We start from the raw sequence: 144,179 nt of genomic DNA on the forward strand, positions 1-144,179 counted from the left end.
AGGTATGTCTAGTTAGTACAAACCTGGTTTACTTTTGGCATAGTTGTAAGAAAAGAAAACACAAGTTCTGTAGTAGGTTACATAATACAAGTCAACAAATTTCTTTTTCCCCACAGCAGGGCGAGACTCAGCACTCTTACAACGTCTATTTGGCAAGAAAGTATTACATTAAATCCTAAATGTTGACTTTAATCTGATCTCACTGGTCACATTTACTCAGGCTTTGTTCAGAGCTGTTGAAAACTGACGAATTGCTTTGCCGCTTTGATTGATTGTGGGCCATCAATTGGTTTTCAATTCCTAGAAGCAACGTACGTTTTCTCCATGACAATCTGTCCCTAACCTCTTTCAGATCACCCAACTGTGAGTAAATCCGTCTACTATGCTGTTCGTTCTTCCTCCTTCCACCGAATTTCCTAGCATTATACCAGTGGTGAAATTCAATATTTTTTACTACCGGATCTGCGGGTGTGGCAGGGGAAGGATACTGCGAAATCTCCATTTCCACACCACTCCCGGGGAGGGATCAGGGATGAAATTCAGCATGTTCTGAAAGGTTCTGGAGAACCGGTAGCGGAAATTTTGAGCAGTTCGGAGAACCAGCAAATGCCACCTCTGGCTGGCCCCAGAGTGGGGAGGGAATGGAGATTTCACAGTATCCTTCCCCTGGAGTGGGGAGGGAACGGAGATTTTGCAGTATCCTTCCCCTGGAGTGGGGTGGGAACGGAGATTTCGCAGTATCCTTCCCCTGGAGTTGGGTGGGAATGGAGATTTTGCAGTATCCTTCCTCTGGAGTGGGGTGGGAATGGAGATTTCGCAGTATCCTTCCTCTGGAGTGGGGTGGGAATGGAGATTTCGCAGTATCCTTCCCCTGCAACACCCACCAAGCCATCCCACAGAACCAGTAGTAAAAAAATTTGAATTTCACCATTGGGAAGAATACTGCAAAATCCCCATTTCCTCCCCACTCCTTGAGGAAGGATACTGCAAAATCTCCATTCCCACCAAACTCTGGGACTGGCCAGAGGTGGTATTTGCCAGTTCTTCAAACTGGTTGTGTGTGGCTTTTTAATTGTTGATTGGGGTGTTGATGGCCTGCTATTAAATCCTTGGCTGTTGTTTCCTTGTGTTGCCAAGCCCTGTCTCCTAAGTACTTGATAAGCTGAGGATGAATCAGCATTCCTGTTGACCAAGGGTTGGCAACCTGCAGCTCTGGAGCCGAGTGTGGCTCTTTCATCCCTCTGCTGTGACTCCCTGTAGCTGGTCGACTCCACAATTGATAGGGCTTTTGGTTAGGACAGGTAGAGGAAAAAGGACGCAGCACTAGGAGAAGACTCTATGGTGGGGAATTGGACTTCCGGTCAGGAGATGAAAAGGGGCTAGGAGACTCTATGGTTGGGGAGCCGGACTTCTGCTCGGCTCCAGAAGTGAACGATTAGAACCTTTGTGGTTGAGTGTTTAAGGTTGCCGACCCCTGCTGTTGACTGACAGCGGCCCTTTTCCCAGGCTTCCATCACTTATTCCCTGGCTGTTTTTGAACCTGCTTGACCAACAATCTTAGTAGCTGCAGAATTGAATGCATTTATTATTTTTACAAATAACTCAAGGTGGCGAACATATGCAGCACAGCTTCATCCTCCTATTTTCCCAACAAGAACAATCCTTTGAGGAGCGTTGGGTTGAGAGAGACTAACTGGCTCAAGATCACCCAACTGGCTTTCATGGCTACGGCGGGACTAGAACTCACAATCGCTTACCACCTAGCCTGGTTCACTGGCCCAATCTGCCTATGTTTTATGACCAAAATGTCATAAAAGTTTGCCCTTGGTTAATTCTTGATGTTTGACTGTGCAATACAATTCAGCATGGGCTACTACGGTGTTTTTGACTCCCGAAATAAGTGCTTGGCCTTATTTTCGGGGAGGGCTTATTATTTTTGAGGTGCAGGAGGCGGCGAGCGTGGTCACCTCATGGCTACAATATTTTTGTGGAGGGCTCATTTTCAGGGGAAAGTTTATTTTAGCACATGTGGGCTGGTCTTATTTTTGGGGAAACAGGATATCAAGGCGGATACATTTCTGAATATCCCTGAATTTTTTAAGAACTTTCCCAGTGTAGGCAGTACATTAAAAGCTTTGCCTTGAAGCCACTAATGAATCTGGTAAGGAAATAATGAGTTTCCTCTGAATATAAAATTTTCAGTTTCATTTCAGCCCTGCCTCTGCGTCTTGCTCTGAATAATTTTCTAGTAAAACATATCCCCTCTGGTTGGAAAAATAAAATAAAAATTAAACCACAGTAGGTGTTCCGCCTCGGTTATCTGCCTAATTGTGAATGAATTTCCTACAATATCTAACCGAGGTTACTCATGCAATCGTTGTGCTTTTATGCTTTTCAGTCCAAAATATATCGCTTGTGTGTGTGGGATTAACACTTTCACCCACCCAGGATGGCAGAGTAACTTGTGAAGTGGAGGATTGCCCACCCATCCCATGCCAGCATCCTGCCACCCCCGAGGACAGGTGTTGCCCCGAATGTGGAGATTGCATGTGCACCTGTTGAAGGTACAGAGATGGTTTCCTGGAGGGTCCGTGCACCCACTCCACCTGTGAGGTGAGGGGGGTGGACAGGTCTCATGCTGTCCCACTCACTCGTGCGCACACACGTGATTTGCCTTTGGAAGTTGTGGGAGCTTCATCCCTGAAGGCTTTCTAGAAGAGACTGGACTGCTATTTGTCAGAAATGGTGTCATCTCCTGCATGGGCAGGGGGTTGGACTAGATGACCTACAAGGTCCCTCCCAACTCTGTTAATCTGTAAATTCTGCAACAGCAATCGTCCTATATATTGGGTTGCTGGAGGCCAGCTACTTCTGAACAAATTCATGTGTTTTACGTTAGCTACGGTATATAGAATTAGTGCACCAATGTCATTTAAAACCTGTATTCCTTTCAAGTTCCCTTGAATTCAAATTCTCTTACAATCGCTCTTAACAGCCCCCACCTTTGTCAATGAGCTATTAAAATGCCTGAGCTAGTCTACTCTACATAACAAAGGTAGGATTAACCCAACAGTGTCCCTTCGTGCAATAAGAATGGTGACTGGGTATAGGAAGTCGGCATCCACCCCTCTCCTAGTAAAATGAAATACCCTGGGAAATATTGAAAAGGCAGAATATTATATTCCCCTGGATAAGAAATGGAGAAATATGTTTTTAGGGAGGAAACAGGCTCACTCTTAACAGCCCCCCATCTTTGTCAATGAGCTATTAAAAATGCCTGAGCTAGTCTACTCTACATAACAAAGGTAGGATTAACCCAACAGTGTCCCCTCGTGCAATAAGAATGGTGCCTGGGGAACTAGAAATGTAAACGCTCACAGACGCACTCGCCTTTTGATAAAAATTCCATGTTCAGGTAGTCCTCAACTTACAACAGTTTGTTTAATGACCGCTTGAAGTTACAACAGCGCTGAAAAAAAGGGACTTATGGCCATTTTTCATGCTTACGACTGTTTGCAGCATCCCCAGGGTCGCGTAATCATACCTCTTGACACGTGACTCGTATTTGTGACGGGGGCAGTGTGTCCCAGGCTCATATGATCCCCTTTTTGCGACCTTCTGACAAGCAAAGTCAATGGGAGAGGTGGATTCACTTAACAACGGTGCTGCTGCCTTAACAATTGCGGTGTTTCACTTTACAAATGTGGCCAGAAAGGTTGCAAAAAAACGGGGCAAAGCGCCCCCCCCCCCCGGGTAACAAATGCCTCGCTTAGCGACAAAAATCTGAGGCTCGGTTGAGTTTGAGGCTCAAGTCCTGGTAAATCGAGGCCTACCTGTACTCACATCTCTTACTCATGTTGTAGCGTTTCTTCTTCACATGCTTCAGCTTTTCTAGGGAAGCAAAACTTGGTAGAGCCTAGAATAGATCTAAGTTTGGTGTCATCCCTGAGTCTCTTGGTGCTCTGGGGAATTCGGACAATTAAGCCACTTTAACATGATTAGTGCAGTTTCTGCTTTGCAGCAAATGCTGTGTAGGCCTTTTCTCATTCGGAGGAACTACTCCACCCTTTCTTTGGCTTCCTGTTCTTGGGAATCCCCTTCTAACCTTTGGTCAAGGCAACGTAATATCTGCCCTTTTGTCCTCCTCCTCCTCCTCCTCCTCTTCTCAGGGTTTAAGAGGCTCGGAAGGGCAGCTTTCACATTTGTACTATATGTGGTCATCTTCTTTTTTTAATCCCTGCTGATAAAATATAGCAAGGAAAAGGAAGTGTAGATGTTCAGGTGGTGGTTGGGACCCCAGTTTCTCTGCTTCCTGTTGGTCATCTTGTTGACTGACCCTTCCTCCCTTCCTTCGTTGTCCTTCCTTTCTTCCCTTTCTCTTCCTTTCTTCCTTCTTCCTTCCTTCCTCACTCCTTCCCTCCCTTCTGCTTCCTGTTGGTCATCTGGTTGACTGACCCTCCCTCCCTTCCTTCATTGTCCTTTCTTCCCTTCCTGCCTCCTTTCTGCTTCCTATTGGTCATCTTATTGACTGAAACTTCCTTGCTTCCTTCCTTCCCTTCTTTCTTCCTTCCCTCCCTCCCTCTCCCTCCCTCCCTCCTTCCCTCCTGCTTCCTGTTAGTCATTTTGTTGACTCACTCTTCCTCCCTTCCTTCGTGGTCCTTCCTTTCTTCCCTTTCTCTTCCTTCCTTCTTCCTTCCTCCCTCCTTCCCTCCCTTCTGCTTCCTGTTGGTCATCTTGTTGACTAATCCTTCCTTCCTCTTTCTTCCTTCCCTTTTCTCTCTTCTTCCTTTCCTCCCTCCCTCCCCCTTCCTTCCTCCCCCCTCCCTTCCTTTCTGCCTTCTGTTGGCCATCTTATTGACTGACTCTTCCTTCCTCCCTTCCTTTCTTCCTCCCTCCCTCTTCACACTCTGTAACGTTCCCGTGGTTCGCCCATGAGGCCAATGTTGAGAAAAGACAGGACACAACCTTTCTTGGGATGGAGCGACCCTGATTGGGGGTCTGAGAGCCCCTTTTATTGAGATAGGACAAAGGCAGGAGGAGCAATAGCATGTGATTAAAAACAACCTGTAAAAGTACAATTTCTAATCTACTGCTCAGGGAAGTTCTGTCTATATATGGTCAAATCCTGGGCGTCATTGGTAGGGCACATCTCAGGATGTTATGTTATGCACTATCAGGATGTTATGGAGTTTTAGGAGTTTGTTTTCTCCTGTGTGATTCAGCGTGGCTCTGCATGCCCGGGATGAACTGGACCATGGGGGACACACACCTACACAAGGAACTATATTACAACAACACTCCCTCTTTCTCCTCCCCTGAAGTTCCTGGGAAACTGGGTGAGGATGCTTGCATAGCAAAAGAAGGTCAACACAGCCAGATGGAAATTTGTTTGGAGGTCCAGTTTGCTTAACTGAACAATAATAATTTTCTCTGGTCCTTATTTAAAGGCCCACTTTATATTTATTTGCAATCCACATGGATGCACTTTAATCAAAATTATTACCCCCAGAAAATTGATTTACTTTGATATACAGCGGATCCGTACTGATTATTACAGTAATTCATTCTATTGCTGTAATATAAGATGACAGAAGTTTCAGCTGAAGAATTCACCAGTCACAGAGCTAATGGCTGCAGCCAGAGAGTGTTTTATCTTACCTAATTTGGTGCAGCTCCATTCGCTGCTCATTTGCTTCTGTGGCCACTTTAAGATTTTATACTTATATTTAAAAGCTGGCTAGTATTTGAAGAAGCGCCTTTCCCTGTCTGAATTAATCAAGTCTGAAGATCTGATTAGGGGGAGGGGGGGTTATCTCTTCTCAAATTTCTTCAATACTATTTATGTAAAGGTAAAGTTTCTCCTTGCACATATGTGCTAGTCGTTCCCGACTCTAGGGGGCGGTCTTTGGCGCATATGCTCTCAGTGTCAGGCCTCCAATTATCTTCCTTTTAGAATTTTGGCCTGCCACGCTTTCTCTTATTTCATTATGCCGTTTCATTGAGTATAGTTGATGGGAGAGGGGAATAGACAGGAGTGAGATTGTGGAATGTATTGTTTTCATTCTTTACTAGAAGCCAAGGTCATCCTTTGTCTCCGCACCAGTACACCTGACTGGAAGAAGCTGAGTGGAAATGACAGCGTGGGAGAAGAAGATTGGACCATGTGATGGATTATGGGTGTGGGGACAAGATCATGAACTTTTAACTGGGTGGGATTCTGATGTCATTTCCAGTATTGGGATTAACACAGATGCGCCTAAGATGTCTGCTTTATTAAATTGGAACTTTAAGGATTGTTTTGCCTTGGACTCTGATTTAATTCTACATGATACTTGGAACGCTGACACTCAGTGTACATAAGGAGAACAAAATACATACATCAAGAATAAAAAAAGATACAACCTTTAGTGATAGTCAAGGTTACTAATAAGCTATCAAATCGCGCTAGGAAACAAATAAAAACAATATAAATTGAAAGATACAAGCAACGTGGCTATAGTCATAAGTGGGGAGAGAGAGATACTAGCAAGGAAGAGAAGAATAATAGTAATACAGACCGTGTTGTGGGAATTAGTTGTTAAGTAAAGTGATGGCATTTGGGGAAAAACTGTCCGTGTGTCTAGTTGTTCTGATGTGCAGTGTCTATAGCATCATTTTGAGGGTAGGAATTGGAGTAATTCATGTCCAGAATGTTGAAGGGTCTGTAGATATTTTCACAGCCCTCTTCTTGACTCGTGCAGTGTGCAGGTCCTCGATGGAAGGCAGGTTGGCAGCCATTGTTTTTTCTGCAATTCTAATTATCCGTTGAAGTCCGTGTCGGTCTTGTTGGATTGCAGAGCCAAACCAGACAGTTCATAAAGGTGCAGATGACAGGCTCAATAATTCCTCTGTAAGAAACGTTAGCAGTTAGCAGTTCGACTTGCTGAATTGGATTTAAGTACACGCGGCCCTGAATATTTGGGTTGGGTGAGCTTCCAGAAGCCAACTTGTCTCCCATGCTTCTGATTTGGCAAGCCATTTGAATTTTCCTTAGATTTACAGCCCAGCTGAGTTGCCGAGTCAGGTAAGATTTTTAGCAAATGAGAAAGGAGCCCGTGAGAAAAATGCTTTCTCAGGCTAGAGATTAGAATTAAGCTTGGGGGCAAATTCTGAATTCTGAAGCAAAAAAGGACAAAGGTGGAACAGCAATAAAATGTTTTTATCTCTTTAACAGGATCGTTTTTTTTGGAGTACCGCACATCTGGATCCCTCCTTGAGATACTGTCTTCTTCAAAGTCCTAAGCTGACTGGATCCGGGTTAAAGAACTATGCTTTTATGAGCCTACCCATATTTTAAGATTGGCTTGGATGACGGTGTTGATTGCCTCAACATGAAGAACAGTAAGTTGACCAACCTGAAAATAAATGACAGTTAGTCCTCGACCAACGACCACAGCTGAGTGTAAAATTTCTGTCGCTAAGCGAGTTAAGGGAGTTTTGCCTCATTTTTACCACCTTTCTTGCCACAGTTGTTAAGTGAATCCTTGTGGTTGCTAAATTAGTAACACCGTTGTTAAGTGAACCTGGCTTCCCCGTTGATCTTGCTTGTCAGAAGGTCGCAAAAGGGGATCATGTGGCCATGGGAACACCATCATAAAGACGTGAATTTTGATCACGTGACCATGGAGACGGCGCCAGAGGTGGGATTTAGCGGGTTCTCTCTGCTTCGGGCGAACTGGTAGCGGCAGCTGTGAGAGGCTCCGCCCACCCACCCTGACATAGTGTGCGAGTGCTGCACATGCGCGGGAGGCGGTGTGCATGCGCAGACAAGGCACGTGCGCTCACATTTGTGAACCGGTGAGGAAGGTAAGTAAACTCCCACCTCTGGAAGGCGCAATGGTCATATGGGTGAAAAATGGTCATAGCAATTTTTTTCAGCATCGTCGTAACTTCGAACAGTCAGTTAAAGAATGGTCGCAAGTCGAGGACTACCTGTAATGATTAGTTGGTTTTGAAACCCATTAAATTATTCTGCCTTTTTTAATTTTAATAAAACATGCTGGAGATAGATGCTTCAAAATGGAATTTTAGAGGATTTTCAATTTACTTCTAATAATAGGCCTTTTTTTGTTTGCATTTGTTTATTGGAATGAATGTTTAATTATCTGTTTTTTTAATCAAATTGTATTTTGCATTATTTAATGAAGACTTCTTTTGAGCTGCTTTTACTACGAACCTTGGGAAAACTGCTGTTTCTTCAGAAACGGCCAAGAAGTCTATTATATACATTGCAGTTAGGTTTGGGATATTAGAACATTTCTGCCTACGTAACTCATTACGTTTATTTTTAATTTGCCAAATTAGGGAGGTGGTCGTTTTTTAATTTTATTTTTTTACTTTGCTTGTCACGGTAACACGACCTGCCTTGAAAACTATTCGCTTCAAAAAAGAGCTATAGAGTATTGGATTGAGACCATGGAGTATCTTTTATGCAAACCCGCTTAAGCATAGCAATGGAATAATTTATTAGCTGGTATCTGGTTTATCCCGTTCAGCAAGATTTGTTCTGTAGGGCTCACATTCCTCATAGTTCACCTGATGGTAGTGTTTTAAAGCAAGAGTCACGATAGTTAAGGTATTGGATTGACACTAAGAAAACCAGGGATGAGATTCAGCCGATTTGGAACCGGTTCGGGCAAATGTTACATCTGGTTCGCTGTACTGGTAGTTGCCAAGGACAGTGAGAACAATCAACCAATGGGACAGAAGTTGCCTTCGGAAGTTGTGGGAGCCGCATCACTTGGGACTTTCAAGAAGAGATTGGACTGCCCTTGGTCAGGAATGGTGTAGGGTCTCCTGCTTGAGGGCTGGACTAGATGACCTACAAGGGGTTCCACCACAAATGCGCGCACAACAAAAGCGCGCCTGACTAAACCGCGGTGTCTAAAGCGCGGTGACAAAACCGCATGACGAATTAGCGACTAATTAGCCCTAAAGCGCGCTGACAAAAGCGCGCCGACAGAAGTGCGCTGTAACGTAACCCTCAACCTAACCCTCAACCTAACCCTCAACCTAACCCTCAACCTAACCCTAAACCTAACCCTAAACCTAACTGTAAATCTTACCTTAAATGAAATCGCGCTTCTGTCAGTGCGCTGTTGTCGGCGCGCTGTTGTCGGCGCGCTTTTGAAATCGCGGTTTTAGCGCCGCGGTGTTGTCGGCGCGCTTATGACGTTCGCGCTTTTGACGGGTCACGCTACAAGATCCCTTCCAACTCTGTTCTTTAACAGAGTTGTATAAAACGATCAATATGTAGAGACTGGGTGTGAATCAACCAACCGGCTTGATTTCCCCAACGTTAGGAAAGGCAGCGTGTAAAAGCCGCGTGCACTTTGGTCTCACTTTGGGAGCTGTGGCTGAATTTTGCTCGGCTGCTCTGAACTTTGAAAAAGCGCCTTTGTAGTAAAGCGGTTGCATAAGGCTGTTTTCACCGTTGATCTGTACTTTGCCAGGGCACGCTGGGGCAAAGCCTGTGCCCTCCTAGCAACAAAAGGAAAAGTTCTTTGAGTTTGAATTCAACTTCTCGTGACTTCTTGAGCTACGCAGACTTTGTGTAAGTTCCTATAGGCAGCAGGTGGATTTGATATTGACGCCATCAAGGCTTTCTTGAAGCCTCCGGAGGGCGAAAAACTGGCTCTACATGCAAACCGGAAGTTCAAAAACAGAGTTCCGGTTTGTCCATAGGGCCTGTTTTTTGCACTCCGGAGGCTTCAGGGAAGGTCCTGAAGGTCCTCCTGGGGTGGGGGGGCGGAGGAGGCTGTTTTCACTCTCCCCAGGCTCCTAGAGGCTCCTTTTTTGCCCTCTGGAGCCTGGGGAGGGCGAAAAAAGCACACCAAAAGTGGGGGGAAGCGCCACATGCACTCTGGGGTCGCGTGCACATGCACGCTGGGGTCACGCGGACATGCATGCTGGGGTCACGTGCATAGCATTATAGGTGTGGCATGACCCCCCCCCTGTGCTCCCCCCCCTTTTGGCATGCAAGCCAAAAAAGTTTAGCCATCACTGTGTACTTATACTATATTAATGCTTCCAAATTTTGGGAGTTGAATTCCACAAGCCTTAAAGTTGCCAAAGTTGGACACCCCTGTCTTAGAGTATAAAGGGGATACTCCAGTGGTGGGATTCACAATTTTTTTACTAGGGGGTTCTGTGGGCTTGGCTTGGTGGGCGTGGCGCAGTGGTGGGTTTCAAAAAAATTTCGAACCTACTCTGTGGGTGTGGCCTCCTTTGTGGGAGTGGCTTGCCAGCCATGTGACCTGGTGGGAGTGGCTTGCTGGCCATGTGTTTTCTCTCTCTCTCTCCCTCTCTCTCTCTCTCTCTCTCTCTCTTTCCTTCCTTTTGTCTCTCTGTCCCTTTTTCCTTTTTTTCTTTCATCTCTCTCTCACTTTTTCTTTCTTTTTTTTCTTTCTTTTTTTCTTTCTTTCTTTCTTTCTTTCTTTCTTTCTTTCTTTCTTTCTTTCTTTCTTCCTTCCTTCCTTCCTTCCTTCCTTCCTTCCTTCCTTCTTTCTTTCTTTCTTTCTTTCTTTCTTCCTTTCTCTTTCTCTTTCTCTGTGTGAGTCTGTGTGTGTGTTTGTGTGTGTGTGTGTGTGTCAGTGGTTGATTTCAAATTTTTTTGGAACCTCTTCTGTAGGTGTGGCCTGCTTTACGGGTCCACTGGTGGAACCTCTTCTAACTGGTTCGGTAGATTTGACGAACTGGTTTTACCGAACTGGTGCGAACTGGTAGGAACCCACCTCTGGCGTGGCGTGGCAGGGAAAGGATACTGTAAAATCTCCATTCCCTCCCGATCAGCTGGGATTCGGGAGGCAGAGAATAGATGGGGGCGGGGCCAGTCGGAGGTGATATTTACAAGTTCTCCGAATTACTCAAAATTTCCGCTACCGGTTCTTCAGAACTAGTCAGAAGCTGCTGAAAACCACCTCTAGGGGAAGCCAGTAACAATATTGATGGGAATTTCTTGTTATTTCCATCTCCAGCTGCTTCCTTTGGACCAGCCCTTGGCTTAAAGTCAACATTTGGTATTCAGAATATTTTGTTAGCATACTCAAGAGCCCTGGAGGGAGATAGCTGGGATATAAATCATAACAAGTAAATGAATAATGTGCCTCTTCATTTAGAATCAAAACAAGAGTTGGCTTTTCTGCAGCCTGCTCTAAACCTTCGCTTTGGCTAAATCCCTAGATTAACAGAACCCATTTCCAGTACAAAACCGATTGTGAACGTACAATTAGTGTATTTTATCATGGAAATCTACTACGTGACTGAAAAAATCCCGTTAATCCTGCTAGCCACAGCAGGTTATCACGCAGGGGCTATGAAGAATGGTCTAAAATGCCCCCCCCCCCCCGATTTTCACTGTCTCAGCTTTGGAAAGTTTAATTTGGAAACTTTGGAAAGTTTAAATCTGTTTAATTTTCACAATTGCGTGGGGCAGAGATGGGCTTCTGTAATTCCATGCATTTTCTGGGCCTGCCATCCCCCATGCGAACAACTCAGGTTTCACGAGATGAGCCAATGGAAACACCCCACCCCCGCCCCCGGGGCTGGCATGGCAACCTTCGAAATGCCAGGGTCAGGTTTTGGAAGTGTTTTTCTTAGGATCTTCTTCTTATGACATGCTCGGAGCAACAGTAAATGCAGCGTATTCAAAGCAAGAGCTAAACTTTGTCGGACCACTATCCAATTGTAGAAAGTTAGCACCCACCCCCCTCTCCTGGAGAAGAATGAAATACTTTGAGAAATATTTAAAAGGGCAGCATATTATATTTCCCATTGATGAGAGAAATGTCCTTCTGGGTTCGGCTCCAAGTGGGGAAAAAGACACTGGAGACATGGAGGCTGCTTGGAAAGATGGTTTATTGTTGGACAGGGCCACATGGCTTGAGCCCTGAACAGAAAAGGGGATCACATGCTTCAATGTTGGTGGAGAAGAAGAGAAGGGCTGAAGGAGGGGCTTGCTGGGCTTTTTATAACCTGTTCAGTCCCACCTCTCTGTTTCCTGTTCCTGTGTAAGAAATGTATTCTGATTGGTTGTCAGACTCCCATGGGGCCATGCAGGGGCAACTCTCTAGGCTGTGTTTTGAATCCAGGTTTGGTTGAGTTCTCAGACGCCATGTGGTCAGTTGGGGCCAATATTATCATGCTTTAATCCCATCCCCCTGGAGCTGAAGTGGAGAAGCCTTTATTATGTAAAGTGGACTAGCTTGTCCTTCTTAATGGCCCATTGACAAAGTGGGGATGGGCAGGAAGCTACAGGCAACTATTCTGTCTTTTAAAGCATGTTTCTTTCTTTTCACATCCAGAGAAACATTCTGCCTTTTCAATATTTCCTAGGATATTTCATTTTCCTGGGAGAGGGCTGGATGATAACTTCCCACAATCCCATGAGAAGAAAGGGGCAAAAAAATAAAATTAAAACCGGAGCCACCATCACAGCCTCCCTTATTTATTTTTTTAACCATCTTTGGGGGGAAAAAAGGGTGTGTCATTCGCGTAGTTGCAGTGCGGTGTAGTTGGATCCTCAGTTGAAACTATGGCTGGGTTTGTCCGTGAGAAAATGAGCTTAAGTAGTTTCCGTCACGTCTCCTCAGTGTGAGAAGGCACCGTGAGGTTTTTCAGGACGCAAATTCCCTCTGTACTCTTACAAGCTTACAAACTCAAGGTAAAACCGCTCCAAACTTGAATGCAGAAAATACGACTTCAGCAACAGAGTGGTCATTGCCTGGAATGCTCTCCCTGACTCTGTGGTTTCTTCCCCAAACCCCAAAAACTTTAACCTTAGACTGCCGAACCTCACCCCATTCTTAAGAGGCCTGTAAGGGGCGTGCATAAGCCCACCAACGTGCCTACTGTCCCTGTCCTAATATTCCCTTGTATTCGTATTAATTTTGTGTATGCATAATCATGTTTATGCTTATATCTGTTATCTAATTCATGCTTGAAACAAACAAATAAATAAACCATTAGAGAACCAGACCAGAAAAATAAATGTTGAAAGTGCAGACGGTTTTTCTTTTTAATTTTTCTCTTCCTCACCCTTTCATTTCTGCGTTACTCTTTCTCTTGGACTTCGGTACACCTGTAGGAGCAATCAATGAAGAGGGCATAATTTCGCTTATCAAAGGAAAAAGGATTTGGTTAATAGCTATGTTTAGTTTCGTTTGGGCGCCGAGACTGTAGCAAAGTTACTCCAACATTGCCCTCTGCCGGCAAATGGATGAGCAGCAGGGTTCTCTCGCGACAGAACTTGCTACGAGCATTATTACTATCCCATTTATTTTACATTACAATTAGTCCTCGAGGTATAACCACAACACAGCCCAGGATGTATGTTGCTAAGTGAGAAAATTCTTAAGTGAGTGGCCCCGTTTTACGACTTTTTTTGGCAACTTTTGTCAAGCGAATCGCTGCAGTTGTTAAATTAGTCATGCCGTTACTAAGTGAATCTGGCTTCCTCACTGACTTGGCTTGGTCGCTAAAGGGGATCGCGTGACCACGGGGACGCTGAAAACCTCATCAATACGTACCAGTTGTCAAATCCTGTGACCATGGGAAGGCTGCAACAGTCCTAAGTGTAAAAAAATGGCCGTAAGTCACTTTTTTCCGGTGCCGTTGTAACTTTGAACAGTCGCTAAATGAAGTGTTGTAAGTCGAGGACTACCTGTGATAGGAATAACGAAGTGAAAGTGAACACATTCAGCACAGTGTTCCTGGGTGCCTTCACTTTGGGAAATGCAGCTGCAACAAATATCCATTTCCATCTTCAAGAATAGTCATAACATCTAAACCAGGGGTGTCCAAACTTGGGAACTTTAAGACTTGTGGACTTCAACTCCCAGAATTCCCCAACATGGCTGGCTGGGAAATTCTGGGAGTTGAAGTCCACAAGTCTTAAAGTTCCCAAGTTTGGATACCCCTGATCTAAAGGCTCTCATGTTTCCAACTTATTCAATGAGGAGAAGGGTTATCATTTGCTATTGTGGTTGCTTCCATTGTTGTTACCGTGGTTGGTTGCATGGTCAGCCAGATGTTCAGGCTAGATTTGACATTTCTGTCTACTTTTCTAGTCCTTCCCAATGACCTGGGATAGGCAGCCATGGATCAGGGGTGAAATCCAGCAGGTTCTTGACAGGTTCTGGAGAACCGGTCGTGGAAATTTTGAGTAGTTCGGAGACCTGAAAATGCCACCTCTGGCTGGCCCCAGAGTGGGAAGGGAATGGAGATTTCACAGTATCCTTCCCCTGGAGTGGGGAGGGAATGGAGATTTTGCAGTATCCTTCCCCTGGAATGAGGTGGGAATGGAGATTTTGCAGTATCCTTTGCCTGGAATGGGTTTGCAGTACCCTTTGCCTGGGATGGGATTGGAGATTTTGTACTATTCTTCCCCTGGAATGAGGTGGGAATGGCGATTTTACAGTATCCTGCCCCTCCCCGAACTTCCGGTTTCATTGGGCGTTTTCCCCCGAAGTTCTGATTTGTCCATTGGGCCGTTTTCCCCAAACTTCCGGTTTGTCTGTTGGGCCGTTTTTCTCCCTCCGGAGGCTTCAGGGAAGTTTCCAGAGGGCGAAAAACAATCGAAAATCAAGGCCAGCGTGCATTGGAGCTGACGGGGCAACGCCTTGCGTGCCCTCAGAAATGGCTCCCGTAGGATGTTGATCATTATTTATAATGTCCCATAGGTTTGCCATCATGGGTCTACAGAGTTGCATGGCCCCATGGGTGTCTGACACCCAATCAGCTCAAATTCAAAAGCCCAAAGAGGGCATAAAACTCGAGTACTTTCAGCATCTCTTTCCTTTTACCCAGCATCTTCAAGCCACGGGATCCTGTCCGCCCTTAAAACCATCTTTCCAAACAATTTCCATGAATCCAGTGTCTTTTCCCCCACTTGGAACTGAACCCTGAAGGACATTTCTCCCAACTATACTTAGCCCCAGTTAACTCCACCGTGATTCATGGCGATGGTGAGGACACTGTTTCTTCATTTGTTTATTTAATTTATTGATTGGCCCTCCCTCTTAGATGGAGTGGGGAGGGATCTGTGATTACACAATTAACCACCTCCATTGAGGATCAGGGCCAATCTCACAGAGGGTGGGGGGACGATGACAATTCCTGACAGATGCACCGTATTAGTAGTAGCTGCAATCAGGGCAATATAGTGTTGAAATGCAGCATTAAAAATGTTTGCCGTTGGGTCAAGAAGCCAAACTGAGTAATAAATGTAAATATAGCCACAGCAACATGTATATTACTTTACTCCCCAAGAACGTTCTGAAAGTTCAGTTTCAGTTTCACTTTATTTGTATGCCGCCATTTTCCCTGGGGGGACTCAGGGCGGCTCACAGTTCAAAGAGGGGGGAAGGACAAACAATTTACAACATAAAGGCACTACATCATTTAAGAACTCAACAGTCATACAATTCGAGTAGGGGTTAGAGTCTTTAACCCCAGGCCAGCTGGGACAGCCAGATTTTAAGGGCGGCGCGGAAGGCCTGGAGGGTGGTGAGGGTTCGAATCTCCACGGGGAGTTCGTTCCAGAGGGTCGGAGCAGCCACAGAGAAGGCTCTCCTCCGGGTAGTCGCCAGTCGACACTGGCCGGCGGATGGAATTCGGAGGAGGCCTAATCTGTGGGATCTAATCGGTCTAGTGGAGGTGAGGAGAGAAGTGTGAGCTGCTTATGTATTAGTTCCACTGAAATCAATCGTCTCAAGAGTTACTAACGAAGTAAGGTTAGAGGAATCGGTGTACTTCAAGACATGGGGGAGATTTCATGATTGGCTAGAGAAAGTAGGAAAAAGATACAGAACCCAGGCGATGCACTATTACGGAAAAGGGGGGAAGAAGAGGAAAACAGAAAAGAAAAGATTAAATAGGTAAAGTGTTCCGACCCACTCCTCCGTCCAGTAACGAATGCCGAGACAAGCTTAACTGGAACGTCACAGCACTTTATTAGCAAGAAACCAAAACCTCGGTGGCTGAAAGCCAAACATAACAAACAGATAAGAACCTTGGCAGCAACTCAAGACTTCGACAGATAACAGCTTCTCCAGCGTTAAGGATGACATTGAATCCTGCAAAACCAGTCTCCTCCCAGTCTCTCTTTAAATACTATCTTGAGAGGAGCCTAATTACAATCACCTGGGTCCAATTATCTTTTGTAACTGCGTAGCTGCTCTCTACGTCGATCTGCCCGGCGTTGGCGGGCATCCAGGAACAACTCCCTTGTCTCCTCCCCACTGCTCCAATGCATGACGTCAGGATCACACTTCCTTGTCTCCTCCCCACTGATCCAAGGCTCAGGCGCCCTCTGGTGGCCAACCAGCCTCTCTGCGCCCTGCTCGGAGTCGGAACCCTGTCCAGGGTCCTCCACATCCTCCAGAGCCGACTCATAGGGCCCCTCACTGTCAGAGTCTGGTGGCAGCTCCAACGGCTCCTGCTGGGCCACAACAGGGGCCATGCAGCAGCAACTCTGTAGGATGTTTTTAGAGTCCCACGTTTGGTTGACTCTTGCTGGGTGATGATATAATGAAAGGGCTTTGGGATTCCCGTTATGGCTCTGCCTGAAGGAGGTCGATCTTTGTTATGTAGAATAGACTGGCTCAGGCCTTAATGGCCCATTGACAAAAGTGTGTTTCTGCCTCTCTTTTAGGGGAAATATTCTGCCCTTTTAATATTTCCTAAAATATTTCATTTTCCTAGGAGAGGGGGTGGGTGCTAACTCCCTACAAAAAAAGCCTTTTAGATGAGCAAGTCAGACAGGATCCAAGGATAGCTGGATAGCCTTGGGGGGGGGGGGGGGGGCGGAACCAGATTTTTGTTCCAGTTAAGCCAAATGTCCTTGGATTTTGCTTTTATCCGCAAATGAACACTTCCAGTGACGTATCTCTCAAGGCCACTGAACACATCTATAGCGTATGGCACATTTTTCTTGCATGTGTCAACTTACCCAAAGGAAGTTCTTGACGCAGGCGGTGAAGATGGGTCGAGGATAGAAAATATGTATTTCTGCCTTCATGAGTTAAAACGATTTGTGAAACCGTCCCAAGAAATATTTTGTTCATTGAACAACGGATCTTTGTGGAAGAGCCCTGAAGAACCTTGTAAACATTTCTAAAGAATTGGGTGACTCTGTTGAAAACTTTCAAGTGACAATAGGAGAGATTTTTTTTAGGCCCGTTACTACCAAATTTCATCACTGATCGTATCCAAACCTGATAAAAGAAGCCTGTGAACTCTTGATCGTTGTGTTGACTTGTAGGAAGTTAAAACCCACCCCTGGAAAAAGGAAATATCCTGGGAAATATTGAAAAGGCAGAATATTGTATTTTCCCTGGATCAGAAATAGAGAAACATGTTTTTTAGGCAGAAAGCAGACTCACTCTTAATAGCTCCCACTTTGTCAATGGGCCATTAAAAAGCCTGGGCCTCTCTAGTCTACATAACAAAGATCTCTCTCCCCACCCTTCAGCTCCAGGGCGATGGGATTAAGGCATGATAGCATTAGCCCTTTACCCATCTTGCCTCAGGGCACTTGGGAAGAAGCAATGCTCAACCAAACTCACAGCCTAGAGTTGTCCCTACCTCACTTACTCTCTGGAAACAAATACTGTGGGGGTGAGACACTCCTAACACCCCTCGGGGTGTGTCTTCTGTTAAGATACAGCCTGTTGTGCCTTGAATGGCTTCTACTGTGGTAACGGCTTCACAGGACTCCACAAGGGGGCTCCCTCTGGTAAGGGGGAAAATCCAACATTGGAAATTACATTTGGTTTGGACATTTCCCCCCCTATAAATACCGTAAACACCCAGGCAATGCTGGGCTATCGGCTAGTAGTTTATAAAACAGTATAATGTTTGAAACTAGTCAGTTGAAGCGTCTCTGATAAGCCATGGATTAACCAAATGTATCCATGCATTGATTTTGTGAATCCCACTTCCAGGAACTGATGCTAAAAGATGATGCAACACGTATTCAACAAAAAAAAATGCTTCCTGAAAACAAAGGGCTAAAATCTTTGTTTCTTTTGACGATTTATACAATAGCAGAGTTGGAAGGGACCTTGGAGGTCTTCTAGTCCAACCCCCTGCCCAGGTAGGAAACCCTACACCATTTCAGACAGATGGCTATCCAACATCTTCCTAAAAGCTTCCAGCGTTGTGGCTTTCACAGCTTCTGATTCCACTTATCAATTGTTCTAACTGTCAGGAAATTTCTCCTCAGTTCCAAGTTGCTTCTCTCCTTGATTAGTTTCCACCCATTGCTTCTTGTTCTGTCCTCAGGTGCTTTGGAGAATAGTTTGATTCCCTCTTCTTTGTGGCAGCCCCTCAGATATTGGAAGACTGCTATCATGTCTCCGCCTGGTCCTTCTTTTCATTAAACTAGACATTCCCAGTTCCTGCAACCGTTCTTCATACGTTTTAGCCTCCAGTCCCCTAATCATCTTTGTTGCTCTTCTCTGCACTCTTTCTAGAGTCTCCACATCTTTTCTACATCGTGGCGACCAAAACTGAATGCCGTATTCCAAGTGTGGCCTTACCAAGGCATTATAAAGTGATATTAACACTTCATGTGATCTTGATTCTATCCCTCTGTTTATGCAGCCTAGAACTGTGTTGGCTTTTTTGGCAGCTGCTGCACACAGCTGGCTTTCCATCCATGAATTACTTTCCACCCATTGCTTCTTGTTCCACCCTCAGATGCCTTGGAGACTAGCTTGATTCCCTCTTCTTTGTGGAATCCCCTGAGATATTGGAAGACTGCTATCATGTCTCCCCTGGTCCTTATTTTCATTAAACTAGACCTACCCAGTTCCTGCAACCGTTCTTCATATGTTTTAGCCTCCAGCCCCCTAATCCTCTTTGTTGCTCTTTCTAGAGTCTCCACATCTCTTCTACATCGTGGTGACTAAAACTGAATGCAGGATTCCTAGTGTGGCCTTACCAAGGCCTTATAAAGTGGTATTAACACTTCACAGGATCTTGATTCTATCCCTCTTATATCCTTGTCCTTACCTGTACATTATACATCAGTGATGGGTAACCTTTTTCTCTTTTGGTGCTGAAAGCGTGACAGTCTGTGACAGTGCGTTTGCGTGCTAGCACCCCTAATGCAATGTGTGGGGGGGCTGCGCATGCGTGCATGACCCCCCCTCCCGCATGTGACCCCTGCGCATGCGAACCCCCGCCCTCAGTTCTCAGCCTAGGAGGCCTCCCTGCAGCCACATAGGCCCAAAAATAGGCCACAGGGGAGGGGCGCACTACAACCGCCAGCCTCCCGTGCGTGTGTGACCCCACCCACACGCACGTGTGCACAACCTCCCATATGTGCACGCTGCTCCCACATGCGCCTCCCCTACGCATCCCAAAAATCAGCTGTGCAGCTGGGTGGCGTGCGAACATGCGCAGTGGAGTTGGGCTGGGCAACAACCTGCAGAAAGTGCTCCACAGGCCAGCTGTGGCACGTTTATATGTCATAGACTGGTTGTGTGCATATTTGATTCGCCACTGCGCTCTATGAATATTTTGGATTAATACGTTGTGTAAATCCAACTATGGAGTTGCGGGTGTGTGTCCTTGGTGCTCTCTGAGCTTGGTTGTTTCCTTGCCCGTGTTTCCTTACCCAAACTAGGTAACGAAATCAGTGCTAGAAAGGAGTGGGATTTGCTCTCAGTTTATATTCTAAGTTGTGGCACGACAAAACCGCGCTTGACTAAAGCGCGCCCGATGAAACCGCGTCGCTGACGTCATCAACAGGGCGACAACAGCGAGCGCGGAGAAAGAAGGGCGCTTTAAATAGCGCTTTGAAAGCAAGCCGATTCAAGTTAAGGTAAGGGTTAGGTTTAGGGTTAGGGTTAGGTTAAGGGTTAGGGTTAGGTTTAGGGTTAGGATTAGGTTTAGGGTTAGGTTAAGGATTAGGGTTAGGTTAAGGGTTAGGTTTAGGTTTAGATTAAGGGTTAGGTTAAGGGTTAGGATTAGGTTTAGGGTTAGTTTAAGGGTTAGGTTAAGGGTTAGGGTTAGGTTAAGGGTTAGGGTTAGGTTAAGGGTTAGGGTTAGGTTAAGGGTTAGGATTAGGTTTAGGGTTAGGTTAAGGGTTAGGTTTAGATTAAGGTTTAGGGTTAGGGTTAGGTTAAGGGTTAGGATTAGGTTTAGGGTTAGGTTTAGGGTTAGGTTAAGGGTTAGGTTTAGGGTTAGGTTTAGGGGGGTTAGGTTTAGGGTTAGGTGTTAATTTTAGGTTTAGCGTTTACAGCGTGCTTCTGTCTCCGCGCTGTTGTCGCCCTGTGATGACGTCAGCGACGCGGTTTCGTCGAGCGCGCTTTAGTCGAACGCGGTTTTGTGGTGGAACCATTCTAAGTATCTTGCCTGGAGGGGGTCTTGGGAGTTCTTGGGTTGGGCTATTGTTTACTTGATTATTGTTCTGGTGTTAATCTTGGAATTAATCTATGCAAAAGAGATAACCAATAAACCAATAAGGGAATAAAAGGACCAAAACAGCAGCAATGAGCATGCAAATGATCTTGGATTAAGATTAACATCAGACCAACCATTAAACAAACAATACCCCAATCAAAGGATCATCTACTTAGACAAACAAGCCAACAGTAAACTCCTTATTAGCACTGATGATGTTACCTAGTTGGGTAATGAAACATCTGCAAGAAAACCACCAAGCTCAGAGAGCACCAAGGCCTCCACATTTCAAATATACAAATATTCTCCTTTATTAGAAACTGATGCAAATGCGAAATTTTGACTGATGTCTTGCTGGAACTGGGCGATGCAATAACTAGCCTCAAACTAGTTGACTAGCTCAAAAGAGACTAAATCTGGCACAATAGATTTAGGCCATTATAGAGTTAGGAAGCAGAATTTAAATTCCATCCTCCATTTTTGCACCCCCCACTAATCGACGTCAGCAAAATCAATGGGGAAACCATATTCTTTTAACAGCCATGTTACTACGTGCAGAGATTCACGTAACGGTAGCCAGGGAGGTCATAACATGGAGCAAAACACACTGTCTTGCTTAGCCCCGGACATTTTGGGCTGGAGGGTGGGTCATACATCCAGGGCTCCCTGTAATCTTTGCTCTATTACGGGAGTATCCAGAGCTGAGAAAAGATTTTAGGATTTCCCAGTTATTTTTTTTTTAAGTCATTGGGAAGCCAGATACTTTGGTGGCCTGGAAAAACTACAATACCAATGACTCTGTGGCTCATGGCTTTTGCCCATTGGTAAGTTACCTGCTACCGTGCACAAAATAGATGCCACAGGATGCATCATCAGAAGGTATTATTCTCAATTTCAGATATTTAGCCCAGATTCCCAGGCCCATTTACTCAGTTCCCACATCTTTGGCAAATACCCACACCAATGGAAGAATCCATCATAGTAGAATTAAGAGAGAAAAACAGTTTTATCCAGTAAAGATCTCTTCCTTCGCCTGGTCTGGGTTCCATTCGACATCTTTTTATTGTAGCCGTTTAAGCGTTTCCCCAAATGGCAAATGTGCTAAAAAACCAAATTGTCGGTGCAAGTCTTCAGGAGAAATTTCTTGGCTGATAGTGTTCCTTCTTGAGCTGTTATTAAGACAAGCTACAGCAGGCGCCTCTTCCGTGGCACGACAAAACCGCGGTCCACTAAAGCGCGCCCGATTAAAGCGCGTCGCTGATGTCATCAGCAGCGCGACAACAACCACCGCGGAGAAAAAAGGGCGCTTTAAAAAGCGCTTTTAAAGCAAGCCGATTCACGTAAAGGTAAGGGTTAGGTTTAGGGTTAGGTTAAGGGTTAGGTTTAGGGTTAGGTTAAGGGTTAGCGTTAGGTTAAGGGTTAGGTTTATGGTTAGGTTAAGGGTTAGGTTTAGGGTTAGGTTTAGGTTTAGGGGGGTTAGGTTTAGGTTTACGCGTTAATTTTAGCTTTACCGCTCACAGCGTGCTTTTTTCGTCGCGCTGTGATGACGTCAGGTACGCGGTTTCGTCGAGCGCGCTTTAGTCGACCGCGGTTTTGTGGTGGAACCGCTTCTTCTAATCTGGATTTAGTTGTTAGCCATGGTCCCCATCCACAAAAATATGCCCGAAGCCACATTATCTAGAGCAGGGGTAGTCAACCTGGTCCCTACCGCCCACTAGTGGGCGTTCCAGCTTTCCTGGTGGGCGGTAGGGGTTTGCTGTAACTCTGCTTTATAAATTTTATAAAGTAAAGTTACTTCCCTACTTTATAAATCACCATTATTGTGGACCCGGTGGGCGGTTAGAAAATTTTACTACTAACAGAGATACAAAAGTGGGCGGTAGGTATAAAAAGGTTGACTATCCCTGATCTAGAGCAACCAAGGGTAATTAATTCATGGGGAAACGAACACCGATATCTAGATCTCTCTCTCTCCACCTACCTACCATCCATCATTTTCTATCATCTCTATCTATATATTATCATCTATCGATCTATAATTTTTCTATCTATCTAACATCATTTTCTAGCATCTCTACATATTATCTATCATCTATCTATAATTTTTCTATCTACCATCATTTTCTATCATCTGTATCTATATATTATCTATCATCTATCTATAATTTTTCTATCTATCTATCTATCTATCTATCTATCTATCTATCATCTATCTATCTATCTATCTATCTATCTATCTATCTATCTATCTATCTATCTATCTATCTATCTATCTACCTACCTATCTATCTACCATCATTTTCTATCATCTATATATTATCTATCATCTATCTATATTTTTTCTGTCTGTCTGTCTATATAATTTTCTATCATCTCTACCTTTATGTATTATCTATCTATCTAGCTATATTTTTCTATCTACCATCCATCATTATCATCTCTATCTATATATTATCTATCATCTCTATAATTATCTATCTATCTATCTATCTATCTGTCTGTCTATCTATCTATCTATCTATCTATCATCTCTATAATTATCTATCTATCTATCTATCTATCTATCTATCTATCATCTATCTATCATCTATCTACCATCATTTTCTATCATCTATATATTATCTATCATCTATCTATATTTTTTCTGTCTGTCTGTCTATATAATTTTCTATCATCTCTACCTTTATGTATTATCTATCTATCTAGCTATATTTTTTCTATCTACCATCCATCATTATCATCTCTATCTATATATTATCTATCATCTCTATAATTATCTATCTATCTATCTATCTATCTATCTATCTATTATCTCTATAATTATCTATCTATCTATCTATCTATCTATCTATCTATCTATCATCTATCTATCTATCTATCTATCTATCTATCTATCATCTATCTACCATCATTTTCTATCATCTATATATTATCTATCATCTATCTATATTTTTTCTGTCTGTCTGTCTATATAATTTTCTATCATCTCTACCTTTATGTATTATCTATCTATCTAGCTATATTTTTTCTATCTACCATCCATGTAAGTCAAGGACTACCTGTATTAACCAGGTTTATCCCTGTTTAGCATCCAGTCCCAAAAAAAAACACTTTAAGTTTTTCAAAACATGGCGCGAGGTGAGCATGTCAATAGTGCTTTAACATCCATCTGAAACTGCTCTACGCAAATATAAACCATGTTACGAAGGCACATTCCAATTTTAAATTTTATTAATTTTTTTTTTTTACTTCGGTCGATAGGACCTTCTCTAAAGCAAAAAAAAATCAATATAAAATTGAGCGTGCATCTAATACAAACTCTTGAAGCCGTTACAGGAACCCCTAGTTCATTCCAACTATAAAACTTTTTAAAACAGCTACAAATCACGTTACTATATCAAAACGGTGTCTTATCAAGTCCAAATTACAAAATAATAATAATAATAATAATAAAAAAGGGGATGGAAACAGCATGAAATGTTTTTTGCACTACCAGATCAGTCTTTTAAAGTTTTCAACTCCTCAAACTTCCTTGGTCAAAGCCGATGAGTCATCATGCTCACCCCCCCAAAAAAAACTGGAAAACCCTTCGCATGTTCAAATAACCCTGAGTATATAGTGCAATATAATACAAAGGTCAGATTCATCATAGGAAAAGAAGGGGGGGGGAAAAACCAACAATCAGATTAACGTTGAGTTGGAAGGGACCTTCGCAGGTCATCTAGTCCAACCCCCTTGCTCTCCCAAGCAGGAGACCGTAATCCTGGATTGGCGTTTTTATTGCAGCCGGGGCCAAGTTCTTTGGAAGAAAGCAAAAGTTAACGGCGCTTCCCTTAGAAAAGTGAGGTAGCCCATTGGGAAAGCAAGCGGATGTCAATAAGGCTTCAGCCGGTTTGCCTCGGTTTCTACACGCCGTCCAGACGAAACCGAATCCCAGTTTATTTTTTTATTTTTTTCTGGCTCGCAAGGAAAAACCACGAAAGGACGAAAAGTGGGGGGGAGGGTGGCCAGCCCCCCCTTGCCTTGTCCCTTTTTAAAGTGCAGCGCCCCGTGTCCTTAACAAATTAATAATAATAATAAAAGAGAGGACCACGTCATCCAGACCCAAAAAAACCAAACCAGGGACTTGTGTAAACAGGCGGCTGGACACGTGTCTCCTAAAGGTCTTCTGAATGGGGGTTAACAGTCATAAACATAAAGTTCAGCAGTTCGAATCCCCCAGTAGAGGGGATTGGACTAGATGACTTCCTCAAAAGCAGGGCAGGCGGGTTGGTCTAGATGACCTCCAAGGGGCCCCCTTCTGTTAAAGGACTGTCAAGTGAGACAATATCCTTCTGTCTCCTTCTCCTCTTCCTCCTCCTCCTAAGCCGTCTTCTCCCACCAGGAGGTCGGGATGCGGCGCAACTTGACCACGGGCGCCAGGTCGACCCGCCAGAGGCGTTGCGCTCGGCGGCGGGCGGTTTCCAAGCTGCGCCGCTCCCAGATGTCGCCGCGGACCTTGATCGGCGGGAAGGCGGACAGCGGGATCTCGGCCGGGATCGGAGGATCGGGAAGCGGCTCCGGATCCGAAGGGGTCCGTCGGGCAGGGACTGGCCGCTTCTCGCAAGCCCAGAGCTTCCGGGGCGGAATCAGCCCGTCCTCCTTGGGCTTCTTGGCCGCTGGCTTTGCCCTCCTTCCTCCCCGGCGGCTCTTGGCGTCGGTCGGCGGGCGCTTCCTCTTGTTGGCGGCGGCGGCTGCCGGGGCTTTTTCTCCTCCTCCTCTCCTGCTTCTCCTGCTGGTGCCGGCCGCCTCCTCGTCGTCGTCGTCGTCCGGCGGCCAGCCGCGGGGCCAGTCCGGCACGACGGCCCGGCACGAGGCGTAGCCGTAGACGTCCTTGCTGCGGAGGATGACCGGCGAGAACTCGTGCCGGAGGCTGCAGAGGAAGTCCCAGAGCTCGGCCTCCGAGCTCATGAAGGCCGTCGAGCGGGGCACCAGCAGCTTCAAGGCGTCGCCCAGCACTGGGCTGCCGCCGCCGCTGCCGCCGCTGCTGCTGCTGCTGCTGCCGCGGAAGAGCGCCTGCGAGCGCGAGTGCACCACTTGCTCCCACGCCGGGCCGGCGGGAGGAGAGGAGAGCGGAGGCAGCCCGGGAGCCTGGCCGTCACCGACGCCGACGCCTCCTTCGGCCGCGGGGGCGCCTCCAGGGCCCGCCGGCTTCATCCTCGCTCTAGCGCCACGACGGCGGCGGCGGCTGTTGCTGCTGCTGCGGGCTCGCGTCCTCTCCAGCGCCGCCACCGGCCGCCCAGCAATCTCGGCTCTCCTCCTCTTCCTCCCCCTCCTTTTTCTCCTCCTCCTCCTCTTCTTTCCCCTCCCTTTTCTCCTCCTCTTCCTCCCCCTCCTTTTTCTCCTCCTCCTCCTCCTCTTCCTCCCCCTCCTTTTTCTCCTCCTCCTCCTCTTCTTTCCCCTCCCTTTTCTCCTCCTCTTCTTCCTCCTCTTCCTCCCCCTCCTTTTTCTCCTCTTCCTCCCCCTCCTTTTTCTCCTCCTCTTCTCCTCCTCCTCCTCTTCCTCCCCCTCCTTTTTCTCCTCCTCCTGTTCTCCTCCTCCCCCTCTTTTTTCTCCTCCTCTCCCTCCCTTTTCTCCTCCTCTTCCTCCCCCTCCTTTTTCTCCTTTCTTCTTCTCCTTTCTCCTCCTTTTTCTTCTCTTTTTTCTCCTCCTCTTTCTCCTCTTCTTCTTTCTCCTCCTTTCTCCTTTTTCTCTTCTCCTTTCTCCTTTTTCTCCTCTTCTCCTCTTTTCTTTCCTCCTTCTCTTCTTCTTCCTCCTCCTCCTCCCCGGCGAAAGTCACTTTCTCTTCTTCCCCCCCCCCCCCTCCTCTTTCGCTTTCTCTTGCCAGGCGCAACTTCTGCGCTGCCAACAGGGCGTGAGGAGTGGGCGGAGGAGGGTGGTGGTGGTGGAGGGGGCGCCGGCTGGGCCGATCGGTGCACACACACACACACACCTTTCCCACCCACCCACCCGACGCCACCTCCCGCAAAATGGAGCTCTTTTTAAAAGCCCCCTGCGGGGAAGGTTGCTAAATCTCACGCCTAGTCTTGGCTGGAGTGGATTGGCCCGTTTGAAAATGCGTCACGGGTTGAGAAGCCCCGCCCCTGGAGTAGCAGAGCCCCCCTCGGAAACTCCGAGGAGTAAGTGGCTTGAAGAGGATCAGGAGTTCTAGTGGTGGCCTTGTTTACTCAGCCTAACTTCTTCCTCCCCAAAGAAGCCACCAGAAGGGGAATGTGGGCTTATGGAGTAGCTTTACTCTTGGGTTCCACACTGTTGGGGAACCAACTGCTTGTAATCTGATCCACAATTCCTAGGGAGTTGGAAAGATTTGCTTTGAAGTCTAGCTTGAGATTTTATGCTCTGAACCAATGAGGCCTACTCTTCATTCTACTCCCAAGTCTCCAAACTTGGAACTTTTAAGAACTTGTGGACTTCAATTCCCAGAATTCCATAGCTAAGTCTCCAGACTTGGCGATTTTAAGACTTATGGACTTCAACTCCCAGAATTCCCTAGCTAAGTCTCCAGACTTGGCGATTTTAAGACTTGTGGACTTCAACTCCCAGAATTCCCTAGCTAAGTCTCCAGACTTGACGATTTTGAGACTTATGGACTTCAACTCCCAGAATTCCCTAGCTAAGTCTCCAGACCTGGCGATTTTAAGACTTATGGACTTCAACTCCCAGAATTCCATAGATAAGTCTCCAAACTTGGAACTTTTAAGACTTGTGGACTTCAGCTCCCAGAATTCCCTAGCTAAGTCTCCAGACTTGGCAATTTTAAGACTTATGGACTTCAACTCCCAGAATTTCCCAGCTAAGTCTCCACACTTGTCCCAAAGGTGCTTTTTTTCAAGAGGCAATTGGACTTCCTGGTTTTTCTTGGGAGACGTTTCGCTTCTCATCCAAGAAGCTTCTTCGGCTCTGAAGGGATGGTGGGGAAACCAGCCAGAGCTGAAGAAGCTTCTCAGATGAGGAGCGAAACATCTTCAAAGAAAAACCAGAACCATGACAAGGATGACTGAGAATCTCCATAAACGTCTCCAGACTGGGCAACTTTTAAGATTTGTGAACTTCAACTCCCAGAATTCCCCCCAGGGAGTTGGAAGTCCACAAGTCTTAAGACAGCCAAGTTTGGAGACTTCCTGCTCTAACTCCATTGGTCAGTGATGGCAAACCTTTTTCTAAAGATGTACCAAAAATTGTGTGCGGGCATGCCTGGGGAGGGCGAAAAACAGCCCAATGGCCCCACCGGAAGTTCTGCCAGAAAAGTTCTCCACAGGTTCAAGTTGGATCTTCCTTTTATTTTATTTTTTTATTTATTTTTTATTGTTTTAACTAAACAAAAACACACACAAAAAGAGATGATTTGAATACTTTGGTATAATTGTTATGTAGTGACCATTTCACGTTAGAAAGATCTTTGTACATTAAACAGATTAATGATGAAGTAAGGAAGAATTGATATATACATGAATTGAAATACTTAACTACTATATGGATGAATAATGAATAATGGGAAACCATTCTTGGAAGTCTGGATGATTGGAGACATTATGGTCAATTGAAAATATGAATGTTTTATTGTAAACCAATGGGAATTCTTTGTCCCAATCTTCGCTTTTTCTCTTTAGAGGTAGGTGATACTATAATAGTTCAAAGACTTATTGTTATTTGGTAGATAGTTATGAATTTAAGGAAATAAGGATTGTTACAAATGGAATAATATTAATGGTAATCTAAGTGTATAATGCTCAAAGACAGCGAAACATTTAGCCGTGTTTAATGTAAACCAGTGATGTTTATCCTAAGTTTAAGAATTGATGCACGAAAACTTGTAACCAAACGATATGCTTGATGAAATGGGGGAAAGTTGTTCTTTTTTGCCCTCTCTTGCTTTGTTTTTGTATCTGTTGTTTTGTTTAAAAAGAATAAAAATATATTTTTTAAAAAAACACACACACACACACACAAAAAGAAATCTTTCGTTACATCTTGTAGAAAGCGCATCGATTGGTTACAAATGCGTTTCTTCCACAATCCTTACATATACTTCATTCAAATCGAATTGTACATTTTAAGTCAAGAAAGAAAAAATTACGTATTTTACTATCCCTGTACCACAATTCTCATTTAGTCACCATTATTTAAACAGGTTTTTATCTAGAATCATTTATATTTAAAGACACAACCACCTGCTGGCATTCATTTGCAGTTTCAATAGATCTCCAATAACGTTACACCTTTATGACCTATTCTGAAACAGATTCAGTTAAGTAAGATATCTAAGCATTCCCCCGCCCCCATAACACACCTGCATGTATCATTGAATATTATCCATTTACATTTCTTTGTTATTATTTTAGTTGGCTAAAAATTATTTACTGTTTATCTCACACCTCCTCTCCACAGGCCCACACAAGGTTATACCAAGTTGGATCTTCCTTTGATAAGTTTCCACCTATTACTTCGTGTTTGGCTGCCAGGTCCTTTGGAGAAGCCCTCCTTGAGAGAAGAGGGGAATGTGGGGTTATGGAGTGGCCCCCTTGGGTTCCATAGCTTTTGGAGAGATCTGGATGGGAAGCGCATAATGCTCTTCTTTTCCAGTTTGCAACTGATCCACAATTCCTAGGAAGTTGGGAGAGATTGAAGGAGCAATTTCTTCCTTAAAGTGAGGACAATTAACCGGTGCAACGGAAGTTGCCTTCAGAAGTTGTGGGTGGCTTCATCGCTGGAGGCTTTCAAGAAGAGTCTTAATAAAGGTCTCCTGCCTTGAGTAAGTTTGGGACTTGGAAATCTTTCCAAGTCCCTTCCAATCCTAGGATTCGATATTCAGGTGAATTTGCAGCTAATTGAACGACCACACTTACGAGTGTGCCCATAAGTGATTTTAGCACCATTTTGGAAGAAGAGTTTCCCAAGCTTTGGCTTTATCAATAAAGTTGACATGAGGGGGTCTTTGGTGCTCTTTGGCTTGGTGGTTTTCTTGCAGACGTTTCATGACCCAACTAGGTAACATCATCAGTGCTACTAAGGAGTGGAGTACCTTGTCAATTTATATTCTGGCCTGTCTGTGTGGATGAGGACAGTCTTACTGATGGCTCTGGCAGTTTCTTGATTGCGGTGTTGCCATACACCAAGAATATCTCAGAAACCACAAATAAGCTACTACAAAACCACATGGAGTCAGCCACTGGTGGGATTCAGCCAGTTCGCACCACTTCGGGAGAACCGGTGGTTAAGTTTCTGAGCAGTTTGGTGAACTGGTTGCTGGAAGAAATCATTAAGGCAGAGAACCGGTTGTTAAATTATTTGAATCCCACCACGGGAGTCAGCGTAGCATGCAAACCAACTTAAAGCCCTTCAATACATCCTAAGCAAGACAAAAGATCTGGCCACCTCAGAAGAAGAAAAATCCAGGAGTCAAAAACAGTAGAATGACCGCAACGGCCACTATGCAGGACAAACAAGATTGGCCGAATGCATCCAGGAACACCAGCTGGCAGTCAGAAGGCATGGTGGAAATTCTTTAATTTCACAACATGCAGATAGATTGAATCACAGTTTCAATTGGGAAAATCCTAAAGCGGGCCGTATCCCCCCCCCCAAAAAAAAATGCCAGGGAATTTTTAGAAGCCTCTGAGAAATTAGTCATCTATAAATACAGACATAAGCTACATCTATGCAAAACAGACAACCAACACGCCAAAAGAGAAGAGAAAGAGCCCAGGACTTCTCCATTAATAATCAGCACTCAGATCAGCACAGATTAACTCCAAGGTCAACTGCAGACACGTAATCAAATAAACAATACCCCCCAATCAAGAAACTGCCAAAGAGCCATCAGTAAACAGCCCAACCAAAGAATCTCTAAGAGCACCCCCACCCACCACCCACCCCTGCAGACAGGCAAGGCTCCAGAATGTAAACTGACAGCTAACTCTATTCCTTGCTAGCACTGATGATGTTACCTAGTTGGGTCACGAAACGTTTGCAAGAAAACAAGCAAGCTCAGAGACCACGGAGGGCACCCTCATTTGGCTTTGCCCAATTGTACCCAGCAACTTTATAAATGACTTATAGGAAGAAATTTGGTCGCCACGATGTAGAAAAGATGTGGATACTCTGGAAAGAGTGCAGAGAAGAGCAACGAAGAGGATTAGGGGACTGGAGGCTAAAACATATGAAGAACGGTTGCAGGAACTGGGTATGGCTAGTTTGATGAAAAGAAGGACCAGGGGAGACATGATAGCAGACTTCCAATATCTCAGGGGTTGCCCCAAAGAAGAGGGAGTCAAACTATTCTCCAAGGCACCTGAGGGCAGGACAAGAAGCAATGGGTGGAAACTAATCAAGGAGAGAAGAAACCTGAAACTAAGGAGAAATTTCCTGAAAGTTAGAACAGTTAATCAGTGGAATCAGAAGTTGTGAATTCTCCAACACTGGAAGTCTTTGAGAAGATGTTGGATAGCCATTTGTCTGAAATGGTATAGGGTTTCCTGCTTAGGCAGGGGGTTGGACTAGAAGACCTCCAAGGTCCCTTCCAACTCTGCTCTTGTATTGTATGGTATTATATATAAGAAATGGAAGCCTCCTCTCTTAGACTGGCAGGTTTTGGCTGACAATTTAGAGAACAAAACCATTATTTAAAGTGACTTCACAGCCTTGAACATGGAGACGTATTCCGTGAGATGTGGTTCAGCTGTGGCTCTTTTCAAATCAAATGCACCCATATAGCACTGGGGCACCTCCATCAGAGAAAGATCTAGGGCCATGATGGAGAACCTATGACACACATGTCACAGGTGGCACGCAGAGGCCTCTTTCCGGGCACGCGAGCCATCGCCCCAGGTTAGCTCCATTGCAACGTGTGTATGTCTCCCACCGACCAGCTGATTTTCGGGTCTCTGCTGTGCATGCACAGAGGGGGGGTTGGGAGATGCACACGCAAGCATGGGGGCTGGAGGGCATGTGCGTGGAGGGTCATGCACGCATGTGTCAAGGGCAGGGGGAGGGTGGCACATCCCCCCCAGGGCCCATTTTTGGTTCCAGGAGGCTGCAGGGAGGCCTACTGGGTCCAAAATGGGGCACTGGTGTGTGTGTGTGTGTGTGTGTGTGTGTGTGTGTGTGTGTGTGTGTGTATTGCATATGGCCCTGATCTTTTGTGCCTGACAACAGGACTTGCAAAGATATTAATTTTATTACGGCCACCAGAATTCAACAAGTTAATAGCATTTTTTTTTTAAAAGCCTACTGTGGTATATAGTTTATGTTAAGTGATCAAAGCCATCGAAATGTGACTGGTTTTGCGAGCATTTTGTAGCATACTTTGGCTCTCTTGATAGAAAATAAATCCTCCTGGTTTGATAATGACAGCCGAACATAGAATAAAGGAGCATTGTCCGGGTACTTTGCTAAATAAGGAATTACAAAGCGGATCCTGTTGCATCCTTATAAAAATTGTCTGGATATTTTGTTAAATAAGGAGTAACAAGGCAGATCCCTGCATCCTTAGAAACTTATGGATTTAATAAAACCTTCAGCCAGTAAAAAAAGAAAGGAAGGAAGGAAGGAAGGAAGGGAAGGAAGGAAGGGAAGGAAGGGAAGGAAGGGAAGGAAGGGAAGGAAGGGAAGGAAGGAAGGAAGGAAGGAAGGAAGGAAGGAAGGAAGGAAGGAAGGAAGGAAGGAAGAGTAGGGGAGATAAAATAATGGCCTACAAGTTTCTTTTTAAAAAGTCCCTGTCACTGCAACGGGTTGACCGTATTCTCGGTTAAACATAATAGTAAAATTGCTGAAATTCCAGGCTGGGAATTTCTTCTTGCAGGAGCTGTTAAGCAGGGGAAGTTCTGGAACCTTCTATCTGGATCATTGGTGGCCTCTCAGAAGTTGCAGGTTCTCACAAGGGATTAGAAGGTCACCTATATAGTCGATTTTTGCAAAGAGCAGAAGGTTGAACCAGATAGGCAGCCTACAGTTCACTCCTGCTATTATCGTTGGGGCCCAACAATGAATGATTCCTAAGAGCTGCCTTATCTCGAAGACAAGTGGGATTGATAAAGATAAGAAAAGTATGGTTGGCATGGAATTATAGCCTCAAAAGGACAGAACAGGAGGGTTATCTAATGATAACAATTGGCAGCTGGTTCAAGATAAATGAACTGCCATTTCATTATGGTCCTCGATTAATTCCTTGGAAATTGTGATGCATTTTTGGAAATTTAGATGAATTTCTGGAAATTGCTATGAATTTCCGAAAATTGCTATTTTTTTTGGAAATTGCCATTAACTTACGGAGGAACGATTTTCAAAAAGAATTAGATAAATTTATGGAGGATAAGGCTAACAAAAAGTATGGGACCTTTAGCCAATAACTATCTATACCCCACACACATAGATAAACAATGATCAAAAGCCACACAACACTTGATAATATATAGAAATATAATCTTAACAAACGTACAACGTATTTAACCTATATTCAGCACTCTTACCCAACAAGGCATTTGAGTAGACAGAGATATCACTTAGAAATTTCTCTGGAAATAATTGGAAAATGGAGACTAAATGTAAATAAAACAATCTTTGGTTTTAAATGATGTGGAAATCTCTCTCTCTCTCTCTCTCTCTTCCTCCCTCCCTCCTTCTTTCCATATCTGTATCTACATCTACTGTATAGTTTTCAGATGTTTTAATGTTCTCAATTCTTAAACTCATGATTGAGTCATGATTCTTATCTTCTCTGAAATTACATGCAAACCATTGGACCTTAAGAATGAACCTATGACTCATTCTTTAGCAAATCTTTAATCCTATCAAAGGGTGTATGGAGAACCTCAACACGAACATTGCATCTTTTTTGCATAAAAAACCCCCCATGTTGCATCAAATCAAACTCAAGGCCAAGTAAAGTATAAAGTAAAGTAAAATATAAAGTAAAGTAAAGTATAAAGTAAAAGTATAACGTAAAGTAAAGTAAAAGTAAAATATAAAATAAAGTAAAGTAAAATATAAAGTAAAGTAAAGTATAAAGTAAAGTAAAGTAAAAGTATAAAGTAAAGTAAAGTAAAAGTAAAGTATAAAGTAAAGTAAAGTATAAAGTAAAGTAAAAGTAAAGTATAAAGTAAAGTAAAGTAAAGTATAAAGTAAAGTAAAAGTAAAGTAAAAGTAAAATATAAAGTAAAGTATAAAGTAAAGTAACGTATAAAGTAAAGTATAAAGTAAAGTAAAAGTAAAGTATAAAGTAAAGTATAAAGTAAAATATAAAGTAAAGTTAAAGTAAAATAAACGTAAAGTATAAAGTAAAGTATAAAGTAAAGTAAAAGTAAAGTATAAAGTAAAGTAAAGTAAAATATAAAGTAAAGTTAAAGTAAAATAAAAGTAAAGTATAAAGTAAAGTATAAAGTAAAGTATGAAGTAAAGTAAAGTAAAGTAAAATCTGGATATCTACACAGATTTTTTAAAATATTCCAACAGATATAATAGCTGAGTAGGACTCATTTATTTTCTACCTGTCCAGTAGATGTCGCTGTCTGATGATTTTTAATTTTAAAAAAAGTCAGAGCCCACCTCTACACTCATAAGCCCACAGAATGCCAGATACAGAATTGGAAGGGCCCCAAATCATCATCCTTGTCGTTACAAAGAGTCACAACTGAGGCAGACGCTAAATGAGGACTCCTCCTAGAGCTTTCTCCCTTAGGAAAGAAACAAAAGCGATGCAGGAATGAAGAAACACTCTTTTGCATACGGAAAAGAGACAATCAACCAGCTCAAAAAGAGAACAAAGACTTCAGCCACTTTCCACTGGTAATCCGCACCCGGATCAGCATAGATTAACTAACTCCAAGGTCAACTCACAATCACTTAAGCTACACCCCAATCATGAAACTGCCAAACAGCCATCAGTAAACAACCCAACCAAAGAATCTCTTAAGGCCGCTCCCACCCACAGACAAGGAAGCCCCCAGAATATAAACGGACAGCAAACCGTACTCCTCACTAGCACTGATGATGTTACCTAGTTCGGTCACGAAACGTCTGCAAGCTCAGAGAGCACCAAGGACCCCCTCATGTCAACCCTGACTTACAAATATTCCCCTTTATTAAATGAACACCATCAAGGAATGGTCCAATGGCAATACAGATCCATTATTGGATTCTTGGATGCTTGTTTGGTAATTGCCCCAAGGCCAGGATCTTAATTAAAGATGCGTTTTCCAAAGAGGGAAATGCCTCTTTTAGATGCAATGTTTGTGTTGAGGTTCTCCATAAATCCTTTGAGAGGATTAAAGATTTGCTGAAGGATGAGTCACAGGCCCATCCTTAGGGTCCACAGGCTTCGGGGGGGGGGGGGGTTGCATGTAATTTCAGATAAGATAAGGACAAGGAGTCCTTCTTAAACTGAAAGTTGGAAGATTACACAGTTGGCGTAGATTCTACAGAGGAACTATTGAGTCTGTCATCTGCATCTCCATCACTGAATTGGCTCTGCAACGCAACAAGACAGACACAGATTTCAGAGGATAATTAGATCTGCAGAAATAACAATGGCTGCCAACCTGCCTTCCATTGAGGACCTGCACACTGCACGAGTCAAAAAGAGGGCTGTGAAAATATCTACAGACCCCTCAACATCCTGGACATAAATTGTTTCAACCCTTATCCTCAAAACGACGCTTTAGGGCACTGCACACCAAGACAACTAGACACAAGGACAGTTTTTCCCCGAACGCCATCCCTCTGCTAAACAAATAATTCCTTCAACACAGTCAAACTATTCACTCCATTACTATTACTATTAGTCTTCTCATTGTTCCTATCACCCATCTCCTCCCACTTATGACTGCGTGACTTTGTTGCTTGCATCCTTACGATTGATATTGTTCCCTGATTGATTATTTGTACCCCACGACTATCATTAAGTGCTGTACTTTTTGATTCTTGATTAATGTATCATGTCTTTTTATGTACACGGAGAGCATCTTTGTTTGTTTGTTTATCGGATTTGTTTATTGGGTTTATATGCCGCCCTTCTCCCAAAGGACTCAGGGCGGCGTACAACATTAAAAAAAAAACATATTACAAAAGTTAAAAAGGAAATTAGATAAGAGTATCCAAAAGCAAACCCAATTAATATTAACAATCTGCACCAAAGACAAATTCCTTGTGTGTCCAATCACACTTGGCCAATAAAGAATTCTATTCTATTTTATTCTATTCTATTCTATTCTGTTCTGTTCCATATTCTATTCTATTCCATTCCATTCTAGTCCTTATTCTATTCTATTCTATTCCATATTTCTATTCCATATTCTATTCTATTCCACTCCATTCCTTATTCTATTCTATTCCATTCCATTCTAGTCCTTATTCTATTCTATTCTATTCCATATTTCCATTCCATATTCTATTCTATTCCACTCCATTCCTTATTCTATTCTATTCTGTTCCGTTCCATATTCTATTCTATTCCATTCCATTCCTTATTCTATTCTATTCTATTCTATTCCATATTTCCATTCCATATTCTATTCTATTCCACTCCATTCCTTATTCTATTCTATTCTGTTCCATATTCTATTCTATTCCATTTCATTCTAGTCCTTATTCTATTCTATTCTATTCCATATTTCCATTCCATATTCTATTCTATTCCACTCCATTCCTTATTCTATTCTATTCTGTTCCGTTCCATATTCTATTCTATTCCATTCCATTCTAGTCCTTATTCTATTCTATTCTATTCTATTCTATTCTATTCCATATTTCCATTCCATATTCTATTCTATTCCACTCCATTCCTTATTCTATTCTATTCTGTTCCGTTCCATATTCTATTCTATTCCATTTCATTCTAGTCCTTATTCTATTCTATTCTATTCTATTCCATATTTCCATTCCATATTCTATTCTATTCCACTCCATTCCTTATTCTATTCTATTCTATTCCGTTCCATATTCTATTCTATTCCATTCCATTCTAGTCCTTATTCTATTCTATTCCATATTTCCATTCCATATTCTATTCTATTCCACTCCATTCCTTATTCTATTCTATTCTGTTCCGTTCCATATTCTATTCTATTCCATTCCAGTCCTTATTCTATTCTATTCTATTCTATTCCATATTTCCATTCCATATTCTATTCTATTCCACTCCATTCCTTATTCTATTCTATTCTGTTCTGTTCTATATTCTATTCTATTCCATTTCATTCTAGTCCTTATTCTATTCTATTTCATATTTCCATTCCATATTCTATTCTATTCCACTCCATTCCTTATTCTATTCTATTCTATTCTATTCTATTCTATTCTATTCTATTCTATTCTATTCTATTCTATGTTATTCCATTCCATTCTAGATACAGATATGGAGAGGGAGGGAGGGAAGGAGAGAGATAGAGAGAGATTAAATCAAATCAAATCAAATCTTTGCTGCTTTCAAAACACTTTCCCCCCCACCTCTGGCAGGAATTTAATGGTTTCTATAGCAGCTCGATAGCTCTATTTTAGATTATGTCTTTAGAAAGCCTTGTTAGAAAAATTGGCAGCTTACCCCCTTATGACAAACAATGTCAAAGGTGAAGCTGCAAAGAGGCTGCAAATAGTGGTATACTTTATTTTATAAAAAAAAATAGATCTAAAGTAAATACACAGTTGAAAAGTAATTGTTCAACACCATGGGAATCACAATGTCATTTCCCATTGATTTAGTGTTCTCTTTTACGATTGCAAGACTTACGTAATTATTTTCATAAATAAAATATCCTATTGTTTAAAAAAGGGGGGTTGGGCTGAACCTCTGTGGGTCCAAAAGGAAAATCAGAATCCACAGGTTAGAACAGTGGTTCCCAAACTTGGCAACTTTAAGACTTGTGGACTTCAACTCCCAGAATTCTCCAGCCAGCTCTGCAGAGCTGGCTGGAGAATTCTGGGAGTTGAAGTCCACAAGTCTTAAAGTTACCAAGTTTGGGAACCTCTGGGTTAGAATGACAAGTTCAGGTTTAAAGATCAGGAGGAAGTTCATAGGAAGTCAGCCAGCGGAACCGCCTGCCACAAGAAGTGGTGAGTTCACCTTTACTGTTATTTTTAAATGCCTTGGAGCCATTGCTGATGTCTGGTGGCTGCCTGGGCTAATCCAGGTGGTTTTCTTGGCAATTTTTGTCCTTGCTTGTTTTTTACGGTTGAGAGGGACCAGTCACCCAGCCGGTTTTGTGTCTAAGGCGGGTCTTAGAATTCAGTTTCCTGGTTTCTAATGTAACGCCTTAAACCATTACACCAAACTGCCTTTTTTATCTTTGGTAGAATAGAATAGAATAAAATAAAATAAATCAGAATAGAGAAATCAGAATAGAATAGAATATAGAATAGAATGCAGAATAGAATAAAATAAATCAGAATAGAGTAATCAGAATAGAATATAGAATAGAATGCAGAATAGAATAGAGAAATCAGAATAGAATAGAATGCAGAATGCAGGATAAAATAGAATAAAATAGATTAGAGAAATCAGAATAGAATATAGAAGAGAATGCAGAATAGAATAGAATAAAACAAAACAAAACAGAATAGAGACATCAGAATAGAATAAATATAGAATGCAGAATAGAATAGAATATAGAATAGAATGCAGAATAGAATAGAGAAATCAGAATAGAATAGAATATAGAATGCAGAATAGAATAGAATAAAATATATCAGAATAGAGAAATCAGAATAGAATAGAATGCAGAATGCAGAATAAAATAGAATAAAATAGATTAGAGAAATCAGAATAGAATATAGAAGAGAATGCAGAATAGAATAGAATATAGAATGCAGAATAGAATAGAATATAGAATAGAATGCAGAATAGAATAGAGAAATCAGAATAGAATAGAATATAGAATGCAGAATAGAATAGAATAAAATATATCAGAATAGAGAAAGAATAGAATAGAATGCAGAATGCAGAATAAAATAGAATAAAATAGATTAGAGAAATCAGAAGAGAATATAGAAGAGAATGCAGAATAGAATAGAATAAAATAAAACAAAACAGAATAGAGAAATCAGAATAGAATAGAATATAGAATGCAGAATAGAATAGAATATAGAATAGAATGCAGAATAGAGAAATCAGAATAGAATAGAATATAGAATGCAGAATAGAATAGAATAAAATAGAATAGAGTAATCAGAATATAGAGTAGAATGCAGAATAGAATAGAGAAATCAGAACAGAATAGAATAGAATGCAGAATAGAATGCAGAATAAAATAGAATAGAGAAATCAGAATAGAGTAGGAATAGGAATAGAATAGGAGCCTATTCAAGGAATTTGTCTGTTGCATATGCTTTCAGTGTACACAAAAAGACAAAATACATTCGTCAAGAATCATAAGGTACGACGCTTAATAATAGCCATAGAATACAAATAAGCAATCAGGAAACAATCAATATCCATATAAATCGTAAGGATACAAGCAACTAAGTTACAGTCTTGCAGTCATAAGTAGGAGGAGATGGGTGATGAGAAGACTAATAGTAATAGCAATGCAGCTTTAATGAATGGTTTGACAGTGTTGAGGGAATTATTTGTTTAGCAGAGGGATGGCGTTCGGGGGAAAACTGTCCTTGTGTCTAGTTGCCTTGGTGTGCAGTGCTCCTATAGCGTCGTTTTTAGGGTAGGAGTTGAATCAATTTACACCCAGGATGTGAAGGGTCTGTAAATATTTTCACAGCCCTCTTTTTGACTCATGCAGTGTGCAGGTGCTCAATGGAAGGCAGGTTGATAGCCATTGTTTTTTCTGCAGTTCTGATTATCCTCTGAAGTCCCCGTCTGTCTTGTTGGGTTGCAGAACAGGGAGTGGTATAGATGGCCTCAAGGATCCCTTCCACGTCTCTGATTCTAAGCCATAAATTAAAGAAAACAACACTAATGCATAGTTTTTGAGGGTTTTTCCCCCCCTCAAGTTTCCATATCTCGATCTGTGTAGTTTTTTTTTTCAAGGTTCTCACCAGAATTTTGAGTTTTTGACATATCCTGTGTTGCAACTTTCCCGAAAGCTTCACTGGTCGAACGCTTTACATATCGAGGGGAGGAAAAAAGATCACGGAAGGCATAGTTGTAAACCGAGACTATCTGTCCTCAATTTACAACCATTTCACAGGTAGCCCTTTGACTTACGACGGTTTGCTTGGTGGACCATTCGAAGTTACAACGGCGCTGAAAAAAACCTGATGTGTGACCATTGTTCACACTTACGACCGTTGCAGCATCCCCGCGGTCCCGTGATTTGCATTCGGGTGCTTGGCAACTGTCTCACATTTATGACGGTTGCAGTGTCACGTGATCTGCTTTTGCGACCACCTGACCGGCAGAGCCAGTGAGGATTCACTTAACAACTGTGCTATGAAAAACAGCAGTGATTCCCTTAAGAAAAGTCCTCACCTAACAAATGTCTCACTTAGTCATGGAAATTGGGGAGGGTCTGTTGGGGTCGTAAGTTGAGGACCACCTGTCCTAGATCCAAACCAGTTTGAAGCCAAGGGGGAAACCTGATTCACTTAACAAACATGTTACTTACAACAGCATCGATTCCCTTAAGAACAATAGCAAGAAAAGTCTTCACGTAACTAACGTTTCACTTAGCAACAGAAATTTGGGGCTCTGTCGGGGTCATAAGTCGAGGACCACCTGTACGATATCCAAACCGGTTTGAAGCTGATGGGGAAACCCGATTCACTTAACAACCATGTTACTTACAACACCGTCGATTCCCTTAAGAACAATGGTAAGAAAAGTCTTCATCTAACCAACGTCTCACTTAGCAAGAGAAATTTGGGGCTCCATCGGGGGTCATAAGTCGAGGACCACCCATCCTAGATCCAAACCCGTTTGAAGTCGATGGGGAAACCTGATTCACTTAACAACCGTGTTACTTACAATGCCGTCGATTCCCTTAAGAACAATGGTAAGAAAAGTCCTCACCTAACCAACGTCTCACTTAGCAAGAGAAATTTGGGGCTCCGTCGGGGTCGTAAGTCGAGGACCACCCGTCCTAGATCCAAACCCGTTTGAAGCCGACGGGGAAATCTGATTCACTTAACAACCACGTTACGTACAACAGCCTTGATAGGTCATAAGCCGAGGACCGCCTATCCTAGATCCAAACCCCTTTAAAGTTGCATTGACCACTAAGAAAGACGACCTAACTGCGGAGATTTGCTGCAAAAATCATGAAGCCCATCGGAGGGGAGGGGGCTCCTCTAGCCGCCCCCCCTCCCCAGAAGCCGGCCCAGCCCAGCCCAGCCCCGGCTGCTCCGCCTGCGCTTCCTCCCGAGCCGGCTGGGCGAGGCCTGCACTCAGCTGTTGTCGGGGCAGGTGGCGCCGTGGCCGGGAAGCCGAGGCCGGGGAGAGGACTACCGGGAGGAGCCGGCCGAAGTTGCTCGTCCCGGGACGGGCCAGCTTGGAAGCCCCTCCGCCCGCAGCAAGGGCAGCTCCGCTTGGACGTAAGTCTGGGACGACGAGGGGGGGGCTTGGGAGGGGGAGACGACCCTCGGACGCCCCCAGCCGCCTCCGCCCTTCTCCTCCGACGGCGCTGCCTCCCTCCTCCCGGGGCTTTGGAACCCCACGCGGGAGAAGTTGGCTTTCCGAAGTGGGGGTGGGTGGGTGGGAAACACGCGTGGGGGCTTTCCTCTCCCTCCCCTCCCCGCGGAATCCCCTCGCTCGCTTCGCTTGGACGCGGAGCTGAACTTCTGGGGGTGCCTGGCTCCGCTTTGCCCGGAGCTTTTCTTTACCGGCGGGTGCGGGGGGGGTGCGGGGGAGGGTGCTGCTGTGAGTGTTGTATACCTGGGGAATGGGCTTTGTGGGGGGGGGTCTGTAAAGGCTTGGCTGAGCCACCCCTGTGGATACACACTCTGCAGGGGGAGGGGGTCAATAAATGAGAGAGAGAGAGAGAGAGAGAGAGAGAGAGAGAGAGAGAGAGAGAGAGAGAGAGAGAGAGAGAGAGAAATTATAAATTAGATAGATAGATGATAGATAGATGATAGATAGATAGATAGATAGATAGATAGATGATAGATAGATGATAGATAGATACATAGATACATAGATAGATAGATGATAGATGATAGATAGACAGACAGATATAAATTATAAATTTGATAGATAAATTAGAGATAGATAGATAGAGAGAGAGAGAGAGAGATTCATAGATAGATAGATAGATGATAGATAGATAGAGAGATACATAGATGATAGATGATAGATACATAGTCACACAGACAGATATAAATTATAAATTTGATAAATTAGAGATAGCTAGCTAGCTAGATAGCTAGCTAAATAGATAGATGATAGATAGACAGAGATATAAATTATAAATTTGATAGACAGATAAGATAGATAGATATTATAAATTTGATAGACAAATAAATTATAGATAGATGGATAGATAAAATTATAAATTTGATAGATAAATTAGAGATAGATAGTTATAAATTTGATAGATAAATTAATATAGATAGATATAAATCATATAGATATACATTTGATAGACAGATACATTAGATATAAGATAGATATAAATTAGATAGATATAAAGTTGATATAGATAAACTAGATATAGATAGATATAAAAGATAGATATAAATTTGACAGACAGACAGATATAAATTTGATAGACAGAAAGACAGATAGATATAAATTTGATAGACAGATGTAAATTTGATAGACAGAAAGACAGATAGATATAAATTTGATAGACAGAAAGACAGATAGATATAAATTTGATAGACAGAAAGACAGACAGATAGATATAAATTTGATAGACAGATATACATTTGATAGACAGAAAGACAGACAGATAGTTAGAAATAAATTTGATAGATAAAATAGATAGGTAGGTAGGTATCATGTTTCCCCGAAAATAAGACCCGGTCTTATTTTCTTTTGACCCCCGAAATAAGCACTTGGCCTTATTTTCGGGAAGGTCTTATTATTTTTGAGATGCAGGAGGCGGCGACCGTGGTCACCTCACGGCTTCTGCTGTGTTGCAATATTTTCGGGGAGGGCTTGTTTTGGTGCATGCGCTCAAAAGCCCGATTGGTCTTATTATCCGGGAAGGTTTTATTTTCAGGGAAAGAGGGTAGGTAGATAAAGACTTGCATACTTTCATAATGTTAACATAAAGATTTATAAGTGGGTGCAAGTTTAGAAAACTGCCCTCTGCATGCAGGTGGTGCACGCATCACGTGTGCATATGTGTGTTATATATGTGTGTATATGTGCGTGTGATATCTGTAAAAGAAGAATTTGGAAAACTCGTGGAGGAAAGAGGCTGTCGGTATGGGTTGGCCATACATTTAAACACTCATGTTTGGACATTTTGGATTTATATCTGGATTGTGGAATTGTTTTTGGCCACTGTCTGATAACAGTAACATAACTTCTAGGTGGGCTTTTGATCCTTACATTAATATACATTAATATTGACTTACAACAGGTTGTTCATTGACCGTTGGTAGTTACAACAGCCCTGAAAAAAGTGATTTATGATCGTCTCCCCCACTTACGACCGTTACAGCCCGTGATAATGTGATCCCCCCACTTACGACCGTTACCACCCCGTGATAATGTGATCAAAATTCAGACGCTTGGCCACTGACTTATATTTATGACGGTTGCAATGTCCCGGGGTCACGCGATCCCCTTTTGCAACCTTCTGAAAAGCCAAGTCACGCTTAACAACCGTGTGACTAATTTAGCAAGGGCGGGGATTAAAAACCGTGGCGGGAAAGGACATAAAACGAGGCAAAACTCGCTTAACAGACGTCTCGCTTAACAACAGAAACGTTGCGCTCGTTTGTGGTCGTAAGTTAAGGACTCCTTGTATTTTGTGTGAAACGTGTAGCTAGGTGTTGTTTTGACTTTGGAAATGGGTTTAAACCCTTTTTTTTTCCTGTTTCACCTGGGATGTGAATATTGTTCCTTTGGCCAAGCAAGGGGAGTCCACATAGGTTTAATTTACAGGTTGGAGGAATTACCGTAACCATCAACAGTTGAAGAAGAATTCAGAAGTGTATTCGTTTTATTTATTTTAAGGTTGAAACCAGGCTTGGTGTGGATAATATACGCCAGAAGTGGATTGCCATTGGTGCGTTAATTGTGTACACAGACAGCATTTGCTAGGCAAAATTCTCCACTGTTTCATCTCTGTAGGAGTCGTCCTTCCTTAGCTGCCCCACCTCTCTGGTTAAGACTATTATGGTACCGCCCTGAATTCCTCTTCAAACAAACTTCCCTGCTGTGTGTTTAATTTGTTTTCTCAGCTTAAAAAAAAATATCACTGGATTAGAATAGAATAGAAAAACAGAGTTGGAAGGGACCTTGGAGGTCTTCTAGTCCAACCCCCTGCTTAGGCAAGGAATCTTACACTACTTCAGACCAATGGTGAAATTCAGTTTTTTTTTACTATCAGTTCTGTGGGCATAGCTTGGTGGGCGTGGCAGGGGAAGGATACCGCAAAATCCCCGTTCCCTCCCCACTGCTGGGGGAAGGATATTGCAAAATGTCCATTCCCACCACACTCTGGGACCAGCCAGAAAAATTAGAGATAGATAGAGATAGATAGATAGATAGATAGATAGATAGATAGATAGATAGATAGATAGATAGATAGATAGATGATAGATAGATGATAGATAGATAGATAGATAGATAGATAGATAGATAGATGATAGATAGATAGATAGATAGATAGATAGATGATAGATAGATGATAGATAGATAGATAGATAGATAGATAGATAGATAGATAGATGATAGATAGATAGATAGATAGATAGATAGATAGATGACAGATAGATAGATAGATAGATAGATAGATGATAGATGATAGATAGATAGATAGATAGATAGATAGATAGATAGATAGATAGATAGATAGATAGATAGATAGATAGATAGATAGATATAGATAGATGATGGATAGATAGATAGATAGATAGATAGATAGATAGATAGATAGATAGATAGATAGATAGATAGATAGATAGATATAGATGACAGATAGATAGATAGATAGATAGATAGAGATAGATAGATGATAGATAGATAGAGATAGATAGATAGATATAGATGACAGATAGATAGATAGATAGATAGATAGAGATAGATAGAGATAGATAGATAGATAGATATAGATGACAGATAGATAGATAGATAGATATAGATGACAGATAGATAGATAGATAGATAGATAGATATAGATAGATAGATAGATAGATAGATAGATAGATAGAGATGACAGATAGATAGATAGATAGATATAGATAGATGATAGATAGATATAGATAGATAGATAGATGATAGACAGACAGACAGATAGGACAGACAGACATAAATTTGATAGATAAATTAGATATAAATTAGATATAAATTTGATTGACAGATCAATCAGAGATAGATAGATATAAATTATAAATTTGTTAGATCAGTTAGAGATAGGTAGGTATAAATTATAAATTTGAGAGACAGATCAATTAGAGATAAATTAGATAGCTATAAATTAGATCGATAATTTAGGTATAGATAGATAGATTCAGACAAATGGTTATCCAACATCTTCTTAAAAACTTCAAGGGTTGGAGCATTCACAACTTCACAACAATTTCCTCGTTATACACAGTGGGAAATGTAAAGTTAAGTATCTTTAGCTTTAGGTGCCTGCCCACGCTACTACCCTACATTTCTCACTGTGTATAAACTACGAGGTGTAAGCAGCCCCCCCGAAGGTTATTGTAACAGATACGCATCTTTAAATAAATAAAGAGGGAAGGGATAAGAGGCTAGCCATCAACCGGGGGGGGGGGGGGCAGAGGTAAACAGAAAGAAGTAAGGATGACTTAACCTTTGTGTTATGTGGGTAGGGTTAAGCTGTAAACGAGGTGCGTTGGCTGTTGTTGATTCCCTATGTGGGAAGTTAAATGTGTCTCGGCAGAAAGTTGGTGTAATCTGGGTGATGAGATCGTAAAGACGGTTGGATCTGGTTGTTATTTGAATGGAAAACTTCCAAAACTTTACCAAGGTTGCAATTCTGCAAACGCTTGTTAAATTAGCCATGCTTTTCTTCTGGCACTCAAACGGGAACAGGCCGTCATTTAATCTTCACTTTGAAAAAATGATTCCAAATTAACCTTGTTGCCGCCAAGCAGGAGCCGCCCCACTAGGTGGCAGCCCTGAGCTGATTTTTGGCTAATCTGTGGCAACTCAGCAGATGGAACCTCCTTGGAGTGGAGGCCACCAGGCGATTCCACGGCTGTAGATTCTGATAAACCACCTGGAAGAAAGCTATCTACTTTCCTATGGAGGCCAAGAAGGCTGCATGGACATGGTTATAGTGGGGTAATCAAGTTTGATACTAGGCCACAATGAGTTTCTAAACTGGGAAGAAAAGAAGGACGGTGGTGACACGATAGCAGTATTCTAGTATTTGAGGGGCGGCCAGAAAGAAGAAGGGGCCAATTTATTTTCCAAAGCACCGAAAGGCAAGGCAAGAAAAATGGATGGAAACTAATCAAGGTGAGAAGCAACTTGGAATTAAGGAGACACTTCCTAACAATGAGGACAGTTAGCCAGTGGAACAGCTTGCCACCGGAAACTGAATGCTCCAACACTGTAGGTTTTTTAGGAAGGGATTGGACAACCGTGTGTCTGAAATGGCCTAGGGTCTCCAGCTTGAGCAGGGGGTTGGACTAGAAGACCTCCAAGGTCCCTTCCCAGCTCTATTCTGATCTATTGTGTTTGCGGATCGCTCCGGAGCTTGCCACTTGCTCTCAGTAGGTCCTGGGGATCTCGTTGATTGAATGAGGACTTCTGGAGGAGAAGTGACAAACGGGAAGCCTGAAGGATGGGTGGGTGGAGAAAGACGGGAAGGAGAAAATATCGTTGAGCATGAAATGATCTCATCTTCCAGCCAACACTCTGCCAATAAGGATGATGAAATCTGCTTGGTTCTCCACACCCTTGTGTCAGTTGTGTTGCTGTCTGGCAACTTTATTTAAGGCTCATCTGGAAAGCCCAATTAAAAAAAAAAGACAATTGCAAACCACTTCCGTCCCGTTGTTAAAAAAAAAAAATCCGATATACACGCAGGTGTAGCCTACAGTAATGTCATTAACCTCAAGGACATTTCCCCCTGAAGAAAATAATAATATATAAGTATATATTCAAAAGTAAGATACAAAGGAGTGGGGAGGGGGGAAACACACTCAGGATAGATTTGAGAAGGAAAGGGAACAAGAAATGATATTTAACTATTTTGGGGTTTGCGGAAATAACCACCGTAAGAAAATAAAGTAAGAATTGGAAGAGAAACCTACAACAATAGAAAAAGAGAGGAGGAGAGGAGAGGAAGAGGAAGGAAGGAAGATAGAGGTGAGGAGAGGAAGATGGAAGGGAGAAGGAAAAGAGGAGAGAGGGCAGGAAGGGGAAGAGGAAGAGAGAGGTAGGAGAGAGGAAAGGGAAGGAGAGAGGAAGGAAGGGGAAGAGGAAGAGAGGAGATGGGGAGAGGAAAGGGAAGAAGAAAGGGGAAGGAGAGAGGAAGGAAGAAAGTAGATAAGGGAGGGAGGGAGAAAAGAAAGGGAAAAGAAGGGGGGGAAAGCGAGGGATGGTAAACAAAGCAAACCAAATGATATGTGATAACCCTGTAAATGGAATGACAAATGTATAAGAACGACGAACGTGAAAAAGAATAATAACTATGTGAATGTGTTCTGACCCCCCTCGTCCCACGCCAACACACTCCGAGCCAAAGATAAGTTACGACATTTAATGAACAGACAGACAGGTCCTTGGCAGCAAACCGGCACAGACAAGCTTGGGCAGCAATCCAGCACAGATAAGGCTTGGCAGCAAGCCAGCCTGCCAAGCTAATAATAATGTTCTCCGACATTAATTCCTGCGTTGACTTCTGCAAGAGGGGCGTGTGCACAAGCAGTCCTTTTATAGTCTGGAGAGGAGCCTAATGACCACCAGCTGAGTGCAATTACCTCCTGTAACTGCGCAACTGTTTCTGACGCCTATGAGCTCTTCGGTGCCGGGCATCCAGGAATAACTCACTGCTGGCGTCCGGATCACTCTCCCTTGTCTCCTCCCCACTGGTCCAAGGTTCAGGCGCCTTCTGGTGGCCAACCAGCCTCTCTGCACCCTGCTCGGAGTCAGAACCCTGTCCAGGGTCCTCCACATCCTCCAGAGCCGACTCATAGGGCCCCTCGCGGTTGGAGTCTGATGGCAGCTCCAATGGCTCCTGCTGGGCCACAACAGAATGTATACCTATAATTGTATTTAGAGAACACAAAATTAAAAAAAAACCTTTTATTATTAAAAAAAAAAAGGACATTTCCCTCCTTTTGCAGAATGCTGTACAGCAGCCTACATTTGCTTCAGCAAAACCGGAGCAATTTTTATTGCCTTTTTTGAAAAAGGCCCATCTGAGTTTTACCATTGAGAGGAAGATTCCCAGAGTGAGCCTTTCTAGCATAGCGTCCCATCTCAAGTCCGGCCAACCAAGGTTCTCTTGGTGCTTATCCAGTGGTGGGTTTCTACCAGTTCGGGCGAAGTGGTAGTGATTTGGCAGCATGGGTCGCCGGAACCGGCAGTGACCCAAACCTGCCACACCCCTGAACCGATTCTCCGGGCGGTGCCGTAGGAGCCGCCATCTTGTTTGTTTGTTTTTTTGCTTCTGCGCATGCGCAGAACAATTTTTATTGCATTGCGTATGCGCCCACGAGAGAACCGGCAGTAGTGCCTGCTGGAACCCATCCCTGGTGCTATCGTATTCTGAACGTTTCCCACCTTCTGGAGGGTTGTTTTGATCTGTTTTGACGACACAATTGCTACACTCTTAAGTTGAGCAAGAGCTTAAATATTCAGCTTTGTATTGGGCTTGCCAGATTAATTGAGACATCATCACGTGCAAATGACTTGTTCCTTCGTTTGTTCACCATACCGATACGGAGAAAGTATCTGAGATACTTCCTAGTATTTTATAGGAAACTAGCTGATAATCCGGCGCTGCCCGGATATTTATATATCCCAACCCTCCTTCCATGAACGTCGGCGCAATTTCTAATGTTGGATTTCCCCCCTTACCAGAGGGAGCCCCCTTATGGTGTACTGTGAAGCCGTTACTATGACAACTCCACTTCGCTGCACAGTGGAAGCCATTTTACAGCAGTACAGTAGAAGCCATTTTAAGGCACAACAGGCTGTGTTTTAACAGAATACCCCCCTCCTCAAGGGTTGTTAGGGGTGTCTTACCCCCACAGTATTTGTTTGGTTGAAATTGCCCGAGGCATTCCAGAGTTATGGTGGAACACACACACACACACACACACACAGAGAGAGAGAGAGAGAGAGAGAGAGAGAGAGAGAGAGAGAGAGAGAGAGAGAGAGAGATATGGGGGTTGGAATGCTCTTGTATATTGGTTTGGTAGTCCCTGACTCCTAGTATTGTACATTGAGCTCCTGATTTTCTAGCATTCTTCCAGATGTTCCACCACTGCATTAAAAAAAAGGCTTTGTGTGAGTTGCAACCATTCCTTGGCAAGCTACGACAGTTTCTGAAGCATTCTTTGTCTGGACTAGTCTCCCCATAGAGGAAGCTCACACAGTATTTTACAATGGAAGCTTTGATGAGCTGAATCAGAACATTTAACAGAATAACAGAGTAGGAAGGGACCTTGGAGGTCTTCTAGTCCAACTCCCCCTTGCTCCAGCAGGAGACCCTATACCGTTGCAGACAAATGGCTGTCCAGTCTCTTCTTAAAAACCTCCAGTGATGGAGCCTCCACAACCTCTGGAGGCAACATCTGTCCCACTGATTAATTGTCCCCACTCTTAGGAAATCTCCTTCCTTCTAGATTGGATAACTCCTTGATCAGTTTTCATCCACTTAAGTGAACATTATCAAGACTAAAGTGTTTTTCATTTTTCATCCAGATTCATTCTCTGGCTTATGGGCTACTGTACAATACAGATAAAAATGGGGAACATTTCAACCATGCCATCCATGGTTGCTCTCTTGCCTGTTTTGCCCATACCCTGAAAATACCCCTCCTTTATCTTATTATATAATCTATTCTTCTATCTATATATAAGCTTGTACGTATGTACGTTCCAGCATAATTCTGGAACGCCTCGAGCAATTTCAACCAAGCTTGGTACACCGATGACTTATCCCTCTAGAAACAAATACTGGGAGCGGTAAGACACCTCTGGGGTGTGTCTGTGTTTGTGTGTGTGTGTTCCAGCATAAATCTGGAATGCCTGGCCTGTTAAGGAGAGTGAGTGTGGCTCCTAGAGAGGCAATTGTTTGTGATGTCATGGGAGGAAGAAGGGAGAGCCTGGGCCATTAAGGAGAGCTAGTGTGGCTTCGTATGTATGTATGTATCAGAGGTGGGTTCCTACCAGTTCGCACCTATTCGATAGAACCGGTTCGTCAAATCTACCGAACCGGTTAGAAGAGGTTCCACCAGTGGACCCGGAAAGCAGGCCACACCTACAGAAGAGGTTCCAAAATTTTTTGAAACCCACCACTGGTATGTATGTATGTATGTGTATGTATGTATGTATGCATGTAGAGAGCTGAGGTGGCGCAGTGGTTAAATGCAGCACTGCAGGCTACTTCAGCTGACTGCAGTTCTGCAGTTCGGCTGTTCAAATCTCACCGGCTCAGGGTTGACTCAGCCTTCCATCCTTCCGAGGTGGGTAAAATGAGGATCCGGATTGTTGAAGCAGTATATAAGTCTAACTGCTATTGCTATTGCTTTGTATGTATGTATGTATGTTCCAGCATAACTCTGGAACGCTTCAAGCAATTTCAACCAAACTTTGTACACTGATGACTTACCCTCTGGAAACAAATACTGGGAGTGTCTGTCTGTGTGTGTGTTCCAGCATAACTCTGGAATGCCTGGCCTGTTAAGGAGAGCGAGTCTGGCTTCCTAGAGCAGCAGTTGTTTGTGATGTCATGGGAGGAAGAAGTGAGACTGGGCCATTAAGGAGAGCGAGTGTGGCTTCCTAGAGTGGCAATTGTTTGGGATGTCAGTTCCTTCGCAGCTTCCTCTGGAAAGCCAGCCGTGGTACGTTCGCCCCCCAGTGGACCAATGGGGAAGCGTCTGATGGATTTGGGGCAAGTGTCAGGGCGGGAAAGAGGAGCACATGGGAGGGGGAAGGGAGAGGGCAGGGATGATGGGCATGGGAGTAGAGAGAAGAAAGCCCCCTGTCAGACAAACGCTTCGACGTCTATAAATACCCGAGCAACGACAGGTTGTCAACTAGTAAGAAATAAACTAAGTTTCTTTTTTCCCCCCCAGAATGAGCAAATAACCATCTTTTATTCCCCCAAAGCCCACGCATTGAGGATTTGTTAACCTGCAGGTTTAGTTCAACGGGATTACTCACCACTCTGTTTATAGATCGATCAACAGAAAATTAATTGGATGAACAGCTCAAACTCTTTTATGTTCAAAAGTTTTATTTCTTTTAAAACAAACATTTCATCATTCCTCAATCAGTGAGACATCGAAGTACAATTTTTTGTATGTCAAAATAATTCTAGTTTACCACCAAATTCTTGTCTAGTCTAATGCATACCCCTCCCTCCCTCCACCCTCCCCCCCAACCCCCCTCTTCCTCCCCCCCCCGACTTCCCAGAACCCGTACACCCGTATGGATTTTTAACAAACACAGTCTAAGATCTATTGAAAAAAAGAAATAAAGAAATTAATGACATTCTACATTGACCTTAGCTTCTTCTTGCTGAACTAACTTTAAACAATTTAAATCATTTCTGATCTTAAGCATAGGCTAACTGGAATTTCTTGGTCCCGTATTTATTTTGTATATAGTCAATCCATTTTTTCCAGTCTCGTTTATGGTGGACCTGCCAAAAGGTTAAGGCATTCTGGATAAAAATATGGTGGATTATGCAAAATATCTTTAAAAGAAGGATAAAGTTTACTCCTCAGTTATTCTTCCTAGGTATATGTACTGATTTTACAGTGGCAGAGAGTAACTTGATTCTGCACCTAATAACGGCAGCAAGACTGTTGGTGGCGCAATACTGGAAGAAGGAAGACTTGCCTACAACTCAAGAATGGACATTGAAAGTTACAAACTTAGCCGAGATGGCTAAAATATCGGCATATATTAAAGATCACTCAAACAGCTCAAACTCTTAAGGAAACACTAGAGCTGAGTTCTAGAATTTGACGTAAAACAGTTCAGCGTTTAAAAGGCCTTGGGGAGAAAAGCAGCATAAATTTTGCATTTAGGCCCTGAATGCTTAACTGGTATAATCTTTTGAACTTTGCTCCGTTGTTCATCATTCGTTCAAGGACCAATTCTTGCAGATGCTTTTTTTTTTTTTTTAATTTTTACACATCCTAGAATAATGTGCAGCTTGAAAGTGGTAAACATTTGCATATTCAAAACTGGCACAAATTGGAGATCGGGTTTTTAAAGCTGGACTTTCTTCCTGCTCTGAATTTGGAAATTTCACTTTTAAATATATACTAGCTGATAACTCGGTGCTGCCCGGGTATTTGTTTATCCCAGCCTTCCTTCCATGAACGTTGTCGCAATTTCTAATGTTAGATTTTCCCCGTTACCAGAGGAAGCCCCCTTGTGGAGTACTGCGAAGCCATTACCATGGCAACTCCACAGCACTGTACAGTGGAATCCATCTTAAGGCAGTACGGTAGAAGCCATTTTAAGGCACAACAAGCTGTATCTTAACAGAACACACACACCAAGGTGTGTTACGGGTGTCTTACCCTCACAGTATTAGTTTCCAGAGGATAAGTAAACTATCAAGTTTGGTTGAAATTGCTCGAGGTGTTCCAGGCACGCGCACGCGCGCGCGCGCACACACACACACACACAGCCATTTACACACACACACACACACATATATATATACATACATACATACATATACACATACATACATACATACATACATACATACATACATACATGATTGATTGCAATGCCTTAAAACCTGGGACTTGTGAAAAAGTCTGCTTAAATAGAAATGAAAGGGTCCACCCTGGTTCAGGGTGGCGAGATGAGTAACAAAAACTCTCAGTACCAAATAATTGCGCCCCCCCCCCCCCGGTAAGAAATACAAGAGCAAAGTTGGAAGGGACCTTGGAGGTCTTCCAGTCCAACCCCCTGCCTAGGCAGGAAACCCTATACCATTTCAGACAAATGGCTATCCAGCATCTTCCTAAAGACATCCAGTGTTGGGGCATCCACAACTTCTGGAGGCAACTTCTGTTCCACTGATTAATTGTTCTAACTGTCAGGAAATTTCTCCTCAGTTCTAAGTAGCTTCTCTCCTTGATCAGTTTCCACCCATTGCTTCTTGTTCTGTCCTCAGGTGCCTTGGAGAATAGCTTGACTCCCTCTTCTTTGTGGCAGCCCCTGAGATATTGGAAGACTGCTATCATGTCTCCCCTAGTCCTTCTTAGTCCTTCAAATAATGTAGTGAGTCACAAGACAGCCAACACCTGGCAAGTTGTAGCTTATGCATCAAGTATCAAACAACGACCACCAGCACATAAATTTTCCCGTCAAAATGTGTCGAGTACCAAATTCGGTGAGTTTCAAAGCAGTTGAGTACCAAGATGCCACTGTAATTGGTATGCGTGAAGTCTGTTCATAAACCGAGACATTTTACTTTGAAATACATCATTTTTAAAAAGTTGATTAAATGTATATCCAGCTTTCTTCTGAAAGTATACCATTTTTCAAACTTACAACCACTGCAGCATCCTCCTGGTCACATGATCAAAATTCAGATGCTTGGCAACTGGTTCATATTTATGACGGTTGCCATGTCAGCGACCTCCTGACAAAGTGTCAACCCCTAAAGTTGTCATGGTGAGGAAAGGGGTGGGGGGAGCGCATTCCACGTATACTTTCGGCTAGAGTTGGATCTCAGATTACCGTAGCAGGTTTGGGAGGGGGGCACCTCATTGGGGAATGTGATTTATGACACAGATTGAGGGGAGGGAAGGAACAGGGGTAAAGATCAGCTGTAATTCAAAGAAGGCTCAGATCTGACTGCAAAAAGGTCTTGCCAAAATAAATGCTGCTAATAAATGACTAATTTTCTTTTGAAACTTGGCTCGGGACTCATGAATCAATTGAGGGCATTTTTTTGGAAACCTGACCCAAAGTCAATGGGGAAACCGGATTCACTTAACAACCGAGTTACTAATTTAACAAAGGCGGTGATTCGCTTAACAAACGTGGCGAGAAAGGTCGTGAAACGGGGCAAAATTCACTTCACAAATGTCTCTCTTAACAGCATCCATTTCGGGCTCAATAGGGGTCGTAAGTTGAGGACTCCCTGTAATTATAACGCAGAATTAACTGCCTACTGTTTTCATCCAGGCTGAATGAATGAGTTTTCTATTTTTTTTCTTTCTTTCTTGAGCAACTTTTGAGGCATAGTTCCGCCAGTATTTTTTCAGCCACTTGTTCCTCTTTTCTTTTTTTAATGATTGCAACTACAGCCAGTATGTCTGACAGTTCTAACAGGAAAAGCATTTAAAAAAAAAAAAAACAACAACCCAATTTTAAAGCTAACGATCTTGTTTAAAGCCGAGTGGGTTAAAGCTTCCTTCCTGGTTACCCTAAGACTTCCGTTGTCTTGACGGATAAAAGGAAGCCAGAAAAACAGAACATCTCGCCCGAAGGAGCCACTTTCCATGTTGTGAGTTGTTGCCATTTTAAAACCGAGCAGAATTCAAAACTATACAAATGAGGTTTCTGCAGAAATTCAGTTCCTGCTTCCCAATCAGGTAACATCTCTCATTCAATTGTTCATCGGTTGCTTTCATGGATCGTGGGAAAATTAACAATTCTACTCAATGATTTGCTGAAATCCTAAAATGGTTTGCTTCTACGCATCTTTTAAGGGATGTGGCAGCTCAGGGGCTAAGACACTGAGCTTGTCGATCAGAAAGGTCGGTGTTTCGGCATTTCGAATCCCTAGCGCCGCGTAACGGAGTGAGCTCCCGTTACTTGTCCCACCTTCTGCCAACCCAACAGTTCGAAAGCTCGTAAAAATGCAAGTAGAAAAATAGGAACCACCTTTGGTGGGAAGGTAACAGCGTTCCGTGCTCCTTTGGCGTTGAATCCTGCTGGCCGCATGACCGCGGAGATGTCTTCGGACAGCGCTGGCTCTTCGGCTTTGAAACGGAGATGAGCCCCCCCCCCCCCCCTTAGAGTCGGGAACAATTAGAACATATGTGCGAGGGGAACCTTTGCCTTTTTACTCATCTTTTGTTCTGAAACTTTTCCGGAGATAAAATATGGGGGGAAGAATTTGTTAGAAAAAAGCATCATAGCGTCAAAAATTTTGTTGGGAAAAAAATAATGCGTGATGAGCAGTGTTGTCCTTATTAATGAAGGAGGAACAGATCAAAATGGTTTGTATCTTGTTTAGCCTTCATTTCACCTAGGTATAGTGGGAAAAATGGAAATTATAAGACAGTTTTTAAACATTTTTTGTCATTGATCAGGGGGTGATCTAAAATGCACTGTATGTTGGTTGAAGCACATTGAGTTTTGATTTAATCTAGGAAGACAGTTGTTAATTATTTTAATTATATAACTTAAAGAGGACACAGAATATTATTTGTTATGGAATAGATTTTGTGAATGGTTAGAGACAAGAGGTAGAAATTAGACGAAGAAAGATCACTGCTATGTACAAATTAAATATAAAGATGATTCATAATTATAAGTACGGCAATATAATCAACAGAAGTATACGTAAGCCAATATAAAGAGAAATTTAGCTAAAACTAGCCTGTTATATTATTTCTGTTGTAACCAGTATATGTATGTATGTACTGGTATATGTATATGTATGTATGTGTATATATGTATATGTATGTATCTATGTATGTATGTATGTATATGTATATGTATATGTATATGTATATGTATATGTATATGTATATGTATATGTATATGTATATGTATATGTATATGTATATGTATATGTATATATTTCCCTATTTTGCTTCTGTAAATTATATACCCTGATAATGTACTGTGTTCAAAATATTTATTAAAATAATAATAATATTTTAATTATATAAAAATACTCCTGTTATCCCCCTGCAGTTTCCCCCCCCCCAAATAATTTTTCTCCTCTCTTTGCAAACTGGCCAAGATGCTGTCTTTGAAATTTTGTTCAAAATAAAAAAATAAAAGTCATAACATTTATAGAGCAATTCTTTCAATACCGATGCTTTGAAAGGTTTCAGCTTTTAAACAGAAACAGCGTCTATTTAGTATTTGGAAATGGATGAGGACATTACCTCATCCTAATAAAACATTAAAAACAGCCTGCCTTCTGGGTTAAGCATGAATCTCTTGAGTTCAACCCGGATTTAAGGGCATACAATGGGACTCTGTAAAACAGATTTCTAAAAAATTCTTTCTTTTCTATAACAGACGTCTAGTTCCCCAAAATGCTTCAGAGAAAAATGTGGAATTAAAAAAAAAGATACTAGAAAAACAACATTTATAGGACAAACGGCATGTTTAAACCCAAATCGTTTTTAAAGTGCTTCAGATTTTAAACATACCTCCAAAAAACAGTTCCTGCTTAAATATTTGGAAATGATTATATTCTTGATGATGATGATGATGATGATGAATGATAATTATAATAGGTTAAACACGGCTTTGTCCTTCCAGTTAATGTGAATCTATGAGTTTAATTCAGATTTAAGCCCACGCAGTTGGAATCAGTAGAACAGAATTTATTTATTTTTTTAAAAAAAGCTTATTTTGTATGACGGACTTCTCATTCCCCAAATCGGTGCAGAGAATAATGTAGAATTTTCTCATGAATTGCTTGGACTGTGGTACAAAGATTAAATTGAAGCATCTTGTGTGCGCAGAGGAAGTGCAAGTATAAGCCGCCTAGAGTGGTCTCTAAGCCAGGCGGGTGCCGTTTAATAAGTTTAATAAGTAAATAAACGTAAAAAACACTCTATCAATGGAAAAGTTTGAAAATCAGAATAGAAGAAGCAACGTTCTCGGGTTGATGGAGATGAGATCAGGATTCGGGCTACGGGGTGGGTGGGAAAATGCTTGTACCCCCATGGGAGAGGCAGCTGAGCGGTGGCTCAGAATGTTGGTGACCACGGCATTCTAAGCCCTCCCCTTCCTGGTCACATGACTCATGTTTTCCACTCTCCCATACAAACAACACCTGGGCATATAGCAGAGTATTGGTATCAAACTGGATTTCATTGAGGGCCGCATCAGGGTTGTGTTTGATCTCTCGGGACCGGGGTGGGCGTGGCCAGCTCAACATCACTCATGTCGGGGGCACCTGTGGTGGCCTCAGCGCTCTGCCAGCGAAAACAGGCGCCCGAACCCCGTTTCCACCTGCGACAGCCTCCTGCAACCCTCTGCCAGTGAAAATGGAGCTCGGGAGGGCTGCATTCAGCTCCATTTTTGCTGGCAGAGACACTGCGGGAAACCCCTGGCTTAGAACTTGCTATTATCTTTATTTTTAAAAAAAATTATCATTAATGGAAGGAAAGCAAAAGGTTTCAAAAAGGCTTCCCTTCTGTTCAACCCGCTTTCATTAGATGCGTGTAAAAAAAAAACACCTCGATTTTTGAGCGTGGCACGACAAAACCGCGGTCCACTAAAGCGCGCCCGATTAAAGCGCGTACCTGACGTCATCAGCAGCACGACAAATACGACCGCGGAGAAAAAAGGGCGCTTTAAAAAGCGCTTTTAAAGCAAGCCGATTCACGTAAAGGTAAGGGTTAGGTTTAGGTTTAGGTTTAGGGTTAGGGTTAGGTTAAGGGTTAGGGTTAGGTTTAGGGTTACGTTAAGCGTTAGGGTTAGGTTTAGGGTTAGGTTAAGGGTTAGTGTTAGGTTTAGGGTTAGGTTAAGGGTTAGGTTTAGGGTTAGGTTTAGGGTTAGGTTTAGGGTTAGGTTTGGGGGGGTTAGGGTAAGGTTTTCGCGTTAATTTTAACTTTACCGCTCACAGCGTGATGTTTTCGTCGTGCTGCGATGACGTCAGGTACGCGCTTTCGTCGAGCGCGCTTTAGTCTACCGCGGTTTTGTGGTGGAACCATTTTTGAGATCGTATTTAACATAAACTCAGCCGAGACCGGTCAGTGGGAAAAGAAATAACCTGGCATTGTGTTGGATTTCCCTAGACTGCCTGTGGCATGGAGTTGGAGAGCAGCGATCAAGCTGTGGTTATGAGAGATGACAACAAGCGACGCCGGAGGAGGAGGATGAAGCCCTACTGTACAGCCAACACTCTGTCGTCGACGGAACTCATCTCCATTGAGTTTGTTTTCCCCACGACCAGCATCGTACTCGACATCCCTACCAACTGCACGGTGGAGCAGATGAAAGGCCAGGTCTGGATGCGGGCAGTGGAAGGCCACCAGACCTCCGACCTGTTCCGCAAGATCACGCCGGATCAATTTCTCCTCCTGTATCAGAAGAAGGGCCAGTGGTACGAAATCTACGACAAGCACCAGATCATGCAGACCCTGGATTGTATCTTATATTGGAAAGTCTTGCAGAAGAAAGTGGGCAAGATCCACGTGGTTGAGAAGCCCAACCTTTCCGAGGAAGTGCAAGAGTTCCAAAACCAGCTCAATTATCTGATCGGCTATGACGTCACCGACGTGAGCAACGTGCACGACGATGAACTCGAGTTTGCCCGCCGTAGGCTGCTCACCCCGCGGACGATTGAAGTCTCCTGTCGGGATCCAAAATTGTACTCCATGCCCGTTTGGACTACATCTAAACCCCTCCCGGAGTATTTGCTGAGCAGAATTGTCAACAATAATATTTTTCTCAACATCCACAGAGGAACCACCAGCCAGAAGATCAAAGTGGCGGTGGACGATACGCCAGACGTCATCCTCCAGAGCTTCTTCACGAAAATGGCGAAGAAGAAGTCTTTGATGAACATCCCCGAAGACCACAGCGAGCAGGATTTTGTCCTGCGAGTGAGTGGCAGAGATGAGTACATTGTCGGCGAGACACCCATCAAGAACTTCCACTGGATAAGACAGTGTCTGAAAAAGGGGGATGAAATCCATCTGGTCCTAGATGAACCACCGGACCCTAACCAGGATGAAGTTCAGAAAGAAGAATGGCCATTGGTGGACGATTGCACCGGAGTTTCGGGATATCACGAGCAGCTCACCATCCATGGGAAAGACCATGAAAGGGTGTTCACCATATCGTTGTGGGATTGCAACCGTAAGTTCAGGATCAAGATCATCGGCATGGATATCCCCGTCTTACCGAGAAACACGGACCTTACGGTTTTCGTGGAGGCTAACATTCAGCACAGCCAACAGCTCCTTTCCCAGCGGAGAACAACCGCTAAGCCGTTCACCGAAGAGGTTCTGTGGAACGTTTGGCTTGAGTTTGACATCAAGATCAAGGACCTTCCAAAAGGAGCGTTGCTCACCCTGCAGATACATTGCGGCAAAACTCCCGCACCGTCCGCCAAGGGTAACCTCCACCCGCACGACTCGCCCTCGTCCGACCCTAAATACAAAACTCAGCTTCTCTACTACGTCAACCTTTTGCTGATAGACCACCGCTCCCTGCTCAGAACGGGGGACTACGTCCTTCACATGTGGAAAATCCCGGGCAAGGGGGAAGAGCAAGGAAGCATCAACGCGGATAAGCTAACCTCGGCCACCAATCCGGATAAAGAGAATTCAATGGCTATTTCGATCGTGTTGGACAAGTACTGTCACCCCATCGCCCTCCCGAAGCACAAGATACCGTCGGATCCCCAGGGGGACAGGGCCAGAGTTGAAATGCCAAACCAGCTGCGGAAACAGCTGGAGGAGATCATAGCTACCGATCTGCTCAACCCACTCACCCCCGAAGACAAGGAATTACTGTGGCACTTCAGGTACGAAAGCATCAAGCACCCCAAAGCGTACCCCAAGTTGCTTAGCTCGGTGAAATGGGGGCAGCAGGAACTAGTCGCCGAGACTTACCAACTGCTCGCGAAAAGAGAGGCCTGGGACCTGAGCACTCTGGATGTCGGCTTGCCCATCCAGCTTCTGGATTGCAACTTTTCGGATGAAACGGTGAGAACGATGGCGGTGCAGAAGTTGGAAGGCTTAGAAGATGACGATGTTCTCCACTACCTCTTGCAGCTGGTGCAGGTAAGATAGAGGGACGTTTCTGGTGTCTTTAGCGGACCCACTCTTGGTTAGTGTTCTGACCTACCGTATTTTTCGGAGTATAAGACACACATTTTTCCCTCAAAAAAAGAGGCTGAAAATCTGGGTGCGTCTTCTACACTGAATACAGTATTTTTGGCCTCCCGAAACCCCGCACCGCTTCACCAAAATGGCTGTGCAGAGCCTTTAGAAGGTTTTCAGACAACTCCTGGAGGCTGGGGAGGGCAGAAATCCCCCCCAGCCCCCAGGACCACTCTATAGGCTATCCATGCCATTTTTTTGCTCGTTTTTGCCCCCCCAGAGCACTCTACAAGCCTCCTAAAGGCTATCCATGCCCTTATTTTTGCTCGTTTTCGCCCCCCCAGAGCACTCTACAAGCCTCCTAAAGGCTATTCATGCATGTCTGTGCGATGGTGCTGAGCTGGGGAGACAGCTGGCGTGCCCAAAACCAGGGGTCCACGTGCCACCTGTGGTTGGCCATCACGGTTTTTTAGGTGTTGAGTATGGCACGTGTGGGAAATCAGTTTTGATTCCTTGTTACATCTCCCAATTGGCATTGTCAAATAGCAACGGCTATTCTATTGCGTGTCCTTCACAGACGCTCGAGATACGCGGTTTACGCCTCCCCGAGACAGCGATTTTAAGAGGGGAAAAAAAATATCTAACCCGAAATTGCCTAAAATTCACACAAACTTTGCCGTTTGCATCTCCTGGGCTTTTAACAGCTACAGGGCGCCTCGAGGCTGAAGCGATGAAGTTTACACTTTTCTTCCGATGTTTTGCTGGCCCGCATTCAATTTCTTCGTTTGCACAAAGCTTTAACAAAAAACAACAACAAAAAAACGGAAATTAAAGGAAGGAAATTAAAAACGAATCCAATTATGTGCTAGGAGAAATTCCAGATTAAAGAATCCAAAAGTAAAGCCTGTTTGTGCTTATTTTTTTATCTTTTCCCCCTCTTATTTCAGGCAGTCAAATTTGAGCCTTACCATGACAGCGCCTTAGCCCGGTTTCTTCTAAAGCGCGGTTTGAGGGTAAGTATTTGAAAATATTTAAATCAGATGGCGCATCGATGGAATTTCTCGGTCATCATAGTTGTCCCAAAGGAAGGGGTGGGCTTCAGAAATTTAAGCAAGGGGAAATAACAAACAATTATTATTTTTTTGCCTTCTTTTAACTACAATAACAAAAGGGAATGTTAATATATACTTTTGGTGATTATCCACTAGAAACGTCAACATTTCTTAGATTGTTTTAGATTTTAAATGGTCATTTTGTTAATACATATTAATAGATTGTTGTTTAGAGATGGTTATAAAGGCAAAGCTTTTTTGCGCCTGTGGAGAGGAGAGGTGAGAAAAATAGTAAATAACCTCTAGTTAACTATAATAATAATAATAAACAAATGTTAGGGGGAGGAAATGTTAGATATCCTATTAATTGATTTTTTTTAGAATATGTTATAAAGATATGGCAGATTGATTGAGACTGGGGAGGGGGGGGAAATGCCAGCAGGTGGCTGTGTTCTTAAAATTAACTAAATGAAAATTATGGCACGGTGATAGTAAAATATATAAATTTTAAAATATACAATGCAAACCGAATGGAATACATGTGATTGTGGAAGGAACGCACGAAATGTACTTGTGATCAGTGGATACGCTTTCTACAAGATGTAATGAAAGATGATTCCTTTTTTTTTGGTGCTTTTTCTGCAATAAATCCAATAAAAAAAATTTCAAAAAAAAATATTTAGCAAGTGGTTCTATGCCGGGTTGCTGGGTGGGCGTGGCCATGGCCCAGGGGTGAAATCCTCCTGGTTCAGCCAAACCATTAGGGACGATTATCACGGGAAGCTTCTCCCCCTCCCACTTTTTAAAGCATTTTTTTTCCTGCCGGTTCGGGCGAAGAGTCAGGGGAAAAAATGCTTTGAAAAGTGGGGAAACAATTCTTCTCATGATTGGGCGGCTCAGCTGTGAGCCGCGCGATTGTCAGAAGCTTTTTTGTTTTCACTTTTTAAAGCATTTTTCCCCTGCCTATTCTCCCGAACTGGCAGGAAGCAAAAAAATGAAAAAAAGTTGGCTACGCCCACCCAGTCACATGACACCCACCTCCAAGCCTCGCCCACAGAACTGGTGGGCAAAAAAAATTAGAGTTCACCACTGGCATAGCCTAGTTGGCCTCCTGTACCATGGAGTGGGGGTGTTTTTGCCCTCCCAAGCCTCCAGAGTCTTTCCGCAAGCCTCCGGGTAGACGAAAACGCCCCCCCCCAGGCTCTGGAGACCCTCTGGAAGCAGGAAACGGGCTCGTTTCCGGCCTTCCTGAACTTCCAGGAGACCCGTTTTTTGCCCTCCCCGAGACTCCGCGCGCGCCCTGCACTTACCTGCATCCAAAACAGGCCGCGTGGGGACTCCTGGGAGGGGAGGGGAGGGGTGGGCGCGGCCAGCCAGAAGTAAGATTTAGGGGTTCTCCGAACTGCATTGAATCTTAGCTCGAGGTTTTCCCGAACCCCTGCAACCCCCCCCCCCCAGCAGCCCCCCTCCCTCTGCCTTAGATGCTACTTCTTCCATTCCCAGAACAAGCGGATTGGACACTTCCTCTTCTGGTTCCTGAGGAGCGAGATTGCTCAATCCATGCACTACCAGCAGAGGTTTGCCGTGATCTTGGAGGCGTATCTGAGAGGGTGTGGCAAAGCGATGCTGAAGGACTTCCTCAGGCAGGTCCAAGTGACGGAGCTGCTGCACAAGGTCACCCGGGAGATCAAGGCCATCTCCGCAGAGAAGTACGACGTCACCCCTCAAGGTAGGTGACGTTTCCGGATGCCGTGCGTTCTTCGCCCCCCTCGTTTTTTTTGGGTCACCTGGCAGCAAAATCCATGGTATCTTTTGCATCGTTGCGGTTTCCAGACGAGTCGGTTGTGAACCCAAGTGAAAACCCAAAAACAGATTCACAGAAGAGAATTTTGGTAGCTTAGGGTTGAACCCTGGGGTCTTTGGTACTCTCTGAGTCTGGTGGTTTTCTCGTAGACGTTTCATTACCAAACTAGGCAACATCATCAGTGCAAGAAGGGAGGAGGGTTTTTGGAGGAGGAAGAGGAGGGCGACTGTGGGCTCCTTGGTGCTCTCTGAGCTTGGTGGTTTTCTTGTATTTGTATTGTATTGTATTGATTTTATTCATATGCCGCCCTTTTCCCCCGAAGGGGACTCAGGGCGGCTCACAACTCGACCAGGGAAGGGGGATACAAACAACATTTCGTTACCCAAACTAGGTAACATCATCAGTGCTAGAAGGTTGTAGGGGTGGTGGTGGTGGAGGAGGAGGAGAGGGGAGGACTGTGGGGTCCTTGGTGCTCTCTGAGCTTGGTTGTTTCCTTGGAGACATTTTACTACCGAACTAGGTAACGTCATCAGTGCTAGAAAGGAGGCAGATTTGAGGAGGAGGAGGAATGTGGGGCCCTTGGTGGTCTCTGAATTTGCTTATTTTCTCGCAATCATTTTGTTACCAAACTAAGTAACATCATCAGTGTAAGAAGGGAAGAGGGTTTGAGGAGAAGGAGGAAGAGGAGGAGGAGGAAGAGGAGGAGGAGGAGGAGGAGGAAGATGACCGTGGGGTCCTTGGTGCTCTCGGAGCTTGGTGGTTTTCTTGCAGATGTTTTGTTACCAAACTAGGTAACATCATCAGTGCAAGAAGGGAGTAGGGGTTTGTGAAGGAAGAGGATCAGGAGGAGGAAGAGGAGGACTGTGGGGTCCTTGGTGCTCCCTGAGCTTGGCTGTTTTCTTGTTGACGTTTCGTTAGCCAAACTAGGTAACACCATCAGTGCCAGAAGGGAGAAGGATTTATGGAGAGGAGGAGGAGGACTGTGGTGTCCTTGATGCTCTCTGAGCTTGGCTGTTTTCTTGCAGACGTTTCGTTAGCCAAACTAGGTACCATCATCAGTGCTAGAAGGGTGTAGGGGTGGTGGAGGAGGAGGAGGACTGAGGATTCCTTGGTGCGCGCTCACATTGCTACCAACCGGTAGCAAAGGTAATTGATTGATTTCGCTCCTGCCAAAAAGGTTTGGAAACAGTGTCCTGAAGGAGAAATTGAGGACCTACCAGCCATTCCTCATTCCATTTCATTCTAATTAAATTAAGTTTCTGAGTTTTAAAAAAAATCTCCCCCCCCCTTCCATTCTCATTTCTTTAGTCATCACGCAGCTGAAACAAAAACTTGAGAGGCTACAGGACAATAGGTTTCCAGAATGTTTCAGGGTTCCCTACGACCCCGGACTGAAAGCAGGAGCATTGTTGGTAAATATCATTTCCTTTTTTTCTTAGCAAAGTCAGATGAATGAGTGTCAACGGGATTAGAGCCTAAACAGAGCCCTTGGGACATGAGGAGGAGTGAATGGGCCACGTGGAGACTCCTGGGAGGGGTGAGAGGGCTGGGCGGGGCCAGCCGGTCATTGCAACAACCAGTGCGGCGAATCGGATTCAAAATTAGCACATCCGGTTTTGCCCAAACCAGCCCGAACTAGCTGAATCTCACCTCTCTTACTAACGTATCGACTGCTGTGTTTCAATTAACAACTTGGGCAAGGAATGTCGTAAAATTGGGGGGAAACTCACTTCAATGTCTCACTTAACAACAGAAATTTTGGGGCCAATTGTGGTCATAAGTTGAGGACTATATGTAGATGGAAAGTCCTGGCCTTTTAATCATGAGGTGTCAGTTCTGGTGGTGAACGGTATACATAAGCGTCCCTCTTTTCTCGCAGATCGAAAAATGCAAAGTAATGGCTTCCAAGAAAAAACCTCTGTGGCTAGAATTCAAATGCGCGGATCCAACCTCTCTGTCCAGCGAAACCATCGGCATCATCTTCAAACACGGTGATGATCTGAGGCAGGATATGCTCATTTTACAGGTAACATGTATGCAACACACTGAGGGAAGCCAGTGAGATAGGAGAAACGTTCAGCTTGTCCAGAATGCAGCCGCGCGAGCGATCGTGGGTGCGCCTCGGTACACCCACGTTACATCTATCCTCCGCGAGCTGCACTGGCTGCCTATTGGTCTCCGGATACACTTCAAGGTGCTAGTTGTCACTTATAAAGCCCTACATGGTATTGGACCTGGGTACTTGAGAGACCGCCTTCTGCCAATCACCTCCCATAGACCCATTAGATCCCACAGATTAGGCCTCCTCCGAATTCCATCTGCCGGCCAATGCCGGCTGTCGACCACCCGGAGGAAGGCCTTCTCTGTGGCTGTTCCGGCCCTCTGGAACGATCTCCCCGCGGAGATTCGGACCCTCGCCACCCTTCAGGCTTTCCGTAAAGCCGTTAAGACCTGGCTGTTCCAGCAGGCCTGGGGCTGTTGAGTTCCACCTGCACTCGAATTGGTTGTGCTTGTTGTGACTTTTTAAATTGTTTTGTATTGCTGTTTGTTTCTGTTTTTACTCTTTTTGTATTTGTGCCCTTTCCCTCCTGGTTTGTCAGCCGCCCTGAGTCCCTTCGGGAATAGGGCGGCATACAAGTTGAATAAACCACTAAACCAAACCACAAACCACTTTAAAATAGAGTTGTCTAGCTTGATTTCATTGAGAGCCACATCAGGATTGAGTTTGGCCTCGGGGGGGGGGGGGAGGTGGGTGTGGCCAGCTTGACGTCATTCATGTCGGGGGCGCCTGTGTTGGCCCAAGCGCTCTGGCAGCTGAAACAAGCTCCTGAGCTCCGTTTTCGGCAACGGTGGCCTCCTGCAGCCCTCTGCCAGCAAAAACAGAGCTTGGGGAGGCATGTGCGCGCGCACACACAGTTTCCTCTGGCAGAGGGCTGCAGGAGGCCATCATGGTGGCCAAAAATGGAGCCCGGGAGAGCCAAGTACAGCCCTCCCGAGCTCCATTTTCGCCGGCAGAAGCACCACAGGTCAGTCCTTCGCTATTTCCAGGGTGACCCCGCCGGTGAGATCAGAGGTGGGTTGCTGCTGGTTCGGCCTGGATCGAGCGAACCGGTAGTAGCGGCGATTGGAGGCTCCGCCTAATCGCCCGGAAGCTTCTGCCCATGCGCAAAAGTGTTATGCACGAGCGTATGCGCACGAGTGAACCGGTAAGGGAAAAAAATAGAAACTCACCACTGGGCCAGATCTAAGCACCCCGCGAGCCAGATCCGGCCCGCAGGCCTCGAGTTTCACCCCCCTCCCCTGCTCTAAGAAATCATTTTAGTTATGAAAAAGAGGAAATAAACAGAAGTTTCCTAAGTTATTGCTACTCGATGTGGAAGTGACTGTATGTACTGGTTTCCCTGAATGACATACATTTTTATTCATGGCAGTTCTCTTTTTTGTATCTTTTTTTTTTAAAATAATGGGATGATCTGTGTAGAAACCTACCAGTTGATGTACGTGGGACTTTTTGCCTATTTAGCTAACGTTCAAACTCTCATGTTCCCTAACTTTTGATATTGATGTTGAAGTGTTTTTTAATGAGAGGCAGTCCTCAACTTGCAACAATTCACAGCAACTGTTCCTAGTTACAACTGCATTGAAAATAGGTGACTTGTGAATGTTTTTTCACGCTTACGACCACTGTGGCATTTCCGTGGTCACGTGATCAAAATTCAGAGGCTTGGCAACTGGCATGTACTTATGACAGTTGCAGCGTCCCGGGATCACATGATCCCCCCCTCTTTTTTTGCATAAAGTTTATTTGGTTTTTTCCTTTCAAATACATTCATAAATACACATTCTTGTAAGTACTATTAACATTTATCTATTAACTATTAGCATTTATCCCTGTCTTCTTACAAATATAGAGAACTACAGCTGGGATCACTTTCTTGCCACCCTCGTTTCTCCATCTTGTTTCACAACAACCCTTCTCAACCTCTACCTTCTTCTTTCCTCCTCTCCTTCTTCTTTTCTTCTTCCCTTCCCTTTCCCCCACTCTTCCTCTCTTCTCGTTCTTACCCTCTTTCCTATTCTTACTTCCCTTCCTTTACTTCCTCTGATTTGTCCTTTCTTCCTTTCCTCCTTCTTTTCCGTTGTTGTTGCCCCTGCTTATTTTCTTTCGCTGATGGATTCTTGGGGGTGGCATTCCAGGGAATGGGATCCCCTTTTGCAAACCGAATTCTTGCCGAGAAAACTGCAGGGAATATTTCGCAGCCAGCCTCCCCGGGAAATTAAGACTGACTTGTAAGAGTAGGAAAGAGGGGAGGAATGGGAAGAAGTGGGGAAGGGTAAAGAGGAGGAAGGGGAAGGAGAGAAGGGAAAGGAGAGGAGAAAGGAAGGAAGGAGAGAAGAAAGAGAAGAAAGGGGGGTAGGAAGGAGGGAGGGAAGGAGGGAGGGAAGCAAGGTGGGAAGGAAGGAGGGAAGGAAGGAGAGAAGAAAGGAGGGAAGGAAGGAGAGAATGTAGGAGAGAAGGAAGGGGGGAAGGAAGGAGGAAAGGAAGGGGGAAAGGAAGGAGAGAAGGAGAAAAGAAAGGAGGGAAGGAAGGAAGGAGGGAAGGAGAGAAGGTGGGAAGGGGAAGGAGGGAGGGAAGGAAGGGGAGTAGGAGAGAAGAAACGAGGGAAGGAAAGAGGGAGGGAGGGAAGAAGAAGTAGGACCGTTGTAAGATAAGATGGATCTATGGGATGTTAAAAAAGCAATCTTCAAGTATATTGTCAACAGTAGGGAAAAATTGTTATAAATACATATTATTAATAACAGTTATGAGATCATATAATTGTGAATGTATATATGAAATTGATAAAATTAAAATAATTTTAAAAAAAAACTGACTTGAAGGCACCCCCAAAAATAAAAATGGGTGTCTCTTCTATCATTAGCATTTCCACCCCTTGATATAATGTGGAAGTGCCCAGGTGTTGAGCTGAATGATAGAAAGCACACTTCCCTTCTCTTCTTCTGTCACTCGACAAATCTTTTATCTCCGAGATGAAGGGGACGGAAACGAGCCAGGATGAAGACAGGATGTTTATGCGTTTTAATGAACCGGAGTTTTCCTTTTTGAGTTCTGCTGCACGCTTCCTAACAAGCCCCTGCTGTTATTTGTCTTGTCAAGATTGTTTTGCAACATTTAGGTAGTATAATTCAGAGCCCAGGGCCTTCCAGATGTTTGGACTGCGTCCAACTAACTCCCTGATCCTCCCCATCCTATTTGAGGCTGTCGTTTTTATTCCGCCTGCAAAAATTCTGTTTACTTACTGTACACCATATTTTTTGGAGTATAAGACGCACCTTCCCCCCCCCAAAGGGTGAAAATCTGGGTGCGTCTTATATGCTGAATGCAGCATTTTTGGCGTACCGAAACCCCACCCCCCCTTTGCAAAAATGGATGTGCAGAGGGTTTGGTAGGCTTGCAAAATTCTCCTGGGGGCTGGAGAAGGCAAAAATGAGCAAAAATTGGGACTTTTTGCCCCCCCCAGCCCCCAGGAGCACTCTACAAGCCTCCCAAAGTCTCTGCACATCAATTTTTGCAAAGGGGGCGGGGTTTCGGTAGGCCAAAAATGCTGCATTCAGCATATAAGACGCACCCAGATTTTCACCTTTTTTTTTCAAAAGCAGCCTGTTTTTTTGCTCATTTTTGCCCCTCCCCCAGCCCCCAGGAGCACTCTATAAGCCTCCCAAAGCTCTGCATGCCCCCTCCTCCCCCCCCCCCAAAATGAGGCGTGCAGAGGCTTTGGGAAGCCTGCAGATTGCAAAAACTTTTTTTTTTTTTAAAAAATTACCTCTTCAAAATCATGGTGCGTCTTATACTCTGGAGCCTCTTATGGTCTGAAAATATATTATTTATTGTTTGGAATTCCTATTTCTTAACTATCCATCTCTATCAGACAAGGTCCCTGGGCAGGGTCACAAGGAAATAACTTGTTTAATTTAGCGTGTTCCGTTTTGCAGCTGTACTCCAGGGATGTCAAACTCAAAGCCTGCAGGCCAGATCCGGCCCATCAGGTGCTAAGATCTGGCCCATGGGGCCGCTCTGGAAACAGTGAAGGACTGGCCCGCAGTGGCTCTGCCAGTGAAAACGGACTCGGGAGGGCGGCCCTCCTGAGCTCCATTTTCGCTGGCATAATGCTAGCAAAACCCATTACTAGCAAAAGTGGCATTTGATCACGCGAGTGATGTCGAGCTGGCCACACCCCCTGGTTACGCCCAGCCCATCCGCCCTGAGGCGGCCTTCAATGAAATCAAGTTTGACACCCCTGCTCTAGTCTGTAGCTTTTACTTTAGTGGTGGGTTTCAAATTTTTTTTGAACCTACTCTGTGGGTGTGGCCTCCTTTGTGGGAGTGGCTTGCCGGCCATGTGACCTGGTGGGAGTGGCTTGCAGGCCATGTGTTTTCTCTCTCTCTCTCCCTCTCCCTCTTTCCTTCCTTTTGTCTCTCGGTCCCCTTTTCTTTTTTTCTTTCATCTCTCTCTCTCTCTTTTTCTTTCTTTTTTTCTTTCTTCCTTTCTTTCTCTTTCTCTCTCTCTGTGTGAGTCTGTGTGTGTGTGTGTCAGTGGTGGGTTTCAAAAATTTGACGAACCGGTTCTACCGAACTGGTGCGAACTGGTAGGAACCCACCTCTGTTTTACTTAGTAAGTTTTAGCGAGCCCGGGACACTTTCTTATAAGAGAGAATTTGATTTGAAGTAATGTGTTGAATTCATATGAATGTTTCTAAGATTTTTTTTTAAAAGACAAGAAATAGCTCCTGTCAAACTTGTCCCAGCTTGGGCAGTTAGGAAAGAAAGACTCTTTTCTCCAGTCGTAGTGAAAGATATATTTTAACTAAAGCCAAGTGGTTACAGCATAAGAAAAGCCAGATCTGAAAGTTTCCCACGCAAACTGAATAATTTTCTCTTCTCCCGGGCCTTCCCCTTTGGTCTTCTTGCTATTGGGTGGACATTTGTCTTCCGTTCCCGTGCCTGTGTTCTTGGACCATTCAACTGTTGTCTCGGGTTGGCACTTCCAGTTCCTGACATTTCCCCTTCCCAATGTTCTTCCTCCCCCCCCCCCCTTCCCCATACTTTATGGCAGGCCGCCGTCAAAGCAAAGTAGAGCTGAAACGATGTAATGACTGATCTTACAGTCCCTGATGCTGTTTGCCTTTTCTTTCCGTTAGATACTTCGAATCATGGAATCAATATGGGAAGAAGAGTCCTTAGATTTATGTTTATTACCCTATGGATGTATTTCGACAGGGAATAAAATAGGTAATGTATTTGCCCAAAGAAGAGCTTTTAAAAAAATCACAACTTAGTTTACCACTTACAATCATTCGTTTAAAGTTACAAATTACGTTGTATACAGAGGTGGGTTTCACATAATTTTACCACTGGTTTGCCGCACACTGAGAATGTGAGTATGTGCACACCTTTCGTGGCACGACAAAACCGCGCTCGACTAAAGCGCGCCCGATTAAACCGCGTCGCTGACGTCATCAACAGGGCGACAACAGCGAGCGCGGAGAAAGAAGGGTGCTTTAAATAGCGCTTTGAAAGCAAGCAGATTCAAGTTAAGGTAAGGGTTAGGTTTAGGGTTAGGGTTAGGTTTAGGGTTAGGTTAAGGGTTAGGGTTAAGGTTAGGTTTAGGGTTAGGTTAAGGGTTAGGGTTAGGTTAAGGGTTAGGATTAGGGTTAGGGTTAGGTTAAGCGTTAGGGTTAGGGTTAGGTTTAGGGTTAGGTTTAGGATTAGGTTTAGGGGGTTAGGTTTAGGTTTAGGTGTTAATTTTAGGTTTAGCGTTTACAGCGTGCTTCTGTCTCCGCGCTGTTGTCGCCCTGTGATGACAGCTACGCGGTTTCGTCGAGCGCCCTTTAGTCGAACGCGGTTTTGTGGTGGAACCCACACCTTTGGCACATGGGTGCGGCCTTCTGCCCATGCGCTCTGCGGCCTTCTGCCCATGCGCTCTTGCACGCATGCATGTGCCTTAGAAAACATGGCTAAATAGGATGGCATACCGCCAGGGCGGTAACCCCCAAGTTGCCACTACCAGTTTGCCAAAGCCGGTTTGAACCGGCTGAATACCTCATTTGGAAAATAATTACATGGCAGCTTTCCAAGCTAGATAAGGTCTGTAGTCATAAATATTCCTTTGAAAGACTGTTTGCCAGGCCTTGGCTGAATGTGAATGAGAGGAATTCACATTTGTTCAATAAAAGGGATTTTGTCGGGACCAGGACTCTGCCTGCTGCTTTTTGGAGAAGCCTAAGTCAGACCATCCATCCATCCATCCATCCATCCATCCATTGTTATCTCTATTTATCGATCTATAGATCTATTAAATTTCTATTCTTCTCACCTTGCCTATAAGGCGACTCAGTACTTAAGAGACAGCCTAAACAAGAGTGACCAACCAGGAGTAGCAACACTGCCTTTATTATGAGGTTATAGTAATAGAAACTTACAAGTCTGAACCTACCCTTCCCTATCCCTTACTCCCCCCCCCCCAACTTGTGGCTTTAAGTCAAAGCCTAGCTGTAGTCCTGACCTATTTTCCATATCTTAGTCTGGTCTATTTTATAAAACTGACGGTAGCAGATCTGGAGGTGAGGAAGAAGAGAAAGAAATATATGTGTCAGGCCTGCAGCCATCTTTTCTTTTGGAATCTTTGGCATGCCAAACTTTCTATTATTCTACTGTGCATTTTCTATTGTGGGGAAATGGGATTGTACGGAGTTAGATGCTATGTAGCCATAACAACATTCTTTCTAGAAAGCCAAGATCATCCTTTGTCTTTGCACCTCTGCACCTGACCGGATCTGGATGGGTGGAAGCTGCCAGCATGGCAGTGGGAGATTCGATTATGTGATGGACTTGTGGGTGTGGGGGCAAGATCTTGAACTTTCAACTGGGTGGGAAAAGCCGGGAAGCTTTCAGATTTGGGTTTTCCCAGATGAGCCAACATGGCTCTCATAATAGATTGGAACTTTGAGGAATCCTTTGCCTTGGACTCTGATTTAATTTTGGGTGCTATTTGGAACCCAAATAGCAATATTGTTCTTCCGCCCTGGAATGGTGCTATTGGTTCAAGTCTTGCTTTGTTCTCTTTTTAAACAGGAATGATTGAAATCGTAAAGGATGCGAATACAATTGCCAAAATCCAACAAAGCACAGTTGGAAACACTGGGGCTTTTAAAGACGAAATACTAAACCAGTGGCTTAAAGATAAGTGTGTCATTGAAGAAAAAGTACGTGTTCCTGTTACTGCTATTGCTACTATTTCTGTTTGAAAAAGTATTGTTTCTTTGTAAGCCATTACGGGGTACTTCAGACGTGTCCAAACATGGTAACTTTAAGACGTATGGATTTCAACTCCCAGAATTCCCCCAGCCAGCATAAGACGATAATCTGGAACTTGGAAAGAAAAAAACGACAAAATGGATGTAGAAATATTCACTTAAGGAGAGAGGAGGGAGTAAGAAAGAAAGAAAGAAAGAAAGAAGGAAGGAAGGAAGGAAGGAAGGAAGGAAGGAAAGAAAGAGTGAATAAGTGACTTTTCTTTCTATATAACCACAGTTAGCCTATCAGACATCAGTATCTGTTGTGGCCCAGCAGGAGCTGTTGGAGCTGCCAATGGACTCTGATAACGAGGAACCCTATGAGTCTGCTATGGAAGATGTGGAGGACCCTGGGCAGGGTTCAGACTCAGAGCAGGGACCAGAGAGGCTGGTTGGCCACCAGGAGGCGCCTGAGGCATGGAGCAGTGGGGAAGATCAAAGGGAGTTTGTCCCTGATGCCAGGCAACGGAGGGCGGAGAAACGGAGGCATCAGTTACGGAGACAGACTCATAAGAAATAATCAAGCCCAGGTGGTTGTGACTTGGCCCCTCCCAAGAGAGTATATAAGAAGAGACTTTGGGAGGAGTCCATTTGCAGGACACAACCGTTCATAATAATCTGGAGAACTTCTTGTCTGGTCTGCCTTGTATTCCCGTGTCTGTTGGAGTCTGGGTTGCTGCCAACGTCTTGCCAGTGAGTCGTGTCTGGGCTTTCAGCCAACAGGATTATAATTGCTGTGAATAAAGAGTGGCAAACAGCTAAGCCTGTGTCTGTGTTCATTACCGGACGGAAGGAGGCCAGAACAAGTATCTATATATTTCACTGGTCTGTTTTTGTTTTAGATCCTTTCTTTTTTTTAAAAAAGTTTTCTTTTCACTGTGCCTTGTGAGTTGATAAACGCTCCCCATTTACTCTGCTTTTCTTTAGTAAATCCTCGGTCTTGCCTGATCATTTGTGAAACAATCACAACCACAGCTATGCAAGAATGTGAAGGTTGTTGAGCTGCCAGCACCAACTGAACAATTGCAACCTTGCTTGTAATCAAAACCATTGGATTAAATTGATTTTGCGTATGCACGTAGTCCTCGATTTACGACCCACAGTTGAGCCCAAGACATACGTTGCTAAGCAACGAAACCCACTCGTTAAGTGAGCTCTCCCCCATTTTACGACCTTTCTGGCCACAGTTGCTAAGTGGACCGTTAACAGTTGTCAAGTTACTAGCCTGGCTCTTAAGTTGAATCCGGCTTCCCCCTTGACTTCACTTGTTAGAAGGTCGCAAAAGGGGACCAGATAAATAGGAGTCAGTTGCCAGGCGCCTGGATTTTAATCACGTAACCATGGGGTCGTAAGTGTGAAGCTTACGGTCATAGCTCACTTTTTCCATTGTCGTCGTAACTTTGAACAGTCCCTAAATGAACTGTTGTAAGCATGTACTGCTAACCTTAACCCTTTTCTTAACAGTTTCAGGCTGCCGTGGAGCGGTTTGTATATTCTTGTGCCGGATATTGTGTGGCAACCTTCGTACTTGGGATAGGAGATCGGCATAACGACAACATTATGATCACAGCATCAGGTAGGTTTTGATTTAATGAGTGACAGCATTGTCTAAGGTAAAGGTAAAGGTTCCCCTCGCACATAGGTGCTACTCGTTCCCGACTCCAGGGGGCAGTGCTCATCTCCGTTTCAAAGCCGAAGAGCCAGCGCTGTCCGAAGACGTCTCCGGGGTCCTGTGGCCGGCATGACTCAACGCCGAAGGCGCACGGAACGCTGTTCCCTTCCCACCAAAGGTGGTCCCTATTTTTCTACTTGCGTTTTTTACGTCCTTTCGAACTGCTGGGTTGGCAGAAGCTGGGACGAGTCACGGGAGCTCACTCGTGGTAAATCGAGGACTACCCGTAAGAGGGGCGAAGAGAAGATTGCGAGAAATGCAGTCGTTTGATTATAGGAGGAAATCAGGTTTTGACAAAAGTTGCTCCAATTATAAAGGCAAACCGTACAGAGGGAAGGGCCAATAAAGGTTTCTTCCTTGGTAAAAAGTCAGCCTTGTTCCGTGCTGGGGAAGATATGGCACGTGTAGATTCAGCTCCACAGCGCATGTGTGGCAGAGACCCGAAAAACAGCTGGCCTCCCACTGGCCAGCTAATTTTTAGGTCTCTGCCACGCATGGGCAGGGACACAGGGAGCCGTGCGTGCATGAGTGGATGCAGGGTGGAGCTTTGGGTGGCGCGATGTGCCCCCCCAGGCCTATTTTTGGTCCCAGGAGCATGCAGGGAAACCGGTTCCACCACAAATGCGCGTATGTCAAAAGCGCGTGTGACTAAACCGCGGTGACAAAACTGCGCCGTCAAAACCGCGGAGACGAATGAGCGCTGAAGCGCGCCGACAACAGTGCGCCGACAGAAGCGCGCTGTAACATAACCCTAACCCTAACCCTAACCCTTACCTTAACTTAAATCGCGCTTCTGTCGGCGCGCTGTTGTCGGCGGTGCCCCCCCCCTTTGCGGCCTGTTTTTGCTCCCAGGAGGCTACAGTGAGGCCTACTAGGCCCAAAACGGGACACAGGAGGGTTGCGTGTGCATGCACAGGGCGGGCATGGGGGGGATCATGTGTGCATGCACGGGGCGGGGAGAGCAGGTGGGGTCGCACACGCATGGGCCGGGGGCGGCAGGGCACACAGGGGAAGGTGTCATGTGCGCGTTGCATTATGGGTGCATTTGTTTTCGGCACACGATGACGAAAAGGTTATCCCTCCCTGTCCCAGTTGATGTGTTTTTAATTGCCTGGCGTAATATTGATTTTGATTTTTCCTTTTCTTTCCAAGGTAATCTCTTCCATATCGACTTTGGCCACATTCTTGGAAATTACAAAAGCTTCCTTGGGATTAATAAGGAGAGAGTTCCTTTTGTCCTGACACCCGATTTCCTTTTCGTCATGGGGACATCGGGGAAAAAAACCAGCCTGCGCTTTCAGAATTTCCAGGTAAGCTGCCCACCAAATCAACCTCGGGGATGTAACCCGATGGAAAGTTAAAAAGTTATAATCTCATTCATTGCGGTAAATATATATATATATATGGAAGCAGTAGACTTCCTCCCATATTTGGGCACACCAGGGGTTGTGACACTAAATACATACCTATTTCCCTGGCTCAGCTGATAAGGAGGAGAAACTTGTGGCTTAGTGGTTAACACATCTGCCTAAGATGTAATACAGCACAGGTTCTAATCCCAGTAAGGGTATGGCTAGCTGAATAGCTTGAAATAGATCTATACTAGTCTCCCTTTATTTATTTATCAGCACAAATACAACACATATATATTTGAAGGAGGAAGGTTGTTTTCGGAGGCTTCTTTTCATAAGCATGAGATATCTTGTTGGAGTTTTAAAAATGAGTAATGGGAGACTGGTAGTCCTCAAATTATGGCCACAATTATTCAGCCTAAAATCTCTGTTGCTCATTAAGAAATTTAAGTGAGTTTTGCCCCATTTTACAACGTTTCTTGCCAATGTTGTTAATTGAATCACTGCAGCTGTTAAGTTATCATGTGTCCCTGAAAATAAGACAGGGTCTTATTTTCTTTTGACCTCCAAAATAAGCACTTGGCCTTATTTTCAGGGTGGTCTTATTATTTTTGAGGTGCAGAAGGCGGTGAGCGTGATCACTTCATGGATGCTGCTGTGTTGGAATATTTTCAGGGAGGGCTTATTTTTTTGGGGGGAGCATATTTTAGCGCATGCGCTCAAAAGCCTGATTGGACATTATCCGGGGAGGTCTTATTTTCAGGGAAACAGGTATCCCAACAAGTATCATGGTTGTTAAGTGAATCTTATTGTATTGTTTTGTATTCAATTCTATTCAATTCTACTCCATATTTTCTATTCTGTTCCGTTCCATTTTATTTTATTTTCCATTCCATTCCATATTTTCTATTCCATTGCATTTTATTTTCTATTTATTTAATTTAATTTTATTAATTTTATTTTATTTTCCATTCCATTCCATATTTTCTATTCCATTCCATTATTTTATTTTATTTTATATTAATTTATTTTATTTTATTATTTTATTTTCCATTCCATTCCATATTTTCTATTCCATTCCATTAATTTATTTTATATTAATTTAATTTATTTATTTTATTATTTTATTTTCCATACCATTCCATATTTTCTTCCATTCCATTTTATTTTCTATTTATTTTATTTTATTATTTTATTTTCCATTCTATTTCATGTTTTCTATTCCATTCCATTTTATTTTCTATTTATTTTATTTTATTTTATTTATTTTATTATTTTATTTTCCATACCATTCCATATTTTCTATTCCATTCCATTTTATTTTCTATTTATTATTATTTTTTATTTTATTATTTTATTTTCCATTCTATTTCATGTTTTCTATTCCATTCCATTTTATTTTCTATTTATTTTATTTTATTTATTTTATTATTTTATTTTCCATTCTATTTCATGTTTTCTATTCCATTCCATTTTATTTTCTATTTAATTTAATTTAATTTAATTTATTATGTTATTTTCCATTCTATTTCATGTTTTCTATTCCATTTTATTTTCTATTTATTTTATTTTATTTTATTTTATTTATTATTTTATTTTCCATTCTATTTCATGTTTTCTATTCCATTCCATGCCACGCCATGATTATTCCATCCTGTTCTGTTCTATTCTATTTCTATTCCATTTCCATTCCATTCCATTCCATTCTAATTTGACTGGGATATTCTGGGTTTTTTTCTGCAGGATATTTGCGTGCGGGCTTACCTCGCTCTCCGGAAACACACCGATCTCCTCATCATCCTCTTTTCCATGATGCTGATGACGGGGATGCCCCAGCTGACCAGCAAGGAGGACATCGAATATATTCGCGATGCGCTGACGGTCGGCAAACACGAAGAGGACGCGAAGAAGTATTTCCTAGATCAGATCGAAGTTTGTCGGGACAAAGGATGGACTGTGCAGTTCAACTGGTTCCTCCATCTTGTGCTCGGAATCAAACAGGGCGTTGAAAAACATTCTGCCTAAATATGGCATTATGGTACAGGCCGTCCTCAACGTACGACCACCATGGAGCTCAAAATTTCAGTTGCTAAGCGAGACAGTTGTTAAGTGAGCGCTGCCCATTTCACCACCTTTCACCCAGCTCCCCAAACACAACAAACCCTCTGGAGTGAACTCAGAGATTCCTTTATTAGGAGCATCAGCTAGCAGTGGCTCTTCCTTCCCAAGGACCAGCCTGTAGATTTCCACTGCTCTCCTCTCCCTTCTGTGCATCCACGTGTCAGGCACTGGACCCATCTATTCCTCCTCTTCCTCATCAGCCACCTCCAGACCTGGGGGCTTTTGATTCTCCATCTGAGGGCTGACGGACGGCCCAGGCTCCGCCTACCCCCCCTCTCTCTGACAGCTCCATTTCCTCTTCCCCCTCGGATCACTCGTATTGCCGATCGTGACTCCCACGTCGCCTCCTCTGATTTGGTTGCTGGAAGGGCTGGTGACCGATAGGTGGACACCACCTTTCTTGCTTCCGTTGTTAAGTGAACCACTGCCGTTTTGCGACCTTCTGACAAGCAAAGTCAATAGGGAAGCCAGATTCGCTTAACAACCGTGAAGTATTTGTCTTGGCGTGTCAGAAGGTCGCAAAAGGGGATCGTGTGACCCCACGACTCTGCAACCATCATTAATATGAGTCGGTTGCCAAGCACCCGAAATTTGATCACCTGACTATGGGGATGTTTGGAATGGTCATAAGAGTGAAAAGTGGTCATATGTCCCTTTTTCCCCCACTGCTGTCCTAACTTCGAACAGCTTCCTTGCCACAGCTGTTAAGGGAATCACTGCAGTTCTTAAGGGGGTAACCCAGTTGTTGAATGAATCTGGCTTCCCCATTAACTTTACTTGTCAGGAGGTGTTCTGATCTAGGCTTCCCCGGCAGTACGAAGCCGAGTTCTCGTCCCGATAAACCCCTTTTATTTAATTTACAGTGAGTTCCTCTCCAGCAAAGTCATTTCCTCTCCCACAGTCTTTCAAGATAGTTCACAATTACCGACCTTTATCAGACTTGGAGAGTGGCCAGGCCGATATCTTTCAGACGCCGCAATACTTGGCATGAATGCAGGAATGAACTAATGGGTCTCCTGCAAACTCCACTCCCCTTTCGCTCCTCTTTTATTTCCTCTGGGAGGGGCCATTCACCGTCCACCTGTGGCCTTCCTCCCAAGTCGACCCCTGTTCCTTAGCTGTTCCCTTCGTCTGGCAACTCTGCGCAAGTGCACACTGGGAACAGGCTCCAGCTGTTCTTCTGCCTCACTGATGAGCCCTCATTCGAGCCTCCCCCAGACTCCAGGACTGGCCCATGTTCCTCCCCAACCTCCTCACTGTCCGACTCTGCTGCCAGCTCTGATGGCCCCTGGCGGGCCACAACAGGAGGTCTCAAAAGGAGACCACATGACCTTGGGACGTTTTCAAATATCGTAAATACTTGCCAAGCGTGCAAATTTTGATTACGTAAGCACAGGGATGCTGCAGTATCGTGAGTGTGAAAAACACTTTTTCCCGTGCCCCGTTATAACTTCGAACAGTCTCTGAATGAAGGCTGCAAGTTGACCGAGCCTGTATATAAATCCTTTGGAAGCGGGGATTTGTTGACAGTTACTTGATACAGTCTCTCTCTGCAGGATGCGCCCCTCCTTATCGGAATCTGGATTTTGCAGTTGATGTTCCTGTATCGGACTAAGCCAGCATTGCCTGTAGGGTTTCCTGCATGAACAGTGGGTTGGACTAGAAGTCCTCCAAGGTCCCTTCCAACCAGTGGTGGGTTTCAAAAATTGTTCGAACCTACTCTGTGGGTGTGGCCTCCTTTGTGGGAGTGGCTTGTTTCCCATGTGACCGGATGGGAGTGGCTTGCCGCCCATGTGACCGGATATGAAGATGCCGACGACGCTTGTCAGAACCACCTTAAATTACCCCACACACAGCACTGGCATGAATAAGAATATGATGTAAACTTGTTTTTTAAAAGGCATCTTTGGTTTGCGTTAAAACAATTTCAACACACATAATGTTCTGATTGCCCCACAAACACAGTAGCCATCCTTACCTGTCACAGAGACACTGAGTTTTATAAATAGGAGCATGATAGTGTAGAATAATCATATCCAAGGACCAGTGGTGGGTTTCAAAAAAGTTTGGAACCTCTTCTGTAGGTGTGGCCTGCTTTACGGGTCCACTGGTGGAACCTCTTCTAACCGGTTCGGTAGATTTGACGAACCGGTTCTACCGAATAGGTGCGAACTGGTAGGAACCCACCTCTGCTTCCAACTCTATTATGTACATCAAAGGTGGTATTCAGCCTGTTCGGATCGGTTTCGGCCAACCGGTAGTGGGGACGATAGGGTTGCCTCCACCCGCCTTGAACACTGCGCGTTAGGCCCGCCCGCGGAAAATACACGCCCATCGAACCGGTTGTTAAACCAGTTGCATCCCACCACCGATGTACATACTCTGTAAGACTTGTGGGCTTCCATTCGTGGCAGAGCTGGCTGAGGAATTCTGGGATTTGAAATCCACAAGTCTTAAAAGTTGCCATATTTGGAGACTCCGATGTTGTAAATGCAGAGGAAACTTCAAAATATTTTACTACAGTGATATTTGGTCTCTAGGAGAAGAAATACCATCCAAGGGCTGCTTATTTCACCAGCCGAGGTGGCGCAGTGGTTAAATGCAGCACTGCAGGCTACTGCTAGATCAGCAGTTCAGCGGTTCAAATCCCACCGGCTCAGGGTTGACTCAGCCTTCCATCCTTCCGAGGTGGGTAAAATGAGGACCCAGATTGTTGGGGGCAATATGCTGACTCTCTGTAAACCGCTTAGAGAGGGCTGAAAGCCCTATGAAGCGGTATATAAGTCTACTGCTATAAGTCTACTGCTATATATAAGCTCTTTGAGCACGCTCGAATTTGTGACCTGGTAGGGAAAGTAAGTGAATACCAATCCTGTAGGGAATGCGTAACTACTTAAATGTTTAATTCCATCCTCCCAAATCCCAATTCACCCTGCAATTGATAACAAATTAAATCCAAAATTGTTGCATTGTGTTGGGATCTCCTATAAGAAATTCTACATTAAAAACTCCAGTTTTCTGAAACTTTTACGTTTTCTAACAATACCTTTTTAAAAAAACTCAGTCGTTTGCGTTGTATCTCTTCTGCAATTTTAAAAAGTGATGTGTGTTTTATATGCTCTGGATAAAAAAAAATTAATATACTTTAATTATTACATAGTTTTTCTGTTGTGTATTTTTTTTTGAGGGGGGGGATATCCATGATTAGCATTGTCCTCAGTTTTTGTAAACGAAATATATGAAAATAATGAACACACTGCATAAAAACAGATTAAATGCATTCTCTTCCTGCTGTAAGCAGGAAGAATTATCCCGAAAAATCAATTGGAAGATTATTTTAACTTAATACAGAAAAAACCACATTAGCGCCTCAACATGTCCCTGGTGAAATTGACAACTGCTACTTTTAAGGGTTTTTATTTTTTTTTAAAAAGTGAATTCATATTAGGACAATTGATTTAATTGTTCATAAGAGATCAACAGGGGTGTTGATGTCCGTCTTAAAGGTTGAGAAGCAATGTTAAAATTGCTTCAGTTTGTTCTAGTCTATTATGTAAAATTTCTTCTGTCCCTTCTACTGAAACTTCAGAAAAAATTTTGTATTTTAACCAACCGGGATGGGCTGTCTCCTTTTTTGACAATATTATTTTTCCATGCGGATATATATCATTCTGTTTCATTCCTCCCCTTTTTAATATCTACCTTTGATGTTTTAATTCTCCGTGTCGGAAACTTTTTCAATGATACATTTCAGTTGCTGAAAACAGCATCACAACATTTTACTGGAGTGAAACACCATAATGACAAGTTCAGAATGAACAGAATAGAGCTGAAAGGGACCTTGGAGGTCTTCTAGTCCAGCCCCCTATTCAAGCAGGGAAACCTATACCATCTCAGACAAGGGACTGTCCTCACTTAACATACCCCAATTTGGATCGGAAGTCCCTAAGTGATGTGGTCCTTAAGTGAACAACCCATGGTCGTTAAGTGAGACACCATGGGACTGTGACTTCTGATTTTACTGCCGTGACTTGACCATGGGATACTGCTATGGTTACGAGGACTAGTTGTAAAATTCCTTTTCCAGGCTGTCATAAGTTAGAATGGTTGCTAAACAGCAGCAAAGCACTCTGCACGTGCTCAGAGGCAACACTTCCCTCCCGGGTCTCCGCTGCCTTTTCAGCAGCAAGCAAGCAGCGAAGCACTCTGCACATGCTTAGAGGCAACGCTTCCCGCTCCGGTCTCCACTTGCCTTTTCTATCTGCAAAGCAGCATCAACATCAAATCACTCTGCACATGTTCAGAGGCCACGCTTCCCTCCCGGCTGGGTGTCCAAAGCAGCATCAACATCAAGCATCAAATCACTCTGCACATGCTCAGAGGCCACGCTTCCCTCCCGCCCGGCTTTCCGCAAAGCAGCATCCACCCCAAGCATCAAAGCCCTCTGCACATGCTCAGAGGTTACGCTTCCCTCCCGCCCGGCTCTCCGCAAAGCAACATCCACCCCCAAGCAGCATCAAAGCCCTCTGCACATGCTCAGAGGCCACGCTTCCCCCTCGGCCGGCACTCCGCAAAGCAGCATCCACACCAAGCACCAAAGCCCTCTGCACATGCACAGAGGCCACGCGTCCCTCCCGGCCGGGTCTCTGCAAAGCAGCATCAACATCAAACCACTCTGCACATGCTCAGAGGCCCCGCTTCCCTCCCCGCTGCCTTTTTTTGCCTCTGCAAACGCAGCATCAGCATCAAAGCCCCTCTGCACATGCTCAGAGGCCACGCGTCCCTCCCGGCTTGCTCTCCGCAAAGCAGCATCCACCTCAAGCAGCATCAAAGCCTTCTGCACATGCTCAGAGGCCACGCTTCCCTCCCGGCCGCCTCTGCGCTGCCTTTTTCCCCCTTTTGCAAACGCATCGACGGCATCAGCAGCAGCAGCGGTGGGCGTGTGTGGCGCGCGTGCGGGCGGGCGCGTGCGGCGGCGGCAGGCCAGCCGGCGCGCGGTTGCCATGGTTTTCCCCGGGTCTCCTGCGCGCGCGCGCGCGCGGGCTTTGCCCCCTCCCTCCCTCCCTCCCTGGCCGGCGCGCGAGGGAGGGGGGCGGGGCTGCGCCTTGCTGCCGTCACGGCCGGGCTCGGCTCTTTCTTCGCGGCCGGCTGCAAAGCGCCGGGGAAGCCCCCGAAGGGAGGAAGCCGCCGCCGCTGCCGCCGTTGCAACCCCGGCGTGGGGGCCCGGTCGGAGCCCGCTGGGCGCCGGGTTGCGTTGCCCGCCGCGGGGCCCGGGGCGGCCGCCCCTCCCCGCCCGCCCGCCCGGCATGAGCATCTCCATCCCGGAGGGGTTGCGGGAGCTGCTGCAGAGCTTCACCCTGGAGGTGCTGCGGAGCCAGCCGGCCGACCTGCTCGACTTCGCCCTCCGCTACTTCCAGCGGCTGAAGGCCGAGGCCGGTGGAGGGGGAGGCGGGGGTCTCCCTCGGGGCCCCGGGGCCCGCTGCAACGCCGCCAGCCGCCCGCAGCTCGACGGCGCCCCCGCCGAGGCCCGCGGGGTCAACTTCTCGCCCGAGCCGCTGCAGAGCCCCTCCGAGAGCAGCGCCGAGGAAGACCAGGAGGAGGAAGAGGAGGAGGAGGAGGAGGAATTCACCGGTAAGACGGGCGGGAGGGAGGATCCTCGGGGGAGGGAGGCCGGGGGGCGCCCCTCCTTGCAAGGGGGGGATGGAGGAGGGGAGGAAGAGAAAGGAGGAGGAGGAGGAATTGAAGGAGAACGAAAAATTGGAGGAGGAGAGAAAGGGAAGAAGGAGAAATTGAAGGAGGAGGAGGAGGAAGAGGAGAAAGGGAAGAAGGAGAAACCGGAGGAGGAGAAAGGGAAGAAGGAAAAGCTGGAAGTGGAGACATTGAAGGGGGAGAAATTGGAGGAGGAGGAGGAATTGGAGGAGGAGAAAGGGAAGGAGAAATTGAAGGAGGAGGAGGAGGAAGAGGAGAAAGGGAAGAAGGAGAAACTGGAGGAGGAGAAAGGGAAGAAGGAAAAGCTGGAAGTGGAGGCATTGAAGGAGGAGAAATTGGAGGAGGAGGAGGAATTGGAGGAGGAGAAAGGGAAGGAGAAATTGAAGGAGGAGGAGGAGGAAGAGGAGAAAGGGAAGAAAGAGAAACTGGAGGAGGAGAAAGGGAAGAAGGAAAAGCTGGAAGTGGAGGCATTGAAGGAGGAGAAATTGGAGGAGGAATTGGAGGAGGAGAAAGGGAAGAAGGAGGAATTGAAGGAGGAAGAGGAGGAATTGAGGGGAAGAAGGAGGAATTATTGAAGGAGGAGGAGAAAGGGAAGAAGGAGAACCTGAAGAAGGAATTGAAGGAGAAGGAAAAATTGGAGGAAGAGGAGGAGGAAAAATTGAAGGAGCAAATGGAGGAATTGAAGGAGAATGAAAAATTGGAGGAGGAGAGAAAGGGAAGAAGGGGAAATTGGAGGAGGAGGAGAAAGAGGAGAAAGGGAAGAAGGAGAAACTGGAGGAGGAGAAAGTGAAGAAGGAAAAGCTGGAAGTGGAGGCATTGAAGGAGGAGAAATTGGAGGAGGAATTGGAGGAGGAGAAAGGGAAGAAGGAGAAATTGGAGAAAGAGGAATTGAGGGAGGAAGAGGAGGAATTGAGGGGAAGGAGGAATTATGGAAGGAGGCGGAGAAAGGGAAGGAGAACCTGAAGAAGGAATTGAAGGAGATGGAAAAATTGGAGGAAGAGGAGGAGGAGAAATTGAAGGAGCAAAAGGAGGAATTGAAGGAGAACGAAAAATTGGAGGAGGAGAAAGGGAAGGAGAAACTGGAGGAGGCATTGAAGGAGGAGAAATTGGAGGAGGTGGAGAAAGGGAAGGAGAAACTGCAGGAGGAGGAATTGAAGGAGAAGGAGAGAAAGGAGAGAAGGAGAAACAGGAGGAATTGAAGGAGAACGAAAAATTGGAGGAGGAGAAAGGGAAGGAGAAACGAGGAGGAGGCATTGAAGGAGGAGAAATTGGAGGAGGTGGAGAAAGGGAAGGAGAAACTGGAGGAGGAGGAGAAATTGACGGAGAAGTAGAGAAAGGGAAGAAGGAGAAACAGGAGGAATTGAAGGAGAAGGTAAAATTGGAGGAGGAAGAGGATGAATTGAAGGGGAACAAGGAGAAATTGGAGGAGGAGGAATTGAAGGAGAAGGAGAAAGGAAAGGAGAAACAGAAGGAGGAATTGGAGGAGGAGGAAAAATTGGAGGAGGAGGAGGAGGAGGAGGAGAAGAAAGGGAAGAAGAGAAACTGCAGGAGGCATTGAAGGAGGAGAAATTGGAGGAGGAGGAGAAAGGGAAGAAACTTGAGGAGGAGGAAGAATTGAAGGAGGAGGAGAGAAAGGGGAGAAGGAGAAACAGAAGGAGGAATTGAAGGAGGAGGAAAAATTGGAGGAGGACGAGGAGGAATTAAAGGAGGAAAAGGAGAAATTGGAGGAGAAAAAAAGGGAAGAAGGAGAAACTGGAGGAGGCATTGAAGGAGGAGAATTGGAAGAGAAAGGGAAGAAATTGGGAAGAGGAGGAGGAATTGAAGGAGAACGAAAAATTGGAGGAGGAGAAAGGGAAGAAGGAGAAACGAGGAGGAGGCATTGAAGGAGAAATTGGAGGAAGAGGAGGAATTGAAGGAGGAAAAAGAGAAATTGAAGGAGGAGGAAGGTGCCACTCCCCCTTCCACTGAGCAAAACCATAGATGCAAAAACGGCCTCATTCATCCCTCTGTAGGAGCTCAACCCGGGATAGGGGTTCATATCCACCATCCCCCTAACCCCAGGCCGGGCCACCCCCCCCCCTTCCTTGCAGGCTTAACCGGATTCCACCTTAACCGATAAGCAAGGAGACTGTCCAGATTTGAAAGTGCATTGGAGGGGCAGGTGGGGGTCCGTGCCTGCCTTACTCTTAGGAACCGGGCCTGATGTAGGACAGGAAACCGGAGGGGGGGATGGAATCCCAGCCGGGAGCTCTGTAGAGGAAGCACCGTTACAGATAGTCATTTGCAAATGTTGGCGAGAGCTGTCCTTTTTTGTGTGTGTGTGTGAATGGAGATGCGGCTCGTCTCCCTGCCCGAAGAAGGCCGGACCCCACCCCCTGCCCTGCCTCCGCTGAAGGGAACGGACAGTCCTCGATCTTACGACTGCAGTGGAGCCCAGGATGTCTGTTGCTAAGCGAGAAATGTGTTCTGCGAGCGTCGTCCCATTTTTCACGACTTCTCTTGCTGCGTTGGTGGAGGGAATCGCTGCCGTCATTAAACGAGGAGTTAAACGGTGAATCCGGCTTCCGAATCGAACTTGGGTCGTAAAAGGGGCTCGCGGGACACTGTGGCCGTCCTAAATATGAGACTCTGAATTTTGATCATGTGACGGCAGAGATGCTGCAGCGAAGCCAATTTTCAAAGTCACTGTTTTCAACGCTGGTGTAACTTACTTCAGATGTACTCAAGGGCTACTTTTAACAGTATAAGTGAGTTAGAAGGGACCTTGGAGGTCTTCTAGTCCAACCCCCTGCTCAAGCAGCAGTCCCTATAGCATTCTTGCCCCAAACTCTGTTCCTTGCCCTTGGGGTGGACTAGAAGACCTCCATGGTCCCTTCCAACCCGATGATTTTATGTTGCTGTTGCTGCTGAAGATCTGAAAGGCACATCCTTTGCAGTCCTCGACTTACAGCAGTTCATTTAGTGACTGCTCAAAGTTACAACGGCACTGAAAAATGTGACTTATGACCGTTTCCCACAGTTACGACCATTGCAGCTTCCCCGCGATCGTGTGATCCAAATTCCGACGCTTGGCCACGGGTTCATACTTATGACCGTTGCAGTGTCCTGGGGGGGTCCTGTGATACCCTTTTGCAACCTGACCAGCGAAGTCACCGGGGAAGCTGGATTCACTTAACAACCAGGTTACTAACTTACGAACGCCGCTCAACAGCTGTAGCAAGGAAGTTCAGAAAACCAGGCCAAAAATCGCTGAACAAATGTTTCACTGAACAATAGAAATTTGGGGTCAATTGTGGTCGTAAGTCGAGGACTACCTGTATAGTGGCAGACTGACAAATTAGGGGAGGGTGGGGTGAGTGGATAGGAGGAAAGTTGGTGTACCTGCGCAGGGTGTAATTATCGTAATGGTCGCGTAACTGCACTGATTCACTGTGGCAAAAACGGTCGTAAAATGGAGCCAAACTCAAAAATTGCCTTGCTTAGCAACAGAAATTTTGGAGTCGGTTGTGAATCACAATTTGGGACTACCTGAACTATTTGGAAAGTTTGAAGTGCTAAATTTTGAATACAGGCAGTCCTCAACATACGACCACAATTGAGTCCTAAAAACCTACATTGTTAAATGAGATCTTTGCTAATTGAATTCTGCCCCATTTTACAACCTTTCTTGCCACAGTTGTGAAGTGAATCAGGTTTCTCCATTGACTGTAGCTTGCCAGGATGCTGTGACTGTCATAAATGTGAATCAGTTGCCACGTGCCTGAATTTTGATGATGTGGCGTGGGAATGCTGCACTGGTCGTAAGTGTGAAAAGCAGTCACAAGCCAGTTTTCAGTGGTGTAACTTTGATCGGTCACTAAATGAACCGTCGTAAGTCGAGGACCACTTGTATTCAATGACCCCTTGATGGAGAAGGATGTGTTTATACAGCAACTAAAACAGTCAGTCAGTGTTTGAATGTACGTGAGATTAGATTTGCTTGTGAGCAATGTGAAACGAGATGCTAGCATTTAACCAACATTGGTTGATCTAAACATGATCAAACCTAGTTAGTACAATGATACCTTGGTACCTCACCTCTAATTGGTTCCGGAAAGTACAATAAATACCAGCAACGATAGTACCAAACAGTGATGGGTTTCAAATTTTTTTAGAACCTCTTCTGTAGGTGTGGCCTGCTTTGTGGGAGTGGCTTGCCAGCCATGTGACCGAGTGGGAGTGGCTTGGCAGTCATGTGACTGGGTGGGCATGGCCAACTTCTAAAATGTGGCGAAACTCACTTAACAAGGTTCTTGCTTAGCAACCAAAATGTTGGCTCAGAAACTCTGGCATTTGAAGCACGCAAGTCTTAAAGCTGTCAAGTTACCCTTGTACCCCTAACCCTTTAGAACCCCCCCCCCCCAGGGGTGTTCAAACTTGACAGCTTTAAGACCTGTGGACTTCAACTCCCAGAATTCCTCCTCCAGTCATGTTGGCTCAGGAACTCTGGCATTTGAAGTGTGCCAGTCTTAAAGCTGTCAAGTTATAAGACCCTTGCACCCCTAACCCTTTAGAAAAAAAACCCCAGGGGTGTTCAAACTTGACAGCTTTAAGACTTGTGGACTTCAACTCCCAGAATTCCTCCTCTTGCTCTTCATCTTGATGATGTGCGGATGGGCGGGGGGAGAGAGCTGGAACCGGTTCTAAACGGCGCTGTAGACTTGTGGAACCTCTTCTATAGAAGAGGTTAGAACTGGCAGGAACCCACCTCTGGTACCAAACAAATTCTTTTCTCATAAAAGAATAATATAATGAGTCACAAGGCAATCGACAGCGAAAACCTCTAAGCTTGTGTGTCGAGTATCGAACAAATGATGAGTACTTGGGCAAAATGTTTGCTTCAAAATGCGCCGAGTACTAAATTTGATGAAATTTCAAAGCAATCACCAAGGGACCACTTGATAGAAACATCCCCCAAAGTACCATTTCTACATCGTTCTCAAGAAAAATACTGTATGCAGGTAATCCTCAATTTACAACCACCCAAAAATTCATGTTGCTAAGTGAGACATTTGGTAAGTGAGCTTTGCCTCATTTCACAACCTTCCTTGCTACGAATCGTTCAGCGAATCCTTGCCATTGTTAAGTAACATCCAGTGAGTCTGGTTCACCCATCGATTTAGCTGGTCAGAAAATGACCTTCAGAATACCGTCATAAATACAGGTCCGTTGCCGAGCATCTGGATTTTGACCATGTGGCCGTAGGCACGCTACAATGGTCGTGTGAGAAATGGCCATGAGACACTTTTTGCAGTGATGATGTAACTTTGAACAGTCACTAAATGAACTGTTGTAAGTCGAGGACTACCAGTATCCATGAAGTAGCCAGCAAGAGATTTTACTTACTGATGTTCCTTATTTTGCAAGGTAGAAATTGTATTTTCTGGAATGTTTTTGAACAGCTCTGAGATTTCTTGATGGTCTTCTATTAAAGCACAATGCTACCTTGACATTCAAACTGCTTTGAAACTCATTGAATTTGGTGCTCAACACATTTTGACACAAACATTTTGTCCCCGTAGTTATTATTTTTTTGATACTCAAGCTAGAACTTGTCGTTGGCTGCATTGTGATTCATTACATTAGTCCAGCCTAGAGAAAAGAAAAAACGGGGTGGCATGGTAGCAATATTCCAGTATTTGAGGGGGCTGCTGCCCCAAAGAAGAAGGGGGGGGCGTCAACCCATTTTCTAAAGTATTTGAAGGCGGGATAAGAAACAATGGATGGAAATTAATCAAGGAGGGAACCAACCTAAGGAGAAACTTTCTTAAGAGCGAGAACAATTAATCAGTGGAACGACTTGCCTCCAGAAGTTGTGGGTGCTCCCAACACTGGAGGTTTTCAAGAAGAATCTGGAAACCACCCGCTTTTGCCCCATGAGGACAAAATGGTTAGCCACCATTGCTATATGGCCTCTGCTTGAGCAAGGGGGTTAGACTAGAAGGCCTCTAAGGTCCCTTCCAGCTCTCTTCTGTTTTGATGTTTTGTGCACGGGCGGAAGGGTCCTGTGCATGCGTGGAGGTGGCGAATGTGAGAGAAGCTAGCGCTGCACACTCGCATTGCTACCGAATTGGTAACAAAGTTAAGTGGATTTCACTCCTGCTGCACCCAGTGGCTGATGAAATTCTGGGAGTTGAAGTCCACGGATGATGTGATGGAATGTAGAAAGGAGGTGGGTCCCCAGGATGGAGCAATCCAGAGGAGTAAGAGAAAACTCAAAATATCATCTGTGTGACGGTTCCTCCTAATAGTTCACACAGTATATTGTAGATGCAGATAATCAAGTGTTCAGTCTGGCAAGATTCTGTCTGCAGGTGTGAAAGAACAAACAAGGAATCAATCGGATTCCTTATGGGGGGAAATTGTTTGTTACCCCCCCATTTTTGGTACTCGTCCTACCTCCCAGAACCAATTAACGGCGAGTACCAAGGTACCCGCTGTACTTCAACAGGTTTGACCGCGTTTTCGCTCCAATAGCGAAGGGCTCAATTGCAGTGTAATCAACCCTACGCCTGGCCGATAGCTGTGCTCTTTGCTAAGGTACCTTCCCTTGTGCCGCGTGCCCTGCAGGAGTCCTTAAGTTGATGCACAATACAAAATAATGACACCGCCAGCGCTGTCAGTTTGAAAGGCGCCGATCCTGATTGGATGTGGGCTTTCTCACCCGACGCACCCGGCCGTAATACATGCATTGTTGAGAAGGGAGAAAACCAGACAGGATCCTACATGTAGAAGGCAATTTGCGAAACTGAAAACAAGAAGACATGGCCACGGATTGAAAATACCGCCTCGAACAACACAATGTCCGTCAAATTTGAAACTTTCCACAGCGTTAAGAAACCGGTGGATTTCACCGTTGGTGAGTTGAGGTTCTTTTGAGATTGTATTTGTGGATATTTTCTGTATTTGGACTCCAGCGTCTTTGCAATTGCCAGAGGTTGAGGAAGTAGATTTCTGAGAATTGTAGACGGGTAGGTAGCATTGAGGGAAGAGTTTGAGTGACCTGATGGTGAATGTTGTGTGTTGAAAACTTATTTGGAAAAAGCTTATCGTAAAGTTATTGGCTTGGCTACGGATATTATTATGAAGGAGGGAGAAGTTAATTTTTGAAAACATGCGGGAGCGAATGTAAAACTGAAAGGGATTTGCATAGAAATTGGAAGTGGCTCGAGATGGATTAAGAGTTAAATCCCAGGTTACTGTCTGGGAATAAATCTTATTTAATTCAGTTGACCTTTTTTTCTGGAGATAAATGCGATTAAGTTGTTGATTCTGAACTTGATGATTTGGTAGATATTACGCGTTAAATAAGACATTCATATTTGTGCATTGAAATTGGCTTGTTTTAAGAACTCATAATACAGAATTAGCCGAGATGCCTTTAAGGTCCCTTCTAACCCTATTATTCTATATTCTACGATCGGTGATGATGATGATATATGATTTGTTCCTGGATATTTGTTGCTGTTTTGCTTCTTAACAGTAACAAGTGTTATTGCATCTTTATGTTTATATTGAGCCAAAGTTTTGAAAGACGGTTCCCGATAATTTTCTGCATCTTGTATATCCTCTGCTTGGTTCCCAAAATTGTTCTTCATATACTTTCTCTGCAAGTAAGGACACAATAAAAGATATATTTCCTTCTTTATTCAGTATTCTTGAAGTCCCTGCGTTAGATTTCGTGCAGAAATGAAGTGATGGATTCCTTGCCTATTTTCCCTTAAGCTTGTAAAATGAAAGCAGCCCGAATTGCATTACTTATTAAGAGATAAGGATATAATCATGCAGCGATGGATGCTAAATTTTGCATGGATTTTTTTTTTTTTAAAAAGTTCCCTTTTAACTCAGAAGCGAATCGTTAGTGATGGCTGCTTATTAATTCTGGTCAGGGATGTATATTAATTTTGTTTGTTAAAGCGTGCCGCATGTTATACAATAATATATATGATGGACATGCGACAGAAACGTATCCTCCTATTTCTGAATTACAACACGGTATTTTTCTAAGCTGAATATCACTTTGGATGAGATGCAGAATTCCTGCTGATGCAATGCCTTTTCACGAGAGGCTTCCAACCATCCATCGACCTGTCTGTCTATTTATTTCTCGTTTGTATACTTCACACACCAGGATTATGAAACAGGACATCTCCTGTTGCTAACTTGGAAGAAAACTATGACCCTTCGTGGTTTTATATTTATATTTTCCCCAGTTTTTCCTTGAGGCTTAAGCACACTGGTCTTGGTGCGTCAAGAAATCATCTAATTTCCCCCCCCCCCTCCAAAGCTGTTTAAATGAAATGTCTATCCTTGGTTTGAATCTGGAGCTCACTTGATCACATCCTAGTTTTAATGCAGTTTCTCATAGTAACCCTAACCATGGTTTGTACACCTGAACGAAAAAGCGAACATGTGTATTAGGAATCTCTTAGGTAAAGGTTCCCCTTGCACATATGTGTAGTCATTCCCGACACTAGGGGGCGGTGCTCATCTCTGTTTCAAAGCCGAAGAGCCAGCGCTGTCCGAAGACGTCTCCATGGTCATGTGGCCGGCATGACTCAATGCCGAAGGCACATGGAACGCTGTTACCTTCCCACCAAAGATGGTCCCTATTTTTCTCCTTGCATTTTGTACGTGCTTTTGAACTGCTAGGTTGGCAGAAGCTGGGACAAGTCACAGGAGCTCATCCATTACGCGGCGCTAGGGATTCGAACCGCCGAACTGCCGACCTTCCTGATCGACAAGCTCAGCGTCCTAGCCACTGTGTCCCATAGGAAACTCTTACACCCAAGTAAAATACTCTTGCTATCAACATACAGCTTGTCTGCTTAAAATTGATTACAGTTTGCGGTGATACTGTTTGAGCAGATCGGCTTAAAATTTACAATGGTCATTTGCAAACTGTTATGTCCTTGACTTACGACCGGCCGCAGGTCCTCGACATACGACTGAGAGCCCGGCAACCAAGGGCTCGCGCCTATTGGCTAAGGCGCACCGGGCTGGAAATGGGCTTTCTGCTGTTTTGCTAATGGCTGCCCTGCTTGACAGCTCTTGTATAAATAGCTGTCAAACTGGGCACGATGCTGAATTGTACATCGTTGCCTGTTGCTTGTTTTATGCCCGAATAAACGCTGTTCTCGTTACCTCGGTAGTCTGTCGCCTCATCTGTCGGCCCAGGCTTCTTCACCAACGTACCTTTGACCGGGTTCGTTTTCGAAAACCAGTTTAAAGAAAAAGGATAAAAATCCAAATGATGGACGGTGCTCTCTGATCTGAATTGTTTTTCCTTGCAGACGTTTCATCACCCAGCTAGGTAACATCATCAGTGCTAGTAGGGAGCGAGGTGTGCTCTCATTTTATATTCTGATCAATGTGGATGGGAAAAGTCTTGTTGGTTCCTTGGTTGGGCTATTTATTGTTCGCTTCCTTAGGATATTGTTTCTTTCTCCATTATTGGTCTAATTTGGGGGGGTCTTGGAGCTCCAAGGACCATTCATTTGAACCCTGATCCTTTGTTGGTACTCTTTTTCAATCCCTGGACCTTTTTCCTATTTAGATACATTAGGCATCCTATTTCTTCTACCTTCTTACTGAAGGTGTTGAAGCTAAGTCAATTTCCATAACCTAGGAGAGAGATATTTTGGGGGGAAGGAGCGTTAAAGAGATTTCTTAAAGCTAAGATCCTATGGCGGTAGTGACAGATTTTATTTTCCTGGACTCTAAGATCACCTCAGTCGGGGACTGCAGCCAAGAAATCAAAAGAGGCTTGCTCCTGGGGAGGAAAGCTATGGTAAATCTAGACAGCAACAGAGACATCACCCTGCCAACAAAAGTGTGTATAGTCAAGGCGATGGTTTCCCCAGTTGCAATGGATGGCTGTGAAGGTTGGACCATAAGGAAGGCTGAGCGCCAAAGAATGGAGGCCTTTGAACTCTGGTGTTGGAGAAGACTCCTGCATTGAGTCCCTTGGACTGCAAGGCCATCCAACCGGTCAGTCCTAGAGGAGATCAACCCTGACTCCTCTTTAGAAGGCCAGATCCCGAAGAGGAAACTCAAATCCTTTGGCCACCTAAGGAGAAGGAAGAAGGACTCCCTGGAGAAGAGCCTCATGCTGGGAACGATGGAGGGCAAAAGAAGAAGGGGACGACAGAGAAGGAGGTGGCTGGATGGAGTCATTGAAGCAGTCGGCCTGAGCTTAAATGGACTCTGGAGGATGGTAGAGGACAGCAAGGTTCGGAGGAACATTGTCCATGGGGTTGCGATGGATCGGACACAACTTCACAACTAACAACAACAACAAAGGTTTGTAGTATCAGCCATGGCTTCCTCATCTGTTCCTCTCTCGGTTAGAGAAAAAAGGCAGCAAGAACATCTAACATGTGAACCAGGTCTGAAGGTAGTTAAAAGGTATCCTTGACTTACAACAGTTTGTTTAATGACCATTCAAAGTTACAATGGCGCTGAAAAAAATGCGACATGACCGTTGTTCCGAGTGACCTTTGCGAGTTTCCAAGTTACCTTTGATCACGTGACCCCATGGTCACGTGATCAAAATTCAAACGCTTGATCCACACTTATGACAGTTGCAGTGCCCCCCCCCCGGGAGGGGGTTCCTGTCAATCCCCTTCCGCGACCTTCTGACAGTGAGGAAGCCAGATTCACTTAACGACCTGCTGACCAGCTTACCAACTGCAGTGATTCACTTCACAAGCATGGCAAGAAAAGTCGTAAAAAAACGGGGCGAAACCCGCGTGAGAAACTCGCCTCACTTAACAGCAGAAAAGTTTGGGCTCAATCGTGGTCGTAAGTCGTTGAGCTTAATGTTGTGTTTGCGGATTTCACTCACTGGAGCCTAATTGATTTTTGCTCTCTTGAGGTAAAAACATAAATAAATCAGGAGCCTGGTAGCACTTTTCCCAATTAACACATTTCATCAAAAAGCTGTCAGGTTGGGATTTAAATTGGGCCGAGCAGAGAGGAATTCCCCGTGAGACAGATTAGCAGTAACTTTATCACTCAATGAACTTGGGACGCGGTGACTCAGTGGCTAAGACGCTGAGCTTGTCGATCAGAAAGGTCGGCAGTTCGGCGGTTCGAATCCCTAGCGCCGCATAATGGAGTGAGCTCCCGTGACTTGTCCCAGCTTCTGCCAACCTAGCAGTTCGAAAGGACGTAAAAATGCAAGTAGAAAAATAGGAACCACCTTTGGTGGGAAGGGAACAGTGTTCCGTGCGCCTTCGGTGTTGAGTCATGCCGGCCACATGACCACGGAGACGTCTTCGGACAGCGCTGGCTCTTCGGCTTTGAAACGGAGATGAGCACCGCCCCCTAGAGTCGGGAACGACTAGCACATACGTTCGAGGGGAAGTTTTACCTATCACTCAATGAACCTTTGTGGTATGTTGTGGTAACAACCTGTTGTGTTGGTCGACACTTTCTGAGTATTGCTTGATACCTAGTGTCATTCTTGCTCCGTGGTGGAATTAAATCCCAATTTTCCAGAACAGTCTGGAAGTTTCCTATGGAACTTTCTGGGAGGTTGAAAATGGCCTGTTCTTATTCTGATTTTGAGTCCAAATGTCAAATTTGTGTCCATTAAATCTGGTGTGCAAAGTTTGCCACATTTGTCATTTAGCATCATTTCTGGCAAAGGATGGCATACACAGATAATCCTTGATTTATGACCACAATTGAGCCCAACTTTTCCGTCGTTAAGTGAGTTTTGCCTCATTGTACAACCTTTCTTGCCTCAATGGTTAAGCGAATCCCTGCGGCTGATAAGTTAGTAACCCAGTTGTTAAATGAATCTGGCTTCCCCGTTGACTTCGCTTGTTCGAAGGTCGCAAAAGGGGATCACGTGATCTTGGGACACCGCAACGGTCATAACTATGAACCCGTTGCCAAACGGCTGGTGCTAGAAAGGTCGTAACTCCGAAAAACGGCCCCGAGTCACATTTTTTCCCCCAGTGCCGTTACAACTTTGAAACTAAGCAGACTATTTAAGTCAAGGACGAAGGTGAAACAGTAAAGAATACAAGAAGAATAAAGCAAAATATAAAAAGAATAAAACACATTGAAAAGAAAACAAGAAAGAAACTCATAAGGACAAACTCAACGGCCCGCTAAAACTTTCCTCCCCCCCTCCTATTTTTTGTCACCCATTTCCGATGTTCCTTTCTTTCTATTTCCATTCCGTTTGGTTTGTTGGGACACTCCGTGCTGGCCTTGATATCTTCTCAGGCGCTTTCTCCCTACGTGATTTTGATATATTTCAATAATTTCATTGTTCACTCTTTTTTCCTAGTTCTTGTAAAGAATGGGATGGAACCCATGAATTATTTTGATTGCTGTTCTTCTGTTCTTTCTCAAGTTCTGCTTTTTTTTTTCTTTTTTCCGGATGTGAAAACCCAGATGTGGACGTTGAGTAGATCTCTATAAAAGCCTTACAATGTTGGTAGGTTTATTTTGGGAAGTTTTCCTAATAACCCCACCCCCTCCCTACCGTGGAATATGGCGATTTCATATCTTGTCACACTCGGCTAAGATGGTCACTTATGCCCATTATGTCCACAAGATAATTTATTTTCCTTGATTCAGTGTCAGTCAGTTTAAATTAAGCCCCTTTGTGTAAAGTTTTGGGTAAAATGAGGCCCGTTGTTTTGACCGAGGCTTCCCAAGAGCATGAAACAAACTCCTCGTCCCAACAAAAAACTCCTTTTATTAATTGACTGTGAATTCTGCTCATTCACATCCAGCAAAGTCTTTCAAGGGAGGATTTACAGTCACAGACCTTATCTGGCTTGGAGAATTTTGATCCACGTGATCATGGGGATGCTTGAAAGGTCGTAACTGTAAAAAATGGTCGTAAGTCACATTTTTCAGGGCTGTTGTAACTGTTCTGACCGAACTTCCAAGAGCATGAAGCAAATTCCTGGCCCCGACAAAAAATCCTTTCAGTAACTGACTGTGAATTCTGTTCATTCACATCCAGCAAAGTCTTTCAAGGGAGGATTTACAGTCACAGACCTCATCTGTCTTGGAGAGCTGCCAGGCTGAGATCTGCAAAACTTGGCAAGGAGCCTCGGAGAGTCACGAACCAATTAAGCGAACTAATTGCCTCCTGCAAACTCCACTCCCCTTTCGCTCCCCTTTTATTTCCTCTGGGAGGGGCCATTCATCATCCATTCACACGTGCCACAGGTTTGCTATCATGGTGCATGGTCATTCCCGACTCTAGGGGGCAGTGCTCAGCTTCGTTTCAAAGACAAAGAGCCAGTGCTGTCTGAAGACCTCTCCGTGATCATATGACCGGCATGACTAAACACCGAACACTGTTACCTTACCTATTTTTCTACTTGCATTTTTACATGCTAGGTTGGCAGAAGCTGGGACAAGTAGCGGGAGCTCACTCCGTTATGCGGCGCTAGGGATTTGAACCGCCGACTTTTCTGATCGACAAACTCAGCGTCTTAGCCACTGAGTCACCGCGTTCTTAATATATAAGTATAAGCAGGTGTTCTGATCCCCTCCTCCGTCCAGTAACAAAAACCGAGACACGCTTAATGAGAATGTCCTTTAATAACAAGACCAGAATCTCGGTGGCTGAAAGCCAAGTACACAAACAGATAAGGACTTGGCAGCAAGTCCGACAAACCGTGGCCGCAATTCAAACAAACTCTGGCAGCAATCCAGCCTGCCAAGTTAGTTTCTCTTTAGTCCAAGCGTTGACTTCTGCAAGAAGGGCGTGACACAAGCAGTCTCTTTTATAGTCTGGAGAGGAGCCTAATGACCATCAGCTGAGTGTAATTACCTCCTTAATTACGTAGTTGTTCTTGACGCCGAGTAGCTCTTCAACGGCGTGCATCCTGGAACAACTCACTGTTGGTTTCTGGATCACTTTCCCTTGTCTCCTCCTCACTGATCCAAGGCTCAGGTGCCACTTGGTGGCCAACCAGTCTCTCTGCGCCCTGCTCGGAGTCAGAACCCTGTCCAGGATCCTCCACATCCTCCAGGGCCAACTCATAGGGGCCCCTCGCTGACGGAGTCTGGTGGCAGCTCCAATGGCTCCTGCTGGGCCACAACAAGCAGGTATAAGCATATACATAAGAAATGAGTATAAATAAATGGGAACATTAAGACAGGGATGGTAGGCAGGCTGGTGCGCTTATGCATGCCCGCTTCCAGACCTCTTAGGAATGGGGTGAGGTCCACGGTAGACAGTTTAAGGCAGTGTTTCTCAACCTTGGCAACTTGAAGATGTCCGGACTTCAACTCCCAGAATGCTGGCTGGGGAATTCTGGGAGTTGAAGTCCGGACATCTTCAAGTTGCCAAGGTTGAGAAACACTGGTTTAAGGTTAAAGTTTTGGGGTTTTGAGGATGTAACAACAGAAAAATCCCTAACCTTTCATCAAAGTTTGTTCCTCTGTATGCTTAGAGTATGTTGTTGTTGTTTTTAAATAATCCTCATTAGTGTTTTCTCCAGTTTGCCTGGAACCAATATTAAGCCAAGATGTAGACTGAAATTTCCTGGCGCTCCCCTGGGTCTCTTATTAAAAATCGGTGTCACCGTTTGTGCTTTCCACTCTGTTCGCACTGAAGTTCAATTTGAATAAGGACCTGCTAGTCAGTTTCCCATCCGTGTTCTTTAAAGATTTGTTGACAGATCCCCCAAAAATTGATAGTTGCTGCTATTCGTTTGTCTTGGTGTCCTAGAATAGGATTTCCCAGCCTTGATCACTTTAAATATATGGCCTTTAGATGCCTAAGCCTTGTCCTAAAATATCTCATTTTCTGTAGGTTGTTCACTGGTCTCTCAGCTTGCTGGTTTTGGGAAAGACGTTTCATTACCATACTAGGTAACACCATCAGTGCTTGTTCTCATAAGTAGCTGGCTCTGTCGGTGTTAGGTGGGAGTGATCTTGGGGAATTCCTTGATTAAGTTGTTTTTTTTCTTAGTTTGTTTGCCTCAGTTGGGGATTCCTTGATTGGGGGGGTATTGTTTACTTTTTGATTGTTGGCTTTGTGTTAATGTTGGGGTTAGTCAGTGCTCATCTTGGGTGTTGATTGCTGGCAGGGGAGGTGTTTTTGGTTTTTTCCTTTTGGACTTGCGGATTGCCTCTTTTGAATGGTGTGTAAATGTTGTGAAATGCTTGTTTTTCGGCATGGCTTTCCAGCGGCGTGCACACAACACCCAACTGTGCTGGTTTTGTGCTGCTTTTGTACTAAAAGCAATTTGTAAGAAGCCCAATCTACAGTGTTTATTTGAAACTCCACCGACTCACAAAGATACCAAGATATACTGTAATGTCTTAGCTTTGTGGGTTTCTTTGAAAAAAAAGTTGGCAGTAAGCAGGGCAAAAACACTATCGTTTGACATTAGAGATTGCGAGCATTTTGATTCTGCATTTTTATAGCATGGAAATATAATAATCTCAAACTATGCAGAGTAACCATGGAATGGAATAGAATTAGAATAGAATTAGAATAGAATTAGAATAGAATTAGAATAGAATTAGAATAGAATTAGAATAGAATTAGAATAGAATTAGAATAGAATTAGAATAGAATTAGAATAGAATTAGAATAGAATTAGAATAACAGAGTTGGAAGGGACCTTGATGGTCTTCTAGTCCAACCCCCTGCTTAGGCAGGAAACCCTACACCACTTCAGACAAATGGATATCCAAAATCTTCTTTAAAACGTCCAGTGTTGGAGCATTCGCAACTTCTAGAGGCAAGTTGTTCCACCAATTAATTGTTCTAACCATCAGGAAATTTCTCCTAAGTTCTAAGTTGCTTCTCTCCTTGATCAGTTTCCACCCATTGCTTCTTGTTCTATCCTCAGGTGCTTTGGAGAATAGCTTGACTCCCTCTTCTTTGTGGCAACCCCTGAGATATTGGAAGACTGCTATCATGTCTCCCCTAGTCCTTCTTTTCATTAAACTACGCATATACCCAGTTCTTGCAACCATTCTTCATGTGTTTTAGCTTCCAGTCCCCTAATCATCTTTGTTGCTGTTCTCTGCACTCTTTCTAGAGTCTCCACATCTTTTCTACATCGTGGCGACCAAAACTGGATGCTGTATTCCAAGTGTGGCCTTACCAAGGCATTATAAAGTGGTATTAACACTTCACGCGGTCTTGATTCTATCCCTCTGTTTATGCAGCCTAGAACTGTATTGGCTTTAAAAAAAAAAAATAACAGCATTCCTTTGTTAAAATAGGGTATTTCACATTTCCAAGTTCTGGAAAATTGCTCCTTAAAAACTACAAAGAGCTTGTAAAGTACAGTGGTTGGGCAACATACTTAAAATTATCTATATTATATGTGTTCATATACTTGAAGGATTATCCATGACTTTGAAAGCGTATTGGAATAAAATGTGCTAGCTTGAGCATCTGTTTATCAAATAGCGTGTAAACAGCATAATCCTGACCTCTCTCATTAAGAAATCCCATTGAATTTAATGCATCTTATTCTCAATTAACCAGCTACAGCATTTCAAGCTCAAATTATATTTTAACTTGCCGCGAAGTATGAGAGAGAGCGCTTAATTCCAGATCCTATGATGGTCACGCTAATTCTGAGCCTGTATGTGAAAATATGCACGCTAAATTTAAACTTGCGACTACACTTTTTGCTCTTAAGAATTGAATGGGAAAACATTTCCCCTTCTGGGGAGCAGGGAAGTCAGCAAAAGTAATGCTGTTGTTACCAGCAAAAGAAACTGTGATGAAAACACAGGAACAATTTTCAAAATGGCCCTTTATCTTTAAAGAGTTGTTAACTTTGGTGTCAGCTTTCTCTTATTTCATTATGCTGTTTCTTTAGTATAGTCGATGGGAGGGGGGAATAGAAGGAGTAGGATTGTGGAATGTATTATTTTCATTCTTTACTAGAAGCCAAGGTCATCCTTTGTCTCCGCACTTTCACACATGACCGGAAGCAGCTGGGTGGAGACACCAGGGTGGAAGAAGAAGATTGGACCATGTGATGGATTGTGGGTGTGGGGACAAGATCATGAACTTTTAACTGGGTGGGATTCTGATGTCATTTCCAGTATTGGGATTCCACAGCACGATGCCAACATGCCTGTCTTATTAAATTGGAACTTTAAGGATATTTTGCCTTTGACTCTGATTTAATTCTGCATGGTATTTGGAACGCTGACAGAATGGATGGATGGATGGATAGATGGATGGATGGATAGATTGATCAATCCTAGGTGGAGGCAGATATTTTTCTCTCTGAATACAATGTGAATATATCTGCTGAATAGAACTCCACATCAGCAACAGGAAGGGCATCTGGCCAGTAAGCTCTCAGATCCATTCAGTTGCCCAGATTCCACTCCGCAAGGGATTATGAGGTCATTAAAAGATAATAGAGATAACTAGATATAGATATAGAGCCGAGATGGCGCAGTGGTTAGAGTGCAGTACTGCAGGCCACTTCAGCTGACTGCTAACTGCAGTTCGGCAGTTCAAATCTCACCGGCTCAAGGTTGACTCAGCCTTCCATCCTTCCGAGGTGGGTAAAATGAGGACCCAGACTGTGGGGGCGATATGCTGACATTGTAAACCGCTTAGAGAGGGCTGAAAGCCCTATGAAGCAGTATATAAGTCGAACTGCTATTGCTATTGCTATGTGTATGTGTGCATGTATATGAATGTATATATGCACAAACACACACAAACACACACACACACACACACACACACCGGAGTGGGCATCAGAAGTTCATTTTTGAATGTATGGCAGAAAAAAAAGTGACAATAAACATCCAGTCCTATTCCTAATCCTAGTCCTATCCCTATCCTATCCGCCTATTCACCTAAACCCCTCTACTCTTTGGCCGCTAATTCTGCATACGGGGGGTCAGAGTTCCAACTAGCCATTGCAAGCCAATTGCCATGGCTCCCAGCGTGAGCCGTGGATCCATCCGAAGGCGCCTCCCGAACGCTGAAAAGGAAACAACTCCTTGATTTAGATTGCCACTTGGGTGGCTCGGCCTTCAAGCGAAGACGGCAGCGTGTTCCATAGGTGCTCAGCCCCGTCGCTGACGCACATCGGTCGCATCCTAGCAACGGAACAATGGCACGCAACGGCCTCCCTTTTGAACGAGTGAAAGGGACACGCTTCTGAAAAAAACCCCACGGTTTTATGAACCGTAGCGATCAGTACTGTCAAGAGAGAGAGAGGGAGAGACAGACAGAGAGAGAGAGAGAGAGAGAGAGAGAGAGAGAGAGAGACTTGCGTGCCTCCATTTTACCTCAGTATAAATCAAATTGTTTGCCTTTTTTTTTTTTGCTACAATCGCAAACACAGCTGGAGTTGTTGGCTCTTAAAAACTACCTTTCCAGCACATGAGATGGAGGGGTAGCATCGTTTTTCTAAGCCAGTTCTGCGATCAAAACTAATTTCCTTCTCTTTTCGGGCTGTTACCGTTTCTCTCGGCGATACGATTCCTTCCCTGGGATACCCAAAAAACCTTGTCGGGAATGCCCGCAAATGGATTAAATTCCCACCCTCCCAATCCTCGATAGTTTTCTTGCAGCTTCAAAGGAATTTATAGATATAAATATAGATATATATAGATGATAGATAGATAGATAGATATAGATGATAGATAGATAGATAATAGATAGATAATAGATAGATAGATAGATATAGATATAGATATAGATATAGATATATAGATGATATATAGATATAGATGATATATAGATATAGATAGATGATATAGATAGATAGATAGATATAGATGATTATAGATATAGATATAGATATATAGATGTAGATATAGATATAGATATAATATAGATATAGATAGATGATAGATAGATAGATATATAGATGATATATAGATGTAGATATAGATATAATATAGATATAGATAGATGATATATATATAGATAGATATAGATATAGATGATTATAGATATAGATATAGATATAGATGATATATAGATATAGATATAATATAGATATAGATAGATGATATATAGATATATAGATATAGATATAGATATAGATATATGATTATAGATATAGATATAGATGATATATAGATGTAGATATATAGATATAATATAGATATAGATAGTAGATAGATAGATATAGATGATATATAGATATAGATAGATTGATTGATTAGATATAGATAGAGATGTATATTTATATTTGCAGATTTCTCCTTCCCATTAAAATGGGCAGGGAGGAAAATGCCTCCTAGGGAAGGCTTGGAATGGCCTGGATATTTAAATCCTCTATCTCGGTCACATTAAGTGAATTTGGACCAAGACGCTGTGTTTCTCTATAATTGATTTAACTGGATTGTGGTTAGAAGAGATCTGGGGCAGGAAGCCAGTCCCAGGAGATTTAAAGTCATGGGGGCGGGGAGGTGGGGGAGAGGAAGGGCAGGTAATAAATGCAATTAAAAAAAAAAAAGCAAATATGGAGCAGATCAGGGTTGGAATGGCTTTAAACTGAGCGAGGAAACTACAGCTGTCGTACAAACACACCCGCTCTACAATCTGTACGGCATGACTTTATAAGCGATCAAAGTCACTACCAATCTTCTTTTCCATCCTTCTTCTTGGCTCTGTTCAAATCATCGGAATGCAACGAAATTTCATTTTAATTTAGGCTGAGTAGTGTATATTTAAAGCGACAGTAAAATTTCTATTGTGTTCTGTTCTACTATGCTATGCCATGCTATGCCATTCCATTGTTTCTGTCCTGTTTCCCTTCTATTCTATTCTATTCTATTCTATTCTATTCTATTCTGCATTCTGTTCTATATTCTATTCTGCATTCTGTTCTATATTCTATTCTGCATTCTGTTCTATATTCTATTCTGCATTCTATTCTATTCTGCATTCTATTCTATTCTATTCTGCATTCTGTTCTATATTCTATTCTGCATTCTATTCTATTCTATTCTGCATTCTATTCTATTCTATTCTATTCTGCATTCTATTCTATTCTATTCTATTCTATTCTGCATTCTGTTCTACATTCTATTCTGCATTCTGTTCTATATTCTATTCTATTCTATTCTGCATTCTGTTCTATATTCTATTCTGCATTCTGTTCTATATTCTATTCTGCATTCTGTTCTATATTCTATTCTGCATTCTGTTCTATATTCTATTCTACATTCTATTCTATTCTATTCTATTCTGCATTCTATTCTATTCTATTCTGCATTCTGTTCTATATTCTATTCTGCATTCTATTCTGCATTCTATTCTATTCTGCATTCTATTCTATTCTGCATTCTATTCTATTTTGCATTCTATTCTATTCTATTCTGCATTCTGTTCTATATTCTATTCTGCATTCTGTTCTCTATTCTATTCTATTCTGCATTCTGTTCTATATTATATTCTGCATTCTGTTCTATATTCTATTCTGCATTCTGTTCTATATTCTATTCTGCATTCTATTCTATTTATTCTATTTATTCTATTCTGCATTCTATTCTATTCTGCATTCCTATTCTATTCTGCATTCTATTCTATTCTATTCTATTCTACCCTACTCCACCCTACCCAAATCTACCCTAACCTAACCTACCTTTAGTTCCCTCTCTCCTTCCTTCCTTCCTCCCTCCCTCCCTCCCTCCTTCATTCCCTTCTTCTTCCATGGTGCAGAAGGAGCAGTCTTATTAGATAACTTGCAAAAATGCTTCAGAATTGGACCGAAGGTCCCTACGATCACGTACTTGTTAGATGCTCAGTCCAGATACTCAGTAATATGGGCTATTTGTGCAATTTCTGGCGGTTGGAATTCATAACAGAAAGTCTCCAGCTTGCTAGCTGGTAATTTCCTGTGGTACTTTGAAGCAGAAAGTAGAGAATGATGGCGTAAGAAGCGAATTGCCTTGTTGCGTGAAGCATATTTGGCCTAGTAACAAATAAGTATTATGCACTGTATTATGAAATCTGAGGCAAAAGGCATTGCAGTGTGTTGAAAATGGAGCCTTAACTGAGATTAGTAATTTAGACTGTATTGTAGAAAGTGATGATTGACAGGGGGCAGAACTGGCTAGCTGTGGCCTTGAAGTTTTTTTTTTTTTTTTGTGGCCCTCTTCTGTAGTAACCGAAACGCATGGAAATGGTAGAATGAGCCCTAAAATAAGCACAACCAGAGTTGCAAAATAATGTTTTTAAATCCCAACCCCCTTACCGGCAGAATGGCATCACTTCCTTTATGGAATCCTCCCAATATTAACTGCAATTTTTGGCCGCCAAAAAGTTAGCCGTTGCTCGACACAGCGGTGGGTTTTACATTTTGTTACCACTGGTTCGCCGCACACGCTCGCTTCCGCGCATGTGCCCAGCCCAGGGGTGGATTTCTCGCCCCGTTCCAACCGGTTTGGTTGGAACGGGGCCGGCGGTGTCCTCGTGAACGCGCGCAGTGCATGCATGCGTACTAGCATCTGTGCGATGCTCCAGCTGCTCCTGGAGGATCACGCAGGCGCTGTATGCATCCTGCGCATGCGTGGAAGCGCAGAACTCGTCGAAACCGGGTAAGGAGCGCGGGCGGGCGGGCCCTTCGCCGTTCCTGGAAGTTACTTACTTCTGGGTTCGCCGACCAACCGGTTCGCGGGGACCGCCACGAACTGGTTGAAACCCACCCCTGGCCCAGCGTCAAAAACATGCCAAAATAGGACAGCAGAAAGCCTGGGTGGGTAGGTGGGCCCACTTGTGATTTCCACTACCAGTTCAGGTGAACTGGTCCAAACCAGCTGATTACCACCTCTGGCTGTGTAGGAGAAAGGGTAATAGAACCTGGGGGTGGAGTGAAAAGGGGGATCAGTCTAGAATCCCTATGTAGCACAAACTAAATTATTGAATTCTGCCGATCCTTTTGCAGACTGTTAGTTGAGAAGATTCCTGTGCAGGACTAGCAATAAATCAGTTTAATTTGACCTTCAAGTGTGGACATGATCTATCACACCGACCAGCCTGGCTTATACAGATTGGTGAATTAAACCATCCTTGTTTGTTTACACACACTTTCATTTTGATAATTTTGATTGTTATCACTCGCTAGAGTCACCCTTAATAATGCAGAAAACGAGTCGTTCTATTCAGTCCATTTAGCTCTTTCGCTTTTTAAGATACAATTAATTTTACTCTAGGATTTTAGTTTCTACTACTACATCATTAACTCTCACACTCACTATCTTAATTATATTGGAATCACGGTTTTACTTTTGTCTTAGCGCTCAAGCAATTTAGCACTTTCTTGTTCTATATAGATGGCATTGCATTATTGCTTCAGAAAGCGGTAATTTTACTTTTTAAACCTTTGTTTTGCTGGCCAATGAGCAAAATAAATAAACTTGAATTTGCCTCCTGGAATTAAGCACAGTGGTCTAATTCCATGGTATAATTAGGGTTAGGCAGAGGGTTAGGGTTAGGCTAAACTCTGACACGGTGGCTCAGTGACTAAGACGCTGAGCTTGTCGATCAGAAAGGTCGCTGGTGCGGCAGTCTGAATCCCTAGCGCCGCGTAACGGAGTGAGCTCCCATTACTTGTCCCAGCTTTTGTCAGCCTAGAAGTTTGAAAGCACATAAAAAATGCAAGTAGAAAAATAGGAACCACCTTTGGTGGGAAGGGAACAGCATTCCGTGTGCCTTCGGTGTTTAGCCATGCCGGCCACATGACCACGGAAACGGCTTCGGACAGCGCTGGCTCTTCGGCTTTGAAACGGAGATGAGCACCGCCCCCTAGAGTCGGGAACGACTTGCACATATGTACGAGGGGAACCTTTAACCTTTACCTTTACCTTTAAACTCTGATTATTTCATCATTGCTTCCCTTTCAATGTGGGATAAGAGCTTGATGTGTTATGGGACACCGACATACAATTTGAAGAGTGAATTTTAGAAGTTTTTTGCTTCTCAAATCTAGATTGCAGCTGAATGAGGTAGAAAAGCATGTTTGCACATATTAAAAAGTCTTCAGACATACAGTATGAAGGGAAAAAAGGAGCAGCTTGCTATGCATGCTTTTCTCTCTTACAAGTTCCATGTTTGTTGAGATCCCTCCATCAATCGAAGGATATTAGGGAATCTTCCAGGCCAAATCTGGACATCTTGAGTTGTTAACTCAGAGGCAAGAGAAATGAAGGAACAGAAGTAGCACATAGACTTATACACCACTTCACAGTATTTTACAGCCCTCTCTAAGTGGTTTATAGAGTTGGCATGTTGCCCCCAACAATCTGGGTCCTCATTTTACCAACCTTGGAAGGATGGAGGTCTGGAGTCAATGTTAAGCCAGTCAGGATCGAACTCCTGACAGTGGACAGAGTTAGCCTGCAATATGGCATTCTAAACCACTGGGCCACGAGGAAGGAGAATGAGAAAAGAATCGGGGAGAGAGGAAGGAGAAGGGAGGAAGGGAAGAAGACAGGAATGAATGAATGAATGAATGAATAGCAAGAGCACTCCAACTTATATGCTGCCTCACAGTGCTTTACAGCTCTCTCCAAGCATTTATAGAATCAGCCTATTGCCCCCAACAATCTGGGTTCTCATTTTACCAACCTCAGAAGGATAGAAGGTTGTCAAACCTTGAGCTGGTCAGACGGTTGTTATGATTGTTATGTAAATAAAAATAACGCATAAGCTGATCGAACCCTCCCCTCCTTGTTGGTTTATATTTTGTGGTCCTCTTACAAAACCAGTTACTGACCTAGTGACTGAAGCAGACAACGGATCCTCACAAAGGGGAAGCAAGATAACAATAGTAGTTTTGCGTTATTAGTAACAGAATCCCAGGGCTAGAATTGACGTTGGAAGTCTTCTAGTCCATCCCCCCCGGTTCAAGGCAGGTGTCCTTAATTCATCGTGGACAAATGTTTTTTGGGATTCCAAAAACATTCTTTAAAATGGCGGAAGATATAGGTATTCAAGATGTACGGAGAGAAATAAAACCTAAAAGAAATCAATACTCATTTTATTCCAATAGACAGATTTCCTGGTCAAGAACAGATAGGATCTGGATGTCACCGCAGTTAAAGTCAATTGTGCAAGAAATAGAATTAGAAGGAAGCACTTGGGCAGATCATGATCCAATTGGAGTTAAGTGGAAAGGACAAAAGAGAAAACGGAGATGGACATTGAATCAGTCAATAGTAAAAGACAAGGAATTTATACAAAATATGGAAAAAGAAATGGACTCCCCCCCCCCCTCCAAGAGAATAGAAAAGAAGAAACTTTACTATAAAATGTATGGGACACAGCTGTTTGTTCCTGTTCTGAACTGTTTGATTTCTCTTCTTAAATTCTTTTAGGTTACTCCTTTTTGAGGCGTGCAGTTGAGTGAACCGGTCAGGTTCTGTCCAAATTGTTAGAAGATTGAAAAAGATCTATTATTCCCGGGCTTCTGTTTTTAATACCGAGCTCGAATTGGAGACATTTTCCCTTTTACGGTTTTAGGATTGAGGTGGTCTTGTTTCAGAAGCATGAATGCAGGGAATATTTATTCTTCTTTCTTTCACCGTGTTTTTGTTCATGGTTCTTCACAGCAGGAGAGAAAGCAATTCCCTTTGAACCAAAATACTTGGCTTGTTTTTCCGCAGTTGTTTTTCATGCGTGCAACTCTCACTTTGGTCCTATGTTGTTATTAGCTTGCAAGATGAATGCTGTTCAGAAGAACATTATACCGCCGCTACTGCAGCTCCTTAATTCGTTTCAGATTATATCTGAAGCTTGTTGAATTGGTTAAAAGCGAACAGCTTTTGTAATTGTGGCATCCTCAGTCGTCCCCCTCCAACCTTCAGCGTTTGAAACAAAGTCACGGGGCCCATTCAGGACACGGCTGTGGGTTTCGATTCATGAAATCACAGCTGTTGTGGCCAGTCAGCGGAGCTGGCAGCAGATTCGGAGGTGAGGAGGTTGGGGAGGAACGTGGGCCAGTCCTGGAGTCTGGGAACGACTCTTGACGAGTGCTCTGGTCCCGATGAAAAACCCCTTTTGTTAATTGACTGTGAATTCTGCTCATTCACATCCAGAAAAGTCTTTCAAGGGAGGATTTACGGTCACAGACCTTATCTGGCTTGGAGAGCTGCCAGGCCGATCTCTGCAAAACTTGGGAAGGAGTCTCAGAGAGTCACGAACCAATTAAGTGAACTAATTGCCTCCTGCAAACTCCACTCCCCTTTCGCTCCTCTTTTATTTCCTCTGGGAGGGGCCATTCATCATCCACATGTGGCCTTCCTGTCAAGTCCACCCCTGTTCTTTAGCTGTTCTCTTCGTCTGGCAACTCTGTGCATGCGCACATCGGGAACAGGCTCCACCTGTTCTTCTGCCCCAGTGATGTCTGACTCTGAAGGCAGCTGATAACTGTCAGACAGCCCTGGCCCCCTCTCTGCCTCCGACACAGGGCCCTCATCAGAGCCTCCCCCAGACTCCAGGACTGGCCCAGGTTCCTCCCCAACCCTCCTCACTGTCTGAATCTGCTGCCAACTCTACTGGTGGGCCACAACCATTGCTTCTAGGAAATAACTCCCATATTGTAATTAAATGCCATAAACAGATTTATAAATAAATTTATTTCAGAATAAAGGCTAGCGTCTCGTCGTATGCAAGGCAGTGCATCTGGCGGTTTTAAGTCAATATTCACAATTTCCAAGTGAATACTGTGTATCTGCTGATTTGAATTTCTGATATAGCTGCTAGGAGTGGCCTTATTTGTGAAGAGACGCACACTGTTGATGTGAGTCAAGACGAGCAAACATGAAGCAAACCAGGGTTTGTTTACAGTTGAATTTCTGCAAATGGTCCTTGTCTGGTTATTTTCATTTTTCCTCAGGAAATAGGTCTGCTTTGGCCTAATTGAATATTGCAAGAATTTTTCAGCTATCTGTGTCACCCACAGACCTCAAGGAGAGTCAGAATAGCCATTTTATCACAGTGCAGAGCTAGTCCTGGACTTACAACGGTTCGCTTAGCGACCGTTCAAATTTACGACGGCACTAAAAAAAACGATGACCATTTTTCACACTTCCTACTGCCGCAGCATCCCTCACCGTCCCTTGGTCCAAATTCAGTCCCTTGGCCACTGACTCTTATTTATGACGGTTGTAGTGTCCAGGGGGTCGCGCGATCCCTTTTGGCGGACTTCTGACTAGCAAAGTCAACGGGGAATCCAGATTCACTTAACAACGGGGTTGCCAGCATCCCAAATGCAGCGATTCGCTTGACAAAATGCGGCAAGAAAGATCGTAAAACGGGCCAAGGCTCACTTAAGAAATTTCTCGCTTAGCAACATATATTTTGGACTGAATTGCAGCCGTAAATTGAGGATTTACCTCGTGTGGCTTTCCGATCTCATGTCAGGTTTTTGAAACCATCAATTTGTGTTGGAGCAAACTCTCGATCGTTGTATATTTCAATTAAAACTTCTGCGGATAAAAGTGAGGAGGGGATGACATTTTCAAATATAGTGAAGGAAGAAGGTTTTGAAAACCAGGAAGTGTTGCTTGGAGAGATAAAAGAGAAGTGAACATCAAAGTGGAATTTCACATTTGAGTTTCTGTTTCATGCAACCCTCCCACCCTAACTATTAGTTGTTTCTCATTCCCTTTGAATTTCATAAAGTTATTTCCCTTTCCCCCCCAGAAAACAGTTTTAACAATTGCATCCCAGAAGGATTTAAAATTGTAGCAGACTCTGATGCAGATCAATTGTGATATAATTTATCTACATAAAACTACATTAAAAATTGCAATGGATTGAAAACTGCATTCACGTAGTTTAGAAAACCGTTTGTGTATGTTTTTCTTTACTAAGACAATCTTTCTTCCTTTTGTTTCAGCTCCAGTGATTAACCGATTCACGAGACGAGCATCTGGTGAGTTCCTAAATTTAAATATTCACGCATCAGTTGATTATTGAAATACTGTTATTTATACTGCCTGGGTATTTATTTGTAGCGGGGAAATGACCAAACATAATTTCTAATGTTGGATTTTCCCCCTTACTAGAGGGAGCCCCCTTGTGGAGTACTGTAAAACGGTTACCATGGCAACTCCACTGCGCTGTACAGTAGAAGCCATTTTACGGCAGTGCAGTAGAAGCCATTCTAAGGCACAACAGGCTGTATCTTAACAGAACATTCCCCCCCCCTCCTTGAGGGATGTTAGGGGTGTCTTGCCCCCACAGTATTTCTTCCTCCTATAAATAAATACTCGGGCAACGCCGGGTTATGAGCTAGTTAGTAATGTGGCTGAAGTGAATATGGATTCCCCATTGTCGTTTCTTGTCAGAAGGTCGCAAAAGGGGATCACGTGACTCCAGGACACTGCGACCGTCATAAATATGAGTCAGCTGCCAAGTGGCTAAATTTTTCACTTTTCCGGTGCCGTTGTAACTTTGAATTGTCACTAAATGAACTGTTGTAATCGAAGAACCACCTGCATGCTGTAGACACCACCTGAATGGACCAAAGATTCCCGAATCTAGAACCCGAATTTGCCTTCAAAATTTATTACACGCAGATATAGGGTTTCCTGCCTAGGCAGGGGGTTGGACTAGAAGACCTCCAAGGTCCCTCCCATCTCTGCTATTGTATTATTGTATTGTATTATTGTATATTTTTCTGACAATCCTCAGCTGGCCAGAATTTTCCTTTTTCTCTACTGGGTTCACGCTTAAGGATGGCCTGTGCTTCATCTTGGCGGAAATTAGCCAATTAAATAGCCAGAGGTTAATTGTAGAAGCACCTGCTGACAATAATATGGGGCATTAATTATTTAGCAGATAATCCAGCCAACATGCTGTGATTATTAACACAGGGTTTTGTTTAAAAAAAAAAATTCTACATAGCCATAATTGTGCACAGCTGCTCTGATGGCACAGTTCCACCCAAATCCATCCTGGTCACATCCTCATCTTTCATCCTGGGTGCGTCCTTTTTGGCAGTACACTTGCCATGCTCCTCCTCCCCCTATGCTTCTTAAATCCAGGGTGGCAAACATGTGGGGCAGGGAGAGTGGGAATTGGTCAGTAGGGAAGAGTTCCAACCTGTGCCATGCTCTGGTCTCCTGTCTTCTCTAACACAGAATTGTTTTTTTCAATGGGTATCAAAGTCCTTCACATAGAACAGTGTTTCTCAACCTTGGCAACTTGAGGATGGGTGAGCTACAACTCCCTTACTCCAAAAAGTTAGCTTAGAAATATACAACATTCTAGAATCTAGACCCGTGCTGACGAACCTCTGGCAGCCATGCCACAGGTTGCAAACAGAGCCCTCTCTGCGGGCATGCCAGCTGTGACCCAGCCCAGATCCACTGCGCTTGCTCCGCTGGTCTTCGGGTCTCTGCCGCGAGGCCTTCATGGCGCGGGAGGCAGGAATGGAGGAGAAAGCATGGACGCACTGGGGAGACACCGGAGATCACGATGGTCCGTCCACCCCCCTCCCTCTCCCATGCCCAGTTTTGGGGTGCCGGGGACATGTGCGGGGCGGAATGCGCTGGGAACACGGTCGCATGCATGGAATGCATGCACTGGGGGGTGCTTTTGGGGATTGGGGCACGCACATGTGCATTCGCAGGGTTGCGTGAGCTCTTTGGGCCCTCGGCACCAAAAAGGTTAACCATCGCTGATCTATACCAAGGGTGTCAAACTCAATTTCATTGAGGGCCACATGAGGGTTGTATTTGACCTTAGGGGGATGTGGTGGATGTGGCCAGGGTGGGCGCGGCCAGCTCGATGTCACTTGTGTCAGGGGCGCCTGTGGCGGCCCAAGGAATCTGTCAACTAAAACAGGCTCCCGAGCTCCATTTTTGCTGGCACAGTGCTTGGGTCACAACAGTCACTCTTGACATGAGTGACGTCGAGCTGGCCACGCCCACCCTGCCACGCCCACCACACCTCCTGCCAGCAAAAACAGAGCTTCGGAGGGACACACGCATTTCGTTTTCACTGACAGAGGCACAGCAGGCCAGTCCTTTGCTGTTTCCAGGGCAGCCCCGTGAGCCAGATCTAAGCGCCCCGAGGGCTGGATCCGTCCCCTGGGCCTTGAATTTGACACCCCTGACTTAGACCTTCTGAATACATTAGTTACATGGCTGGCTGGGGAATTCTGGGAGTTGTAGTTCACCCACCTTCAAGTGCCCACTGTATTGTCCACAAAATGTGTATGTTTATACTGGGGAAAAAAATAATAATTCTGCTATCTGCGTCTCCTACGGAGTGGCAGAACTTGGGGGTGGAGTCAAAAGAGGAATCAGCCTAGAATCCCTACGTAGTCACAAGCAAACTAAGTCCAATCTTCCTTGGATCCTATAGACTGGGGGTCAGCAACCTGCAGCTCTGGAGCCACATGTGGCTCTTTCATCCCTCTGCTGCGGTTCCCTGTCACTCAAAAAAACTATATGTCACAATTGCCAATGTGCCAATTTTCGACCCCCAGTAGGCCAAACATGGATGAATCCAAGAGAAGAAAAGTTTCAGAAGAAGACAGAACATTTAATTCAATGACAGAAGCTAGTTTTGTGGCTGCACAGGAAATAGGCATGTGAACGATTTTATGGGTCCCGGCGTTTTGTTTTCTGTGGGAAATGGGTCCAAATGGCTCTTTGCGTGTTTAAGGTTGCCAATCCCTGCTATAGACCCTTATCTAATTCCAGGCAGGTGCTGACTGTTAATTAAGATTCATGTGCACAAATTGTGTGGCTGGGGAATTTTGGAAGTTGACGTCCACAAATCTCAAAAGTTGCCAAAGTTGGACACCTCTACCTACCATAGACTATCCTGTACATCCATGATGAGTGACCTTATTTAATAAAAGGCAGGAAACATTCATTTTAGCAGCTGTCCATATGTACCATAAAATTACATGGATTTTGAGTTGAGTAGAAAAATCCAAGAAGAACATAATGGTAGAAGCTCAAGAATTAACTGAAATAGGGTTAATATCTCCAGAGTTTAATGCTCACTGAGTAAAACAGGGAACAATTAATATTCAGCAGAAGGGAGAACACATTAGAGCAATTTGAAGTAGGACTTTTTCCCCCTTCAAATTAGGTGAAATATATTCCGTACAGAAATAGAATTTTACCTCTAGAGAAAGGTTACGATCGCTTGTACGACATACAAAGAAAAATCGAATCTATGGCTGGGAAAGCTTCTCCCAAGTTGCTCCAGTCCTTTTGACTGGTCATGATTTCCACCCAAATTACGGATATCTTTTAACAAACCGGGATTTTGGACCGGGAATGTCTCCATAAGGAATGAATGAGAGCATCCGGCTGCGTTTCAGCTGTGTTTTTCTATTAGTTCCTTTCTGCTGAAAGGTCTGAATGTCCGCCAGCTGCTTGTTGCGGCTTATTAAACATTGGTTGCGGGAACTCATATTAGGTGTGCCTAGGGCCATGATGGCGAACCTATGGCACGAGTGCCACAGGGGGCATGCAGAGCCCTCTCTGCAGGCACGCGAGCCGTCGCCTCAGCTCAGCTCCACCGCGTATGTCCGTGCACCTCCTGCTGGCCATTTGTAAATCAAGGTCTACCTGTACCAATCGTTTTGGCTACATTTGTGGTATGGCCTTGTTATATATTTTGGACTATTGACACCCACCGGTCGTGCATTTGAGATTTATTATAAATAATAGTCATGTTTCCCTTGTAAATGGTCCAATTTCCTCTCTCTCTCTGGCTTCAGTCCTTTATTGGCGTAACCGAAAATAGGCTATTATGAACAGTTGTGTTTCTTGACACCTGAGGGTTGACAACAAATCCAGTAGAAATCTGTTATTTTTCAAACCCTGTCTCTGGTTTGGAACACCTGGTAGCTTTCAAGTTTCATTTATAGACACATCCTGGAAGAGGTACAAAGACGGAGAGAAAACAAATGAGAAACGAGCGGGAACTTTCTTTTCCCCCTTAAATAGCAATAGTAATAGCAGTTAGACTTATATACTACTTCATAGGGCTTTCAGCCCTCTCTAAGCAGTTTACAGAGTCAGCATGTCGCCCCCACAGTCTGGGTCCTCATTTCACCCACCTCGGAAGGATGGAAGGCTGAGTCAACCTTGAGCTGGTGAGATTAGAACCGCTGAACTGCAGATAACAGTCAGCTGAAGTGGCCTGCAGTTACTGCACTCTAACCACTGCGCCACCTCGGCTCGCTCCTTCCTTCCTTCCTTCCTTCCTTCCTTCCTTCCTTCCTTCCTTCCTTCCTTCCTTCCTTCCTTCCTTCCTTCCTTCCTTCCTTCCTTCCTTCCCCACTTACCAGTAGCACTTATATACCACTTCACAGTGCTTTACAGCCCTCTCTAAGCGGTTTACAGAGTCAGCCTGTTGCCCCCAACAATCTGGGTTCTCACTTTACCCACCTTGGAAGGATGGAAGGCTGAGTCAACCTTGAGCCGGTGAGATTTGAACCGCCGAACTGCAGATAGCAGTCAGTTGAAGTGGCCTGCAGTACTGCACCCTAACCACTGCGCCACCTCGGCAGAACCACTGCCACAACTTTGTCTTTTTAATGAAATAAAACCAGGTTTGTGTGGTTTAATCAGCCTCACCCAATTCCATTTGAAGGCCTCTACACCTGTAGCATCTCGTCACCTCATAAGACACAGGTAGTTCTCAACTTACGAATGAGCCCCAAAAGTTTGTTGCCAAGCGAAACAGTTGTTAAGTGACTTTGGAGTTATTTCCTGCCTCCCTGGATGGTATATTTTTGCACAGATAGTTTTATTTTCCATTTTCATTTTCATACAGTCACACATATACTGTACTGTACAGAACCGGGGTCATATAACATTAAACAATAAACACAGCAATAATACCCCCCAAAATAGAAACCCAATGTACCTCTTCGACCCTCCATACACCCTTTCTTTCGCCCCCCTCCAACTTTCCGTCTTCCCACATTCCTGGATGGTATGTTGAAGTGATGGCGAACCTTTTCGACAATTGAGTGCCCAAACCTCAACGCACCCAAACCCGCATGCACGCCCCGGAGCACCACAAATCGGAAGACCAAGCGCCTGGCGAGCATGCATGCACTATAGCCAGCTGGTCTTCAGATTTCCAGCACATGCATGCGTGCCAGCCAGCTGGTCTTTGTGTGCCCCAGAGCGCTGGAAACCCAAAGGCCAGGTGGCTCATGCACGCATGCGCCCCGACCTCTCCAGGGCGCAAAGACAAGATGGCTGGCATGCATGTGCTCGCCGGAAACCTGAAGAGCAGCTGGGGCATGCCCACAGAGGTTCGCCATCACGGGTATACTGGAATAAATTTAGGTCAGAATTGCTCTTGGCTATTTCTTCTTCTTCTACTACTACTACTACTACTACTACTACTACTACTACTACTACTACTACTACTATTAGAACTAGAAAAAATAATGAAATATCGCGACCTGGCCATCGAAACTACGCGATTATGGATAAAGCATGTAACAGTGAATACCCATTGTCATCGGGGCACTTGGCACCATGTCCAAGAATTTTGCAAGATACATCAACAAATTTCAGCTTCCTGCAATAACACCAGCGGAACTGCAAAAAAATGCACTACTCGGAACAACTTATATTTTAAGAAGGTCCTTGGTTGATACTTAGGACGCTGGCAGCAAACAGTATCAGCCATTAGCACCAGCCAATGGTATTTGTAGTGCATTTTTGAATGTTCAGTTGGCTGAGTTTCATGTTTAATGAATAAAGTATATAATAATATCATCATCATCAACAACAACAACAACAACAATAATAAGTGCCTTGGGTGCAGTCCCAAAACAAGTGAAGCAATACTTAAACACCATAGGAATTGACAAATTCTTCCATCAGTCAATTGCAGAAGGCAGTTTTACTGGAAACAGCTTCCATCCTGCCATGATATCTGTAACATCATCAAAAAGACAGATATGCCTCGCCCAGGTCCTTGGTAAGGACTCGACAGATAGACAAAAAATGCCAAATCCAATCCGAACAGCTGGCAGATTGTGTGATGATTTAACAATGGGGAAAAAATAATATATTAAAAAAGGGTGATTAGGGATTGAATTCGTGGTAAATTTTCTACGAGTTGATTACAGTAACAGCTTGTTAACAAAGGGTTTTGGAACTTCAAATTTGTTTTCCTTCTATAGTTCATCATTTTTATTATTTTTATATTCCTACGCAAGGGGACTCGGTGGCTCTGTGGCTAAGACGCTGAGCTTGTCGATCAGAAAGGTCGGCAGTTTGGCGGTGTGAATCCCTAGCTCCGCGTAAGGGAGTGAGCTCCCGTTCCTCGTCCCAGCTTCTGCCAACCTAGCAGTTTGAAAGCACGTAAAAATGCAAGTAGAAAAATAGGGACCGCTTCAGTGGGAAGAGAACATTGCATTCTGTGCACCTTCGGCGTTGAGTCTTGCCGGCCACATGACCATGGAGACGTCTTCGGATAGCGCTGGCTCTTCGGCTTTGAAACGTAGATGAGCACCGCCCCCTAGAGTCGGGAACGACTAACACATATGTGCGAGGAGAACCTTTCCCTTATTCTTACATAATACATTCATCATTACGTGGTTTTTTTTCTGTTATAGTTCTTGTCTTCAGCCGGTTTGAACCTGTTCTTATCCAACTCCACGTTCCTTACGGAGAATATTGTTTGAAAGAACTAGAAGCCTGAATCAAAGCAACTCCTACGTTACTCAAAGAGACACCCCTCTCCTGCGCCCATCAGAAGGAGTCCAAATTAAAGAGCTCCAAAATATGGCTCTTTGATATTTGCTCAAGCACATCCAATGAAAAGGAGCCCGTATTTCTGAGTAATTGGTTCCACCCTCAAGCATCGTTTACTGCTAAAAAGACTTTTCTAATGTTCAGACAGCATCCATCTTCCAAATCCATTACTGGAACGTAAGAGAACAAATCTTGACCTCTGAGTAACATCTTTTTTAGGGTTTTTAGAGAGGGCTATTATATTCCCTTTTCGCTTGTCTCTTCTCAACTTTTCTGTCTTTCTGGGTCTCTTTAAAAAAAAAAAGTCTTATTTTTAATATCCTGACTGTTGCTCTTTCCTGAACCTGCTCAAGGGAACATAATTCTTAAAAGTACGACAGCCAGAATTATTATTTCTTTTCCATTTTTTGGTCAACCGGTTCTGACCGAGGCTTCCCGAGAGCATGAAGCAAATTTCTTGTCCCGACAAAAAACCCTTTTATTAATTTGCTGGGAATTCTGCTCATTCACATCCAGCAAAGTCTTTTGAGGGAGGATTTACAGTCACAGAGCTTATCTGGCTTGGAGAGGTGCCAGGCCGATATCTGCAGAACTTGGCAAGGAGTCTCGGAGAGTCATGAACCAATGAAGCGAACTAATTGCCTCCTGCAAACTCCACTCCCCTTTTGCTCCTCTTTTATTTCCTCTGGGAGGGGCCATTCATCATCCACCTGTGGCCTTACTCCCAAGTCGACCCCTGTTCCCTTTGTCTGGCAACTCTGCGCATGCGCACACTGGGAACAGGCTCCAGCTGTTTGTCTGCCTCACTGATCTCTGACTCCGAAGGCAGGTGATAACTGTCAGACGGCCTTGTCTCCATCTCTGACTCCGACACAGAGCCCTCGTCCGAGCCTTCCCCAGACTCCAGGACTGGCCCATGTTCCTCCCCAGCCTTCTCACTGTCCGAATCTGCTGCCAGCTCCACTGACTGCTGGTGGGCCATAACACAACCATGCTTCTGTTTATGCAGTCTAAAGTTGATTTGCATTTATCATTGCAGCTGCCATCTCATGCTAAGTTACAATTTGCAATCCTTTGTAATCAATTATAGTTCCAGTATAATTGCATATACTGTTTAGTAAGATACCTAGCCACCATAGACTTTTATACTGGATCCCTGCTCTCCAGTAAATGCTTCCTATGTCTCTTTATTAACATTTTTGATACACCCCAGATTTGTAAGGCAGGATGGAAATATTTAGCATTGAATGCAATGCCATTCTTTTGCTTCTAATCCTTTTGAACAAATTATGTCCTTAAACCAAATCATCCCCACATGTTCCTCCTCCTCCTCCTCCTCCTCCTCCTCCTCCTCCTCCTCCTCCTCCTCCTCCTCCTCCTCCTCCTCCTCCTCCTCCTCTCCTTCGTCTTCTCCCTCTCCTTCTTCTTCTCCTTCTCCTTCTTGTGTCATATCCATCATTAGATGTTGTCAGTCATGTTGGTGATCTTATTTTTATCATCAGCCACATGAAAAAGTGCTATTGAATTTTCTCCAAGCCAGTCTCTCAAACCAGTTGAGTTTTGTCCAAACCAGTCCCTTAGATTTTGAAGCCACGATGTCCTTCTTCCTGGACCTCATTTGCCTTCAATCTTTCCTTGAGAGGGTTAAGTGAAGTATGCCACATTTTTTGGGGTGTTGCATCACACGCCCAAAATATTCTAACTTCCGCTTTTTTGTTTTGACGATTTCTCTTGGTTTTCCCAGGCGGATTATTACATCCTCGTTTCTGATTTTGTCAGCCCATCTTATACGTAACGGCCCCCTGTAAATCCACATTTCAAATGCTACTAATCTACTATACTTAAGTTACTAAAATTATGGTTGCTTTGCTCTAATAGGAATTCAAGCATACTTTGTTTGTTTTTGAGCATTAATGCATCGAGAGGTAGAATCAAGATGTTGTAAAGTGATATTTATGCCAGTTTATAATGCCTTCGCAAGCCTTTGCCCAGAAATGGAAAAAAACAAATCAATTCCAAGCGAAGATGAAATAATAAGAAAGGTTATGGACTGTGCCGAAATGGACAGACTAACTAAAGAAATCCAGGGAAAAGGAGAATCAGAATTCTACCAGATATGGGATAAATGGGTGGATGGAGGAAAGAAACAAGAATCAATGAAGGAATATAACAAAACTCAAAAAATAATAGTTACGAGTAAAATAAGAGGGTTAAGAATAGTGAAATCCAAATGAAATACAATAGAAGGGGAAATAATACAAGGTGAGCGGTATTGATTGATAGTTGCTATTAGAAAGAACAGGAAGTTCCTGTTCGTATTGTATTGTGTAAATGTGGTGTACGTCTAAGTTTTGTGTGTGTGTATTTTACATGTTTGTTAATAAAAATCTTATATATGTATATGTGTGTGTGTGTAAATGTATATGTGTATGTATGTATATATGTGTGTGTGTGTGTGTGTGTTATATTTGTGCTGATAAATAAATAAAGGGAGACTAGTATAGATCTATTTCAAGCTATTTAGCTCTCATCAGCTAGCCATACCCTTACTGGGATTCGAACCTGTGCTATATTCGAATCCCAGTAAGGGTATGGCTAGCTGATGAGAGCTAAATAGCTTGAAATAGATCTATACTAGTCTCCCTTTATTTATTTATCAGCACGAATATAACACAAAATGTGTAACAAAGGCAACAGTAAAAATATTGGGTTTCTGTCGTGATGGACTCTTGTGACGAGCCGATTGACAGATAATGGAAGCTATTAGCTTCCTCCCATAATTGGGGCTTACCAGGGGTTGTGACACTATAGATAGATAGATAGATAGATAGATAGATAGATAGATAGATAGATAGATAGATAGATAGATAGAGAGATAGAGATAGAGATAGAGATAGAGATAGAGATAGAGATAGAGATAGAGATAGAGCACAAATGCAACATAATATATATATCCTTCGTAAGACCACACTTGGAAGGCTGTATCCGTTTATGGTCGCCATGATATAAAAAAGATATGAAGACTCTGGAAAGAGTGCAGAGAAGAGCAATAAAGATGATTAGGGGACTGGAGGCTAAAACATATGAAGAACGGTTGCAGGAACTGGGTATGTCTAGTTTAATGAAAAGAAGGACTAGGGGAGACATGATAGCAGTCTTCCAATATCTCAGGGGTTGCCACAAAGAAGAGGGAGTCAAACTATTCTCCAAGGCACCTGAGGGTAGAACAAGAAACAATGGATGGAAACTAATCAAGGAGAGAAGCAACTTAGAACTGAGGAGACATTTCCAGGCAGTGAGGACAATTAAATCGGTGGTCAACTTGCCTTCAGAAGTCGAATAGAAAGATATAATAGAAAGATTAGCTGCGTTTCGGCGCTTATGTTAAACTCTCCGGTTAAAAGTTCTTATTGAAGAATGTACTATTCGCCTGCACTTGTCCTTAATGTTGTGTACTCAGAACTAGAAATGCGTAGAAATTGTTTTCTCTGTGTTCCTAGCCTGATGGCTCTTCTGCTTACATAAGTGATTTAATGCATTATTTATTGGTCATTGAAATTAGCTTAACTTTTTTTTTCCACAAAGGAAAGATGATTTAGTGCATGAAAAAGATTACCTTTCCGTTCTGATCCTCACCAGCCATTTATTTCCATCTTTGTGCTAAAAGAATCGGATTTCCATTTCTTCCTGCAGAATAGGCCTATTGTGTTACCTTTGACTGATATTGTTCTTTCTGAATTCCACTTTATACAAGAAGCATAATGGCCTTAAGAGGCCCATTCTCCACTTTCCTGGTCCTCAGGATTATACGCCTGTTTTGCTTGAAGATGTATTATATCCTTGAGTTGTATTCAAATGTTTATATATTTTCTGAAATGAGGTGGCTGACAACAGAAAGGATTTTTTTCCCCATCAAGGCAACCACTCAACATACTTCAGTTGTTGTTGTTAGTTGCGAAGTCGTGTCTGATCCATCGCGACCCCATGGACAATGTTCCTCCAGGCCTCCTTGTCCTCTACCATCCTCCGGAGTCCATTTAAGCTCACGCCGACTGCTTTGGTGACTCCATCCAGCCACCTCCTTCTCTGCCATCCCCTTCTTCTTCTTTTGCCCTCCATCGTTCCCAGCATGAGGCTCTTCTCCAGGGAGTCCTTCTTCCTTCTCATCAGGTGGCCAAAGGATTTGAGTTTCCTCTTCAGGATCTGGCCTTCTAAAGAGCAGCCAGGATTGATCTCCTCTAGGACTGACCGGTTGGATGGCCTTGCAGTCCAAGGGACTCAGTTGTGGTTCTCCAGCATGATGGTGCATGTCCCGACACGGAAGGTTCTCCGTGCCATAGGTCCGCCATTACGGATCTAGAGGGACAAAGAACAACAGCCTTCTCTGTGGTGGCTCCTTCACTGTGGAACATTATCCCTGTGAAGATAAGATTGGGTGGAAACTAATCAAGGAGAGAAGCAACTTAGAACTGAGGAGAAATTTCCTGACAGTTAGAAGAATTAATCAGTGGAACAAAATTTGCCTCCAGAACTTGTGAATGCCCCAACACTGAAAGTCTTTAAGAAGATGCTGGATAGCCATTTGTCTGAAACAGTATAGGGTTTCCTGCCTAGGCAGGGGGTTGGACTAGAAGACCTCCAAGGTCCCTTCCAACTCTGCTATTGTATTGTATTGTATTATTGTATTTTCCTTAAATACACATTAAGGAAGGATTATGTTTTAAGAATTAAAAAACACGGTTTACGAATCCCTAGGAGGAAGGTTATTTCTGGTTATTTTCAAGTATTTGAATAAGCAGAAGTGTAGCATTTCTGGAGCAAGGATCTCAGTTAAATAAACCGAGTTTGTCTTAATTTAGAACTCTATCCAGATTGATAGAGAAAGATGATCTTATGTGGAAAATTATTGGCCAAACATTTGTGTGAGAATAAACTATGAACTGATCTGGACTCTTGTGTTATGATAGCAGTCAGCTACCAGATGTGGGCTATAAGCAATAGTTGACATCTGGAATAAATTCACAGACCCAATTCATAAAACAGTAAGTTTGGGACAGCTTTGAAACAAATGACGTTGCTATCATTTGACAAGCAAATAATTAATTAGTAAGAATGAACCATGGGGTTTTCAAAGAGAACAATACCTTTTTAATGAAATAGTTTAAGTCTTTTTTTTTTTTTTGGTAAAAAGCTGATCTGTCTGGGAGCAATTTATTATTAATCTCTTTTCAGGGTAAGATGGATGGCATATAAATTTAATTTGAAAAGAAATAAGAAATTTAACGGGATATATTTTTAGTAGTAAAAATAATGATAAATTGCAGATGAAGTCAAATATTAAAAAACGGGAATTAATCCGGAACTTCCAGGAGGCCCATTCCGCCCCCCTCTCCCCGAGCCGCTGCGCGAGCCCTGAACTTCCCTTACATCTCAAACGGGCCGCGTGGAGACTCCTGGGAGAGGTGGGGTGGGCGGGGCCCGCCAGAGGTGGGATTTGGAGGTTCTCCGAACCGGCCATAACGTTAGCTACGGGTTCTCCCGAATCCAGTAGCAGCCCACCCCTGAGGTCGGTAGTCAAATGGATCATGAATGCAAACATTGGGCTTTTTGTAAAATTCATCCACCTGAGACGCAACTTGGAATGAACTCCCTTGTTCTGAGAAATTCTTAAGTTCGAAACCCCACCTTGGCAAAATTTTCAGCTTACACAGGAGGATGGACCCTCAAACATGGTTGGCACTGAAGAAGTTAACCCGGGGCAATACTGATGACATACTTGCGAGTGTGACCTTTTTGCTCAGATTAAATGCTGTCCCTGCCAATCTTCGGGGGTGGGGGAGGGTGGAGGAGAAGGAGAGCATCTTTCGGAAAGGTTTATTAAGTGACAAATCTCATCGGTGCTAATCGCCTTGAATGCAACCGGAAGAGGTCGGCGCATTTGAAAGACCATCTGAGCTGGGAAGCTTTGTGAATTGGCACAGGGACAGCAATAGCACTTAGACTTATATACCGCTTCAGAGTGCTTTTGCAGCCCTCTCTAAGTGGTTTACAGAGTCAGCCTCTTGCCCCCAACAATCTGGGTCCTCATTTTACCGACCGCAGAAGGACGGAAGGTTGAGTAAACCTTGAGCCGACGAGAATTGAACTGCAGACAATAGGCAGAATTAGCCTGCAATAATGCATTCTAACCACTGTGCCACCAGGCAGGAGAATGAGAAAGGGAATAAGAAAGAGAGGAAGGGAGGGAGGGAGTAACAATAGCACTAAGACGTGTACGTACGTATGTACGTACGTACGTACGTACATACGTCTGTCTATCTATCTATCTATCTATCTATCTATCTATCTATCTATCTATCTATCTATCTATATCTCATATCTCTCCCTCTCCCTCTCCCTCTCCATATCTATCTATCTATCTATCTATCTATCTATCTATCTATCTATCTATCTATCTATCTATCTATCTATATATATATATATATATATATATATCGCTTCACAGTGTTATACAGCCCTCTCTACACAATTTACAGGGTCAGTCTATGGCCTCCAACAATCTGGGTTCTCATTTTACTGACCATGGAAGGCTGAACCAATCTTGGGCCCATCAGGATCGAACTCCTAGCAGCTGGCAGAATCAGCCTGCAGTACTGCATTCTCACCACTGCGCCACCAGGAAGGAGAATGAGAAAGGGAATAAGGGAAGGGATGCGAGGTGGCGCAGTGGTTAGAGTGCAGTACTACGGGCTACTTCAGCTGACTGCTAAGTGCAGTTTGGCAGTTCACATCTCACCGGCTCAAGGTTGGCTCAGCCTTCCATCCTTCCGAGGTGGGTAAAATGAGGACCCAGATTGTTGGGGACAATATGTTAGCTCTTCAAGCCGCTTAGAGAAGGCTGTAAAAGCACTATGAAGCGGTATATAAATCTTATTGCTATTGCTAAGGGAAGGGAAGGAAGGAATAGCAGTTAGACTTATATACCGCTTCATACTGTTTTACCAGCCCCTCTCTAAGCAGTTTATAGGGTCAGCGTCTTGCCCCCCACAATCTGGAGAGTAGAATAGAATATAGAATGTAGAAAATAGAAAATAATAGAAAATAGAAAATAATAGAAAATAATAGAAAATAGAAAATAATAGAAAATAGAAAATAATAGAAAATAGAAAATAATAGAAAATAGAAAATAATAGAAAATAGAAAATAATAGAAAATAATAGATAATAGAAAATAATAGAAAAGAATAGAAAAGAATAGAAAATAGAAAAGAATAGAAAATAGAAAAGAATAGAAAATAGAAAAGAATAGAAAATAGAAAAGAATAGAAAAGAATAGAAAAGAATAGAAAATAGAAAAGAATAGAAAATAGAAAAGAATAGAAAATAGAATAGAAAATAGAATAGAATATAGAAGAGAAGAGAAGAGAATATAGAATAGAATGGAAATAGAATAGAATAGAATTGACATTTGGAAGGGACCTTGGAGGTCTTCTAGTCCAACCCCCTGCTTAGGCAGGAAACCCTACACCACATTTTACTGACCTCAGAAGACCAAGAGTCTCTGTCTCTGTCTGTCTGTCTCTCTTTCCCTCCCTCTCTCTCCTATTGCATACATTTTGTGAATTTTACGTTTTTCATCTAGATTACAGGTTGCTGTTTATTTAGCAATGGGGAAAGCAAAAGACTTGGCTTGAAATGCCACTTAAAGTTTTAATCACCTGTGAAGCTTTTAGCATGCAGACAGAAGAAGATAGGAGCATAAAAGGATATGGGCCACAGTTGCGCTAAAAGCTTTCTAAGTGGTGTAATGTCGCAGTTCAAGATATCTTGTGTTTTGTTCTGATCAGAGCCGGCTTATTAGATTGGCTTTGGGATACTGGGAGTCAGCCAGACCCTCTCAAAAAAATGGTACCACCAGACCAGCCTGGTAGAAATTCTTTGGGGAGGGTTTTGCTGGAGGTGGTTGATGGACGGCGGATCCCCCTTCCCTCCTTGTGCATCCTGCTCCCTCCCTTCTCCGGTCATTTAATAATCAGTTGTATTTCTGTTGTTATTTGACACACATAATTTTTATGGTTTTGTTGCTTTTAACATTGTAAGCGGTACAGAGTTGCCTTATGGACAGCAATCAAATTGGATGGATGGATGGATGGATGGATGGATGGATATAGATTGGATAAATGGATAGATGGATAGATATAGATTAGATGGATGGATGGATGGATGGATAGATATAGATTGGATGGATGGATAGATAGATAGATAGATATAGATTGGATGGATGGATGGATGGATGGATGGATGGATAGATAGATAGATAGATAGATAGATAGATAGATATAGATTGGATGGATGGATGGATGGATGGATATAGATTGGATAAATGGATAGATGGATAGATATAGATTAGATGGATGGATGGATGGATGGATAGATATAGATTGGATGGATGGATGGATGGATGGATGGATAGATGGATAGACATAGACTAGATGGATGAATGGATGGATAGACAGATATAAATAGATACAGATAGATATAAGATTGGATGGATGGATAGATAGATGGATAGATAGATGGATAGATATAGATTGGATGGATGGATGGATGGATACAGATTAGACGGATGAATGGATGGATAGACAGATATAGATAGATATAGATAGATATAAGATTGAATGGATGGATAGATAGATGGATAGATATAGATTGGATGGATGGATGGATGGATACAGATTAGACGGATGAATGGATGGATAGACAGATATAGATAGATATAGATAGATATAAGATTGAATGGATGGATAGATAGATGGATAGATATAGATTGGATGGATGGATAGATAGATGGATAGATATAGATTGCATGGATGGATGGATAGATGGATAGATATAGATTGGAGGGATGGATGATGGAGGGATGGATGGATAGAGGATAGGCAGATATATAGATTGGATGGATGGATCATGGATGTATAGATAGATATAATTGGATGGATGGATGGATATAGATTGGATGGATAGATATAGATATAGATATAGATATAGATAGATATAGATAGAGATAGAGATAGAGATAGAGATAGAGATAGAGTAGAGATAGAGATAGAGATAGAGATAGAGATAGAGATAGAGATAGAGATAGAGATAGAGATAGAGATAGAGATAGAGATAGAGATAGATAGATATAGATAGATATAGATAGATATAGATAGATATAGATTGGATGGATGGATCATCAACTAGTCATTTATTAGGAGCACCATTTTGGGAAGACCTTTTTGCAGTCAGATCTGAGCCTTCTTTGAATTATAGCTGAATTTTACCCCTGTTCCTTCCCTCCCTTCAGTCTGTGTCATAAATCACATTCCCCAATGAGGTGCACTCCTCCCAAGCCTGCTACAGTAATCTGAGATCCAACTCTAGCCGAAATTATGCATGCAATGAGCTCCCCCCCACCTTTCCTCATCATGGCAACTTTAGGAGTTGACAATTATATTAGTTGTAACTCAAAGGCAAAAAAGTGAAAAGAGATGAGCATTTATGAATAAACTTGCATTTTTATTTTCATTTTTAGTGTGTGCAGAAGCTTATAATCCCGATGAAGAGGAAGATGACACTGAATTGAGGGTACGTACACTCAGGATCATACGCCTAGGGACGCGATGGCTCAGTGGCTAAGACGCTGAAGGTTGGCAGTTTGAATCCCTAGCGCCGCATAACAGAATGAGCTCCCGTGACTTGTCCCAGCTTCTGCCAACCTAGCAGTTCGAAAGCATGTAAAAAATTCAAGGAGAAAAATAGGGAACCCCTTTGATGGGAAGGGAACTGCACTCCGCTTTCGGCATTTAGTCATGCTGGCCACATGACCAAGGAGACGTCTTCGGACAGCGCTGGCTCTTCGGCTTTGAAATGGAGATAAGCACTGTCCCCTAGAGTCAGGAACAACTAGTACATATGTGTGAGGGGAATCGTTACCTTTATCTTTTCCTTTCACCCAGAAAATAAAAGATATGTTTCTGAAAAAAATAGTGTAAAAAGTTATTTTTAAAAATACAAACAGACATGCACTATATTTGTGCGTATATATATTTATATCTATAGGCATCTGTAAAATGAAATGTAGGATTAAAACACTACCGTATTATTTTATTGTAATTTTTCTTAAACCCTGGAAAATTTAAGACTGGCATATTGTTTCATTCAGGTTCTTCGGATTTGTAATAATGAGATTTAAAAAATCATATCTCTCATTTTGTTCACAGAACATAATAACATATCTGTATTAATTTGGATAATGCCCAGTACTTTGGAAGTCAACTTCTCCCAAAAGAAGATTTCTCAAGAAAACCTAACTTATAATGATTTCTTCCAGGTTATTCACCCCAAAACAGACGATCAAAGAAATAGGCTGCAGGAAGCTTGCAAAGACATTCTCCTGTTTAAGAACTTAGACCAGGTAAAAATTCAGTGATTCTTATTTTTTTCTCTCTCCCTCCTCCCTCCCACTCCCCCCTTCTCATCTGTCTATCTTGCCTCTTGGTCTGTCTGTCTGACTGTCTATCTATCATCTATATTATCTATCTATCTATCTATCTATCTATCTATCTATCTATCTATCTATCTATCTATCATCTATCTATCTCTATCTATCATCTATCTATCATCTATCATCTATCTATCTATCTATCTATCTAATCTATCATATCATCTATCATCTATCTATCTATCATCTATCAATCTATCTATATCATCTATCTATCATCTATTTATCATCTATAATCTATCAATCTATCTATATCTATCTATCTATCTATCTATCTATCTATCTATCATCTATCTATCTATCTATCTATCTATCTATCTATCTATCTATCTATCTATCTATCTCATCTATAATATCCATCCATCTATCTATCTATCTATCTATCTATCTATCTATCTATCTATCTATCTATCTATCTATCTATCTATCATTATCTATCTATCATCTATCTATGTATCTATGTATCTATCATCTATCTATATCTATCTATCTATCTATCTATCTATCTATCTATCTATCTATCTATCTATCTATCTATCTATCTATCTATCTTCTATCATCTATCTATCTATCATCTATCTATCTATCTATCTATCTATCTATCTATCTATCTATCTATCTATCTATCATCTATCTATCTATCTATCTATCTATCTATCATCTATCTATCTATCATCTATCTACCTATCTACCTACCTACCCACCCACCCATTCATTCTATTTTTGATATATGATAGATCTATCTATCTATCTATCTATCTATCTATCTATCTATCTATCTATCTATCTATCTATCTATCTATCTATCTATCTATCTATCATCTATCTATCTATCTATCTATCTATCTATCTATCTATCTATCTCATCTATAATATCATCTATCTATCTATCTATCTATCTATCTATCTATCTATCTATCTATCTATCTATCTATCATCTATCTATCTATCTATCAATCATCTATCTATCTATCTATCTATCTATCATCTATCTATCTATCTATCTATCTATCTATCTATCATTATCTATCTATCATCTATCTATGTATCTATGTATCTATCATCTATCTATATCTATCTATCTATCTATCTATCTATCTATCTATCTATCTATCTATCTATCTATCTATCTATCTATCTATCTATCTATCTATCTATCTATCTTCTATCATCTATCTATCTATCTATCATCTATCTATCTATCTATCTATCTATCTATCTATCTATCTATCTATCTATCTATCTATCTATCTATCTATCTATCTATCATCTATCTATCTATCTATCAATCATCTATCTATCTATCTATCTATCATCTATCTATCTATCTATCTATCATCTATCTATCTATCTATCTATCTATCTATCTATCTATCTATCTATCTATCTATCTATCTATCTATCTATCATCTATCTACCTATCTACCTACCTACCCACCCACCCATTCATTCTATTTTTGATATATGATAGATCTATCTATCTATCTATCTATCTATCTATCTATCTATCTATCTATCTATCTCTATCTATCTATCTATCTATCTATCTATCTATCTATCTATCTATCTATCTATCTATCTATCTATCTATCTATCTATCTATCTATCTATCTATCTATCATCTATCTATTTCCCAGAAAATAACATAGCCCCATTTGCGTGAACCTCTTTTTACGTATTTGCCGTCCCACTTGCGAGAGCCTCACCGTGAATGTCACGGGTGCTCATGCACACATGCACTTGCTTCTCCCACAAATCGCCAGCAGGGTAAAAATGGTCTCCCCTGAGCTCTGGAGGCCCCCCGGAGGCTAGAAACAGGTTCATTTCTGGCCTTCCAGAACTTCCGGGAGGCCTGTTTTTCTCCCTCCCTGAGCCTCCGTGCAGGCCCTACAATTACGTGGCATCCCAAACGGACCGTATGGGAACTCCTGGGAGGGGTGGTGGGAGGGAAGGAGCGGGGCAGGCAGCAGGGCCAGCCAGGGGTGGGATTTGTGGTTCTCCGAACTAGGCAGATTCCCGAAACCGTGCGAACCCGCAGCAGCCCACCCCTGCCTCTTTCTCCCCCGTCCCTCCCACTCCGGGCTGCCAACCCAGAAAGATTGGGGAAATCTGGGCTAGAGAGTGTCATGGGTCACGTCTACCAAAGAGAAAGGGGCTGGCTGCCAGAGAACCCAAAGACGAATGCGGAGTTTTGGTTTCCAAGGAAGCATCTTTGGAAACGGGCCTTCAAAAGGGGTCCTCCTCCTTTTGGGTTCTTGATGAAAAACAAAGCGGATGATTTAATTCGCTGGTCGCTGACTGCAATAATGAAATTGATGGGTTAACAGGAGCAGATGTCTCAGGTTCTGGATGCCATGTTTGAAAAACTGGTTGAAGGAGGAGAGCACGTCATTGATCAAGGCGACGACGGGGACAACTTCTATGTAATCGATGAGTAAGTCTCTAAAGGGTTTTTGTGTGCAAAAGGGGTCGACTCGCAAAGCGTCCCTGGCCTGCTCTCGAGTTGCCATAGGAAAGCGAGGATGGGAAACCGATGAAATGGCAGCCAAAGACAGATGCACATTCCAGACTTATCTCTCTCAAGGCTGTATCCCAGGGTTACTTACAGCGGCCAGAGGGGAGTGATCTGTATAACCCCACGAAATTGCCCTGTTGGCAAATGTGATGGATGACACACCTTGGGGGGGAGAAGGGTCATAATTGGGGCCGTAAATTACATGGGGTCAGAGCTGGCTTCACTTGGGAATGTGCCGACATGAAGCTCCTAATAAATAGCTGGATTTCTTTTGAAGCTTGGCTCGAGGCTCATGATTTAATTGTCAGAACCCTGACAAAAGATTGATATTGTAATATTGTGTTGTGTAATACAGGGAGCCCTTGACTTACAACTGTTCGCTTAGCGACCGTTTGAAGTTCCTGAAAAAAGCGACTTGGGACCACTTATAACCGTGGCAGTGGTTCCACCACAAAACCGCGAAGCCCTTATCCACGCCCACATAAGTGCGGAGGGCAAATCCGCGCCTTCCAAAGCACTCAGCACCCTAACCCTAACCCTAACCCTAAAGCAAACCCCTAAACCTAATCCTAACCCTTACCTTAATTTAAATTGGCTTTTTGCCGCCGCGCTGTTTTAAAGCGCCCTTCTGTTATCGCAGCGGTGATGACGTCGCGGGGATGACGTCGCGGCTTTAGTGACACGGTTTTATCACCGCTATTTTGACGAGCGCGGTTTTGTCGTGCCACGGTGGCAGTATCCCCATGCTTGCATGGTTTACATTCAGTTGCTTGGCAACCGACTCACTGTTATGACAGTCGCAGTGTCCAGGGGCTCAATTGTTGTCATAAGTTGAGGACTACGTGTACAGAGCCTCCCTTAGATTGCAGGAATGGGGTGAAAGCTATGCTCTGTTGGGCATTTGTATGTAGGCAGATAATCCTTGACTTACAACCAGTTGCTTAAAAACCACTCAAAGTTATGCTGGAGCTTCCTCAAGAGTTATTTGTGGCCTTTTATCAAAGTTACGACGGCCATGCACACACCTCCTCCATTACGGCTCTAAGCCAAGGAGTCTCTTTCTGTGTATGTTGCAAAGTTGGTAAACCTTACAGGGAGTTTTCCCCTCAAAAGTTTGGCTGTGTGGATTTAATACTTTTTAACAATGCAGATATTGCCATTTTCCAATGCTGGCCGTCACATCTGGGTTCCATTTTGCGCTTTTCAGAGGGACTTACAACATCGTCGTGAATTGCGACGGTGTCGGAAGATGCGTTGGCACCTATGACAACCGAGGGAGTTTTGGCGAATTGGCTTTAATGTACAACACACCTCGAGCGGCTACTATCATTGCTACCTCTCCTGGCACCATTTGGGGTTTGGTGAGATATTATTATTTCCTGTTGGGTCCTTGGTGCTATCTGAGCTGGGAGGTTTTTCTTGCAGACGTTTCGTTACCAAACTAGGTAGCGTCATCAGCACCACCATAAATGATTCAAAGCAAGTGGATGATTTTCTAAATCATCATCATCTTTTAACGACCCCATAATCCCTTGCAGGGTGAAGTCTGGGCAACTGAATGGAGCTAGCGGATTGTTTACTGGCCGAATGCCCTTCCTGTTGCCAAAGCGGAGTTATATTTAGCAGATATACTGTATTTTTTGGAGTATAAGACGCACCAGAGTATAAGACACACCAAGGTTTTCAAGAGGCAAATTTAAAAAAACCTTTTTTTTGCACTGCAGACCTCCCCAAAACAGCCCCCCCCTTTTTAAAAAGGGAATGAATAGCCTTTAGGAGACTTGTAGAGTGCTCCTGGGGGGTGCCCCCCCAAACGAGCAAAATATGGTCCGTTTTTTGTGAAAACGGCCCCGTTTTTTGTCAAAAAAAAAGGGCATGCATAGCCTTTAGGAGGCTTATAGAGTGCTCCTGGGGGCTGGGGAGGGGCGTTTTTCGCTCATTTCTGCCTTCCCCAACCCCTGGAAGTCCTAAAGGCTATGCACGGCCATTTTGTTGAAGGGGGCAGGGTTTCTGGAGGCAAAAAATGCTGTATTCAGTGTATAAGATGCACCCAGATTTTCAGCCTCTTTTTTGAAAAGGTGCGTCTTATACTCCGAAAAATACGGTACTCTCATTGTACCCAGAGAGAGAAATATCTGCCTCTACCTGGGATCGAACTCACAGCCTCCTGATTGCGAGAGCTGCACCTCTAGGCCACCGCACCACTCATCTGTGCCCGTAATTCAATATGGCTCCAAAACAAGGGGAGAGTTTTGCCTGCTTCACTAGTATGAGAAATTACAAAATAATTTGAATACCGAAGAGCCCAGATATGGGTGGGTATGTGTGTTTGTTTTGTGTCACAGAATTGTTCTGACCTAGGCTTCCCCAAACCACGAACCTCCTTGTCCCGACAAAATCCCTTTTTATTAACTGACTGTGAATTCCTCTCAGTCACATCCAGCAAAGTCTTTCAAGGGTGAATTTACAGTCACAGACCTTATCTGGCTTGGAGAGCTGCCAGGCCGAGATCTTCAAAACACGATGCTATACTTGGCAAGGAGACTTTGAGAGTCACAAACCAATGAAGCGAACTAATGGTCTCCTGCAAACTCCACTCCCCTTTCGCTCCTCTTTTATTTCCCCTGGGAGGGGCCCTTCATCGTCCACCTGTGGCCTTACTCCCAATCGACCCCTGTTCTTTAGCTGTTCCCTTCGTCTGGCAACTCTGCGCATGCGCACACTGGGAACAGGCTCCAGCTGTTCTTCTGCCTCACTCATGTCTGACTCCGAAGGCAGCTGATAACTGGGATACGGCTCTGGCCACCCTCTCTGCCTCCGACACAGAGCCCTCATCCGAGCCTTCCCCAGACTCCAGGACTCCTGGCCCATGTTCCTCCCCAACTTCCTCACTGTCTGAATCCGCTGCCAACTCCACTGACTGCTGGCGGGCCATAACACAACCATGCTTCACTCCCATTTTGCTCCTCTTTTATTTCCTCTGGGAGGGGCCGTTCATCGTCCACCTGTAACTTTACTCCATGAGCACATTGGGGAACAGGCTCCAGCTGTCTTTCTGCCCCACTGAACTCTCGACTCCAAAGGCATCTGATAACCGTCAGACGGTCCTGACACAGAGCCCTCATCAGAGCCTCTCCCAGACTCCAGGACTGGCCCAGGTTCCTCCCCAACCTCCTCACTGTCAGAGTCTGCCACCAGCGGGCCACAACAAGAATCAAGAGCTTAGAAAAGGTGAAGTTTCAACCCTAAATAGCTTGCCATTTTCGGGTGGGGTTCTTTTTGGACACTCTTGCAGATCTCCCCCCCCTCCAGATTTGGATCTGTTAATATCTGGAGCTAATTGCAGCTTGTGTGCTGTCAGCTCCAGATATTGGAGAGCTTGTGTGGGAGAAAGAGGATGAGAATAGCTCCTTCCTTATAGTTCCCAGAGTATATGCTTTATAGTACAAGCATTCTGCTTTGGCTTGGCAAGATTCTGTCTATAGGTGAGGAACAACAAAGGAACAAACTTAGAGAATCTCTACAGGGATACTTTCTTACTCAATTGCTTTGAAACTCCTCAGATTTGGTACTCAACGCATTTTGACATGAAACCTTTGCCCCAGTACTCATCATTTGTTTGGTATTCAACGCACAAGCTAGAAGCTGTTTTGCTGGGTGCCTTGTGACTCACAACATTATTCCTTAACTGGAAAAATATGTTTGTTACTCATCGTTTTTGATACTCCTCATGCCTCCTGGAAATGATGAACGACGAGTACCAAGGTACCCACTGTATCTTGATTTTTAGAGCCTGACACTCAGCTGAGAATTAAAACAGTCCACTGAACATGGTTAGGCTTACACACTTGTGCAAATACACATCAGGTTCTGGACTAACCGCACCAGAGCATGTACCATTCTCTGCCAATGAAAACACTGTTTGCGCTGTCGTGAATATCTCACTTTTTAACTATTATTTATGTATCCTTCCCATTTTTTTTAGGACAGAGTAACATTTCGAAGAATCATTGTGAAAAACAACGCGAAAAAGAGAAGAATGTACGAAAATTTCATTGAGTCGTTGCCCTTCCTTAAATCTTTAGAAGTAAGTGCGGCTTACTAGAGATATTTCAGTCATTTTGTGCAGAATGGGCTGGTTGATGTCAAACAATAATGTCATATGTGCATTTACAGATTTTCTAATATAACCGACCTTCATATTAATTAATTTATTGTCATTGTACGTATATACACAGCATACCCATATCTTCTGACCCCCTTCCTCCATCCAGGAACAAAAGCCGAGACAAACGTAAATGAGAATGTTTTTTTAATAAGTCCAGACTCTCGGTGGCTAAAAGCCAAATCAACAAAGAGATAAGCACTCTGGCAGCAAGTCCTACAAACCTTGGCAGCAATGCAAACAAACTCTGGCAGCAATCCAGCCTGCCAAGTTTGTTTCTTGTTAGTCCCTAACGTTGACTTCTGCAAGAAGGGCGTGGCACAAGCAGTCCCTTTTATAATCTGGAGAGGAGCTTAATGAGCATCAGCTGAGCGTAATTACCTCCTGTAATTACGTAGTTGTTCTTGACGCCGAGTAGCCCTTCGACGGCGTGCATCCCGGAACAACTCACAGGTGGTTTCTGGATCACTCGCTCTTGTCTCCTCCTCACTGATCCAAGGCTCAGGTGCCACCTGGTGGCCAACCAGCCTCTCTGGGCCCTGCTCGGAGTCGGAACCCTGTCCAGGGTCCTCCACATCCTCCAGGGCCGACTCATAAGGCCCCACCCCTAAACCACCCAAGCGTCCACACAACAGCTTACTGATGGTGGCCCTTTAGTTCATTGTTTAGTGCAATGATAGCTCTGGGATAAAAGCTATTCAGAAGACGTGAGGTCTGAGTTTTAATCGTTCTGTATCTTCTGCCAGAAGGCAACAGTCCAAAAAGATTGTAAGCAGGATGGGAAGAATGCCTGAGAATGTTATGCAGCTTCCTCAAACAGAGAGATGCGAAGATGTCATCCAGGGCTGGTAGCTGGAGCCCGGTGATATTCTGGGCAGTTTTAATGATTCTCTGTAGAGCTTTTTTGTTGTCCGCTGCAGAGCTGCTCCCAAGCCATGCAAGAATGCCGTATGTCAGGACACTCTCAACGGTGCTGCGATAGTAGGATAGAAGTAGATGCCGAGATAAATTTATCTTCCTGAGCATTCTCAGGAACTACAGCCTCTTCTGTGCCTTCTTCACGAACATGTTAGCATTCATAGTCCATGGGAGGTCCTCCGAGATATGCTGTATTTTTCAGAGTATAAGACGCACCTTTTCCCCTCCTAAAAAGATGTGGAGACTCGAGAAAGAGTGCAGAGAAGAGCAACAAAGACAATTAGGGGACTGGAGGCTAAAACATGTGAAGAACATTTGCAGGAACTGGGTAGGTCTAGTTTAATGAAAAGAAAGACTAGGGGAGACAGGATAGCAGTCTTCCAATATCTCAGGGGTTGCCACAAAGAAGAGGGAGTCAAGCTATTCTCCAAGGCACCTGAGGGTAGAACAAGAAGCAATGGGTGGAAACTAATCAAGGAGAGAAGCAATTTAGAACTGCGGAGAAATTTCCTGACAGTCAGAACAATCAATCAGTGGAACAACTTGCCTCCAGAAGTTGTGAATGCCCCAACACTGGAAGTCTTTAAGAAGATTTGGATAGCCATTTGTCTGAAACGGTATAGGGTTTCCTGCCTAGACAGGGGGTTGGACTAGAAGACCTCCAAGGTCCCTTCCAACTCTGCTATTGTATTGCATTGCATTGCATTTTAAAAGAGCATGGAAATGTTGGTGCTCCTTAATACACTGAATATAGCCATTTTTGGCTTCCCAAAGCCCCAACCCCGCATCCCATTTTTGCAAAAAACGGAGGTGTTTTTGATTTTCCCCAGCCTCCAGCAACACTGCAGACTTCAGCAGGGCTGGGGGAAGGCAAAAAATCCCCCCGCTTTTGAGAAAAACAGCCCGCTTTCTGCAAAAACAATGTTTTTTCCTTCCCCTGCTGAAGCTGAAGAGTGCTCCTGGGGGATGGGGAGTACAAAAAACTTTTTCTTTCTTACCTCATCTAAATCTTGGTGCATCTTATACACCAGTGCATCTTCTAGTCCGAAAAAATATGGTAAATGCCCAGAAATTTAAAACTACCAACCTTCTGCACCTCCTCGCCGTTTATGTACAATGGTAAATGTACATCTCTCTTCCTCCTGAAGTCAGTTGTAAGTTCTTTTGTTGTTTTTTGTGTGTGTTGAGTGTAAGATTATTTTCTTTACACCACAATCTCAGCCCTTGTACTTCCTTTCTATAAGCAGACTCATTGTTCTTATTAATGGTCCCACCACTGTCGTGTCATCCGCAAATTCATATAATTCAGTTCTGTTGTTTGGGAAGGAAAAACAACTTGCCTTTGTAAATCATACCTGTTTTTATTATCGAGGGCTAACGGAGCCAGAGTAGCTACTCCCGATTGAATCTCGGGAGGTTGTAACAACAGGTAGTCCTCGAATTACGAACATAATTGAGCCCAGCATGTATGTTGCTAAGCGAGACATTTGCTCAGTGAATTGTACCCTGTTTTATGAGTTTTCTCGCCGCAGATATTAAGCGAATCACTGCAGTTATTGAGTTAGTAACACGGCTGTTGAATCTGGCTCCCAAATCGATTTTCCTTGTCAGAAGGTCGCAAAAGGTGATTCCATGACCCCAGGACACTGTCATAAATATAATTCGGTTGGCAAGTGTCTGAATTTTGATCACATGACTGTGGGGAGGCTGCAACAGTCATTAAGTGTGAAAAACGGTCATACGTCTGTGCCATTGTAACTTTGGACCGTCGCTAAATGAACCGTTGTAAGTTGAGGACTACCTGTATAGACATAGATATATCTTGATTCTGGCGAATAAATATTTCTTAATGCGTATCTCTAAATATATACTAAACTACCATCTAGTGAATGTTGTTCCTTTCTCTGAGGAACTTGTATTATTGTAGTTTTATTTTCAATTGCTAAATTCCAAACATAATTGCAAAAAAAAAAAAAACCATGCAAGTATTTCTCTTGGAGTAATTTCTACCAAAAAGAATAAATGTACCTTCATTTTTCAACTTAAATAGCTGTGACTTTGCTGTGTCTTAATTGAATTTCTCCTTTTGTTTTCTAAACGTAAAATATCAGCAGACTAATATGTTTGCCACCGTGACTCTTCATATTTTTCTAAACAGACTCTTAAATATATTATTATGACTAGGTTTATTAGAACATGGGTTCCGAAATGGAATTTAGCATGACATTTGAAACCAATGTAAAAAATAAAATGAAAAGCAAAACTTTGGAATCTTATGTCGGAGCACAGCTTCAAAACAAATTAAGAGTATCACAGCATGTAACAGCAATAATGACGATTTCCATTACATTGGTGAGATCAGAGGTGGGTTGCTCTCTGTTCAGTCCGGATTGGATGAACAGGTAGTGGCAGCGGTAGGAGGCTCCGCCCACCCGCCCACGCAGAAGCGGCGCATGAGCAAACCGGTAGTAAAAAAATTGGCAACCCACCACTGGGTGATGAAATATGTGTGTGTATATATGATATGAAATATGTGTGTATATATATTTACAAAAACTCTCTTATTTTCTGTTTTAAGCTTTCTGAACGTTTGAAAGTGGTGGACGTGATAGGTACCAAAATATATAAAGACGGGGAACAAATAATTGTTCAGGTAATTTACTTCATTGTTCTACGTGTTTATTATTCTGTTATTCTCTAGTTATTTAAGAGCACAATGACTTATTGTTATAAAGGATTTTCTGAGGCAAAACCACCTGAAAAACAGTGATCAAAAGCTTTTTTTCCTCTTTCCTTTTTCATGTCCACTCCTTCCCTTTTCAAAAAGAGATAATGATGATGGCATTCCCTAACACCTGGATTTTCAGAAGGTAGCTTATTCTAACTCTCTTGAGTTAAGAGATATTAAGGGGTGGTTGAGGCACAACCTTGTTTAACTCCCCTGTAGAGAAACTGTTGGACCTACCACAACTTAAATCTCTTTTAAAAGAAAAACCTGGCTTCATTTGTTGAGAAAGGTATAGTTTACATTAGAACTTCTGTTTATATACAGCACCGCAGAACAAGGAGTACAGTCACCATGTGCTTTACTGCTCAACTGAAACAGGAAAATCTACTTAGAACAAAAGAGCATAGTGTGTATACCGTAGCTCCAAACTTGTAAACACTGCCATCTACTGGCTGAATACTACTGTAATTGTTCAACAGAAGTGCATTCCAACAATGAAGTCCAACAGTTTATTAGAGATGAAGTATATTGCAGTAGTGCAAAACCAAAACTGAAAATCACACACCAAAATCTCTAGCGTTTCCTTCCCTTAAATGTCTCTCATTGCCCAAAGCAGAGTAACCAATCAGGTTTTATGGAGCCGAGGTGGCGCAGTGGTTAGGGTGCAGTACTGCAGGCCATTTCAGCTGACTGTTATCTGCAGTTCAGCGGTTCAAATCTCACCGGCTCAGGGTTGACTCAGCCTTCCGTCCTTCCAAGGTGGGTGAAATGAGGACCCAGACTGGGGGGGCGATATGCTGACTCTGTAAACCACTTAGAGAGGGCTGAAAGCCCTATGAAGCGGTATATAAGTCTAACTGCTATTGCTATTAAGGCAAGATGTCTTCATAACGGTCACTCCAAGTATAGTTTGGTACGCGGCTCCTTCCTTCTTCCCGCTGGGTGACCTTGAGACAGCCCCTCAAGGTGATATAGTGCTTACTTTTGTTTCCCCAAGCATTTAATGACCGTTCAATGTTACAACAGCACTGAAAAAAGTGACGGACGACCATTTTTCTCACAAAATGGGGCAGCATCTCCATGGTCACATGATCAAAATGGTTCCACCACAAATGCGCGAAAGAAAAAGCGCGCCTGACTAAACCGCGGTGACAAAACCGCGCCGACAAAACTGCACCGACGCATGAGCGCTGAAGCGCGCCGACAACAGTGCACCGACAGAAGCGTGCTGTAACCCTAACCCTAAACCAAACCCTAAACCTAAACCTAACCCTAAACCTAGCCCTAAACCTAACCCTAAACCTAACCCTAAACCTAACCCTAAACCTTACCTTAACTTAAATCGCGCTTCTGTCGGTGCGCTTTTGTCGGCGTGCTTTTGACATCGTGGTTTTAGCGCTGCGGTTTTGTCGGCGCGCTTTTGTCGTTCGCGCATTTGTCGGGTCATGGATCAAAATTCAGATGCTTGGAAATTGGTTCATACTTATGACCATTGCAGTGTCCCAGGGTCATGTGATCAGCTTCTATAACGTTCTGGCAATCAAACTCCATGCGAAATCCAGATTCACTTAACAGCTATGTCGCTCGCTTAACAAATGCAATGGTTCACTTAACAACTATGGCAAGAAGAGTCATAAAACGGATCAAACTCACGAGAAATATTTCACTCAGCAGCATAAATTTTGGACTCAATTATGGTCGTAATTCGAGGACTACCTGTAATTACCAAATGACTAATTAGTAGAGAAGGTACACTTCTGAATACTTTTTATTCAGTGCCTGCTAAATTTCTTCAAGTGCCTGCAATAATATTACTATTATTTTATTTGTACCATTTCTGAGAATTAACTGATCGATCGATTGATTTGGGGATATTTTTAAAAAAAGTTTCTACTTAAAAAAACAACGCTGGAATTATTAAAGAATTGTCTTTTTATGTTTTTATTATTCTCAACTCTCTGTAGGGAGACACGGCGGACAGTTTCTATATTGTCGAATCTGGAGAAGTGAAAATTACGATGAAAAGAAAGGTACCATCCCTCAAGAAGTAAAAAAATGGTTTTCAGTCGACTCGGTTAGATCAATGCCGATTAAAAATAATATAATAATGCATTAATTTATTGATAAAATCATTTATCAATTAAATTGGCGGCGGGGTTCCAAATCTTTTCCTCCCGGGTCTATGTGCACGCACACTGCGCTCAAAGACCGCCCTCGGTGTCAGCGCTGGTGAGCTGAGCTGTTGTTTACCTCAGCTGAGGCGCGGCAATATAGGACAGGGAACGGCGGGGGTGAGGGAGGGCAGGGCCAACCAGAGGTGATATTTGCCGGTTCTCCAAACGACTCAAAATATCCGCCAGCAGTTCACCAGAACCGGTGCGAACCGGCTGAATACCGCTTCTGAATTAAATAATAAAATGGATTTTTATCTTGGCTGCATTGAGGTAAATGTTTGTGTGTTTCGTTTTTGTTTTTTGTTTTACTTCCCAGGGCAAACAAGACATAGATGGAAACGAAGCGGTGGAAATCGCCCGCTATACCAGAGGGCAGTATTTTGGCGAATTGGCGCTTGTAACGAACAAACCTCGAGCTGCTTCGGCCTTCGCCCTTGGCACCGTCAAGTGCTTAAGTAAGGCAGAGGGCTTGCATTTTGGAACATAAGTTTGTTTCTGGTTTGGGGTAGCCTTTTTTTAATTAAAAAAAGTCGACATAACAATTAAAAAAGAACGTTTATACAGAAACAAACGAAGCAAACAGATTGAATATCAGAATCAGAATAGAGCTGGAAGAGACCTTGGAGGTCTACTAGTCCAGCCCCTGTTCAAGCAGGAGACCCTGTACCATTTCAAGACAGGTAGCTGTCCAGTCTCTTCTTAAAAACCTCCAGTGACATTCAATCAATCAATCAATCAATCAATCAATCAGAATAGAGCTGGAAGGGACCCTGGAGATCTTCTAGACCAGCCCCCTGCTCAAGCAGGAGACCTATACCATTTCAGATGAATGAATGACCAGCCACTTTTTAAAATCCTCCAATGATAAAGCACCCACAACTTCTGGAGGCCAGCTGTTCCACTGGTTAACTGTCCTCACTGTTAGGAAGTTTCTGCTCAATTCCAGGTTGCTTCTCCCTTTGGTTAGTTTCCAACCATTGTTTCTTGTCCTGCCCTCTGATGCTTCGGAAAATAAGTTGACCCCCCTCTTCTTTGTGGCAGCCCCTCAAATACCGGAATACTGCTATTACGTTCCCCCTAGTTCTTTTTTTCTCTAAACTAGCCCAACCCAATTCCTCCAACCATTCATCATATGTTTTAGTCTCCACTACCTGATAAAACTGGTGCTGCCCCGATATTTATTCATCCCAATCCTCCTCCCATGAACATCACTCCAATTTCTAATATTGGATTTTCCCCCTTACCAGAGGGAGCCCTCTTGTGGAGTACTGTGAAGCCGTTAGCATGGCAACTCCACAGCGCTGTACAGTAGGAGCCATTTTATGGAAGTATGGTAGAAGCCGTTTTAAGGCACAACAGGCTGTATCTTAACAGAACACGCCCCCCCCCCCAGGGGTGTCTTACCCCCACAGTGTTTGTTTCTAGAGGGTAAGCAATTTGGTTGAAATTGCTCAAGGCATTCCAGAGTTATGCTGGAACATACACACAGCCTTTTGTGTGTGTGTATATCTGTCTGTCTGTCTGTCTGTCTGTCTCTCTCTCTGTATATATGGGTGTAGGTATGCTGGTCTTGTTGTATTTGGGTCTTTTCCCATGTATCTCAATCTCAATCTTACACAGGAAATAAATACAAATACAAATACAATATATATATATAGTTATATAGTTATATAGTTATATGGTTATATGGTTATATGGTTATATGGTTATATGGTTATATGGTTATATGGTTATATAATTAGTTACATAGTTAGTTATATAGTTAGTTATATAGTTATATAGTTATATAGTTATATAGTTATATAGTTATATAGTTATATAGTTATATAGTTATATAGTTATATAGTTATATAGTTATATAGTTATATAGTTATATAGTTATATAGTTATATAGTTATATAGTTATATAGTTATATAGTTATATAGTTATATAGTTATATAGTTATATAGTTATATAGTTATATATTTAACAGCACAAATGCAACACAAATGTAACAAGGCAACATAAAAAAAAAGGCTTTCTGCCTGGATGGCTCCCAGAGTGAGTCGATAGACAGACAAGGGAAGCAGTATGCTCCCTCCCATATTTGGGCATACCAGGGGTTGTGACACAATATGTACCTATTTCCCTGGCTTAGCTGATAAAGGAGGAGAGCCTGTGGCTTAGTGGCTAACACAACTGCCTAATATGTAATACAGCCCAGGTTCGATTCCCAGTAAGGGTATGGCTAGCTGACGAGAGCTAAATAGCTTGAAATAGATCTATACTAGTCTCCCTTTATTTATTTATCAGCACAAATGCAACACACACACACACACACACACACACACACATATATATTTACAATTTCATAGAACAAAATTTGTCCTTAGAAATAATTCACTTTCCTGCCCGCCCCGTGGTGTATCTGCATGTAATTTCTCTCCCTTTTTAATATTTTAGTTATGGATGTACAAGCTTTTGAAAGGCTATTGGGACCTTGCATGGAAATTATGAAAAGGAACATCGCCAACTACGAAGAGCAACTGGTGGCTCTGTTTGGAACGAACATGGATATTTCTGAGCCCAGCGCATGAAGAAGGGAGCCGCGCGACCTGTGTGCAACAAATAGCACATTAGTGGTTAGTTCCACTGACCACACACCTTATCTTCCTATAGATGCTAAGCATTGTTCTTGGTTTTACAGGGGCTTCGATTCCTCTTGCGCCCCTGTCTCAACTATTTTTATTTGCCTTTTTTTTCCTTCTGTACAGAGTCATTCAGATTTATCGGTACGTGGAATAGACAGGTTATTCGATGCCTCCCCCCCCCCTTTAAAAGCTTTCGGTCCGCCAGCATTTCAGCTTTCCAAGAACACCAGGTTCAAAACGCCTTCGGTGGCAATGCACAAGCTTCCACAGGTAGTCCCTGACCTACCAGAGAGTTCATTTAGTGACCTTCCAGAGTTACAATGGCACTGAAATAGTAGCCGGATCATTTTTCACATTTGCGACCATTGTCATGGGGATTAACCTTCAGATGCTTGACAACCGACTCGCATTTATGGCGGTTGCAGTGTCCCGGGAGGGGGGGGGAATGTCATGTGACCACTTTGCGTGGCCTTCCGGCAAGCAGATTCAACTTATTTAACAACTGTGTTACTAATTTAACAACTGCAGTGATTCGCCTAACTTAACAACATAAATTCTGGGCTCAATTGTGCTCGTATGTTGAGGACTACCTGTGATCTCGGTCATCCAGTTCGTGGTTGTCCCAAATGTGTTTTTTTCAAAAGTCAACTGGACTTTTTTTTTCCTGAAGACGTTTTGCTTCTCCTCCAAGAAGCTTCCTCGGTTCTAACAAGCACAGTTGCCTTTTGAAAAATCCCCTTTGGGATATGTCATTTAGGAAGTCCAAGATACACAGTATTGCAATGTAAAAAATATGTGCAAACCGACGTCTTTTTTTTATTTTAAGTTGTCTTAATTGCGAGTCGCTTCCTGAAATTTAACAGGTTCGCGAATAAATCTCCTTTTCTTTTAGCAAAAATGGCCAGTGCCATTTTCAGAAATAAAGGCCCAGATTTCATCTGAGCATCTCTTTTAACACAATATTGCAGAAGTTTTGCGGATCAAACCCGTTCCCAGTGTGAGTACGGGGTTTTTTGTGTGTGTGTGTGTAAATTATCCCAGAATCTCATTTGGAAGGTATGGCAGAAATAAATAAATTTTCATTTTTGTCCACATGTCCAATGAATTGTGAATAGGTTAAGGTTGTTTAGGGGTACTCGAGTGTACGAACGCGGTCTAGGAGAATTTAGATTGTACGTATTTTGATTTGAATCGGTATTGAAGGTGGCATTTATATAAAGATTTGAACAAATGTATTTGAGGGTGGGGTGGGAAACGATAAAAGCATGGCCTTCTTGTGTTCTGGGTAAATTTTATGACCTCTGTCTGGTCTCCGTCTGTCTGATTATTTGTCCTTTTTTTACACCAAGAATGTTTTATAAGATTTCGTCTCGTCTCTCGATGAAGGAGGCTTGTATACAACCCTTCCAGAATGTGGGAGGTTTATGATGATGCTGTATAGTTTTTCTTGCTGTTGTACTTAAACTGTAGATGTACTGTTTTCACACCCGAGAACCATTGTTACCTGTGCACTGGTGAAAAGGCAACAAAAAAATGATTTAATAAGGGACTCATTGTCGCATTTCAACAGGCAGCGTTTGCCCTTGAATTCAGCAAACCTCCTACTACACGGATACACCCAGTAGTAGTCTGATTTCACGGAATAACACCCAGTATCAATACGGAAGGTTGATCTTGGTTGCCTTTTGAGGCTGTTCTTCACTATCCTTTCTTGGTTCTTCCTAGGGGATTCCCGTTCAATTACAGGTCGTCCTCGACTTACGACAGCTCACTTAGTGATGTTTCGGAGTTACAACAGCCCTGAAAAAAGGGAGTTGCGGCTGTTTTTTCCACACTGATGATAGTTGCAGCATCCCCAAGATCATGTGAATAAAATTCAGATGCTTAGCAACCGACTCGTACTTACGACGGTTGCAATGTTCTGGGGTCACGTGATCCCTTTTGCGAC

The 144,179-nt window shown here is 43.5% G+C and overlaps 3 protein-coding genes across 4 annotated transcripts in view; 2 read left to right on the plus strand and 1 right to left on the minus strand.

Annotated features, from left to right (window-relative positions):
* The first annotated feature begins 7,223 nt into the window (after window positions 1–7,223).
* On the plus strand, window positions 7,224–77,386 carry PIK3CG (phosphatidylinositol-4,5-bisphosphate 3-kinase catalytic subunit gamma). Of its 2 annotated transcripts, XM_087722323.1 has the most exons (11): window positions 54,207–54,324; window positions 57,724–59,718; window positions 60,705–60,770; window positions 62,313–62,538; window positions 63,922–64,025; window positions 64,493–64,639; window positions 69,813–69,903; window positions 71,746–71,876; window positions 73,431–73,542; window positions 74,791–74,948; window positions 76,734–77,386. In XM_087722323.1, the coding sequence occupies exons 2-11, from the start codon at window positions 57,736–57,738 to the stop codon at window positions 77,013–77,015; spliced, it is 3,300 nt and encodes a 1,099-aa protein (XP_087578449.1). In that variant the 5' UTR covers window positions 54,207–54,324; window positions 57,724–57,735; the 3' UTR covers window positions 77,016–77,386. The 2 variants fall into 2 exon arrangements, with proteins under 2 accessions (XP_087578448.1, XP_087578449.1); XM_087722322.1 differs by lacking the exons at window positions 54,207–54,324; window positions 74,791–74,948; window positions 76,734–77,386 and adding an exon at window positions 7,224–7,380 and having other exon boundaries at window positions 71,746–73,540.
* On the minus strand, window positions 23,658–25,785 carry CCDC71L (coiled-coil domain containing 71 like). The gene has a single exon (XM_014066456.2). It carries the CDS (start codon window positions 25,642–25,644, stop codon window positions 24,811–24,813), a length of 834 nt encoding a protein of 277 aa, XP_013921931.2. The 5' UTR covers window positions 25,645–25,785; the 3' UTR covers window positions 23,658–24,810.
* Window positions 77,387–82,402: 5,016 nt separating the features above from the next.
* The window catches only part of PRKAR2B (protein kinase cAMP-dependent type II regulatory subunit beta), a 63,638-nt gene continuing 1,861 nt past the window's right edge, over window positions 82,403–144,179 (plus strand). The window contains exons 1-11 of the mRNA XM_087722328.1: window positions 82,403–82,742; window positions 109,700–109,735; window positions 126,132–126,184; window positions 126,930–127,013; window positions 129,428–129,534; window positions 130,823–130,976; window positions 133,601–133,702; window positions 137,277–137,351; window positions 139,391–139,456; window positions 139,917–140,055; window positions 142,044–144,179. The exon at window positions 142,044–144,179 is cut by the window's right edge and continues 1,861 nt beyond it. Of these exons, the coding sequence (XP_087578454.1) occupies window positions 82,418–82,742; window positions 109,700–109,735; window positions 126,132–126,184; window positions 126,930–127,013; window positions 129,428–129,534; window positions 130,823–130,976; window positions 133,601–133,702; window positions 137,277–137,351; window positions 139,391–139,456; window positions 139,917–140,055; window positions 142,044–142,177 (1,275 nt within the window). The 5' untranslated portion in view covers window positions 82,403–82,417 and the 3' untranslated portion in view covers window positions 142,178–144,179. The remainder of the gene's footprint in view (window positions 82,743–109,699; window positions 109,736–126,131; window positions 126,185–126,929; window positions 127,014–129,427; window positions 129,535–130,822; window positions 130,977–133,600; window positions 133,703–137,276; window positions 137,352–139,390; window positions 139,457–139,916; window positions 140,056–142,043) is intronic.

This window comes from Thamnophis sirtalis, unplaced genomic scaffold (assembly GCF_051295495.1).
Source record: "Thamnophis sirtalis isolate CommonGarterSnake01/CBP01778 unplaced genomic scaffold, rThaSir2_p1.2 scaffold_9, whole genome shotgun sequence".
Taxonomy (NCBI): Eukaryota; Metazoa; Chordata; class Lepidosauria; order Squamata; family Natricidae; genus Thamnophis; species Thamnophis sirtalis.

Coding starts and splice junctions, on each gene's coding strand:
- CCDC71L (XM_014066456.2), bottom strand. CDS start 25,644: ATGAAGCCGGCGGGCCCTGGAGGCGCCCCCGCGGCCGAAGGAGGCGTC.
- PIK3CG (XM_087722323.1), top strand. CDS start 57,736: ATGGAGTTGGAGAGCAGCGATCAAGCTGTGGTTATGAGAGATGACAAC. Junction 59,719..60,704: donor ACCTCTTGCAGCTGGTGCAG/GTAAGATAGAGG, acceptor CTCTTATTTCAG/GCAGTCAAATTTGAGCCTTA. Junction 60,771..62,312: donor TTCTAAAGCGCGGTTTGAGG/GTAAGTATTTGA, acceptor TTCCATTCCCAG/AACAAGCGGATTGGACACTT.